The sequence below is a fragment of the Brassica napus genome, chromosome C7 (genome assembly GCF_020379485.1).
Source record: "Brassica napus cultivar Da-Ae chromosome C7, Da-Ae, whole genome shotgun sequence".
In the NCBI taxonomy this organism is placed as follows: domain Eukaryota; kingdom Viridiplantae; phylum Streptophyta; class Magnoliopsida; order Brassicales; family Brassicaceae; genus Brassica; species Brassica napus.
Genome location: NC_063450.1, coordinates 51335523 through 51441125, shown reverse-complemented (window position 1 = coordinate 51441125; position 105603 = coordinate 51335523). Strand labels below are relative to the sequence as shown.

The 105603-nt window shown below is 33.1% G+C and overlaps 15 protein-coding genes, 1 long non-coding RNA gene and 1 pseudogene across 18 annotated transcripts; 2 read left to right on the top strand and 15 right to left on the bottom strand.

Annotated features, from left to right (window-relative positions):
* Positions 1-6966: 6966 nt before the first annotated feature.
* Positions 6967-8063, bottom strand: LOC106364220 (profilin-4). Its single transcript, XM_013803842.3, has 3 exons — positions 7886-8063; positions 7526-7663; positions 6967-7410 (listed from the first exon to the last, which is right to left on the bottom strand). The coding sequence occupies exons 1-3, from the start codon at positions 8015-8017 to the stop codon at positions 7276-7278; spliced, it is 405 nt and encodes a 134-aa protein (XP_013659296.1). The 5' UTR covers positions 8018-8063; the 3' UTR covers positions 6967-7275.
* Positions 8064-8270: 207 nt separating this feature from the next.
* Positions 8271-10008, bottom strand: LOC125590677 (annotated as a pseudogene).
* A 344-nt stretch (positions 10009-10352) lies between these two features.
* Positions 10353-11665, bottom strand: LOC125590130 (defensin-like protein 163). Its single transcript, XM_048763208.1, has 2 exons — positions 10991-11665; positions 10353-10646 (listed from the first exon to the last, which is right to left on the bottom strand). The coding sequence occupies exons 1-2, from the start codon at positions 11040-11042 to the stop codon at positions 10462-10464; spliced, it is 237 nt and encodes a 78-aa protein (XP_048619165.1). The 5' UTR covers positions 11043-11665; the 3' UTR covers positions 10353-10461.
* A 7450-nt stretch (positions 11666-19115) lies between these two features.
* On the top strand, positions 19116-20682 carry LOC106366442 (acid phosphatase 1). The gene is made up of 3 exons (XM_013806043.3): positions 19116-19780; positions 20094-20303; positions 20388-20682. Exons 1-3 carry the CDS (start codon positions 19383-19385, stop codon positions 20563-20565), a joined length of 786 nt encoding a protein of 261 aa, XP_013661497.2. The 5' UTR covers positions 19116-19382; the 3' UTR covers positions 20566-20682.
* LOC106366441 (leucine-rich repeat extensin-like protein 4) lies at positions 20594-21963 on the bottom strand. Its single transcript, XM_013806042.3, has one exon. It carries the CDS (start codon positions 21961-21963, stop codon positions 20746-20748), a length of 1218 nt encoding a protein of 405 aa, XP_013661496.2. The 3' UTR covers positions 20594-20745.
* Positions 21964-27530: 5567 nt separating this feature from the next.
* On the bottom strand, positions 27531-33534 carry LOC106366440 (NAC domain-containing protein 75). 2 transcript variants are annotated; one of them, XM_013806040.3, is made up of 6 exons: positions 32820-33534; positions 32358-32538; positions 31348-31988; positions 30205-30516; positions 29331-29459; positions 27531-28172 (listed from the first exon to the last, which is right to left on the bottom strand). In XM_013806040.3, the coding sequence occupies exons 1-6, from the start codon at positions 32943-32945 to the stop codon at positions 28071-28073; spliced, it is 1491 nt and encodes a 496-aa protein (XP_013661494.2). In that variant the 5' UTR covers positions 32946-33534; the 3' UTR covers positions 27531-28070. The 2 variants fall into 2 exon arrangements, with proteins under 2 accessions (XP_013661494.2, XP_013661495.2); XM_013806041.3 differs by having other exon boundaries at positions 32358-32535.
* Positions 33535-38288: 4754 nt separating this feature from the next.
* On the bottom strand, positions 38289-41029 carry LOC106366438 (glutathione hydrolase 3-like). Its single transcript, XM_013806039.3, has 5 exons — positions 40742-41029; positions 40297-40622; positions 39030-40052; positions 38815-38952; positions 38289-38724 (listed from the first exon to the last, which is right to left on the bottom strand). Exons 1-5 carry the CDS (start codon positions 40869-40871, stop codon positions 38431-38433), a joined length of 1911 nt encoding a protein of 636 aa, XP_013661493.2. The 5' UTR covers positions 40872-41029; the 3' UTR covers positions 38289-38430.
* Positions 41030-41685: 656 nt separating this feature from the next.
* LOC106362803 (glutathione hydrolase 3-like) lies at positions 41686-43781 on the bottom strand. Its single transcript, XM_013802646.3, has 5 exons — positions 43214-43781; positions 42890-43128; positions 42573-42822; positions 42218-42355; positions 41686-42141 (listed from the first exon to the last, which is right to left on the bottom strand). The coding sequence occupies exons 1-5, from the start codon at positions 43733-43735 to the stop codon at positions 41887-41889; spliced, it is 1404 nt and encodes a 467-aa protein (XP_013658100.2). The 5' UTR covers positions 43736-43781; the 3' UTR covers positions 41686-41886.
* Positions 43782-49170: 5389 nt separating this feature from the next.
* Positions 49171-51182, bottom strand: LOC125575439 (glutathione hydrolase 3-like). Its single transcript, XM_048764358.1, has 5 exons — positions 51105-51182; positions 50773-51011; positions 50434-50698; positions 49473-49610; positions 49171-49371 (listed from the first exon to the last, which is right to left on the bottom strand). The coding sequence occupies exons 1-5, from the start codon at positions 51180-51182 to the stop codon at positions 49171-49173; spliced, it is 921 nt and encodes a 306-aa protein (XP_048620315.1).
* On the bottom strand, positions 50273-51813 carry LOC125590129 (glutathione hydrolase 3-like). Its single transcript, XM_048763207.1, has one exon. It carries the CDS (start codon positions 51621-51623, stop codon positions 51195-51197), a length of 429 nt encoding a protein of 142 aa, XP_048619164.1. The 5' UTR covers positions 51624-51813; the 3' UTR covers positions 50273-51194.
* A 453-nt stretch (positions 51814-52266) lies between these two features.
* On the bottom strand, positions 52267-53700 carry LOC106362802. The gene is made up of 2 exons (XR_007326342.1): positions 52981-53700; positions 52267-52746 (listed from the first exon to the last, which is right to left on the bottom strand). It is a non-coding gene; the product is annotated as an uncharacterized LOC106362802 (long non-coding RNA).
* A 7644-nt stretch (positions 53701-61344) lies between these two features.
* Positions 61345-62743, top strand: LOC106366437 (zinc finger CCCH domain-containing protein 49-like). Its single transcript, XM_013806038.3, has one exon. The coding sequence runs from the start codon at positions 61397-61399 to the stop codon at positions 62432-62434; it is 1038 nt and encodes a 345-aa protein (XP_013661492.1). The 5' UTR covers positions 61345-61396; the 3' UTR covers positions 62435-62743.
* Positions 62744-64427: 1684 nt separating this feature from the next.
* On the bottom strand, positions 64428-68811 carry LOC106366435 (probable LRR receptor-like serine/threonine-protein kinase At4g29180). Its single transcript, XM_022705637.2, has 11 exons — positions 68643-68811; positions 67374-68408; positions 67007-67142; positions 66854-66925; positions 66708-66779; positions 66546-66626; positions 66307-66449; positions 65974-66215; positions 65699-65888; positions 65377-65566; positions 64428-65133 (listed from the first exon to the last, which is right to left on the bottom strand). Exons 1-11 carry the CDS (start codon positions 68719-68721, stop codon positions 64659-64661), a joined length of 2715 nt encoding a protein of 904 aa, XP_022561358.2. The 5' UTR covers positions 68722-68811; the 3' UTR covers positions 64428-64658.
* A 71-nt stretch (positions 68812-68882) lies between these two features.
* On the bottom strand, positions 68883-71263 carry LOC106366436 (meiotic nuclear division protein 1 homolog). 2 transcript variants are annotated; one of them, XM_013806037.3, is made up of 10 exons: positions 71110-71263; positions 70541-70621; positions 70327-70443; positions 70179-70217; positions 69968-70075; positions 69827-69889; positions 69686-69737; positions 69531-69575; positions 69353-69432; positions 68883-69270 (listed from the first exon to the last, which is right to left on the bottom strand). In XM_013806037.3, exons 1-10 carry the CDS (start codon positions 71242-71244, stop codon positions 69160-69162), a joined length of 831 nt encoding a protein of 276 aa, XP_013661491.2. In that variant the 5' UTR covers positions 71245-71263; the 3' UTR covers positions 68883-69159. The 2 variants fall into 2 exon arrangements, with proteins under 2 accessions (XP_013661491.2, XP_048619163.1); XM_048763206.1 differs by lacking the exon at positions 71110-71263 and adding an exon at positions 70806-71071.
* Positions 71264-71889: 626 nt separating this feature from the next.
* LOC106366434 (vacuolar protein sorting-associated protein 32 homolog 2) lies at positions 71890-73950 on the bottom strand. Its single transcript, XM_013806035.3, has 8 exons — positions 73807-73950; positions 73515-73673; positions 73171-73270; positions 72985-73070; positions 72793-72884; positions 72597-72711; positions 72350-72527; positions 71890-72118 (listed from the first exon to the last, which is right to left on the bottom strand). Exons 2-7 carry the CDS (start codon positions 73584-73586, stop codon positions 72351-72353), a joined length of 642 nt encoding a protein of 213 aa, XP_013661489.1. The 5' UTR covers positions 73587-73673; positions 73807-73950; the 3' UTR covers positions 71890-72118; position 72350.
* Positions 73951-77743: 3793 nt separating this feature from the next.
* LOC106364219 (protein IQ-DOMAIN 25) lies at positions 77744-79797 on the bottom strand. Its single transcript, XM_013803841.3, has 3 exons — positions 79323-79797; positions 79004-79192; positions 77744-78567 (listed from the first exon to the last, which is right to left on the bottom strand). The coding sequence occupies exons 1-3, from the start codon at positions 79719-79721 to the stop codon at positions 77989-77991; spliced, it is 1167 nt and encodes a 388-aa protein (XP_013659295.2). The 5' UTR covers positions 79722-79797; the 3' UTR covers positions 77744-77988.
* Positions 79798-89437: 9640 nt separating this feature from the next.
* On the bottom strand, positions 89438-91476 carry LOC106364218 (protein DETOXIFICATION 51-like). The gene has a single exon (XM_013803840.3). The coding sequence runs from the start codon at positions 91259-91261 to the stop codon at positions 89645-89647; it is 1617 nt and encodes a 538-aa protein (XP_013659294.1). The 5' UTR covers positions 91262-91476; the 3' UTR covers positions 89438-89644.
* Between the last annotated feature and the right edge of the window lie 14127 nt (positions 91477-105603).

Here is a 105603-nt window from a genome sequence, read left to right as displayed (position 1 = left end):
TTCGGATATCCGAATAGATCATAATCATATTTTATATATTTTATATAATTAATATATTTATTATTTTCAGATCCATATCCAAAATATATAAAATCAGAATATATATATATATATATATATATATATATATATATATATATTGTTGGAATTCGAAAATATATTTAAATAAATTATGTGTGAACATGACTAATTTGATTGATAATATTAAATGTGATCATGGAAAAATCTTAATATGTAACATCAATCTCAATTATTAAGCGAAATAAAGAGCATAAGGATCAACTAAGGAAATTAAATAAAACTAGTACTTTTGAAAACGGTCGACTATTTTCCAATGAATCTTGGTTCGATAATTTGCTGTTGTAAAAAAATATTAATCTAAATCGAGTTGACATATATTTTCTATGTTCCTAAAAGATTAATGTTTTAGAATTTTTACACTTTTTAATAAAATATATCAAAACTTAGTTATAAATGCATAGTTTTTTGTAATTTTATATTTCCTATATTTTTAAACTAATAAAATTTTAAGAAATGCAATTAATGTTCTTGAACTTCACAGTTTCTCATTATTAATTGACAAAAATCATAGTGAAGACAGAGGATATTAATTGTATGCCCATCATAAGTTACAAGAAAAAAATATATATGCCCATCATCATTGTTTACAAGGTGAATGCGATATGCTCAATGCCATGCACAAATTAAAATTCTCTTGTATATTAGGAGGGTTTATTGGAATCAGAATTCAGAAGGAGTTAAGTGATTTTAAAAGTTGACAGATTCTTAGAAGTTAAGTAGAATAAAAAAATATTCTCCAAAATTCTATCAAATACTTTGTATTGACTTTTGTAGATTTTATTGATTTTTATGGATTTGCATAATATATTATTTTCAAAATATTTCTTCTTATAAGGCAATGAATAACAATCTCTTCGGAACATTTCCAAAAACAAAATCTGGATGTAAACCATATTCATAAACATCACGTAATTGACACAATGATACCCATATCTTCTTCTTTTCTCCTTCTCCTTCTCGTGTCCGGCTACATACATGTATCTACTTCTTCTGACCATTAGTTAGTTCTTGAATAAGATTACAATGGAGGATAAGGAAAAAGGTAAATATAATTCCTGGACTCAGGATGAAACGAAAGTATTGATTGAATTACTTGTGGAGGGAATTAAACGTGGATGGCGTGATTTTGAAACACCATTCTTGTTATCAATGTGAGTTTGGTTTCTTCATCATTATTGAATCAAACTGTTGTTTTATCAAATAAGAAACTATAAAAATATAATGAAATACAGATCATGTGAGTTTAGTTGATTCACCATTATTGAGTTTGGTTTGGTGTGTTCACGTGAGTTTAGTTGCAATAGGTGCATGTTTTTCTTATTACACAGATTTCAAAAATTTTATGTGAATAGATGATATTTTTAAAGTCTAGTTTTATGAGTAAAAACATAAGAAATTCACCTCCCAATAACAATAGAATTCAATAGAATGATAAAATCATAATAACTAAACTTTATGAATAACAAAGGATTTGAATGAAATTTAAAAGTCTTTAAACCAATAACAATGGATTTTGATAAGACTTTTTAAATATGTAAACCAATAACAATGAATTCTCAAAATTTTATAATTCCTTTAGAATTCTTAAACCAATAACCCCATTTAATTGAGAAATATTACAACATTGTTTTGTAGTCACGTGTCACCATGAGAATGAAATTCAGATTTTTTAGAGAAATAAATTGGTCCATCTTAACTTATACTATACATTTTATTAAACTAACTATTAAATTGATAAATAGTGTACAAAAGAATATTCTCGCACTTTCCTTAAATAAAAGCTACGGAATTGCCTAACGTATATATGACAATTAATGACTATGAATGATAATATTTGATAATAATTTTTGTATCTTAGCTATTTTTTGTTTAATTTTATATTATTAAAAGATACTAAACAACCACATTAACCATATAATAAAAAAATAATTTTTTATTATATGTTATATTTTGAATTTTTAAAATGACTATAAATTATTAAGAACGTTAAATGTCTCACAATAAAATTTTGTGAACAATGGTTTAATTTTTTTGGTAATAACAAGATACAAATAATCATAAATCGTATGAATATGAAGTCTCATTTACTAGACATTCATATTATATATTAATATAGTTTAAAATTAAACAATTTAACATAGAAAAATACTTAAATATGATAATTTCTAAATTTGTATTGAAAAAGTATTGAAACCTTAATATTTAATTTTAAAATTTGCATTAAAAAATCGCACATTAGAAATTGTGTGTTTATCATATGACTATGAATTCTCAATAATAAATATTTATATTAAAATATACTATATATCTATGTTCAAGTCATTGAAATTTAGTTATATACCATATAAAATAAATAAAATGATTATTTTGATTTATTTACCAAAACAAAATCGTAAATAAAAAAGATGTAATGTTTTGATTTATTTCTTTACTCTAATTTCATTATATACATAATACGTAAAAGAATACATATAGATAATAATAGATTAAAATTAGATTTATATATACATTCAAAAAAAAAAATATACATTCATCCCGCTCAATTGCGCGGATTAGGCATGGGCATTTCGGGTATCGGTTCGGTTCGGGTATTTTGGGTATCGGGTAGTTCGGATAATGGCTAGAGGATCCATTTAGTACTTGACCTATTTTCGGTTCGGTTCGGTTCGGATAGTAAATGTAGGAACCGGAAAATATCCAGAAAAAGTTTGGTTCTCATTTGGATCCGGTTCGGGTTCGGATAGTTCGGGTAGTTCGGATAATTTGGATAAAATATCGGTTATTTGGTGTAAAATATCAAATAATTAGGATGATTTAGATAAAAAATTTGGACATTTTGGATTACTTTGGATATTTTGGATAAAATTATCCGGATAGTTTCAGATACTTTCGGGTAGTTTGGATACTTTATAATAATTTAGTTATCCTCAACTATTTTCAGATACTTTTAATAGAATTTTAAATTAAAAATATATATTTAGTGATGTTATATATATATATAATTAATATTTTTATATATTCGGGTACCCGTTCGGTTCTCGGTTCGGTTCCGGTTCGGTTCGGTTATTTTGGATATAAAATATAGGAACCGTTCGACTGGATAATTGAAGATAATGGTCCGGTTCCAGTTTCGGGTATTTTGGTTCGATTCCGGTTCGGTTCTTCGGTTCCGGTTATTTTGCCCAGGCCTAGCACGAATCTTAAGCTAGTATTCCATTATTTATGTCCACCCTTTAATTGTAAAGTTCTCGTTTCCTTAAATTAACTAAATAACAACCCTGTGAGATTCTTCCTCCTATTCAATTTAAATGTTGTTCTAGAGTAAAAATTTTGTTTCAATACAAAATTTATTGAATTTATATTACAATCTATTTTTTATTGGTTAATGTTTTTATCCTGGAAATATGTAAAATTAAATGTTTTTTTAATCTGTGAGTCTAATTCTAAAACAATAATTAAAATAAAAAGGAGAGAGTATTTTATAACATATTACTAAAAACTATTTTATTAAAAATAAAATATTTATAAAATATAAAATATATTTTAGTGTTTTGATCAAGTTAAAATTATAAAATATTGAAAATTTATCAATTCAAGTATGATATATATTTTTAATTTTTTGAAATAAAATAATTGTGGATTATTATATTGATATATTTTATTTTAATAATATCAATATATATGTATATTTTTAATCTGAATATATCTGTTAAATAGAATTTTTTATTCATATGTGTTATAATAATTTATATTTTTATAACAAAAAATTTAAGTCATTGATCACAAAATCTTCAATATGATATTTTTAACAGTTTTAGTCATTTTAATCATTTTCAAAAATTCTAAATACACATATTGAAGATTTAGTATATGTCAATAATCTAATCTATTAAAACAGAGTATTATTTGAAAATTACTTTGGCACGGTTTTTTTTGGACCTATTGAAAATGTTGGGTTTTATCTGTTAAAATAACATATTAATTAATTTCGTAATTAGTAATATATTATTGTTTTAAATCAATTTTAACTAAATTTTTATTATAAAAAAAAGAAAAGAAATTATATACTTTTTTATAAATTCTATATTTATATTATGAATTATATAAAAATAGAAGTGTTATATGAATTAAATATGACCAAATTATATTAAGTAGGTAAATTCTATAATTCTTTAAATTGTTTCATTTAAATAAATTATCACTTATCATTAAAATGAGTTAAAATTTGTAAACTATATAATATTTTTATACAAAAATAAATTTATTAACGGTTAAACTTTTAAATCTATAACTATATATTATTTTTTATTTATTTCAACAAAATATAATAGTATATAATAACCTTTAGTTCAGATAATATTTTAAAAATATGGTATTAAAAAACTATGAAATTTTAAAATTTTTATTTAAAATATTAATGACAAATTCAATTTTAATGATAAATTATTATTTATTTTAATTATAAAAAATATGTTGAGAAACATTTAGAAAATATTACCAAAAATTCAAATATTTGTTCTATAAAATAATGTATTAATGTAATAACAAAACCAAATTCATAATTCATGTAATCTTCCAAACTGAGAAATAGTAGTGTATTTTTCAAAGTTTTCTTAAAAATAAATAAAATTTTAAAAATAAATTTTCAAACTCAAAATGATAATATTTCAAATTTTACTAAAGATAAAATCATATATAATAAAGAATAACTTTTTGAAATGAACCACGAAAATACAAACTATACATGTTGAAAAAATTAAAGTAATCTAATATTTTGAAATCTTAATGAAAAATGAAAATAAAAATTAATATTATAATATCCAAAATTATCATATGCCAATAAAAGTTTCTAAAATAATATGATAGGTGAGACTATATACAAAATTTACTAAAATAATAGGGCTATATTATTTAAACAAAACAATGTTTCTACTTATAAAATCTCGTAAAATACTAAAATAATATATGTTAAAGTATATTTTCTAAAACAGAACATGTAAATATAAATTATTTTAAACATATTTTTTTCTATAATATAAATAAATTTTAAAATGTATTATAGTAAAATGTATAAATTAAAGAAAACACATATTTTGTAGGAAGTTATTTATTTGAGTATTTCATATTGTTATTTTATGGTACCTAACTCGAAAATATATTAGTAAGTAATAAAAATTAATAATTAAGTAAAATGTACTAAATAAATCACTATATATTAATACTATCGAATAATAAATATAAATAATAATATTATAGAGTTACACAATATATAATACTAAAATAAAAATTAAATATTTTAAAATTTATAATAATATAAAATACTTTTATAAAATGAAAAATTATCCGCACAAACGTGCGGGTTAAAATCTAGTATATATTTATGTTGTTGTAAAAGAAATAAAATCAGATTCGACAGTTCCTATTATCAACACCAATTCAATAACAAACAAATTATTTAGTTTAAAATGCTTTTACAATAAAGTTAAAAAAAAATCTTTTGCAAAACAATATCTTAATTAAAGCCAATGAAAAATAAACTAAATTCATTGAATATCATATATATACCATAACTATTTATTATTATGAGCGTTGAACAACAAAAATAAAAACATGAAATAAAACTGCATTTAAAACATACATCATCTTTTAAAAAGCTCATATATATATTAGGTTAAGAATTCTTGAATACATGCATGCATCTTACAGTTTAATATTTTTAATATCCCTGTAAAACTTTTTTTTTTAAAAACTTATGGGCAGTAACGGCCCTGTGCAGAAGCATTAGAAGCATCTGCTTCCAGCCTTCCATAAGATATTAATTTTTCGGCCAATTTACTATGTTTTAGCAGTAGCTAGAAAAACCACTTCAAGATAGCAGGTTCAAACTTCAAGGTAGCAGGTTCAAACTACTAGGCATCGGCCGGACCTGTTTATGGGTAGAACCTAAAAACACACAATATATTGAAAGAAAGGACACTTTTTACCTTTTGGTTTCTCACTAGTACCTTTTTAGTTTGGTTACAAATACAAAGTATACTTTTTGTTTTACTTTACCATTTTAGATATTTTTCTATTCATTTTTAGTATTATTAAGCTTATAATTTTCTTTATTTGTGCTTGTAATTTGCTTCATTTTTGCTCCACCTTTGTCCATTTAGTCCCTACTATTTTTGTAGTAAATTATGTTACATTTTTATTTTGATTATTTCTCTTTTCATTTAATTCTATCGTCTATAAGCAATCAAAATTGAATAACTTTTAGTAAAATATTTATAACATGATAATAATTAAAAAAACAATGTGAAAATTATATTATTTGCATGATTTCAGTTATTTTTCTAGTAGGTTCTCAATAGTAATGCTGATAACACTATTGTCAAAAACGATTTTGGAACTCACAAAACGGCGATAGAGTACGTTGTTGCTGCTCCAGAAAATAGCAATACTTACTTTGTAATCTTTTTTAACAGATGAAACTACGATGAAGAAGTTAACATTGGGGAGATGAAAACCAATTTAACTATTCTAAGTGATAGTCGAAATGAAACAATTCTCACATGTAATTTGAATGCTAAAGATGGTATCGGGACATTCAATTCAGCAACTCTTGGTAAGATCTTTTGTCTTTCTCTTTTATAGAAGTGTTATTGCTTTCTTATTATAACCTAAATTATTTATTTAAAAAAAAAATCTTAATAATGCCTTTGTTTAATTGCAACCGTGTAGAGAATGATTTTCTCGACCCGACGGAGAAAAGTCTAGTACGCTACTTCTAAATCATATAACTGTGGTTTCTAAGCTGCAAATTCAGTTATAAACGTAAAAATAGTTATATTTTGTTCTTGTAAACAATTGATGTAATAGGGACTGATCTTGAGTTAAAGCTCATGAAACATGTCAAAATTTATACAATATCAAAACTGGCAGTGTAATAATTTTTTATGTTTTAGATCGATGTTCAACTACATATGACCACCGAGTTTGGATGCAATAGAAAGAAAAATGTAATTGGTTAAAAAGCAATAGAAAATTAATTAAATATGTTAAACAAGAAAAAAAAAAAACAAAATGAAATGTATGAAACCAAGAAAACCATTTTTTAAGAATCAGACATTGATTAAGGCTTCAGCTTCTTAGAGAGAATCCAGAAACCAAAAACCAAATCCTATATATTAGTTTGATGAGGTTGGTGGCTTAGAGATCTTGTTCGAGGAGGTAATCACCCAGCCTCTCGACGACCATGTTGCACTGTCCTGGTGTGACGGGCTCTTCATAGATCCCAAACACACATGATTGTCCTGTTTTCTTTATGGTTATGCCTCCTGCTCCCTATCGAATCAAACCAACAAAAAAAAAATACAATGTTCTTTGATAATGCACATAAACATATATATATGTAGGGATAACATGTGCAATCATGAAGCAAATCGAAGAGTTACATTACCTTCTTGCCACGGATTACAGCACCAGGCTCACCTTGGATCACCATGTACTTGGCCCCTGCTAGAAATAACCCTGTGGGGGCTAAGTGACCCGGTTCATCAAAATCCTTCATTATACCAGTGAACTCTTGTGCCTTGAACTATCATCAACAATATCATAAACAGAGTAAGGATTATTTCAATCGTGCCAATAAGATATATGTCATTATCTAATATATTACACAAGAAGTGAATGCGCTTATACACACAAGAACAAGATAGAGATTGATCGACTTTGAATGTAATTACAAGAATATGGATCTATGATGTACATTAAAAGGGAATCTCCATACCAATGGCATTATTAAAATCTTCATATATACCTGAGGGAAGTTGGCGCTCTGAGCCCAAACGCTACCGTCATGACCAACGATTGCTGCAGCGGTTAGGTGATGACCCTGACCATCTCCAACATCACACATCAAATGCTCATCAACGTAAGTTTGCCACGACATTTTTTCCTATCTTCTTCTTTTTCTTTTCTCTACGTTATATGTTATGAGCAGCGTTGGGACGTCGTCCTCTAGATAAATAGGGGAAGCGGAAAACAATGCGGCAAAGAATGATTCTCAACCGTTTGATAACATAGACTAATTCTCAGCCGTACATTTCAATGTTTTTACAAAAATATAATTTCAATTAGTCTTTTTGCTTACGTCTCGCCTTTGTTATAGCTTCATCATTAATAACGATCACCAACGAAATTTTCGCGGGAATAAATGATTACTCGTAATCAATTATGTTTTTATTTTTTAGGGGTGTCAGTGGAAATCGGATTTATAATGATTATTTGAATTTTCAAAGAAAAAACGAGTCTGTCCAAATAGTATTATTGGTTTATAGATTCATACATTCTCATTAAAATCTAGTGTTATTGGTTTAATGATTATATAATTTTATACAAAATCATTTGTTATTCTTAGAATCATTATATTACTTTATTTTTATATATTTTTACAATATAAAAAAATTCTTTAAAGCTCTTTCCAAATTTCTCAATTTTTAATATCAACAAACTCTATAGAAATCTAAGTGTCACCAAGACTCCCTTATATTTTTGGTCAGTTAATAACAAGTCATATCTTGTCCGACCAGACTCGTCTGTTGTGTCATGAAATTTCATCTGGTTCACTCGATATCCATTATTAATCACTGAAATTTAATTTAATTAGGTTAAAATATTGCTTGACGACCAAGTTTCTCGTAGAGATCATTTATAAGGGCACTCAGCATTTGAATACAACATTGAATCAAAAGCCTCTCAATGGATTGCTCATATTTAAAAGTGTACCGCTCATAACACACAAAGCTACCTCCTATTTGTTAGTGGAATTGTTTATTTCAAAGATTTGGGATGATTAAGCCGATTGAAAACCAAGAAACACGAGAGGGTTTATATTTCAGTCGGTGAGACGATATGATCGACCTCTGAATGCAGTGTTTGAGCTCTCTGGTGGGGCACGAGCACTTGAATAAGCTCCGTCTCCTCCTCCTACTGCAGCTCCTACACCACTTGCTTCTCGAGCTGCCACTGGAGCTCCTGTTCGCCACCTTGCTACCAGTTTATTACTATTGAGACAGTCAAGGGATCACAAAAAAAAAAAACAACCAAAACTCAAAGAAACAATTTGGAACAAGTCATAAATTTGAATCAAGGATACACCCATTTAGGGGTTTTCAGGTAGTTCTTTCCGGTGGCGAGAGGGCGAAGGACTGTTAAGAAGTAGTACAGATGTCCAGCTATGATTCCAAGAAGATCGAGTGCTAGCATTGCCCACGGGAGGTAGAAAGCCATGTGGAGTAACTCCCAAGTTTCAAAAAGTTATAACTTAACATTATAATACTAGAGAACAGGTTCTTGAATAATGCTCACGAAAAGAAACACTTTCAATACCTTAAGATTGACTAGACCGTATAGGCTGATGTTAGCATTTGGAAACTCTCTGCTCCAGAGCTACAAAAGCATGAACACAAGTGAGCTCCAAGGAACGGTGTCCAGAAGAACGGAAATGCTTGAATACAAGTTCAGGGATCAAAGCAATGTGGATAGGAGAAGCTAGGCCAAGCTGAGAGAGTGATGTAGCAAGGAGGCACAAAGTACCATAAGCTTTGGTTATTGGTGGCAGTGAGTTATTATAATATCTGCAACCAAATAACCGATGCTATAAGGACACGCCATCGAGACTCAGCTAAAACATATAAGCTTTTGTCACAACAGAAAGACACGATTTTTATGATCAGCTAAAGATCGAGATCAACTATTCGAACCCATCTAACGCATTAAACATGTCACTAAAGCAGAAATAGCTATGAAAGTCTTGTCCTTTCAATCGTGACATTACATAATCAAACATCTAAAGACCTCTTTCACAAGTAAGTTTCTAAGCACAAAATCACATACAGCAAACAAACACAGGAGTGTTAGCTACATCAAGAGACCTTCCATGTTCAAGAACTAACCAGTTTCCTTTTACTAATCAACTTGATGACTAGATACTAAAGTAGCTTAACAGATGTAAGAATAGGAGCCACAAATGAAAAAAAAATAAGGAAAGACAATTTGGAGGAGAATATAATTTCAAAGATGGTAAAATTGGAGAAAGATTAGCATTATCTACTTGAGTTTGGTCGGACTCAAAGATCCGTGATCCGAGATTATTTATTTTGTTTTGATTATGGCAAAAATACCGCTCGTGCCACGTTTTGTTAGCACTGATTATCACTGAGATTGGACATACTTTATTCAACCGTGATTTGCATATACGGATCTGGTTAGCAAAATGCATGTTTAGTATTTTACCGCAAGGTTTATATTACAAAAAAAAAGAGATAATTATTCATGTGATAATAAAGATTTTGTGTCTAGTTTAACATCATATTATATATATAATAATAAAGCTTAGCAATTATATTCACAATTGCATTTAGAGTTCTTAATGTTATCTCCGAGACAAACGCCAGTCCCCTTGTACTTCTGAATACAAAGTGGTTGGCATTCTTGAAAAGTGCATGGCTTGCTTAGGTTCAACACCACACTACACCTTCTTATCTCCGCTCCATCTGCACTTGGCAAAGCCAAAAATGCTAAAAACAAACAAACATGTTAAAAGAGCTTACAAATGTAATTTAAGTATACTTTTTAACAACTGATAAATAACTTAAGCATAGATTATAATATAAACGAACAAGCATATATTATTAAAATATGATTAGTTGAAAGGTATCTAAACCTACAATTATAAATATATGTCTGATATATGTTAAGTGATCTTTGTAAAATCTAATCAACTGACTAGTTTGTTTTATAGTAGTGTTTATTTGTAAAACAAACTTTGCTTAAACGATTTAGACGCATCAATTTCAAGAATTAATATATGATGCTTGTATAGTTCTTTGCTCAATGAAATACAAGCCGTACGAAATCTTACCAGAAAGAACAAGCATGGAGATTAACAGACACGAACAAACTAATTTTGCCATGATTTATGAAAAAAAAGAAGAAGAGGGTTATGTTAATACAATGATTATTTGATTGCAGAAATTTTTGATATTGAAAATGGGATAGAGAAAGAGCATTTTATACTGATTAGAGAAACTCTTTCTAGGAAACATATATATGAAAACTATAATATGAAGAAAATAAAAATAACTTATTTACATAACCAATACTGTAAAAATCATACATAGTTATAAAATCTAGTACTAAATTTTGAAGAATTTGTTTTCAAAAATCTTGATTGAATAACAAAATGGTTTTTGAAAAATAAAAAACTAAAAACAGAAAAGTATTTTATTAACGACAAACAACTAAAGCCTAAAATTTACCAGTCTTGTTATGCTTTAGCTATTTTACTTTATGTGAATTTCATAAAGAAAGAAATCCATTCACTTCCTTTCACTATTTCTTACTTTTTATTTGTGTACTTGCATTTTGCAAAAAAAAAAAAAAATCATTTCACTGAAATCATATTCTGTTTTAAATATCATTTCTAAAAGAAAATAATACCACAATATACTAATCATATTAAAACTAAATCGACCAGGGTTTTAAATCAAATTTTATATATTAGAAGATCTGAAGATGATAACTATAAACAGATTTAAGTTGCAAAAAAAAAAAAAAAAAAAAAAAACTATAAACAGATTTATATTGATGTAAACCAATATTGCTCAAACGTCTCTCACACGATCACCACCACTTCCACGAAACACAAACCTATCTCTTTTATCAGCTCAACTAGATTCTGAAAGGGCGGGTATATTTTTTGTTTTACATTTTAAAAAAAAAAATTAATTTTCATATTTATATTTTTCTTTATAATCATATTTATACTTTTCTTTGTAATTGTGTTTCTCTTTGTAATCCTATTTAACAAAATAAAATGGGTTTTATAAATTGTGATCCAATGTAAATAAAAACCACGTTACCTTTAAAGCGCAAAACTAATTCTAAAATATAGAATTAGTGGGTTCGTTTACAAAAAGAAATATGGGGTTAGTGGGTTACAGTTATATTATTTACTTAATAGATAATAACTCTTTAAATAAAAAAAATAGTTAGATCCTATTTTTATTGATTGGTCATACTGTTGTTTTAATAGAATATATAACATTTAATAAATATTTTTGATCTAATAACCTATTTCGGTCCCGTTAAACTAAATGAGTTTATATGAATGTTTATTTCTATTAAAACCGTTAAACCCTATTTTAACATCTTGTTCTTTGTTAATTGATAAACTTAATGTCTATGTAAAATATTTAAAATTTGAATAAATTAATGTCTAGTTGAATAAATCCTAATTTTTTAGGTGAGATGTAAGTTATAATTAGTTAAAATAATTAAATATACCAAATTTTATTATTACTAAATATTATATTTTAATAGTCGGTGAAAATAGTATATATCTTCTTTCATAATATTAAAGGTGAAAAAATGAAACTACAATAAGTGTTTTTATTTTGTATTTCTTAACAAATATAAAGTATCTGTGATATAAAAATTAAATTTTATACTTTTTAACCGAGATTATAAGAAATAATTAGCATACAATTATAGAAAGATATGTCAATAATGTAACTGTATACATAATTATATAAAATAATGTGTTCTATTAATAAAATAAAAGGTTAAAATTCTAAAAAGAAAAATGTTCAGATTATCCAATAACACACAAAAGAAAATTCTGATAGAATACTGTTGAAAGGAAGTAAGCAAACTTAGTTTTGATATAAACCCAAAAGAAAAGAATAATTATTATTATCATTTATATAACAGTTGACTAATATAAATATTAGAAAGAAGTGGTGTGGCCATCGATAATTATAGAAAGGAGGTTACAAAATACATGTTTTGACCAATAGATGGTAGTTATGGAAATACAGTTTTAATTTCAATTCAGTTTAAAAGTATTATGTTTTATTTCTTTTAGATTTGATAACATAGAAAAACAATTATTAGACTCAACATATATCAATTGGTCATATTTGTGTTTTAATAGAATAGATCACTTTCGTCGTTTGTATAAAATGTACATATGAACTATCCAATCATATCTGGGCACGTAATGGTTTAACTACAAAATTAATGATGTGGCATGATTTATGTGAGCTTACTCTCACTTTCGTCGTTTGTATAAAATGTACATATGAACTAATTTCATTTATATTCTATCAAAATTGTTTTGATGTAAAGGTTATTATAAGTTGACAACAGAAACTAAAACCTTTATAAATTTTTCTTTTTATCTCTATCAATTCTGCCTCTTCTACGTATTTTATCTGAGAGTTACAAAATTTTCATCCAATCTGCGTAATTTAAAGTTCTCTTTTCATCAAATGTTCTTCTGTCTCTATATATGATTTTTAGTTACTGAATTAGTGGTTGTGCCGATGAGGCTTTCCTTGAACCCACGTTTTGCTATCCCTGATTATTACTGAGATCGGACGTATATTTGCATTTTCGGATTAGTAAAATGCACGTTTAGTGTTTTACCGCTCGGTTTGTACATATATATATAAATGATTTTATTCCTGTGACAATAAAGATTTTCTGTCTAATTTAACATCAAATTACACATAATTAAGCTTAATTAGCAATTATATTTGCACTTGCAATTAGAGTTGTTATGTCCGAGACAAACGCCAGTCCCTTTGTATTTCTGAATACAAAGTGGTTGGCATTCTTGAAAAGTGCATGGCTTGCTCAGCTTCTCGACCACAATACACATTCTTGTATCCGCTCCATCTGCAATTGGCAAAGCCAAAAAGGTTAAAAACAAACAAACATGTTAAAAGAGCTTATAAATGTAATTTCAAGTATATTTTTTTAACAACAAATAAAGAACTTAAGTATTTTTTTTTTGAAACAAAGAACTTAAGTATATATTATTATATAAACGAACTAGCATATATTATTTGAGCAAATGATTTTTTTTTTTTGAAACTTTGAGCAAATGATTAGTTGAAAGTATCTAAACCTAGAATTCTAAATATATGTCTGGTAGATGTCAAGTGATATTTGTAAATCTAATCAGCTGTTTCGTTTTTAGCACCTGTTTCGTTTTTAGCAGGTTTTATTTTTATGACAAACTTTGCTTAAACGATTTGACGCATCGATTTCAAGAATATTTGATGTTTGTATGGTCCATTGTTCAGTGAAATACAAGCCATGCGAATTCTTACCAGACATAACAATCATGGAGATGAACAGATACGTACAAACTAGTTTTGCCTTGACTTGTGAAAAAAGAAGAAGATGACTGTTAATACAATGATTGTTTGATTGCAGAAATGTTTTGATCTTTAAATTGGGATAGAGAAATAACGTTTTATACTGATTAGAGAAACAGAGAGAGAAACTCTTCTAGGAAACATATATGAAAACTATCATGTGAAGAGAAACAAAATAATTTATGTACATAACTGATACAGTAAAAATCATACATAGTTATAAAATCTAGTACTAAATATGAAGAATTTTTTTTTGTCAAAAATCTTGATTAAATAATTAATATGATGGTTTTTGAAAAAAAAAAAACAGAAACAGAAAGTATTTTGCTAACCACAAACAACCAAAGCATATATTTTACCAGCCTTGTTATGCTTTAGATATTTTACTTTATGTGAATAATCATATATCATAAAGAAAGAAAAATCCATTCACTTCCTTCCACTATTTCTTACTTTTTACTTATGTACTTCCATAAGTTGTAAAATAAATAATATATTCACATCAATAGTAAGGTCATGTGCTCTTCTACACACATGTAACGTGTTGTATTATATAAAACAGTGGGTTGAAAGTTTAAGATCGAGTGAAATATGGAGTCAGATCTCCAAGTTTAACAACAACAACAACAACAAATTAAAGATGCTCTAGAGTTTAGACCATCCAACATAGATTATTTATGCATGCTTCTTCGCTTAAGTTTGATCCTTTGAAATTACATATAAGAAAACATGATTCACTCCATGAATTAATAACTCCAAATCTTTCAGCAAAACTATATTGGTTTAGCTTGCCAATGTTTTTTTTTTTCTTTTGGGCAGTAATTTGGTTTTAGATTTTTTTCCTGATAAACATTGGCTAATTTTTGGAAAGTAAGTTCATCGAAACTGGAATGGAAATAATATCTATATCAAGCCATTTTTTTTTAAAAAAATATATATATATATATCTTTAAAATTTTAACCTATACTCTATCAAACTATAATATATATCGACCAAATGTCGTCTAACTTATGAAACTAGGTGGAAAAAATCAAACTATATTAGGCTTCGTTTTATAAACGTCAGAATTAGCGGCATCGTCTCAGAATCACAATCATGGCCACGACAGATGTTGTATAAACAAAACAACACGGATCTGTTTCATTCAGTCTCTGCGTCAAGTTCAATCTGATAAATACGACGCTGAAAATTTCAGCAGAAGTGGAAACTCCGTTTTCATGTCTCCGATTGTCCGCTGCCGCTAGTGGTAGAGTTTATAAAATGAACAGTGCTATTTATATCAACAACTAGTCATTTAGCTAATGAAACTAGGTGCACAAAAAGAAGAGACAATTAGGTAGATATACCACTTTTTGATTAGAATTAGCAAACTACCTCTTTTGCTGATAAACCCAATAAGCTCTGTAGCTTAAATGTATGAACTTCCTGAATTGTCCTTGCCATTAGCCACGTTAGGAGTGAGGTTGACGGCGAAAACATTTAGAACTATCTTGGTAAATCTCCAAATACGATTTGGTGGCCAGCTAAGGCTTGCTTAGGTCTGCTGTAGGTTAGTTCTGAACCACATGTTTAAATTATTATTATTTAACATTACTAATACCAACCACTATAGATAGTTATATATTAATGTTATTATTTGTTAAGTTATATATTAGTTGCATTTCTTATTTGTTATCTCATGTACATATTTGATTCACTTACAAAACATTCTCACTAACACATATTTTAGCGATTAATATAACTCTCACTAAACACACAAAAGGTTAACCATAATATATAATTCGTTACTACATTAGGAATTGTATTATGTTGGTGTAACCGCTAACATGTATGTTAGATATACACAAATTTATCATTTTTGAATTGTGCAAATTAGCATTCGTTAAAACATAAATAATATCAAGTAACTAGATAAATATCGACTAACATAAAATTTTAAAATTTTAAATTTATAAACAGCAGTAAGTTATAGATAATATTAGTGTCTAAATTTACTAGTTAACTATAACACTAGTATGTAAGTGGTAATGTATTAAGTACACCTTTTCCTATCCCACTCCCCAACTTCTCGAGACTCATCTCCCCGTGCTCCTCCGCTTGCCTCTCCGGCGTCTCTCGACGCTGCGAGAGGGCCATTGCCGACCCCGCCATATCCAAGCTCCGCCTCTTTCCTCTGCTGATTCTCTCTTGTTCTCACCTCTTTGCGCGATGTCTCTGGATTTCCCCGTGGATCTACCGGAAACCATGGTCGTATGTGGTTTCCCCGGAGCTTCGGCGAGGTTCGACAAGGGTTGGATTCTCTTAGGCGTCATGGATCTGTCTTGTGAGAACCGGTTTGAGCTCAGATCTGGGTCAGATCTGAGACCGAGATCCGCCGGAACGTTCGACGCGTCGCCGTCTCTGTCCCGTCATCTTCGTCTCGTCCAGTCGGTTTCTCCTCGATTTGATTCAAGGTCAGTGTTGAGCTTCTCCTCTCAGATCTGAGAGAAAAGTGGTGACGAGGCTCACCATCGAGGACCTCCATTGTAGTTCAATCGACAACATCCATGGTTCTTCTCAACGGTTCTGTTTCCGAGGATTCGCTTCTCGCGTTGTGACATCATCTCCTAGGGTTTTGAGGACGACCCGCCGTGATGGTGTCCATTGCTAGATGTCGGAGCTCTCGCTTTTCTGTTGGGGCACATGATTTGAGGGGATCATCTCTCCTCCTGTACTTCAACCCGCTTCTTCATAGCTCCGGCGTTGCCATTGTTTTGGACTTGATATCTCTGTCGCAAGATTACTGTCGCGTGGCCGGATGGCTGATTATACCGCCTGCGTTTGACAAGATATGCTCTTCACCGTCAGCGACGACACATCGAGTTCACATTTTGGTATTCAAGCCGAGTTAGTTTTTTGGCTCTGTTGTTCGACGTCCTCCTCCTTTGGTGTTCCGGAGCCGTAGTTGCCGCCTCCGTCGAAACCGTTAGGAGCCACCTGCTGGTGAGTGCTCGTTCAGCTTGCCTTACAACTATCACTCTTGCTCATTTCGGTTTATCCTGATGTGCAAGAAGCGCTGTGATTAGGATGTTGTGTTGTCTTTTGTTCTGAATTTAATTAACACTAGGATTGGCGTATGTCGTCTATCTTGGTTTAATTCTTCATGTTTCTTAGGAGTTTTTTAATTTTTTGCGGCTTCTAAGAACAAACCAGCTTTCGAGTAGAATCTGGTTCAACTTTGTTGTAACCAAACTTTCATTCATGAATGATATTTACAATTTAGCAAAAAAAAAAGTTAGACGATAAAAAAAATGCTAAATGCAAAACTGTATGCTGATGTTGATGAAGGCTGCATAGGAGGCGGCACTGTGGGAGAGGAAGATTGGTAGTGGATCCGATGAATTGCAGGTGTTGAGAAGTCACAGTTTTACGACCGAGAGAAACATAGTCTTCTTGAAAGCATGCTCTTTACTGATAAGCCAAACTATATTGTCCCACACGTTTGCTACCTAATCATGCGACTAAAAATCAGTTTTAGCCGGGATGGGGTCTCCATCTTTTTCTACAAGCGACATTATCTCCACTTACAACATTAAACACAACACATAATAAACTAATATTTTAACTTCTACAATTGACATTAACATTTAACTAAATAGATATCGTCTATACTTATTAATACTTGACACAACAAAAAATATAAACATAATCCCAGTATATAGAAGTAGTATTGCAGAAAGTTAAAGAGTTTGGTTTCTATACATATTGTATAATAACAACTAGACAATGCTATATCGTCTAACTAGATTGTTATCGTCTACAACTATTATTACTGAATACACTATGGGTTACCATCTAACTATATATACTCCAAAACACTTTGTCGTCCTCAATAGATGATCTACTAAACTCTTCTAGTTAAAATCTAATGAAGAATAATAATGTTACAATATAAGTTGTCAGCTAATTAAAAAGATATCCTTATAGAATAGGTTTCCCTAGGCAAATAACAAAAGTAGAAAACTTGAATAAATCGCAAACATATAAACATATATTGGAGAGTAATGAAAAAGTTATCGACTAAGTTATCTATAATATATTCTATACATTATGGGTTACCATCTAAATAAATCACTATCACTATGGGCTACAAAATATTTTAAAGTATATAGATGAGTAAGCATTATGTTAAGTGGTAAACAATAAGTTAAAATCGATGAAAGATATTAGACCCTAACCTCCCAACAAAAGACACCAAATCTCTGTCTTCTTCTTCATTTAGACATGCTTCGAGATCTGAAGATATTGTATCTTCCCCATCTCCAAAAAATAAAAACCAGTAGTTTTACCGTTAGAACTTGGAAAGGACAAAAATATTAGAAAAAAAATGAGAAGAAATCACAAACAAATAAAGATTTAGTGATAGTGATTTTAGTTACAAATTAGGAGCATTTGTGGATCTTGGCTGCAAACAAGCATCTCTTCAGTTTTTTTGGATTAGATCTAATAATGGTTTCTTTTCGATTTCTCCTCTCTCAATTCTTTCTAGTTTTGAAAATGGAGGATTAATAATTATCAGAAAAAATTGAAAAACGTGTTAGTGTGTCTAAGTTCTGACACAAAATCTGAGCTAGGATAATGCAGGTGTATAGAGCCATAGGGTTATTCTGGTATTAAAAAGAAATATACAGTTCATGTAATAGTGATCGGATAGTTTGCAAATTATGGTCGAAATGGTGTATATACACCCTAATTTCTCAAAAAAGAAATACAATATCAAACTATATTATGTATCGAACAAATGTCATTTAGCAACTAGGCGAAAAAATAAAATAAAAAAGCAACAATATTATATATCGAATTATCGATCAAATCATTTAGCGAAACTAGGTGAGAAAAAAAAACACATAATTCTAAATCAAACTATATTATATATAGTCATTAAGCTAATGAAACGATGTCAAGAAAAGAGAGTATAGCTAATAAAATTAGTTGGAAAAAAAATCAAACTATACTATAGTTTATATAATCCAATAACCAATCGTTTTGGAGAATCTCTTTTTCTTTTTTGAACGAAGAGAATCTGTCTCTCTCTCTCAATCTCTCCAATGGCATCTCCTCGTGGCCTTTCGATCTCCTTCATCGTCCTCGCTCTATTCACCTTCTTACCGAATCACGCGATCTCTCTCCGCACCTCCTTCATCAAGCTCCCGGGAAGCGACGGATCTCGCTCCTCAGCCGCAGATACTTACTGCGAGAGCTGGAGACTGGCCGCGGAGACCAACAACGCCGGAACCTGGGACGTGATCCCCTCCGTGTGCGTAGATTCCGTCGCCGGTTATCTCAACGGAGACCAGTACGGATCGGATTACGGCGTCATCGCCGATTACGCCCTCGCCTTCGCTAAAACGGTTCAGGTTTCCGGCGACGGCAAGGACGTGTGGATCTTCGATATCGACGAGACGCTCCTCACGAATTTAGACTACTACAGAGCTCATGGTTACGGGTACGATCTCTTTATTATTAGCCGTTGGATCTAAATCTGTTTTAAATCAACGGTTCTGATGATTGTTGATCGTAATATCAAACCGGAATCTGTTAGCGTATATGATGGTCTCCGCATTTAGATTCGGTTTTCTGTTTAAGATTCCGGTTCGATTTGAGTTCTTTCCTGGTTGTTCATATCATCAAACCGAATCCGTTGGAGTGGTCTAGGCATTTGATCCGGTTTAACTAGATTTGTAGATCCGGCTATCCGGTTCTGTTGTAATTGTACCGGTTTTAGCGGTACTGATTGAATTGTTTTCGGATTGGTTTAGGTCTGAACCGTTCGAGGCTAATAGCTTCAACGAGTGGGTGGTAGAAGGAACAGCTCCAGCTTTTGAAGCAAGCTTGAGACTGTACAATGCTCTCAAGAAACTCGGTTTCACCATCGTTCTCCTAACTGGCCGGGACGAACACCAAAGAAGTGTCACCGAGACTAATCTTCGAGACGCCGGTTACTCCGGCTGGGAAAGGCTCCTCTTGAGGTAAAGCTAGTACACCAAAACGCTCTGTTCTTTTCTTCTTTGGCCTTTAACAGAATGTATTGCTTGTTGGTTTATAAAATGCAGAGGTCCTGAAGATCAAGGGAAGTCAGCTACGAACTACAAGTCGGAGCAGCGGTCGAAGTTGATCGGGGAAGGCTTCAAGATCCGTGGCAATACCGGCGATCAATGGAGCGATCTTCTCGGCTTCGCCGTGGCTGATCGTTCTTTCAAAGTCCCAAACCCAATGTACTACATTCCTTGATCATTAGTGTTCTCATTCATGTACTGAGTAACAACAACAACAACAACTAGTCATATGATTTATTTAAACTTGATGAATGCACTAATCACCAATTCTAGAGGTGATCAACAACTTCAACGTAGAATCAAAAAGCTTCTAACTTTAACTAACATACAACGGTTTCTAACTTTAAACTAACACTCATGGATGAGACGAAGTGTAGCGACTGAACTTCTCTTTGAGTCCGATGCTTATCGCAGCGCAAGCCAGAGGCTGCACCGGCGTCCTGAAGCAGCTTATCCCCCCGCCGGAGTAACCAGAGCAATCAGGCTCCGGCCGCTGCGAGTTTCTCCCGGGGATACAGTTCCCGGCGAAGTCAAACCCGAAGCTAACCCTGGAGCACTCGGAGCTAATCCCGGAGAAGAAATTGAACGAAACCGTGAGGTTTATCAGGCTCCTCAACGAGCAGACCAAGTCAGGAACCTCCCCGGAGAATCTGTTGTGAGCAAGATTCAAAATTTCAATCTCGGACAGGCAGGAGATCGTGTCGGGGACATGACCCATCAAGGAGTTGTGGCTCACGTCAAAGACTTCAATCTCCGAGAACATTCCTACAGATTCCGGTATGCATCCGGTTAACTGGTTATTCAAGAGCAGAACCTCTCTCACTCTCGAACCGGTGAGGCCGAAACTCGTCGGAATCTCGCCGGAGAATTTATTATTAGCGAGATTGATCACAGAAGCAGGAGAGTTTCCGAGGTTCCCTGGGATCTCTCCTTCGAACTGGTTGTTGTTGAGGAAGATGGCGTCTAGTCTCTTGTTGAAGAGAGCTTCAGGGAGGAACCCTGAGAAGCTATTAAACCGGAGGTCGAGGTAAACCAGGTTTGGTATGTAGATTGTGACTAAAGGGAAAGGACCTGAGAGTCTATTGTTGCTGAGATCAAGCTCCTGGAGAGAGTCCAAGTCTTTGATGGACTCTGGGACTTGGCCGTAGAATCTGTTACTGTTGAGATGAAGTATGTTGAGGTCGGAGAGGTAAGCGAGGTCTTTGACGAGGACGCCTCTGAGATTTGCATGGTTAAGATCTATGGCGGTTATAGACTGACCAGAGCAGAAAACCCCTTTGTAAGAACAGACATCTGAACCAACCCATGTCTTCAGAACACCGGAAGGATCCTCTGTAATGGCGGCTTTCCAAGCTTGAAGAGCATTGTAAACCGCGCTGCTTGGAGCTGTTGTTGGAACGGTGTTCCCGTTACCGCCGCCAATCCAAACTCCACCGCCGCCGACAACACCACCGCCTATTCCGACCCCAACGCCGCCTCCTACACCAAAGGAAGCATCTGTCTGAATCAAACTGGATAGAAACAAGAGCAAACAGAGGAGCTTAAAGTCGTCGCCTTTCTTCTTCTTAGCCATTTTTTTTAACCAAGAAGCTGAAAGAATGTTAGCTTTATGTGGTTGTTTTATGAGTAGACACTTAAAGAGAATGAATAGTGATTAGTAATGTTTTATGTCAGTGTGTGTGTGTGAGAGAGAGAGTGAGGTTATGCTACAGAGTGAATGTGGTTGAAGAAGCATTATTGATGATATGTGGAAAAAATGTGGACAAGATAATCAAACAGAGTTTTGATTTGTTCGTTGTGTCGTTTTGTCATATTTGCCTTAGAGTTTACTGTTTGTTTTCAACTTATGATTGCATTACTCATATCACGGGTTCATTTTCTTTTGCATTTTGTTCCACTATTTTTATTGATTCCAGTGAATTATATGCATTTTAGTGTTGAATATTAAGATCACATGGTTGAAAGAGACTTCTTACAACTGTCATTTGATTGGATTGCATTGATCAGTGTAATTTTGCACGAAACTAGTCTTTGTCTTTCTATTAGTTGAGACCCAAGAACGGGTTCGTAATGAATGCAATTTGGAAATTTACAGCCATACAAAATAAGTCTAATAACAATTTTGTCAATTTGAACTTATTTTTATTCTCTTCTTTGAAAAGTATTATTATTACTGGGATAAAACATGCGCGCAAAGATAAAACATGCGCTTTGCGCATGATGAGTTTATTTGTATATATTATCGATAGTTTCTTTTATATATTTGATCATTTTATTTATATATATAAAATATTTTTTGTTGTTATTATGTAATTTCTTTCCGATAGATCGGATCAATTTTTATTAAAAATAATGGAACAAAACTATAATTAATACATCATGAGTTAATCGGATTGGACATTAAACAAATTATGACATAAAAACCTTATTTTTTCCATCGAACACATTCTTGAAAAAAAATGAACATTATTGTTTTCACAGTTGAATTATTTTGACTTTTATATTCCATATGGTTTCGAAAGCTTTCAAATCAACCATCGAATTGATACACGTCATTTTAATGTTTTTAGTCGTATACTTAAGGAAAACTTACATTTTTGTAATTTAAAGTTGTTTTAAAAAATTCAAAATATAACATATAAGAAAAAATCTAACATATAAGAAAAATATAACATATAAGGTGTCCTAATTTTTGTATTTTAAAGTCGTTTAAAAAAAATATAAAACATATAAGGTTTCTTCATTTTTGTAATTTAAAGTCATTTTAAAAAATTCAAAATATAACATATAAAAAAAATCTATATTTTTATTATATGGTTAAAGTGATTGTTTATTTTTTTAATACTATAAAATTAAACAAAATGAAGAAGGATGCAAAAATTGTTATCAAATCTTTATTATTCATAATCATTAATTGCCTTATATATGTAAATCATATTATGTAATTTCGTAACTTTTATTTAAGGAAAGAATACACACTTCTTATATTTTAGGTTAATATAATGTTCTCTAGTGGACATTAAACAAATTATGACATAAAAACCTTATTTTTTTCCTCGAACACATTCTTGAAAAAGTGAACAGTATTGTTTTCACAGCTGAATTGTTTTGACTTTTATCTTACATATGGTTTTGAAAGCTTTCAAATCAACCATCGAACTGATACATGTCATTTTAATGTTTTTAGTCGTATACTTAAGGAAAACTTACATTTTTGTAATTTAAAGTCGTTTTAAAAAATTCAAAATATAACATATAAGAACAAATCTAACATATAAGAAAAATATAACATATAAGGTGTCCTCATTTTTGTATTTTAAATTCGTTTTTTAAAAAAAATATAACATATAAGATTTCCTCATTTTTGTAATTTAAAGTCATTTTAAAAAATTTAAAATATAATATATAAGAAAAAATCTATTTTTTTATTATATGGTTAATGTGATTGTTTATTTTTTTTTAATAATATAAATTCAAAAAAAAATGAAGAAAGATGCAAAAATTGTTATCAAATCTTTATTATTCATAATCATTAATTGTCATATATATGTAAATCATATTAGTTAATTCTGTAGCTTTTATTTAAGGAAAGAATACACACTTCTTATATTTTAGGTTACTATAATGTTCTCTAGTGGACATTAAACAAATTATAACATAAAAACCTTATTTTTTCCATCGAATACTTTCTTGAAAAAAATGAACAGTATTGTTTACACAGTTAAATTATTTTGACTTTTATCTTCCATATGGTTTTGAAAGCTTTCAAATCAACCATCGAATTGATACATATCATTTTAATGTTTTTAGTCGTATACTTAAGGAAAACTTACATTTTTGTAATTTAAAGTCGTTTTAAAAAAATTCAAAATATAACTTATAAGAAAAATATAACATATAAGGTGTCCTCATTAGTGTATTTTAAAGTCGTTTAAAAAAAAATATATAACATATAAGGTTTCCTCATTTTTGTAATTTAAAGTCATTTTAAAAAATTCAAAATATAACATATAAGAAAAAATCTAATTTTTTTATTATATGGCTAATGTGATTGTTTAATTTTTTTTAATAATATAAATTTAAACAAAAATGAAGAAGAATGGAAAAATTGTTATCAAATCTTTATTATTCATAATCATTAATTGTCATATATATGTAAATCATATTAGATAATTCCGTAGCTTTTATTTAAGGAAATAATACACTCTTCCTATATTTTAGGTTAATATAATGTTCTCTAGTGTTATATAATTATGGAATAATATGACACCATTAGATTAAACTATACTTTATATTAGATGTTTTAGAATTCTTTGAAATAGAATTTAGAAGACATTTAGAGTGCCACCTAGGATTTGAGATTTTTTTAATTAATACAAAATTAAGGTTTTAATTTTTCAAATGCTTCTCGGTTAGAGGATATGGATAGAGGATATGGTTTAAATTCCACATGTTCTAATTAATTGCGAATATTTTAAACAGAAGTAACCAAGAATGTTCTCATAAATGACAAAAAAAAATGAACAGGATCTTGATGAGGATATAAATAGAAAAGGCAATGCTTGTGACTGTGAATCTAGTGCTGCTGACTTGTGGGACAGATATTTTTTTTGCGACTATGATAAATTTTTAATGCATCACATGGCGTGGCACAAATGCTTAAATGTCTCCATTCAAACAATATTTTTTTAATGCGTGGCTGCATTTAATCCAAATAGTTTTCAATGCAATTATTGAGAGAAAAACTTATATTCGAAACAATAAATTACTTTGCTTGAGGAAGCTAAACAACAAAAATGTAGGTTTCCAAACATTCACAACAAAACAATGGTATTGATCATGACAACAAAATATATTGATATTACCCTCGTCTAATAGATATTCATTCTTTCTTTTTTCCAACGGTAGCTAACCTAATTTTAAGAAGACACCGATTCAGACTATTCCTCTACATTTTTACATGTTCGAAAGTATAATATAAGAGTTCTTCCATATACCATTTTGACGCACTTTCACTAGCAGAAAACACGCATGAGGGCCTACGTAGGCTATTGCCAAGCACATGCTAAACTCAAATTGGATTATCAGGCCTGTAGTAGGCCCATTACGTTTATTGTGAAGCTCAGCTCCCAGGAAGCCTAATGGTTGGTTAGCCATGGGGGAGAGATAATTAGGAATACATGTTTCGATCCGGGAGAAGAGGGGTGCGTGTGAAGTCTCACATGGTGATGTCATGTGTGGATTTGTTTACACCTCGATCCTTTAGTTATGGCACCGTATAATTATATTGTGTAGTGCCGGATGTGTCTCTTTTCAATATACAATTAATGACAAAACTTGTGTTGATTATATGGATTGTTGTCGGTTTAGTATGAACCGTTATGATCAAATTGTGTAGCAGAATGTCTTCTTTTAATACACGACAAGAGGTGCGTCCGATAGAGTTTGGCATTGAGTTCGTCTTAATTGGTTTCTTGATAATTAGGCTAATGGTTGTTTTCCGTTCTCTGTGGGATTCTGGAATCTCAGCCCTAACAATGGGTCTCCATGGAGGGCATCGGCGATAAGAGTCAAGTATTGGTACGGTAAACTGATATTATCCTTTCCAATGTATATATACTATGTATTATGTATTTAAATGTTTTGTGAGACACATGAGTTTGTGATCTATTATCAGTTGTTTTCATTATAATTTTAACGTCTTAACAACGTTTGCACTCATCTAAGAAAATATTATATGAAATAAATGAAATTACAAGTTAGATATTCATATTCATATCCATTTTTTTTATGGCTACGTTTATTCATTTACTAATAGCAAGTGAAAAAGTAGCAAATAGAAAAATGATCATTTAACCATGGAGTCCACATAGACAAACAACATAAAAAGGAGGGATGATAAACTGATTCTAATCTTGTAGTGCAGATACGGACACAGATGCAATTTGCTTCTTAAATATATAAAATTATGCATACAGAAGTATAAAATTATATAAAATTGAATACTGGTACGTAAAAAGTTTTTGTGGAATATAGGAGTTCAAAATATGAAATGAAAAAATGGATTCCACTTGTCGAAAGAGAAAATATATTATAATAAAGAAAAAACAATTGAAGAAATAAAGGTATACATATACTTGGTTAACAAAAAGAGTTAAAAAGAAGAAGAAATAAAGGTAAATATTGTCTGGTTATTCCTTTATTCCAATTTAAGAATCTTACCATGCCAAAAGAAGGACAAGTCTCATCCATCTCTCCCCATGTTGATTTTGCTTTTTGCTCTCCCATGAACAGAACATAAACTTTGGAGAAACTAACTAGTAAATCTTGCCACTGATAAAATTATATACGTTGGTTGATTTCTTTGTAAATCTAATACAGTAAATAATTCTGTCAAACTCTATTTGTATTTTTGTATCAATGGAGTAAGCAACCAAATAAAACATTTGAGCTTGAGATAACGATGAAAAATTACAATGTATATTATCCAAGGATGAGTTAGACCGTTATAGGGGTCATTTGATAATATGCTAGAACATGAGTGGAATATGGAATATATGTAAATAGAACAAAGCATCCAAGAAGGTTGCAATGTAAATCTACACATATATTTATATGGACAAAATTAAAGATAAAAGAGACCAAACATAAACATAGCCAAGTGCTTTTGTAAGATAACATTACTTCTTACTCTCTAGGTATAGATTCCATTATTCCACAATTCAAATCTTCAAAACGGGAGCCAATATTTTAGTTCACTTATTCCTCCACTGTTAGACTTTGCAATAACTTCTATTAACCTTTTTAGTTAGACCTTATTAAAAGTTTTCACGACGGCCTCCTCTACGCCAAACGCAATCCAACAAGTCATTGATCGTTCCATAAGAAATCAACTTGTGTGTTGTGTCTTACTCAGTAACGGGTCAGGGCTCTCATTTTCTCCTTGAATTTTACTTAGCTTGTATTTTTTCATCTTGTACTTTCTCATTTGTCTGATAATCTTTATCTTCCTTTTCGGTTTTAGATTCCTTTTGTTATTGGTAGAATAAGTTATATCTCTTTTGAATGCTGTAAAATCTTGATATTAAAACCAAGAAAAAAAGAAGAAAATAACTCATAAGAAGTATATAGGGAACCTAGTAACAAGTAATTAATTTTATTTACCAGCATATGTATATTAAACAAAAAATACAATAAACTATAAAGTTCATCCTAAATAATAATTAAAACAAAGAAAAAGACAATAGAAGAAATTCAAATAACAGAAGAAACGAATTTTAAAATAAACATATAATGGACATACTTGAATCTCTAATTTTATATGGCACTATTGATGATTTTCATGCAATTTTCTTTGCTTTTTCTTCTTCTCTTTGGAATATAACAGCTTTTCTCATGCTTTTTATTACTTTGGTTTTTTTTTCCCTCCCCTTTTTTAAATTCTTTTTATATCAAAATCCTCTTGAATATATAACAAACAAAAACACTTGATTTTTGGTGCTGTTTAAAACCCCTTCACCATGTAAAAATCATGCATTATATAACTTGGTTGTCCAAGATCGATAGATATGGAGATGCCATGAAGACTTAGATAATGACGACATGACCATCATGATAGATATTGATGGTAGCAACCTTTTGTGATGTGGGTCATGATCATCAGATTGGAAAAATGCACAATTACCCATGATGATCTTGATTGTCAGAAGAGCCAGGGGCTGGCCAAAACGTTGAGTACTTCAACCATTCTGCTTCTTGTTGGTTCCCCATTGATGATGATCCCTGCACCAATCAAAATTGTTTCTCAATATATACATACATACATATTATCAATAAATAAATATATAAGTAGGTGAGTGTCAGCATCCATATGTGAACTAAGTTCATCTCATTTGGTTTAGTTAGAAACAAATTGGATTAGTTTGACCGACTTAAACCAAACTGAACTAGTTCACTTTGATTTTCTTTCTAAACCAAATTGACCTGAACCGGAATCAGATCAATAAATATTAAACCAAGTCTACCAAGCTAGCATTTCACAACTAGCTAGGCATATAGTATGACTACTTGTTTTATAATGAATTACAGGCCTATATTTACGATTTGTAAATACTTGTATATGTAAATAAGGACATTCCATTATATAAGACGGATTTAAAAAAAGGGAATGCAGACATGCTGTCCCCCACAAGAACACAATGAAATCTACTAATGCATATTACCGAACTTGTTTCGCGAGGTACTACGCATGAAAAAAGACATTATAATATTTACATATATTCACATATGTATAAATATACCATCATTGCCTTCGTAATTAGTTTAAAATGTTCATTGCCTTCGTAATTAGTTTAAAATGTTTAAAAAGGAGAAGAAAAGAATCTGCAAATTTTCTATTGAGTAATTTACAGGTTACAAAAAAGGCAAACTATGACAAAAGCAAAAACGCCTCTCTTTCTTTTTCTTTTCTGGTTTTGTTTATTTTACTCTGTATTAACTCTTTCCAATTAAGTAAAGAATAAACTAAAAAAAAAAGAATATATGTAGTCTTAAGTATACTTCCTATGCAGTACTTAGAAAGAAATATAAATAAATGAAAAGTTTTTCTAAATTCTCCATTTTTATTCAAATATGATATAGATTCTTCGACCAATTACTGTTTGTTAAAGATATTTATTATTTTAAATATTTGTTTTTCATCTTTACGGAACCTACATTTCAACCGAGAATGCAAGACTACTCTCAATACGAAAACATTTATTTACTATCGATTTTAGTCATTTATACTAAAGTTACAAAATTATATATCTAATATACTAATTAATATATATACATACACATATATATATATGTATATACTTGTTTTGCTTTAAACTCATGATGGTAAAAAAAGAGGTGTTTCCTATGAAATTAAGAGTCAAAAAGGGATTAATTACTTACATCTTTTACATCATGATGAGTGGTAGAAGAAGTGCAGCCCATTATGAGTTCTTCCAGTCCAGAAGCTGACCTTGCTCCCATCTTCCCATCATTATGTTCTTCTTCTCCTTCTTGATGTTGTTGTTGGATCTTGTTCAGTCAAAAAGTAAAAGTCATTTCAGGAAAAATATTATTTGAAAAAATAAGAAAATTATCATAGAACATTAAAATTAATCATCTTGTCTCTTCATTACCAAATACCACATTTGTTTCCTACTTGTTTTTAGTTTGGCTGACACTAAAAAGTGACTTACCTTTTGTTGGCCTTTGGAAAATGGATAGTTAGTTAGACACGTCTTAAGAAGACTAAATCAAGCATACTTATATATTAAGTAGACATTGCATTTTAATTTTCTTTTCTTGATCATTATCTTATATACATACTTTTATTTGTCATAATCGATTCTGGTAGAACCCAACTTGCGTGCTTATGTAGTCCCATCATTGTTAAGTACATGCATGCAAGTATCTTCAAAACCTAACATGTGCAAGAACCGCTTTCTACTACTTAATAAAACATACACATAAATATGTGAGTGTGAAAGAACACAATAAAAACCTCCAAATAAGTAATTCTATTTATAATTAATTATCTTACTTTCACAATCCTTATAATAACTTGATAGGGGTATCACTCCTAAACCAGTAGTAATATAAAGTAATTTCATTTTGATTCTATAGTGATATTCCAGCTAACTTGGTAATTTTCATGAATCTGTAACTTTCACTTAAATCAATTAATTATTATGGAGGGTGTGAACACACATAAATAGTAAATATAAATGGAATTTTCTAAAATGTTAAAAAGAGAGATATAAAAGAATAGTTACCGTACCTGGTAATTTTCATTAGGGAGCAAGATTCTATGAACATGATAAGGATTATCGTCAAGGATATTAATGGAGGCATGGTGAAGCGACGTGGATGGAGAAATGATGGTTGATATTGGATGTGTAGGCTGGCTTATGTTGAATGCATGATGCCGTTGTTGTTGCTGATGATGATGTTGAGGATGGTGATGATCATGAGCCCCATGATTTGATGTTGCTGAGGATGATGCATGATGATGATGACGAAAACGATGTTGGTCTGCCATAACATCTTCACATGTAGCTTGCCCAGTCTGAGGAGTTTCCCTCCTCGCCATCTGAAAATTATTTAGAGTTAATTGCTAACAATAATAACTGGTACATCAGCTGGACCGGTCTTAGAATCATTCCATTGTTTATTCGGACCGTTGCAGACTTGCAGTTTAAACATTGTTTTCTGATTTTATCACGTCGGGTAAAACTTTAGGTCACATTGTTAGTTAAAATTTGATTTTCACTAACCAGTCATTATTATTACGGGTAAAATGATTTTCTTTTAAACATTTTTGTAAATACATAATATTAAGTCCTTTTGTAAATATTATAATAACTAATTTGAAGAGTACTGTTTCCTTGCAATGCAAGCAAATAGTAACCCTAACATATTCTTAAAACATTAACTTTTCCTTTCCTTAATCGCATTAATAGTGATTAAAATTGAATTCAAAATAAAATACTAAACACATGGAATAAAACGAAGATTCTCTATACGGAACTTTTAAAAAATTACATTATACTCCCTCCGTTTTTTTATTTAAGCCATTTTAGAAGAATTTTTATGTTTCAAATTATATGACGTTTTTGGTTTTCTACTAAAATTTATTAACATTTAATGTTATATGACCAATGATAATATATCTTCTATTTTATTATTGATTAATTTGTGATTAGGTAAATAATTAATGATGTTTTTGTTTAGAAAATATAAAAAATTAATGATTTCTTCTAAAACGACTTATATTAAAAAACGGAGGAAGTAATGTTTACCAATTTAGTTTTTAATATACTTCTTGTTGATATTAGATTCACTTTTTATTGTATGTATCATATTTAATATTATTTTATCAAACGAAAAATTCTAATGAAATAAAACAAAATTCGGTGCATACCTCATCGAAGCTCTTCATAAAAGGAACAAAGCTAAGTTGATCCATTGCATAACTCGGGAGACCAGGCGGAACTGCCGTAGCGGCAGCCGGCACAGCCATAACGCCACCTACTTCATCAGATTGGTTTGGATGATTGACATTCAGAATCTCTCTAGACGAAGAACAACTCCCACCACTAGTATTTCCACTATCTCTCCTCATATGATACTCTCCGCCGCCTCCACCGCTATTCACTTCACCGCCTCCACCGCCTATAGCGTTCAAGCTTGACGTAGACGACCAATTACATTGCCTAGGTTGAGTCTGATAAAAGATCTTAGACACAACAAGCTCTCCTTCTTTCTCTTCCTCATGTGTCCCCAGATGATATTGATGCATTACCCAATTGGTTTTCTCCGGTTTCCGATTCTTACCAAAATTGGTATACAAAACCAATATCTTCTTACAACCTTTTTGCTTACCGTTTACCATAACCGGTCTTGTCTTACCGGTCTTATGCCACCTCGTCTCACCGGAGCTACCGCTTCCTTGCGTATTATTGTCACATTCCGTTTGAATCTTCCTTCTCTTTCTTGTTCCTGTCGTATACGCCTTTGATGGTCTATGAAAGAAGTGTCTGCTTAAACCATCTCTAGTCACTCCTACCAAAAATTTAAAATTTAAAATATCTTTTGTTAGTTTATATGTTTCTTGTGTGACCCAAATTAAAAGGATTCAAACTTTGGTATGACCCAACTCTCTGTATAGTCGTATCAAACAATCATATATATTACAATAAAAGGAAATTAATATGGAATGCATGGGGAAAATATGAAGTATTTATAGATGTATGTGTGATCAAAATATAGAAGGTTAAAACATTGGTGAGTCCCAACAAAGAAACTAAAAAGTATTCAAAATTTGATGACCCAATGTTGTATTAAAGAACATATATTATTATAGCGTGCTTTACCAAAAAAAAAAATTAAAGAAGTTTATGTATGGAGTACTGCATGGAGGTGTTTATGTACCGGGAAGTTTCTCGGGGTGAGTGTAGCAAATGCCGTCTTCTCCTTCAATGGTGGGGATGAATTCGTCAATGAGAGGGTGAGATTTAATGTCTTTAACTAAGACTTTTGCCTCTAAATGTTCCATCAATTCCTGATCTGTTGGGTCAAATTTCACTCCTGCGGGTAAACCAACCCAATCCTGCTATCAAGAATAAAAGAGAAAACTTAATTTAGAATAAAGAAAAAGACCAAGAGAGTATTTATACTATATACATATAAAGACTCGTATATAGACGCTTTAAATTTGGATTTTGAATTTCTGTAAGCAAGAGAATACAACAGCGAGCATCATTCTTGATGCTCTTCATTTGATTCTTTTCCTTTTTCTCTTAAAAAATATTAACAAGTGAGAAAGGAAGGTAGAAACAATTTATTTTTTAAGTTAATTAAAATAAAATAAAAGAAAAAAGGAATATTACTTACTGGTTTCCCCTCGAGCTTGTGGCCGCAGCTGGGACACTTCTTGGATCCACAAAGTTGATGTTCTTCGATCTTTGCATCTATTATATCGGAACCCGTCACCGAACCAGCATGATTACTCTTGCTCATCCTAATCCCTAGTTCCTTTGACAAACTTTCTCTTATGCGTATGTGTGTAGGTGAAGAGATAATAACAAAGCTCTTCTGATCATTTCCGAGAGTTAAAAGAATATATAGAGAAAGAGAGAGACAGGATTTGAATAAAACCCTCTTTTATTATGGAGAATAAACCACTGATTTTGAGGAGACAAGACAAAAGAGGGTTTTTCTTGAAAACCTAAACCGACACAGGAACAAGACAAAGTAAGAATTTATGTGGAATTAACCCTCAAATTATGCTAAAAGGAACAAACTTGGTCGAGCAGAATAACATCTGCAAACCATGAAAGAGAGAGAGAAAGATAGCAAACAGTAGAGAGAGGGTTAAGAAACGAAGAAGGAGATGGGGAGAAGAAGAAGTATGAGAGCTGGGATGTGAAGGGTATAAATTAATAAAAACATACGAGCGATTTTTTAGGGAATTAATATATTAATATTTTGTATATATAAATGTGTGTTTTATCTCAAACTTTAACTGAAGAAGTAAGCGAGAAAAAGGAAAAGGTGGCTCTGAAACCCATTCACTGACCCACCTTTTATTTCGCCTTTGCTGGTTTAAGAAGCCGATATGAGTCCTTGAAGCGGTTCTTGTTATATCTACAAAAGCATACACTTCAAAACTATAATTACTTATGTTTATGTAAATAATGTGTACGTGTCTGTAAATGTGAGTGTACACACTGCATATTCCTATAAATCTAAATTTTGCGACTTTTATTGTATTGTGATATGGATTAATTATTATTTTCATTCAAAAAAAAAGATATGGATTTATTATAAAAGTTATCAAAATTATTATGTCATCTTTATGATTAATTGTGAGTTTTATGTTCGGAAAGAAATGTGAGATTCACCACTGTTAACTTAACCCTTATATTGTCTGTGTGTGTGTGGGGCAGTGTCTATGTTGTGTATGTGTGTGTATACTCTATATGTTAATAAATAAGTTAAGTAAATTAAGTACATGGATTATGTACTAGAAAATCTTATATTAATTTTATATGGTTTATACATATAAAATACCATTTGTTGGCAACTATAATCACTTCACTCTACGTTTTTTAGCATTACTGCACCCTACGTTCCGTCCCAATATCCACCTTCTAAATCTATATTAACTTCTAGTTAACGAAATAATGTTGTAGTTTTGAATTTGCGGAAGGTTAAGAACAAAAGAATTAATAAACAAAGAAGAAGAAGAAGAAGAAGAAGAAGAAGAAGAAGAGATGTTTATCAAATAAAAAGAAAAGAAGGACGACGAAAAAAAAGACGAGAAGAGGAAGATAGGTCACATGGGCATCGAGCTGGAGGAAGTGATCATTATTTTTTTGTTATTCAAATTTGGTTTTATTTTATTTTATTTCAATTTCTGCAGAGATAAAGGAATTAATAGATTGCTTGATAAGTAAGGCAATTTGAGCAGTGTACCCATCATATGGACCACAACATCCCTTAATTTTCTTATTATATTCGCGTTGTAGTTTAATTTGATTTGTTTTATATTATTATATGGTGTCCTTGTAGTTCCGTTTACGTTAGCATGAATTACGAAATCATGGCAATTATTCTTCTTACATATGTTTCAAATCAGACAATAATTTCCTTTTCCTAAAAAATCTTTAATGAAGTATAACCCTGAAAATATTACGCTTATTAGTTTAAACTTTAAAGCAGTGCCTGTTCCTTTTCTAGTTTTCTTGATGAAAGAAGTATTTGTTCTTGAAACATATTTATTGTACGCGTTCTCTAACATACCATTTCATAATACTCCAGATGAATTATGAATATATGTTATTTTTTTCTTCATTGATCTCGAGTACCTTGACTGTAATGATTATAAAGTTCTTCGCATAATCAATCTTCTATGGTTTTTCATCAATTTTTAATATATATATATATATACGGTCAAAGCTAACGAAGAAACCAAGCGAATAAATAGGATACAATACAAGGGTAAAAGAAACGTGTACCGTACCCTGAAACTTTGCGAAGAAGCTTCATGCTGAGATCATAAACGTAAGATAGAATACAAAAAAAAGTTTCTGTCCGTAACGAAAATATAATTATATAAACGAACAACGGAATTTTATGAATAAACGAAAATCATTCGTCGCAGAAAAGTTATTACCGTTCTTGAGTTCCTGTGACGCTGTATTTTACAACCGGCCGACTGTTGGTCTAGAAAGTGTCATGTCAATAACCTGAGACGGCTCTTTATGATGTATGAATTAAGATTAATGTAGGCTCCACAAACGATATATCTGAATTGGATTGTAGTTTTAGATCTTCAAACTCGTCGACATTTTGTCTTTTACAACTATGTTTCTAAAAATTTAAATTGCGAAACATTCTAGAGCCGTTGGACGTTACTATCCAAACGTAAATTTTGATATTCCCAACCTGGTGACTGGTGAGACGATATTATTATCAATGTATATTATATTTTGTTGGTTGATCCAATATAATGTGTAAGAAATTTAGGTTAGTATTTTTAATGTGACAGAAATATTCCCATCTATTTTTCTTTTTTAATTAGCGGGATCAAAATGAAGGGTTGAAATAAACATATAATGGTTATATATTAATTCGAATATATAAGCAGGACAGCAAAATCTAGCTTATTTATAATAAAACTAAATCTAGTATAGATTAAGCTAAAAGCATTTCGATTTCTCAAGGATTGTAACTTTATCGTTAAGAGATTTGAGTTAAGAATACACAAAAGGTCATCTCAATCCCAACGGCAAAACACCACCAAAGGAAAAAGAGGAAAAAATCCTATATGTGTATACAGAATACACATCATAGTTATGTTATATATATTGTTAACTAAAGATTTTTTTAGAAAATGTTGGGAGTCAAAGAATGAAATCATGGAGGGGCCAAAGATGTGTCCTGAATAAAACATATAGATGCTAATGATTGCCTTTTTGTCTGGATTATCATATATTTTGTCATAATTTGTATTTTATGTAATTGTCTATAACTTTTTAGACTAAATTTAAAACTTAAAACTTCGTTTTTATCCCATTTCGGATCATGAAGTTATAAATCATCAGTTCTAACTTTTTGGATGCTAAATGAAGATTTAAACATAAAAACAATTTAGGTTATGATTTTTTTTGCAAACACATCGAAAATCGTAGAACACTGATGTGATGTATTATTTTAAAAAAAATTATCAGCATTAATAAAAATAGAAAATGCAACCAAATAAATGAGTCAAAAAACTAGAAAATAAAAATGAAAAACAAGAGACAATATTTCTCGACGTAATCTTTTATTTATTTCAAGTTTCTTTTGTTTTAAAATGAGTATGATTAGAGGTATAACACGCATGAGAGAGGATAACTTACAGAAGATATATGGTATGAAAAAAAAAGAAAAAAGATATATGGTATGGCATTGGATGAAGATTGGTTCTTGGCTTATACATACAAATATTAGTGTCCACAGGACCAAATATCCAGAAGATATATGGATCTTACTCGAACCCGACCCGAATATCCGAAGTCGCAGCCCTAGTATTATTTAGCTGAAGTTTAAATTTAGAGGAATACTACACCTTAAAAATGAGAAGTTTTGCTCGATCTTCTGGATTCGTACGTTCTTTGAGAAGGGTTCCGGCTCAATTAGTTGTACTTTTTCAGGTTGAATTGGATAACAACAACCAAAAGATTATGGAGTAAGACTTGAGCGAAAAAGCTTAAAATATAGTTTATCGTTTTCTAGTATAATCTACCATAAATATTTCATGTGAAAGTACACTATTGAAAACTAAATCAGACGTAAACTCATTAAACAATTGTCACTAAAACGCAGTAGTAAAAAGGATAACCTATGAAATTTACATAAGTTAAACATATATCGGGGGAGGCAAATTCTGGTTAGGTTAGTTAAGAAAATGGATGGGTTTAAGAACTTAGTCGTCTATGGGCAATTTAGAACATATGCGAGGTTCTGTGGGCTGTGGGCCGAACAATTGCACTAAGAAGGCCCAAAAACTTCCTTTTGCTTTAAAATGCTCAATATTATAAAGTAGTCTCACTGAATCAGTGTCTTCGGGGTCTTGTTTATTGCATTTTATAATTCAAAAGCTGTCTGTCAGTATTGTTTAGATTGTCAGTTAAACACAGTGTTTTTAAAACCGAACCGATCCGATGGTTGGACCGGGTTCAACTATGAACCGAGTATATAACCGGATTGAATCTAATAATTGGTTTAACCATGAACCGATCACGTAGCCGGATTGGATCTTAAAGTTATTAAACTACTAAAAACTATCAAAAATCTATAAATCATCCATATGAACATAAAACTAGTTTTATATTTATAATGTTTTATGTTTAAAAGTTATTTATATTTTAATTATGTATCATATTTACTAATATTATTTTAAAATTTATATACTAAAAGTATATTAAACCAGATTAGTGAATTATATTTGATCCGGTCAAACCATATTGAACCGTGATCCAAAAAATTTCAGTTCAACTTCCAGTCCGGTTTTAAAAACACTGGTTAAACACATATGATTCGACCACAAATAAATAGTCCACACATAATAATACTAAACAGGATCAGTTGTTAATAGTTTGAGAATATTCTCCTCCTCTGATATTTTCATTGTATGGATTCGCATAGGTTCCGGTCATCCTCAAACCGGAGTACGGCCTCTGAAACCGATCATCATCAATTTGGGTCTTTAATCCCTAGACTCAGTATAAAATATCGATCGTTGAGCTTCGACACGGGTCTCCGCTTGATTGCTTCTCTCTCCGGTAGTCAGACATTTGGGTCTCCGACAAGGTTGGTGATGGCAACTTCTTCCCTGAACTCTGACCGGAAGATCGTTACCGGTCCGGACGGTTATGTTCTTGAAGACGTTCCTCATTTCTCTCATTACATCCCAAATCCTCTTGTACGATAATGTGAAGAATTCTGCAAATGTGTGCGAGAGGGAAAAAAAAGTCTGAAACTTTATGAGATGTTTGGTTTTAAGTTACTGTTTTTATTTATGTTTTCAGACATATCCAAATCCATTACAAGACAACGCTGCTTACTCTGTTGTTAAGTAAGTGACCGTTAACTTTCTTTCCAAGTTCGTTACTTTTCCCCTACGTAACTGAATCAATAGCTTATCTGGTTTAGAAATGTGTGATCGTTATCCAGTTAATAAGCTTCTTATGTGTGTTTTCAGACAAACGTTTGTATCTTTCTCATGTACAGATTATAGATAGATCGTTTGGGTTTGACACAGCTGTAGAAGAGGCTCAACGCTCAGAAAATTTGTCTGAAAACACAATGTGAGAATAATGTAATAACTTTAGGTTTGATTTTCCTTTTACCAAACTGTAATTTACAATTTAATAATAATAAAGTTTTATATACATCGTTTATTAAACTTTAAATGATAGAAAATGATACTTGAATATGAGGAAACTATTAGTATAAATCAAACTGCAGCTGGCTTACCATCTTTACGAGGGTCACTAACTGCAGTGAGCAATCCCTTGAAAGGTTTCAGTCTCTTGCTAGAGTCTTTACCAAGCTTCCTTCCAAGTTCAATAATCATCTCATCTTCTTCTTCCTTGTAACTCTGAACAATAAGTTGAACAATAGCTCCACCTGATATCTCCTCAAGCTCATGTCCCCTCTCTGCTAAAAACATCTCGCTATTTTTAGTAACTCCTATGTGATCACCGTTAATCGCCGTGAAGTTCTCATATTGAACAACGTTCGGTATTAACTGCAACAATAAGTCAATAACCAACATAAGAAACAATGATTATTAATTTCATCTGAATGTTAGTAAAATATGATATGTAGTTTTTGTCACCTTATGGTAAACTCTTGCACTCTCTACAGCTTCTAACGGTTTCATCTTCAACACAAAGAAGTTAAGGAAGACTTGAATCACCGCCGGGATTATCTTCATTCCTCCGCTTCCTCCAAGCGTCGCCACCAATTCACCGTCCTGCAAAACAGAACACAACCGTGAGTTTTCATGGAGTGTGAGTTTGTGAGTTAGATAATAAGAGTGAAACAGTTTGCCTTGGTGATAACAAGAGGTGTCATGGAAGACAATGGTCTCTTGTTTGGTTCAATGAAGTTTGTAGGAGCCGGAGGGAGATTGTCAGGAGTGTTCTCCGTCGGTACAGAGAAATCATCCATCTCGTTGTTAAGCACGATCCCCGTGGAAGGAGACAAGACCCCAGCACCAAAAACATAGTTCACAGTTGTCGTCATAGACACAGTGTTTCTCTCCGAATCCACAATGGAGAAATGACTCGTCCCTTGGTCTCTAAGCTGGCTCCAACGGTTCAAATAGTACTCAGGAGGGAACGTCGTGTTGTCCAAGATCCTCTCTCGTATACTTTCCGCACGAGGCTTGGATAGCATGTGGTTCATAGCGTTTGTTATGTTGACAAACTCAGGGTCTCCAAGATCCATCCGAGCTGCGAACATATGTTTCATTGCTTCTATCAAACGGTGGAGGCCAAGATCATTACCTGAACCAGTGTATAGCTCCGAGTAGCTGTCCAAGATGTTCATAACCATCGAGAAACCAACCGTTCCGCTCGACGGAGGTGGCATTCCGTAGATCTTGTAACCCATAACATCAGAAGCCATTGCATTGGTTACTCTGACTTTGTAACTTCTTAAGTCATCCATAGTTATGATCCCTCCCGCCTTTTTCACATCGTTGACGAGCTTTTGGCCTACTGTCCCGTTGTACAACGCAGCCGGACCTAGCCTGGAGATCATCTTCAGACTCCGAGCTAGTTCCGGGTTATAGCAAGTCTCACCGGGATTCAAAACCTGTCCGTTTCTTGAGAAGACATTACGCAAACCCGGGTCTTTAAGTATCATCGAAGAGTGTTTCGATATGGCTCGTCCGAGATACGGAGCCACCACGAAGCCGCCTCGGGCCAGCTCAATAGCTGGCTCGAAAAGCGGCTTCCATGGAAGACGGCCGTACCGTTTCCAGGCCTCGTAGAGTCCAGCTATCTCTCCTGGGACTCCCATAGACAACGCGCCTATGGACTTCGCGTCCTCATCGCTCTTATACATGTCCTGCACCGTCAGTTCAAAAGCTAAACACAATGTACTCAAAGCCGGTTCTGAGCATAGCGAAATGAAACATTCGCCTATGGCCATCAAAATATTAATGATTAATATGTATTATATCATTTGGCCTCAGATGATTAAAAAAAACTATATATATATATATATATATATATGTGTTTCAATCTTCTTGAATCTTAGGGCCGGCCCTATTGTACTAAATTGAAAAATAGATCAAGTAGAGACTTTATACCTTAGAAGCAGCTAATGGAGCGGTTTCTCTCATGTCAAAGGCCTCAGCTTTAGAATCTTCCATGGAGCTAACTATCAAGAAGGCTCCACCGCCAATTCCGCTAGACATGGGATTAACAACACCGACGCATAAGGAAGTAGCCACGGCGGCGTCAACCGCATGCCCACCTCTTCTGAGAACAGAGACACCAATATCCGAGCACCTGCCGTCGTCAGCAGCGACAACACCGTTCTCTGACTCAACCGCGTCACTTCTGGTTGCATGGCTGTGACGGTTGGTCGCTTCTCTCGACAACCAAACTGTTATGTTGTTACTAAAGCAATAACCTACAGACAGAGAACAAAAGACTTAACGTTCTTGCAAAAGTGAATGGCGTTGGTATAATCACTATTGTTGTATCAGGTCATGTAATGGTTCCTGTATTATTAAAGGAAAGGAAACAGACCTGAGATCGAGACTAGAGTCAGAAGAAGCAGAGTAAGAGCAAGCCTCAGATTGTTTCTGTGTTTCTTAGTCTCTGCGACCGTTTCTTGGTTGATTCCTAGAAGAGGATCAGCGAGGATTGTGTGAACCATATTCGATATCTATCTCTTTCCTCTCTGAATCTAAGAGAGAAGATAGTGAATGGGGTCCAAAAGAGAGTTTAGATTCCCAAGTTGTTATGTGTTTTTGGATTTATTCTTCTAAGTTTATGATTGGTTGTCTAAATATTCTTCTAAACAAAACTCTACACGCAATACTAGTCTGAAACCCAATCAGTTTACTTTTAAGATGGCTTAAAAGATAAATTAAAATATATATATATATATACATATATAATAGGCTCTACATAAAAGGAAAGGAAGTGATTGAGATTTTTTTTTGTTTTAAATATAGAAACCCATCTACATGCTCTCAATAAGATTTTAAATTGTATGACTGGTTATAAATAACACCTTGTCAATCCAATTGATGTCAAAAAAAAGGAAAAAGATTTTTAAAATGTCAAAAAATTATAAATGGAAAAAATTACAGTTTTTAATAATCTTATCTTAACATCTCTTGTCCACAAATTTGTTTTTGGGATAATTGTCAAAAAAATTTAATACTGAGAAAAGGTCAAATATCATCGACATTCAAAATAAAAGAAACTAAAAAAAAAAAGTTCAAATTTCATTAAGAAATTAAGAAGGACCCATCAAAAGTGGTGCTTCTTATTCTAAAGGCATACCCAAGTAATATAATAGAATATCTAAACCAATGATATTCTAAAGGCATAATAATATTTTTAAGTAGTTTAATTAAATAATTAAATTGAGGAATCAAAAAATTATATAAACCAATGATATTTAAGCAAGTGCTCAAAGAATCACTCAACTTTTTAAAAATTTCTCATATGAAAAATTCATGTCACACACTCTCAAGAGTTTTTTTATTACTTAAAGTTGTTTATTCTTGAAAGGCACATTGAGCAGCTCTCAATGAAGATGCTCTAACAGATTTTTATAGAAAGACATAATCAACTATTTAAAGAAGTTTTAACTATATTTAAATTAGATTATAAAAATATTTAAAAGGGAAATGAAGCAGAAATTATGGTGGCTGATAAATTCAAAACATAGGAGAAGGAGCAGGAGCAAGAGTTGGAGCAGCATCAGCAGCAGCTGGCTTCCCATCTTTCCGGAGATCACTAACTGCCGTCAGAACTTGTCTGTCTTGAACAACAAACTGAACAGTGGCTCCCATTGATGTAGACACTATTTCATGTTTTTTCGTCTTCAAGAAGTCTCGAGTCTCTTTGTTAAGCAAAATGTGATCTTGATTGTACACTGTCCAGTTTTCGTATAACACTTGGTTTGGTTCCAACTGTACAAAACCAAAAGATCAATTTGATGATTCAAAACTTGTTGAAAAATTGTTTGTTTGCCATTGATGCACGTACCTTGTGATACACTCTTGGACTCTTCACAGCCTCTAGAGGACTCATATTCAAGACAAAGTGATTGAGGAACACTTGGATTACCGCCGGAATTATATAGATTCCGCCGCTCGCTCCAATAACTCCGACTAGCTCATTGTCCTGCCAGGAAAAAAAAAAGCAATTAAGCAATTATATTCCTCTGTTATTACTCTGTATTGTTTGTTAAGACAAGTATAACTCATTCTTTTTGTTCACTGAGACTGTAACGAACCTAAACTCTTCTATTTGATTGAGACACTAGTTTTGACAGTTATGTTTTGCTTGACAAAAACGAAAAAAACGAACTTCTGTTCTTGATTTCGCATGTATAAATTACCTTTGTGATGATTAAAGGCATCATGGAAGACAAAGGCCTCTTGTTTGCCTCGATGTAATTCGCGGGCGGTGCAGATTCCTCGGATGTTACCGAGAAATCAGCCATCTGGTTGTTGAGTATAATACCGGTAGAAGTCGACATAAACCCTGACCCGAACGCGTGATTCACAGTTGTTGTCATCGACACAACGTTTCTATCTTTATCCACTACACAGAAGTGGCTCGTCCCTTCGTCCTTGAGCTGTTTGTATCTGTTTATAACACAAGTCAGTATATAAGCAGGCTCTGTCAATCCACATAGTTAAATCAGTCACTTACTTGCTGCGGTAATAATCTGGTGGGTAAGTCTTGTCATCGGATATCTTTTCCTGAATCTTTTGGGCCCAACTCTTAGAGGTCATATTTTTCACAACTTCAGATATCCCCTCAACAAACGCAGGATCTCCAAGATCCATTCGAGCTGCAAGCATAAACTTTATGGCTTCTATAACTCGATGCAGAAAAAGATTCTTATCAATACCATCTATATATTTGTATTGCTCCAATATATTCATAACCTGTTTGTTTCCAACATCAAAACATGAAATATGTTATTCACATTGAACACCATTTATATATCGAAAAATGAGTCATCATTCTCACCATTGCAAAACCGGGCGTTCCACTAGACGGAGGCCACAGTCCTTGTAGTTTAAACCCCATAACATCATTTACAACCATTGCATCCGTCACGTTAACTTTATAGTTCCTCAAATCTTCCAACGTCATGTTCCCTCCAGCCTTCATCAGATCATTTACAAGATTTTTCGCTACATCATCTTGGTAAAACGCTTTCATCCCGTTCTGCGCCACTTTTTTCAAGGTCTCAGCGAGTTCGATGTTCTTACATGTATCACCTTTCGTCAACAGTTTGTCTCCGATAACGAAAACACTCTTTAAACCAGTATCATTCCTGATCTTTTCCTCGTTGGTGGATAACGCGAAGGCGAGATGCGGACCAACCACGAAACCGTCTCGAGCAAGTTTAATAGACGGCTCGACCAGCTGTTTCCACTGGACACGGCGGCCGTTGTTCGTCCACGCTTGGTAAAGACCGGCAACCTCTCCTGGAACTGCTACAGACAATGGTCCTTTTTGTTGCTTGTCCACTTTGCCCTCGAACATTTCCTATTAAGGAGTTTTACAATTTATAAACAAAAATTACAAGTTTTCGCGTACTACAAAAATTCTGCTATCATAAACAAAAGAATTTTCAAATTAGTCGCATTGAAAGAATTTTATTCATTCATCGGAAATTTCAATCTAGTGGTTTAAAGTTGAAACCTAATAAGTATGTGAATTGTTGATAACAAAAGAAAAAAAAAATAACTATTAAAAATTAAGTTTATAACTACTTTTTAAACATAGTTATTTGCGATATATGGAACTTTTTAGCAACTGTTTATTAGTTTATTTTGTCAATAATAGCCTTATTTTTATTACTTATAATATTTTCTACTCCCTCTGTTCCTTAATATTACATATTTTAGGAAAAAAATTTGTTTTAAAAAGATTTATTTTTTACATTTTCAAGACATGTTTTATTAACTAATTGCAAATTTCAAAAAACTTAATTGCACTTATTGAATTGTTATTGGCTTAAAATTATGAAACAAAGATAAACACAAAAAAATATGTAAATTTAATGTGTTTTATTAAAATGTGTGAAAAATCTAGAATATGTAACATTAAAAAACAGAGGGAGTATAATTTTTGTAGGCAACAAATTTCTTTCAGGTTAGTGATGTAACTTGAAAGAACGTAAATATATACATACTTAAAAAGACGAACAAAAGATAGAAAAAATAGAACATGTAACTTTGTTAGTGATGAGAAGAACCTTGTATGCAGTGGAAGAAGCGGTTTCTCGCATGTCATAAGCTATCGCCGAACCGGATGCAGAGCCGACGACCATGAAGGCTCCACCACCGATTCCACTAGACGTAGGATTCACGACACCTAAGCAAAATGCTACGGCCACTGCGGCGTCTACGGCGGAGCCGTCGAGTCGTCTTAGCACGTCCGCGCCAATGTCTGAACATGTCTCGTGGTCGGCCGCCACGACGCCGGTTTTCGACGTCACAACGAAGTCTTTGTCATTGCTTTTGGTTTCTGTTTCTTCGCCAGTAAAATATCTGGTCCACGTAAAACCTGATAATTATACAAGAAATATATTTCATATTATTGCACTTCTTGTAATTCATTTGTATTATGGACTTCATTTATCTAAAAAAATATATTGTGACAAAAATGTAGGAACTGAATAAAACCTACAAGACTATAAACCAACTAACTAAAAATTTCGTTGTTATTGAAAATGGTATATGTTTAGAACTATAAATTGAATCCAAAAGGAAACAAAAACCTTATCTATATTTTCATAAATAGAAAATAGTCAAATACACAAACTAAACAAAAGTTCGATTTAGCTAAAAGCATAGTGTAAGACTGTGAGTTACAGAGAAAGCAAAAGAAGGCAATACCTGCGCCTCCGACAAGAAAGAGAGACAAACACAAGGCAATTGCAATCTGATTTCTTCTTGGCCTGTTTTTATTGACTTCAGAAATCGTCGTGTCCGACTTTTCGATGTCCAAAAATGGATCTCGCATTGTACCCCGACCCATTTTGTGTATACTTCTTTTACTAATGAGTCAAGTATCGATTCAAAAGTATTTGGAAATGTGGAGATATAATCGGAGAGATGAGATTTTTATAGCTGGATGGAGAGAGAGAGAGAGAGAGAGAGAGAGAGAGAGAGACTGAGATTAGATGATGTACTATAGCCCTAAAATGTGTTAATGTTGCATGAAACTGCACGTCGTTTACGTAACTATTATATTGTATAGTTAGTTAATATATATAACTAAGCTTTTCTGCATCAGTCATGTGTTTCTCATTACTTATATATACAATCATCGTAATGCAAGGGTGGGAACAGACTTTGAAAACGTTGACGCAATCGGCCGATGATGCATTCATTATTTAAAACACTGTTTGATACAATTTTTGAGGCATGAAGAAAAGAAAAATATTATTACAAACGTTATTTCATGTGAAAACATCATACAATTATTTATGATTTAAAAAAAACAAATATTTATAATTTAAGTTTGGTACGTACCAGCTGCTATCTCGAAATTGTGATGTTAATTAGTCTTAATTGATTCCCCCACTATTCGTCATTTTTATTTCTTTTGGACAGCAAAATATACTAGAGAGAGAGAGAGAGAGAGAGAGAGAGAGAGAGAGAGAGAGAGAGAGAGAGAGAGAGAGAGAGAGAGAGAGAGAGAGAGAGATTGTTGGTTACTGGTTGCATGTTATTGTTAGTTATGCAGTTCTTTTTTATAATATATAGCAATGACTTTGTTATATCGTGCATCACCTAGTCTTTTAATATCACCATGCGTATCTCCAGTGAATAAATGTGACTTAAACTAAGAATTGTTACATCTAGATGTGTCTTAAATCTCAGTGCACCTAGTAAAAATCCAGCATTCGATGGACCCACATAGTCTGAATGCGCGTTATAAACGTAAAGAAGATAAACTCGCTATCAAAATTGACATCTAAAAGGTGCAGAATCACGCCCCGGTACGGTATGATTTATTTTTTAGAAAATATGTATTCCTAAAAAATAAAAAAATCAGATTTTGATGCTGATATGAATATGAGTTTAAAGATATAGTTATTCATTCACATAATAATATACAAAGCCTGAAACATGTATTTATTTCAATATGTTTTGTTCTTTGCTTTTTTCAAGTTTGATTCGCGTTTATTCACAGCAACAGAATCAAATACTTTTGAGGACTTGAACATTAGAGGTAATTTGTCAGATCCGAGATACAATTTTACACATTTTCCTAGCTCACGGTGCTAGGATTTCGTTGAATCTGGGTCAGATTTAAATCGCGGTGGAACGTTGGAGTCGCTGTTCGTCGCTGCAGTAGCTACTCAAGCTTTCCTTTCCTCCTCCACTCTCCATCTTCCTCCTATTCGTTCATTCCGTTAGAACTTGCCCATCTAGATCTCAGATCTGTGATGAAAAGGCGCTCAGAGACAGTCGCTGGGGACTTCTATTTGGTCTTCTTCCTACAACATTGAGCATGGCGGCTGTCCCAGTTGCCTGTTGATCGGAGTTGATTTGCCATCAGCTCCTCTGTGCTTCTCTGTTCCAGAAGGAGTGTCACCGTAGATGTGCCCTGCCTCATCCTTGTTCAGATGCTGGAAATCTTTTGAGTTCTCAGCTCGGGGGAAGGGACCGGTGTCAAAATCCATAAAACCGCCGCTTCCTTCCGCTTGCGTTTGCTCTGTTCTTTAACTGCTGGCGTCTTCTCTTCGGTTGAGGGATTACAGGTTGCAGCAATGGTGATCTCTGGAGTTGCTTCGGCGTCTAGAGTGGACTCCTCCGGTGATGGCCGGACCTGGACTTTGTCAACCCCGCTTTGCATGTTGTCCTTTCGGGTCGCCTTCGGGATAATCTTCAGGTCCTAAGATTATTCTCCGGCTGATTTTCTCCAACGATTATCGCTCTTGCTTCAGGCTCCGGATGCAAGTTCTGCAATCGGTCTACTGGAACTGTACTGATGTTTAGGAAGTAGTTTAAGTTAGGCTTTGACTAATCCTTACAGGCTTAGTTGAACCTTCATTATCGGTGAATGTCATTTTTAGCTTTTTTGGGGGCTTTCACACATCCATGCTTTAATTAGCTGCTTAGATTCACATGGTTTTGATTATTTCGTAACCAATTGTATATCCATGATTCATTATTTTGGTAATGAGATTCACATACTTAACAAAAAAAAAACACGTTTCTGCCGACAAAAAAATATGTGGACAGCTTTTTTACGTAGCTCTGTCAACGCTAACAACTCGATCTTAGTCAATGATATTCACGAGTCTTAATTTTTATGTTCGTAATTTTCTCCTTTTAAAACTACTCCACTCGTTTCAAAAAGATAGATGTTTAAAAAAAAAAATTTGTTTCACAAATTTGGAGCTTGAGCAATTTGATGTGAAGACAGTGTATCTTCATGGAGAGCTAGAGGAGATATACATGACTCAGCCAGATGGTTGTCGAGTTCCTGAAAAGGATGACTATGTGTGTACGCTTCAGAAGTCACTTTGTGGATTTAAGCAATCTCTGAGAGGATGGTACAAAAGACTCGACAGCTATATAATCAAGTTGGGCTACATCAGAAGTCCTTATGATTGGTGTGTCTGCATGAGTAAATTGAAGGATGCGACGTTCATCTGTTTGGTACTCTACGTGGATGACATGTTGTTAGCTGAAGAGAAGTGTGACATCGAGAAGCTGGAGCTTCTGGGTTTTGAAGTTGAGATGAAGGATTTGGGTGCAGCAATGAAGATTTTAGGGATGGAGATCTTCAGAGATAGGGAGAAGGAGTTGTTCTTGTCACAGAAGGCCTACATTAATGAGGTGTTGACAAGGTTCGTGATGTCTTCATATGAACTTATCAGTATTATGTGCACTGCAAATGTTCATCTCACCATGTATATGGTTTAGCCCGTTGGGGCATCATGCCCGTCGGGGCATCTGGTCCGCAAGGACATCTGGCCCGTTGGGGCATCTGGTCCGCATGGACATCTGGTCCGCAAGGACATCTGGCCCGTTGGGGCATCTGGTCTGCAAGGACATCTGGTCCGCAAGGATATCTGGTCCGTTGGGACGTCTGGTCCGTTGGGACATCCGGCCTGTTGGGGCGTCCCGTTGGGACATCTGGCCCGTTGGGGCGTCTGGTCCGTTGGGACATCTGGTCCGTTGGGACATCTGGTCTGTTGGGATATCCGGCTGATGACGAGAGTCTGGCTCTAGTTGAGCATCTGGCCGTTAAAGGGCGTCTGGTTCGTCATAGCAACACATCTGGTCCGAAGGGACATCTGAGACAAAGAGAGCGATGGTACATTTGGCGTTGAAGAACGCTTCTGGTACATTTGGCGTTAATGGTGCATCTTGTACATCTGGCGCTGATGGCGCATCTGGTACATCTGGCACAGAGAAACGCATCTGGTACATCTGACACTTGAAGGTGCATCTGGTGCATCTGGCACTTGAAGGTGCATCTGGTACTTCTGTTATTGGGAGGATTCAAATCAAGGTGGAGATTTGTTGATATGCCTTGAATCTGGATGTTACATCTAGGCGATGGATGTTACATCACGTACATCATACCGACTCAGTTGCATCAAGAGCGTTGCATCAAGTTATTATGGATGTTACATCTGATCGTGGGCTTAGGGCCATGAGTCCGTATAGTCTATGGTTTTAGATGGGACATGCTACTATATATATCTTGTATTCGAAGTAACCCTAAACTTACACTTTATAAGCTCAATATCGCCTCCAATAATAAGATCTCTCTTTGCCCGTGGACGTATCCCTAGGGGTGAACCACGTTAAATATCTGTGTCGTAGTTACATCGCTTTTAGTCATCTGTTTCCGCATCTGTTCCTTCTCACGTCCGTTACAACAATCTTAACTGAAATTTTGCAAAAATATTAAATCATAGGAGTAGAAGTAAAAGATCCAGTGCAACATTAGCAGCAGGCTGGCTTCCCATCTTTCCGAAGATCACTAACAGCCGTCGAAACTGTCTTAAAATCATCTACTTTGTTTTGAACAATTAGTTGAACAATGCCTCCCACACTTGTAACCACTAGTTCATGTCCTCTCGCCTTCAAGAACTCTCGAGTCTCTTCTGTAAGCTTAATATGATCTCCATTGTACACTGTCATGTCCTCATATAACACCGTGTTTGGTTTCAACCGCAAAAATTTTTAAAAAAATTATTAGATAAAAAATCCTCCCCATTAAATGTGTGTTGTCTTTGATGCATTACCTTAGGGTAAACTCTTGGTCTCTGAACAGCCTCTAGAGGACTCATCTTGAAGATAAAGTGATTGAGGAACACTTGGATCACCGCAGGAAATATATAAGGCCCACCGCTCGCACCAATTACTCCGACCAGGTCATTGTCCTACCAGAAAAAACAATCAATATTGTTAGCTTACCAAGGATTAGGGGTGGGAACTTTACCCGATATCCGAAGCCGCACCTGAATCCGATCCAAAAAACCCGAACCGAAATCTGAACCGAAGTAGTAAAATATCCGAACGGGTATTGAATTAGGAGAGATTGGATATCCGAACCCGAACGGATAATATCCGAACCCGAATGGATATCCGAAGATAACCGAACATATGTATAATTAACCATATATTTCTAGTTTACATCTCTCATTTTATATAAAATATTTGTATTGATACTACACATACTTTAAGTTCATATGATATACATAGAATTGCGGAGAAAATGATTTGCTACTCAATTAAAATGGATGTCAAACATTTTATTTCAAAAATTAATAAAAAGTTACATCCAAAATTTAAAAACAATAACTAAATTAATGTCTTTTTTAGTTTCAAAATGTTATGTCTATATCTATTAACCATTCAATCTATTAAAAATAAAAAATTAGTTAAGTGGAAGTTATATTTTTAAATACAAGAAATTTGAGAAATGAAAAATGTAAATTTTTTTTTCAAAATCTAAATATCCGAACCCGATCCGAAATAACCGAACCCGAAGTAAAAATACCCGAACCTGACCTGAAATACAGAAATACCCGAACGGATTCTATACCTTTATACCGAAATACCCGACCCGAACCCGAACGGATACCCGAACGCCCACCCCTACCAAGAATCCTTTGATTTGGCTGTCCCTTGTCTTGGTTTTGTATTGATTGAGACAAAACAAAGGAATGGATTTTCTTGATTTTTTTTTGTTCATGAAGTTACCTTTGTAATTATCAATGGCATCATAGAAGACAAAGCCCTCTTCTTTGGGGAAATGTAGTTCGTGGGTGCTGGAGGGAGGCTATAAGAAGAGACCAGGGTTGGTACAGCAAAATCCTCCATCTGGCCGTTAAGTATAATACCTGTTGAAGGCGACATAAACCCTGACCCGAACGCATAGTTCACAGTTGTTGTCATCGACACCGCATTTCTATCTTTATCCACCACACAAAAGTGAGTCGTCCCTTGGTCCTCAAGCTGATTATATCTATCACAACAAACAATACATAAATCTATAAAAAGATTCTCATAAAGCCAACTTTGGTTACATCAACCACTTACGTATTGAGGTAATTTTCTGGTGGGAACGTCGTGTTGTCCGATATTTTGTTCTGTATTGTTTCGGCATAAGACTTTGAGAGCAAATTGTCCACAACATTAGCAATGCCATCAACAAACGCAGGATCTCCAAGATCCATTCTAGCTGCAAGCATATGTTTCATGACTTCTATAAGTCGATGCAAACCAAGATTCTCATCAGTAACCTTGACTTTCATGTACCTCTCTAGTACATTCATTATCTGCTTATTTCAACATCAAAACATGAAAGCTATTAACACTTTCACATAGTTATATATAACCAATATCGAAAAAGAAGTCATCATCCTCCTCACCATTGCAAAACCAGTAGTTCCACAAGCCGGAGGCCACATGCCACGTATTTTATACCACATAACATCATCAACAACCATCGCATCACTCACCTAAACTTCATAACTCTCCAAATCATCCATTGTTATGATCCCTCCAGCCTCCCTCACATCGTTCACAAGCTTCTCCGCCACATCCTCTTCGTAAAACGCCTTCATCCCTTTCTCAGCAAGTGATTCTAAGGTATCAGCTAGTTTTGTGTTGTAACATATATCCCCTTTCTTCAACAATTCTCCCTCTTTAGTAAAAACACTCTTCAGACCATTGTCATTCTTGATCATAGCCTCGTTCTTGGACAAGGCGAAGTCGAGATGCGAACCAACCTGGAAACCGTCTCGCGCCAGCTTGATAGATGGTTCGACAAGTAGTTTCCATGGGACACGACCGTGTGTCTCCCATGCTTTATAAAGTCCGGCTATTTCTCCAGGAACTGCTATTGACAATGGTCCTACTATTCTCTCGGCTTCTCTGTTCTCAAACATATCCTATTACAATTTAACAATTACAAAGTTTGGTGGTAAAGGAACCTCGGCTGAGGTGCCCGCCATCACGACTTCGAGCCCCGGCCACAGCGGATTTAACATCCCTTCCGTTGGGGCGCTGGACCCTCTACGGGGGATAGTTGGGAATATGGCTGCCCAGATACCAGAGTTATCAAAAAAAAAAAAAAAAAAAAAAGTTTGGTTATAGATTGTTAGAGCATCATTACTCATGGGTTTTTCAAAATGGGTTTATATCCATTAATATATTAGTATTTAGAAGTACTATAATTATAATAAAATTTTAATCTTAAAAATAGTTGTACCACTTAAAAATAAACATGTTGTACTCTTTTTTTTTGGACAAACATGTTGTACTCTAATCTCTCAAAATTTATTACAAAGTTTCATACAAGAATATATTCTTGTTTTTACACTCTTTTTCTTACTTGTTTACTATTGATGGTGAGATATCCACTGCTCATGTTATTGCATTACATAGTAGGAAGTTTGTTGTAATTTAATCCCTCTGTTTCATAAAAATGTTATTTTGACATTTTTTTCTTATCACATAATTAATATCATTTTAAAATTTCTATGCAAGGTATACTTTTTAAACTTAATATTAATAGTAACTGTAACTGAATTAATCTTATATGTAATTTTATTTATCTCTAACATTATTAGCTAAATATGTATAATTAATAAAACATAAATACATTCGTGTGAAAAATGTTAAAATGGCACTTTTGAAGAAAGTGAAAGAGTAGTAAATAAAATGTAATGAAAGATGTAAAATGTTTTTATTAAGAACTTGTGAAGCAGCCAATGGAGCGGTTTCTCTCATATCATAAGCCGTGGCTACCGAGCTGGCTGATGAACCCACAACCATTAAGGATCCACCGCCGATTCCACTCGACGATGGATTACACACCTAAGCTAAACGCGACAGCCACTGCGGCATCCACGGCGGTGCCGCCGAGTCTTCTTAGCACGTCAGCTCCGATCTCGGAACATGTCTCGTGATCAGCCGTCACGACCCCTTTTTCCGACGTCACAACAGCCATTTTTCCATTGCTTTTGGTTTCAGTTTCTTGGCCGGGGAAGTGTCTGCTAAGTACAATGCCTGATCATTTACACAAGAAGATTTACGGTTTAGTCTCAGATTCTTAGAAGATTGTAACCAAACAAGAAAATGTTTAAACGTGTACGATAGGTTATAAATGGAAGAATAAAAACGAAAAAAAATGGAAGAATAAAAACGAAAAGCAAACCAAACCTTGACAAGAAACAGAGACAAGTATAACGCCATTGGTAGTCTTTAATTTTATTTTGCAAATCTGATTTCTTATTGACTTACTTTAATTTTATTGATGTCAGATTCGCGCCATATCAAGTGTTCTTGTATCATTGTAATATTTTCTTCGACGTCCAAATGTGGATCTTGCAATTTAGCTGGACCCATTGGATAGTCTTGAATCAATATTTGGATGGAGATACAATCAAAGAGGTGAGATTTGAAGAGGGAGGGAGGGAGAGGCACTGGAGAGAGGTGTGTTAGTCTCTTTAGAAGGAATGTCTTTATATAGACAGAACGAAAGAAAACTATTAATCAATCTCCTAATCAGGCCTCGTGGCCCTTTGGTGATGCAAAGGATGCATGATCAGTAAGATCAATAATATCTATTTGTCTAGTGGCCGGATGTGTTGTGACAAAAAAAACGTGACAAATGTGTATATACACTGTCACGAGGGTGGAATCGTCATGCGTTAAGCTCTTAACTGATTTAATCATTGGATTATCAACCAAGTTCGAGCCTTGATTTATGTTTTTCTATTGGCCCAGCTCCTTTTGATTTATTTTGTTTTGTCTACTATAGGGCACCTCTGTTACATCAGCCTTCTAAAACTTTAAGCCCGATCCTGACTTGGTTAAACATTAATCACTAATCAGTTCCAGTCCTCTCAATCATAATCTCTAGGCTCTTGTTTTTTTCTTCTCCCTCTTCTGCGAATCTGCGATGCACGTTATATGCTCTATGTCTATTATTTCGTTCCTCTGATCCAATAATGCATATTTTATAATGATGCTATTGTTGTTTCGAATGATGGGCGAAACCACGTAGTCAAATCGACACAAACTCTTATAGGCCGAACCAGTGGCGGAGCCAGAATGTTTTCTTACAGGGGTAGGCCATAAACCTATATATATATACTGTATATATATATATATATAATTATTTATAAATGGCTAAAATAATATTATAAAAATTATTTTTCTATAGCTTAAAATATTTTTATTATGATTTAATTTTTTAAATATTTAAATATTTTTTAACCAAAAAAATGAGAGAATCATTTAAAAACTAGTCACCGATATAATTTTGTAATACTATTTTCAAAATTTTATTTCTACAAAATTTTCACAGTTATTTCATAAAATTTTAAATTAAAACTCTCCAAAATCTTTAAAAAGTAGATAATTTACAAAAGCTTGTGAATACATTAGTAGCTTTCATGTTTTATCAAATTCTAAATAAAATCCAAAGCAAAATATACAAAATTAAATTAATGTAAAAGAAAATAACTTGAACATACATGATGTTTTATATTTTCTACCTCACAAAAAGCAGAGATGAAACAGTAGGCTAAGGAAGTAGATAATTTACAAAAGCTTGTGAATACATTAGTAGCTTTCATGTTTTATCAAATTCTAAATAAAATCCAAAGCAAAATATACAAAATTAAATTAATGTAAAAGAAAATAACTTGAACATACATGATGTTTTATATTTTCTACCTCACAAAAAGCAGAGATGAAACAGTAGGCTAAGGAAGAGTTTTTGCCTATTTCAAAATCTGATTTTTATGTTTTGCTAAAAATAAATAATAATTATATAACATTTTAAAATTGTAATTATTAATTGCCTAATTAAATTAAGCTTTTTTCATTGTTTTCATTTTTGTGGGGTCAAACTATAAAATTTGGTGGGGTCATTATATTTTTTCTTGAAAAAAAAAACTTGTATTTTATAAATAAGGTGGGGTCAGCTGACCCCCCTCCAACCTCTATGGCTCCGCCCCTGGGCCGAACGTCCAATTTATGTCAAAAATTATGAGGACTCAAAATATTTCGTTTTGGACTGGTAGATAGAGAACGAAAAGATGAAAATACTAAAAGTAAAAACGAGATTAGAAAATGTTATCTTGCTTAATATCTTTCAATTCGTTAACTAGGTGCCGCAATTTTTTGGTGATTTAACAAGAAATTACGATATCATTCAATTCGGAAGCATCACTAAATAAATTTAGAAGCCAAATGCTAAGAATATTCATCTCTTCACTCATTAAGAAAGGAGGTAATTGTGAACTTTAATAGTTGTGTAGTATCTTTTTGTTGATAACTTTCGTTACCACTGAATGTAACTAAGGGCCAAATCTAGTTCAGGCTCAGTATCACTTGGCTCCATTTAATTGCTTGAATAGCTATGAACCATATAAGCCTAAAATCACCAAATAACGACAAGTGATCATAGAAATTGGAGTCAGGATGATGCTGCCACGTGACAAAATCTTAGCCAAAGTCGAAATTCCTTGTTGCGGTGTCCGGTTAAAGGAATGTAGCTTGTCAACTGCCAAAAATGATTCGGCCATGTGTACGTTCCGTACATAGCACTATGAAAAACTTCGCGTAAATATCCATCTTCTAGTCGGGACGGGACTTGGAAGTGAACAGTGTTTTACGATCAACGGACTGCGAGGAAGGACACGTGCTTCAAGGATAAGACACGTGGACCGCATTGTGGGCGGTGTCACGTGACTTTGAGGCAGATCACGTGATACTTCTGTTCAGCCTTCATCCCTCTCGCTAGGTATTAGAGAATCTGACGGATTGATAATTTTCCGGATAAAGTAACTTTGCTTATTGATGACTTAACTGTAGTAGAAAATATTCGAATTCGGTTGGCATTATAAGATGTTTAAAGACCGATTTTAGTTATATTTAGAACGTTTTATTTGCAATTTCCTGTTTGTGAAAACTTTGCCAGTGCTATGTATTGTAATGTTATTTGCAGTTGCTGGATACTGAAAATGTCTTTTATATATGAGTTAGTATTTTTGGTGTTATATATTTAACACGTTACGTGGTTGCGGTTGCACAGATAATAACAACACTTATGAAATTACTTGGTTTACTATCCATGTTCAAAAGCGTGGTATTGTTTGAAATAAATTTTTAATTAAAACAAGTTGGAATTAGTGGATAAGACCAAGAAATGGTGTTTATACTAAATAAAATTGAGTAATTACGGGGGAATAAAGGGGATCACGTAGTAGTCATGATCGTGGGACAGATACAAATCAAATATGATAAGTGTTTGGTGGAATCATATAAGAAAGTATTTAAAAAAAAAAAATAGAAACCATATAAGAAAGTATTATTTTTTTGCGTAATGAACGGTCGAGATGGATGCGACAGCATGCATGATCGCTCATGCTTCCTTAAGAGGTGGCATTCTTATCATGTGTGATATCGACGCGTGGACGTATTCATTCTTTACGTATATTACATGCATCAGCTCCTTTACATTACTAAAACATTTCTAGAAGACATATAATTAGCTTACTGTTTAGACGTTTTTGTAACCATTTAGGCTCAATCGCTTCAGTCGTAAGGTCCGAATTATCTGTTTTTTGGGGGGGTATAAATGTTAAAGTGTGTTAAGATTATATAATGTAAATTGAATTACCTAATTTAATTAGCAATAGAGATGAAGGTAAATATTACCTGACATGTTCGAATAGTATAACCAAGAGCTCTTAGTCTAGCGGTAATGGAACTTCAGGTGAAGTACCCGTCCTGGATTCGAGTCGCCTTGGTCATCTTCCCGCTTATAACCGTGCGAACCTGGATGAAAAGTTTCATGGGGATTAGTTTGGGTTTATCTCCCCCACTGATACGGGAAAAAAAAAAAAGTTCGAATAGTATAGCAACGAAACTGGTTGATCACTATGCATCTCGGTAAAAGGGACAATTGAAGTGCAACCATGTCCACGTGGTTAATGCATGTTAATAGTCTAATATTGATCAATCTTTTTCAGAAAATATTGATAAATATCATATTGTTGATATATTATTGTGTTGTATTGCGTGGCTGCTCGATGACAAAACTGATGCATAAATTTGTGATTTTTTTTTTCCATCTTTTATTTTATTAATGGGTCTAAGCCCATGATCCAACAAAACAAACATAAAACATAAAGCCCGACACAATGGGCCTACATAAACTAAACCCGGGCCTAAAGCACAAGCCCACAAACCAAACGGCTAAACACGCGTCCAACAAAGCTCGCATGCCCGTCCACGTGTTGAAGCCCACCCCTTTCGAGAACACGCGTCACCTGGTCACACCACCGCGACCGGCACCGAGAAAACATCGCCGGCGAAGACGAAACCACCTATAGTTTCGACGGAGCACGCCGGAAACTGAGACCATCTCACCCATCTGTTTCGCCTGGACTCTTCAACGGAGAGCTACATCGAGACTAACTCGAGAAGAACTACGCCGGAGTCAGAGAAACGACGCGACCAAACTCCACCATAGAGGCCAAACCGATAAAACTAAAGATCTCCAACCATCGATCTACACTCCAATAAGACATCAATCATCTACGATCGATCCAAAAAATCCACACGATTTTCAGATCGAGAGTCGATTGGACATAGCAAACCCAAAAGCGTAGATCATGAACTAGTTCCGGAACAAACCGGAGAAGACGCCGGCGAAAGGACACTGCTATCAGAGTCACCGCTTTCCCGGGGATGAAAGCCGACGAAACCGGTGCTGTAGAGCCACCGTTTCCCGGAAACAAAGCTGGCGATAGCGGTGTAGAAGAATCACCGCTTCCCAGAAACAAGCTTGCTAACCGGAGATGAATTTGGTAGAAGCTCCGGTTGAGATTTCATCTCAATCCTTCCTCTGTGTCTGATTTTTAGAGAGAGGACAGAGCAGAAGGAGAGAGAGAAACAAAAATGTACGCATAAATTTGTGATTTAACAGTGGAAGACAAATGATATGTTTGACAAACAAAAGGAAAAAAAGTTAAAGTAATAAATTGACATCTTAAAACTTGTGGCTCAGATTACACAATATGAATTTAGGCGTCACATGGTTTCTATTCAGTCTATACCTCGAATATTATATAGTATTTTATTACTTTTTTGTTACCACGAAAAAATATACTCCATATTACTCGTTCTTCAAACTTTAAATTACCTCTTAAATGATCGCAGCCAATAGTTCAAACAGTTTTACTCATTTATCGACTGGTACACTTGGTTGGGGCCGTTGCGATAAATACTTAAATGGATCATCTCGCATTATGTATGTTGTATTAAATGTTTTCATATACAGTTCCATACTGTTATTAAAAATATATTTGGAGACGTGAATTGGGTGCATTTAGTGTAACAACACAGAAATCAATGAAATAAATAATTGTCACCATACCGCTCCAGATGTGTCATGCTCATCGTGCAGACCATCTCCCATGATTTATCTTAATTTTCACTCAAAAATGGAATAACTTTATAATAAAATTATGATATATTTCAATTATATTCTATTTTATAGTAAAAATTAAAGTAATAAACAAAAAAAATAACTTACTTTATATATAGAATAAACTCATTTAATAAGATATTATTATAATATTTTTACTCTAAACTCTATTTTAAAATGAAAAATATAATAGAGTTAGAGATACGCTAAGGTGTACTTACATCCTCAGACCAGTTCAATATTGTTGCCCATCTCCTCGAGTCGAATAAATCATTATTGTCCACCTACTTTTGTTAGGTGTTTGAGTTTTAGATAACTAATCTTCGGTTCTTAGTTAAAATTTTGAATAGTTATTATTGAATATAGGGTGTGATTGGTAATTCTTGTAGCAATTTGTAAAATATAAAAGGTGAAACTGAGAGGAAACAAATAAATGAGAGAAAAAAACAGAGGACAAAAAATTACTCTGATAAAAGGTAGTGGTATAATAAGTGTGCGATTTCTTTTGTTTAAATAGTAATCAAAGTAAATGTAGAGTAAATGAATTTCACCTTATTAGCAATTGTTCAGTAAATAAGAGTAATAAATGTTTTAGCTATGTTAGTTGCGCCAGAAAACTTTTCAATCACACCCATAGTATTGCACCGGTTAATACTTAACTACAAATAACTGAAATTTAAAAGATAAATGTGTGCTAAATAATGAGCAAATTTCCCCATCAAACTAGCTAGTATTGGACAAAAGGTAAGGCTGCCAAATATGTGGATGTCGGGTAAATATCTAAGCCAGTAGAAATCCAAAGAGAAATAATCGATATAAGTTTTTTGTGTCTGCCTTTTGATTGGACTGCATTTGCAAGTTGATAGGAAGAAGAATTGACGTTTAAAGAAAACTTTTATACAATTTCAGCCAGTAAGAGCGGACCACAACACGAGATACCTTGGTCCGTACACACGGTTCGGATACTATGAAAACGAAGGCATGGTGTGTGGAGTGTACATCTTCCACTATCTTCCAATCAATAATAGTTGTTCATTGAATCTTATGACTTACGAGCTACACGTTTTGGATATTTGAGAACAGTCTTCTTCGTTAGATCTAGGAAAATATATCTGTCACAATCTGAGCCTCGTAACTATGTCATAACCAGAGAGAACATAAGACTAACTCATAACCAGGTTTATAGATATAAACATCACAAACTCTTTTATATTTCAACAAAACTGTTCAATAGTAATTGTTAAAAGCAAATAGAGAGGAACAAAAAAAGGATAAAATATAAAACGTTTATGACTTTATGTTAATGAAAAAAGAAAAGAAAAAACGGAAAAGAAAGAAGAAAGGATATATAAGAGGTCGATTTGTGTTTAGGGGGATAAGGAATTGCTTCCAGTTTTAGCAAAGAAACATAAAATGTTTGCTACTTTAATGTCTTTAAACGTTATTCCATATCTTCTCCAACATGTCTACTTCGTCCCGACACATTTCTTATACTCCATTCTCCTTTTTTTTTACATTTCTCTTTTTGTCAAACCCTTTCTCAAAATTGGTACTCAATAACATTATGAAAAGCTTCGAGAGTATGTATGACATTTTAAAATATAACATATTTTAGGTAAAACAAATAAAATAAAAACTATTTAATAATTAACTATAATAATCATAAAAGACTAGGTCTAAGTAATCACCATAGAGAAAGTCGTCTTTAGAGAGAGAGAGAAAAAAGTAAATCAATTTCTGATTTCGGCTTCCAGACAATGACAGTGGGCTCCTTAAGTCACGTCATCGGTCCGGATTTGTTTGTTTGTTTTTGTGGTTTTATTTTTGGTTTTATCCTCTTGTTTGATCTCGTTTCGGCATCGATGGTTTCGTTCTCGTTTGGAGCTGCATGTTCGGTGTTTGGTTCCAGTATCACACCTACCGTGGGGTGGATGACTGGCTTTTAACTCTGGGGCCGTGCCGTTCCTTCTTCGGCGGTGGTCGCCGGCTATCGTATTCTCGGAAGTGCTCGAGCGGTCTGATGTTTTCGTTTTCGTGTTTGGTGACCTGAGTTTGGATGAAATCTCGATTCTAATCGATGAAGCTCTTCAAAGCTTAGTTGTTTGCGTGGTGACTGCTGAATCTCCTAAACCTTCAATAACCGTTGGGGGTGGTTTTTCGGTGGATGTGGTCAAGTTTCCGGTTGTTTTCCGGTGGTCAAATGATTTGGTTTGTTCAGGTTTGTCGATGAAGACGGTGGAAGCTCGTGTTCCAGTATGATGTCGGTGGTGTGTCGTTTAGAGGTTCTGGCGGCGAGATCAAGCCGAAAGAGATGGTGACGTTTCAACCCTTAACCACATGTCTTTTTTTGTGTGTGTGTAACACGTGGTGTTATGAGTGGTTGAGAGTGGATTACTTTTGGACTTGGAAATATTTGAAGGCTTGGTTGGCCTTGTTGTTCCTGTATGTTTTACAGATCGGTCTTTTGGACCTTGTCTTTACGTAGTATCTATTTGGCCTTTGAGTCTTTATAAATTATGATGGGAAAAAAAAAGTTTAAAACAATACTTTATATCGAAGTTAATACACAACATCAAAAACTAAGAGCATGATTATTGAGGGGTTCTTAGAGTGGGATTCTTAGCGGAATATAAGAACCCATCTCTTAACTTTTAACTTAAAAAGCTAAGAATCGGTTCTTAAAACTCTTATTTAAGAACCGATTCTTAGTTTTTTTAGTTAAAAGTTAAGAGACGGGTTCTTATATTCCGTTAAAAACTCCACCCTAAGAACCTCCAATAATCATGCTCTAATACAATTAATTAATTTATTGTTCCCCCAAAACAAGGTTGAATTAACTAAGACATTCAGCGTATCAAAAACTCGACCGACCTCAGAAGGCAACTAGATTTCCGACTGAATCTAATAAATCCTAAATAACCATTACGCTCACATGTCGGTCACTTTAACTTCCCCAAGGTCATGCTAAGAAAAGTCCAACTAAGTCTATTCGTGGAGAAGTCACAAGCCTCTGTTACATAAGTCTAACTCACAGCCTTGTAACTGTAATCTAATCAATTAGCTTTTTAACTGCAGTTAGTCTTAGGCAGATAGTCTTAACTACAGTTAAAATATTTAACCAAACCATGGTTAACCATTTTACTACATAAAGCTCTGCAGGTGAATGACGACCAAACAGCAACAAAAACAAAACTCTTTCGCCTCCGACAAAACATGATCATTGGAGAAACTCGCCGCACGTACCCAACGGTGGAGATACCTACATGGCCCGTCTCCGAAGATTTCACAACGTCGGAGCTTTTCTCTCCGGCGATGAGCAGCCCGGACTGCAGCATGCTCGAAGCTTTAGCTGCGTTGCAACGTTATCTCCCGTCAAACGAACCGGATCCGGATCTATTCGGTCCGGACTCTCCCGTCGACGCTTACTCCTGCGACCATTTCCGCATGTACGACTTCAAAGTCAGGAGGTGCGCTCGTGGCCGGAGCCATGACTGGACGGAGTGTCCGTACGCTCATCCCGGAGAAAAGGCTCGCCGGAGAGATCCGACGAAGTACAACTACTCCGGGACGGCTTGTCCCGATTTTCGAAAAGGCGGTTGCAAGAAAGGGGACTCGTGCGAGTTTGCTCACGGAGTTTTCGAGTGCTGGCTTCATCCCGCTCGTTACCGGACTCAGCCGTGCAAAGACGGAGGTAACTGCCGCCGGAGAGTTTGTTTCTTTGCTCACTCGCCTGATCAGCTTAGGTGTCTCCATAACCGGAGCCCCGACCGGGTTGATTCCTTTGACGTATCGTCTCCGGTTCGTAGAGCGTTTCAGCTCTCGGTTTCTTCTGTTTCTAGCTCGCCGCCGATGAGCCCGAGGGCTGACTCGGAGACTCAGTCACTGAGTCACTCTGTCGTGTCGTCGTTTAGGAACTTGCAGTTTGAGAAGGTGAAGTCATTTCCTTCGTCTTATAATAATCCGTTAAGATGCTACCAATCCGGATTCGGGTCGCCAAGAGGATCCATATTGGGTCATGGGTTTCAGAGTCTTCCTACAACCCCGATCCGACCCGGAAGTATGGATATTTGGGATAATGGTTTAGAGGAAGAGCCTGCAATGGAGCGGGTCGTGGAGTCGGGTCGTGAGCTACGTGCAAAAATGTTTGAGAAGCTGAGCAAGGATAATTGCATGGATCGGGTTGAACCGGATCAGGATCAGAACTCGGGTGAAGCTCCTGATGTCGGGTGGGTATCTGAGCTGTTGATGTAAGAGAAAAAAAGCCCGACCCGTACCTGGATATCAAAAATCTCATTGATAAGGCAGGAGATCTAAAGTGTGTTCATATTATTATTTACTAATTTCGTTTTATCGGTAATAATAATTAAATATAGATTTTTGTGGAGGATTTTGAGAAGACTATGGAATCTCGTTGTATAGATGTGCCTAAGGTTTAAAAATTTTAATTATTGATTAGTAATATATCTATTATTATAAGTATGGTATCGTTTTTATCAAGAATGTAATGTAAACCTACTTGTTATTATTCAATGAATGAATGCTAACTTTTTTTTGTCAACATTTCATTTTTTTGGAAATGTAGTTAGTTACAGTAACTAACTAGTTGTAAGTTGTAACAGGTAATTTCATAATTTTGATTGTTAAACCTGGTCTTCTAGCAAATCAACATAATGAACAAGATTTATAGGACCATAGTAGACACAAAAGCTATTCCATTTAGCTAAGTTCAAGATGTCTTGGATTGTAGGTGTTGCTTCATTGATATCTACTTCCTGCTTTCGTCCTTCTCTTGATGAATGATCCAAGCTCCTGATTAGTTCCACACAAACACTTAGAAAGATTATCTTATACGCAAGTTTATTTATTTGTTGAATAGCTAACAATATGGCTATTGCTTCTGCTAAGGCGACTGAGTTGGTAGATTCGATTCCAAGCCTTTTTAGTGCCAAGGAATGTTTTCTTTGTTAGATTAAGACCACATTTACATTTAGAGTTTTCTTATAAATTATTTTGTTGTAATGAATAATGAAAATAGTTTTTTTGTGTGTAAAACACGAGCTGTTTGACGTTGTAACATATCGTTTCATGAGTTTTGACTGAGTTTAAAAGCTTGAATGTTAATTAGTAAGATTTGACTGGTTCAACAAATGTAAAGTAGTATTTGGGCAAATCATTCGATATGACATTATCCAATACAACCAATACCATTTAGGTATATAATAACATAGATAAGAAAATGACATTGACCAATACAATTCGTGCAACATCAAAGAAAAGTCTCACTAAATCAACACTACGATAATTAAAAAACTAATTAGACAAAAACCAAAAAAGGAAGAATGCAAGACTGAGTTTGATATAATTTGAGTCGGTGATTCTTTTGGTAATTAATGCCGTAAATTATAAAACTTGAATTGTTTTGTTGAATGGTAAAAGTTAGTAACGTGCAATGTTTAAGAAAACGAGTAATCACAATTAGTAACAAGTATTTGGTATTTTGACCTTTGAAATACTAAGGCAAATTACGGATTCAGAATGAAAAATTTGTGATATACTCTTTACTAATGTTGAAAACGACATATGAGTCCAATGTTAGGTATCACAATTAACATTTTAAGTAACATACATATAATTAAATGGAATATGAAATGTTTATATGGGGAACCGGCCAAATCTGTAATCAGCGAATTAATAGATTTGTGTAGGGCAATTAGCCCACAATCTCTACTCTAATGTCAAAAAGAAAACTAATTATAAAGCATTTATTTAATGGACATTTATCTCTATAACTATTTAAATTATTTTTTGACAAACCTATGTTCATTGCATATCTTCATTATTTTTGTTATGAGAAACTATGATATAAAAACGTAAACGTATGATTGGAGCAAACAAAATACTGAAACGGGGTCGACTTGGCTATTGGAAAACAACCGAACAAATTACAAGTTGATCTAAGTTTATCCAACTCCAGTTAAATATTATGCCTATATTGCTTTTACAATCGAAAACATTAGTCGTGGAATGAACAAGGCATACCTGCGGTATGGTTATGATCAAATGGTAGAAGAAATCTGTAAATGTTTAAAACACTTTTTCTAAAATTCAAATCTCTCTAGAAACAAAATTACAGTTATATAAAAAATTTTGATTCAAGTTTGACTCAGTCAGTTCACCTAGTAGTCTAGTAACTAATAAGTCCATTTCAAAAAGGCTTAAACTAAATCAACCGGTAAAACATATATTCAAACATAACTAAATCAACAATTCGCTTCATCACAAAAACATTTACAAACTGTTCTTACAATTAATGTTTTGCGATTACAAGTTTTCTTAAAAGAAAACAAAAACAAATGAATCTTTAAAATCAAATTTTAACTCAAACAAATTAAAGAACACATCAAAAATAAAACTGAAAATAATTTAAAGATAGAGACCATAAAATAAGATCAATCAAACCTTGATTTATTTCTCTCTACCTTGCCGTTGGGCCATGCGTGTTGTTATCTCCAAAAGTAAGTGAAACGGAACCCGACGAGCTAATATAGTCACTGATGCTATATTTCCGAACCGGAATAGTCTTCCTGTTCTTCTCTTCCTTCTCAAGGAGGCTCTGTGGCTCACGAGCCAGCTCGGCTGCTAAGCACTGCTTAAGATCAGACACGATCTGGTTCATCGTTGGTCTGTGTACTCCTCTGTCTTTAACGCAAGTCATTGCGATCTCTACGAACTTCCAAGCCGAGTTTGAGGAGAAGTCACCGTGAAGCCGTGCGTCCACAACGCCGTCTATGTCTCCAATTTCGAGGAAAGGCTCAACGTAGTGGACAACGTTCATCTTGTCACCGTCGTCGGTTTTCATGATTGATCTCCGGCCGGTTATGATCTCAAGAAGGACGATTCCGAAACTGTACACGTCACTCTTCTCGTTTAGCTTAAACGTGTTGTAGTACCTGTGGAAAAAGATGATATGGTAAACAAGTGATTAAACCGGATATAACCGCATGGCCGGGCCTTAGTCCTCTAAATTTTTTGAAAAAAATTACATTGGCCCCCAAAAAAAGAAGTTTTATGCTTCTAAATTTGTAAAAAAAAAAATTAGTTGAAATCTTTTATAAATAGTTTGTGGTCCCCTAAATCTCATGGCCGGAACAGGTCAATTAACTGAGCCGGTAATGTGTAAATAGGAAACGTACTCTGGATCAACGTAGCCGGGAGTGCCCATGACTGCAGTCACAACGTGGCTAAGATCGTCCTCAGGGAAGACTTTAGAAAGGCCAAAATCAGCAATCTTGGCTTCCAAGTTATCGTTTAGTAGAATGTTTGCTGTTTTAACATCTCTGTGTACTATTGGTGGTCTGCATCCATGGTGCAGATACTCCAATCCTGCCAAGGCGAAAAACAAAACCAAGTTTCAGAACTGAACCATGCTAAATAAGATTTGAACGATAAATAAGACTAATTTAACATTCTTTCAAAAAAAATAATAATAAGATTTGATATGGTATATGGTACAACCTTGCGCAGAGTCTATGGCTATATGTAGTCGCTTCTCCCAGCTAAGATCCTCAGCATTCTCGCTTGAAAGATAGTCTTGCAAGTTGCCATTGGCCATGTACTCGTATATGAGAGCCATACCGCGACCATCATCGCAATATCCAACAAACGAGGCTAAGTTCCTGTGATGTACTGTCAAAAGAAGCTCTGCCTGCAAAAACATTTTTACAAAAAACAATGTTTCTGATGTTCATTTTATTTTGGTTACTAATGTTTTGTGGCGTCTTTATAAGTACCTCTACTTGGAATTCTTTGGAAACTTGAGATGATGATGATGATGATGACCCTTTAGTTTTTCCAAACGAAGAATCATTTATCATCTTTACAGCAATCTCAGTCCCATCTTCGAGGGAGCCAAGGTAGACTATACCAAACCCTCCTTTACCGATCACTTTATCGAAGTTGTTTGTAATGCTAGAGACTTCGCTGTAAGTGAACCTTCTCTTCCCTGAAGGCAGGAGCGGTCCTGAATAGGCTCCTGAATCCACTAGGAAAATTAAACACTCGTTTTCTTTCAGCAACATTTATCGACTGTGAATTGAAGTTAAATGACCAGCCGTCTTAATTACCTATTTTTCTTTCCCTTCGAATAATGCATATGATAACCAAGGCAGCAATGAGAAGGATCAGTAACGTGGATACAACTATTGGCACAATGATGTTGTTCCTATCTCGACATGAACGTGAGTGGCAAATGTTTTGTTCATCCATACTAGAAACAGAGAGGAAATTGACAAGCTTCAGAAAATAGTAAGAGACTGCATAAGATAACTATGGTTCAGTGTTTTTGAGAAAAGAAAAATGTTACATGAGTGCAAGTCCACCAGCCTTTGATTCTTTCCTAAGAGATTTTGGGATAAACCCAACAAACTTATTTCCTTTCAAATTTCTGCAACACAAATCAGATAAAAGCATTATTGATTGTTTGTCAATATATTACTGAAACGAAGTCTCACTGTGATCTACTCACAGGTACTTCAACTGTTTTAGATCAGCCAAAAACTCTGGCACAAATCCTCTTAGGTTGTTGTTAGATAAATCCCTGGGAAAAAAATGCAACACCTCTCTTAGTCTTTATAGGCAATGGTGGAAAGTGTGTATGGATTGTATACTTACAATGACTCGAGATGTGATAAATTTCTAAATGACAAGGCTATTGGTCCTTGTAATCCGCTTGAGCTAAGATTCCTTCAGGTAGAAACATACTATCCTCAGCAAAACCTTTTTTAGCGAAAATGAAGTTTTGTTTGGCTGAAAGGAAGGACTTACAAGGACTTGATATGATGGTCAGAATCGTTGTAGATGCATCCAACACCTTCCCAAGGGAATAGTCTTGGGGAGCAAGGATCACCAGTCCACGCCTTTTGCACTTTATACGTTGATCTTATGCTTTCCATCGCGTAAACTGCATTAACAGGAGAAAATGGAAAACTGTGAGCCTCAGTTTATATCAAGTTTCAGTTATTTTACTAGTATAAACTGCCCTGAGATTTTAGGGGCTGTAGTTGATTTAATAAAAATTTCAATAAAATATTTTTTTACAAATTTGGGACTGTGCCTATGAATTTTTTTTCACGAAATTTAGGGACCATATACAAATGTTTCATTCGGCTTTGCCCATTATAAATGAACATACCTTCTTCAGCTATGGTGGGAAACTCATCAAGAGATTGTGCTGTAAAGATCTCGATAGCATTAAGTATTGGTGGAAGTGTTGAATCCGCTGCCTTCTGGACGGAGATCCAGTGGTCTTTACCGGTGAAAGCTCGCGAGTTAGACAATGTCATTGAGTACTCAGGAGAAGGGTTGAAAGCTCCTGAAACAGGCGAACCGTTCCACATAATCTTGATTTTTCTGCTCTCATCCCTCTTGAGACTCTCGAGTTCCGCAAAGTAGAGGTAAGCGTAGAACCTAGCGTCTGGATCATCTGATGTCCACGACAACTCCAATGGTTCGTCGTCGCTTTTAGGGTAAGCAGCTGTCTTAATAACTTCATCTGGTGGCTTATAACCAGACTGAAAGATATCGATATAGCCAGTCGTCATGGTTGTGTTCCAAGAGGGTTGAGAGTAAGGAGACCAGATACGATCATACACATCCCTTTGGTACCGTCCTGTTCCGTTTACAAACCCTGTGTCGTATCTTTGATAGAGCACCAACGAGACGTTCCTTCCAAACTCAGTGCCGTAGATTGAGCTGTTCATTGGCCTTAACTCCAAGGCTGATATGAAAGGAGTTCCTTTGCCTTTGTTCACAAGGCAGACGTAAACTGTATCCGACTCGGCGAATGTTAGTATCTCTTTGATGACGTTCTCAGAAGCGTTTCTGAACGTTACCGTGGACCAGAAGTTAACGTTTACGTAGAGGTCAAACTCAGGGAGAGCTTTTTTACCGTCGTAGTTTCCGTACATGAAGGAAGCTCTGATGAGGTAGAGGTTTCCTTTTCCATCGGAAGGTGTTAAGGTGTAGCAGTTTCTGTTTCCTTGAGGGAAAGATCTGACGTCTGCGAGCGGGAACGGCAGAACCGGGTTGGCCGGGTAACCATATTGTTCGGATACGTTTGCGTTGACTCCAGAGTTGATGTAAGGTGCGTCCCACGTGTAGCTGATACCAGTGTCAGTGTCTACGTAGTTTATGTTAGGGGGTGATCCACAATCTATGCTGATGAAGCCTGGATGATCAGGAGAAGAGCGACAAGGACCATTATTAATTCTAAATAGAGATTTCAGTAACAATTTTCTCAAGTTTAATCAATAATCAGAATGCGGTTTTAGCCAAAATGCAACCTGATAATCTAAAGAAACTCATCTTGTAATAATTACAAGTTGAAATACCATCTTGTCTGAAGATGGCTTCATTCTCGAATCAAGAGAGATAAAAAATGAGGAAGATAAGACGCACGAACCTGCTTGGCCTTGGCCATGAACAACAATGGCAATGGCAATGACGCCAAAAAGGATGAGAAAAACAGAGTGAGCTCCCATGTTCTTCTCCGTTTTGTACAAAGATCAGTTCATCATCGTTAGAAAAAAACAGAACTAAGATAACCCAGAAACACAAGAATACCCCAAAGTACAAAAGTCTACGCCCTGTTATCTTTTCTGTATAATATGAAGTGCTGCTCACGTCTCAAAAAGAAAACAAAAACAAAAGCGGCCGAGGCATAACATAACGTTGTAACACAGCTGTCAACAAATTACAAGGGAAGTCAACAACTAACCATGATATATTATATTAACTCCAATGATATGGTAGGACAAAGCCAACATTGGACATAGCCGACAAATAGACCACAAGCATTAGAGGCAGTAAGTATCTTATTGAACCACTAAACTTCGGTGAAATGAGTTTTTGATTTAGATGATTCAGTCACATACAAAGACGTAAGTGTTGTTAACTCGTTACGGTGGAGAGTATTAGAACTACGCTTGATCTTCTACTAGCAGCTGCTTTGGAGTTTCGGGATCATGGGAGGATGAGATCACTGGGAATGAAGATAGCTCTAGGTAGTCAAAGTCCTCGGTGATTCCCGCCTGAATATATTACCCATTTTAAGTATCTCTTGATGCTGGCAAATGTTAAAATCAGGAATTGATAATAAGATGTTGAAGATACCTCCGTGTATAGATGTTCCAGTTGTTCCTTGGCTTGGGGGAAGTTGTTTGAGCACCATTGTCGCAATGTGAAGATGTTATCTAAGTAGGTTTGAAAGTGTTACAAGTTAGGGCGATTTGTGAAAAATTGTGAACATTTAAAGCTGAAAAAGTATTTCCAAGTTTTAGAAATGAGAAACCTGTCCATCTGTTAGCCGATTGGTGAGCAACTTCAATTGCAGCCCCTGTCAAAATTAGAAGAGATTATACACATAGTTTATAGCACAAGATGTTTTGCTATTTTCTGATCAACGAAAGCCATAGGAGAGAACAGAAAAGAAAATGTGAAACTTACTCATTGCCTCTAAGGTAGCTGGATCGTTATCAGCAAACTGTACCATCTCGTTCTGCAGAGATGGAGAAACTGTTAGCGGCTCGCTAAACATGTGAATACCTCTATGCAAAGATATATAGCCTATATTGCAATCTGTCTGACCTTGAGCTCTTTGTGTTTCTTCTCAATATCTTGAAGTTGCGCCAAAGCCTCTGTTCGTTCCTCCTGCAGAGACAGAAGATCAATTCTGGTGAAAAGATGATTCAAGCATTTGTATAATTCTTCAACACATGAAAAACTTACGGATTCCTCCCTTCCCTTCTTTAAAGCATCACACTGATCAACAAGTTCTGCTAGCTTTTTATTACTACCCTGAAGATCAGATTCAAGTTTCTGGCGAACACTCCTAAGCTGTAGGTTCAGAATAGTTTGAAGCATAAGATAAGAATCTATACATTTTGTTAAACTCAAATTGAGATGAGTCTTAACGATAGGATTGAGAGGAGTGGATCACCTGATTGCCGGCACAGCTGGGAAGGCTCCAAAAGTAGACCTTCATTTGCATAAATAATAAACACTGTTAAGCGATGTAGAAGAGGCAACACACAAACAAAGATAAAAAGATGTTAAAGGATCCGAGATAAGAAGAGTAAGCTACTCACGGAGATGCCAATCTTGTCCTTTGCAACAAGATCATCATCAACTAGACTCTGGATAACATCTTTCACCGACTGACTAATCACACCCTTCTTAGGCCCCAACTTCTCAAGTTCCTTTAGCTGAAAAAAACATATTCAGAGGATCCATACGTTACGTTTACTACAACTCTATAGAGAGATGAAAAATCAAAGGCGTTTGAAATTAAGGAAAGCTCACAAGGAAGAAGTCTTGAGAGTCGTAAAAGATCTGAAGCATCTTCTCGCGCTTCTCCTCCAACGAAAGCCCCCTTTTCTTCGACTGATGATTAGTATCAACAACACCGATTCAGTTGAAACGAAGAGATCCAACATTGTTCTTCTAGGTCGACAGTTTGAAATCTAAATTACTCAGATTCACCAACTAACACTGAGTCTACACTAACGAGTACCAAGAGTGACTAGTAAGATGAATGCGGAAAAAACAGCGATCGTCAGGAGCAGACCAAGTGTTTGCGAAAATTCCTCAGAGAAAATATGGGATCAAATCGTGAAAATCGAGCCAGACCAGGACGAGATTCAAATCACAGTTCGCCAAGAGTTAAGAGAAATCAACATCAGGATTGCAAACAGTTATGGATCGAATCAAACATTAAGAACGACAACAAAAATTCTCGCGAATCCGAGAAAAAAAGAAGCACAAGCTAAGGCTCAGTGCAGAGTAAAATCACTTCATCTTCTCACGAATCACAGAGATTGTTCGCGAAAAATATAATAATGATAATCAGATGTGGAATCGAAGGATTTTACCATGATGAAATCCACGAAGGGATATATCTCAGACTCTTGCTTACACCTCTCTCTCCTCTCTCTGAAAATTGTTGAGGAAGCCTCCAAATACGTTGGGCGGGCTTTATTTCCCTCGCCTTCTATCAATAATAACATAAAGATTTAATTAGATTAATTCTTTTAGTTTTTTTGATAAAATTCACTGGTTTCTAATTTAACATTTGAGTGTTTTTCAAATTACAGTAGTTACTCAGCTGATGACAAACCATAATTAGTTAATTACTCTCTTGAAGTTTGAGTTTTTCTTTTCGCCATTTAAAGCATTCTTAAAGCAGGGTTCTTCTCCAAATTTTCATCTTTAAAAAAATGAATCCCTAATTTTTTAATTTAATCACTGGACACAGCCGCAGCGGCAAGAAAAAGTAACGATGATCAAAATAATAGAATCTGAAACTAAAGTAACTGCCAACAGATTTTCGGAGACACAAAAAACGATTTTCGGAGACAAAAATGAGACGCCAGTGCCGCTAATAATTTCAGCCAGCGGTGCATCGGTGTTTTGTGTTGCCGTGATAACATGTTTAATTTTCTGGTCCTACTGCTGCATCTAGGGGTTAAGAAACGAACACGGCTTTACTCAGCTAATGCCAAAACATAATTACTCTCTTGAAGTTTGATTTTTCTTTTCGCCTGATACTAACATGCATGATAGTAAGTCAATGCAACGCATAGTTGACCTACCATACATGCACGGCTACAGTCTTTATAACGCCAGAAAGTGAAGATAGGACGAGCGGCACGTACTAGTAACCGATTTGATTACCCAAAAGGAAAAAGAGTTTCAAAAGAAATACAAAAGATGATAAATATATGTGAAGGAAACAGTAGAATGTTTATAAAATAACATGCACGACGACAATTATTATTATAAGTTCCGCTCAGGGTTTTAAATTTTGACATTGAGATCCTTATATACATCGCCTGTTCTTGTTTATCAATGCGTACAGGCCTGCCCCGAATCGTGAATAACCTGCGGTTAACAAAAGGTTGTTAGCAAAAGTAATCAGTTATAAATCGACAACCTTGAGATCCTTCTTATCCATCTTAAGCATAACTCATTTGCCAATTGTAAACTTAGAGAACTTGAAAAAAACACTATGTTTTATACTTTGAAAAATGTGAACTTTTCATTCAACACAAACATTGTTAGAAAACAAAAAGATTGATTTGTTTGCGTAGTGGATAATAGAAGAGAGTTGACCTTAGAGGGCCATCTCAGCCTGTAATGCAGCAAGTTCTTCTTCCTCTGCGGTCCTCTTAGGTATAGGACGTGCTTGTTGACGCCCTGCAGGAACTGAAGGCAATACCGTGGTTGGCTGAAGAAGCTGCTCTTCAAGCTCTGCACCTTCTAGTTCTTCCAGCTCTGCTTCGAGCTCATCCTATCAAATAGACAAAGATCATTAGCTTTATAATATATATGATCATGTTTTGGGGTACAAGAACTTTACCTCATCGAAGTCAGCAGCCGCCCCGATTGGAGTCGACAACGCTTCTTGGATCTGTTTCATGTTCTCTGTCTGCTCATTGATCTCATCCATGGTCTTGTCCACATCATCGATATTGCTGTTAAAAAGAGTGTGTTTTCGAGTTTAGGCACTATAAACGTTACAAGCTTTTGTTAACAAACAAAAAAAAAACACTTACGTAGCTTTCTGCATGGCTTTCATTGCAGAAGCTCCACTCCTCAACGCATCAACAGTTTCAGTGGTTGCCTTTGCGCCTTCTAACATAATCATCTGTATGAAAAAAAAGAGATATACGATAAATCCATTTACTACTACTGATGAAATAAACAAACTTAGAAGGACCAGTCATAACAAGAAAATAAAAACTAACTTGATCATGTATACGGAGCTGGAAATTGCCAAGCTGTTCGACTTGTTGCTCATATAACCTCTTCCTTTTCAAACACTGTATAGCCGCTGCACAAGATCAATGAAGCACACCAAGGTTTAGATTGTATATTATAAGACACATGAGAGTCATAACAATCACAAAAAAAAAAACAATTTAGATTGGTACCGCGTTTGTTCTTTGAACGAGTGTATTCTTTAGCCTTCTCAACCTCTTGTCCAGCTTTCTTCAAGAGTACCTTCTCCTTCTTCTCTAGCATCTCAAGTGTCTGCCATCAACAAACGTTACAATAAGCAAGCAACAACCATGGGAAAGTAAATAAATCAAAGGAAAATAAACAAAACTTAGATCAATCGTATTCCAACAGAGATGGTTTCGAGTATCAACTATAAGTCTCTAACACATACACAAACGAAGAAACGGATTTAGAGTGATAACGAGACAAACAGTAGAGAGCTCATTTAAACCGACAGATGGTCTAATTCAGACCGAACATAGATGATGATTGATACCTCGTTAAGTTTGTCTAATGTCTGGAGAGCATTCGTCTCCGGCTTTGGTTTCCCGAACAGCCGATTCATCATGATTACTTGAGGATCTTGCTTAATTCACCGGCTACGGAGAAACCACACTTCGATCTCTTCTACCTCCACCCAATCGATTGAAGATCGCTATAAATTTGGCAAATTATAAAAATAAAATTAAACCGAAACTGTGAACGGATCGATAGATGTATCGCCAAGGTATTGACTAGACCACGAGGATTTGATTAGAGAAGATGGAATATGGAAGAGATTCAAATACCTGGGAAGATCTTAGGATGTTCTGCTCTTCTGCGTTTGTGTGTTCACAAAAGATTAAGATCGAAGGAACGAACTTTCCTTTCTATTTCACACGCGTTGATGCTAATTCGTGATTACACGTGTCCGGTTTTAATTAGTTGTCTTACATTTATATAATATATATATATAGATATTCATAAATTATGTATAATATAATATATTTAGTTTTGGAAAACAAATAGGACAAATAACTTATGTACAATTAGACATAACCAATAATTTTTTGAATTATGTAATTAAAATTTTACAAAAACTAAATAATAAGAAATTAACTAATATTTTTATTTTAGATATAAGTTATTAAGTCCTTTTGTAATTTATATTTAGTAAAAACAAAAGATAAGGTTATTTTAGAAAATGATATATTATTGAGGCAATTAAAGAATAGTCAATAAAAATTTATTTTTTTATCGACATTTTATTCTTCTGTATATGGTTTGTCATAAATATAAAATAGAAATTAAAATTAGAATATTACTATGAAAAATAAAATTAAACAAAAACTCTTATAATGGCATATATGTGCATTATTTTAAATTTATTAAGGTTATGTTTGTAATTAAGAAATTGTTCTATTTAAAATTTAATAATTGTATTTTAATGATTAAAATATGGCATATATGTTAATTGTTCTATTTTAAAAATTTATAGATTTTTCCAGTTTTCTTTTTGTTTATATGGTTTGTGATAAATAGAAAACGAAATAAAAATTGAAAATATTATTATGAAAAAAGGAAACTAAACAAAACTCTTAACAATATTATATATGTACATGTATTACTTTTAAATTATTAGGGTTATGTTTGTAATTAACCACTCTTACAATTGACGGATGCGTGACACGTAATTTACTGATTTTTTAATTAAATAATATTATAGAGATGTGGAATTTGTGAAATTTGTGCAGATTTACTATATTCTTATGCTAAGAATGCTATTTAAGATTCGAAGAAGAATTTTTCTTGGAAAATGTGTTGGATTCAAATACTACGATCAAGATTATGTCTCTATCTTAATTATTTAGAATTATCTTAAAGATTTTTAATAGTTGATTACTTATTTGGTTTTCATATAAATAGGCTTTTTATACCTAGAGTTGTATAAAGTATTGATTGATTAATAAAAGAAGTTTTCTTAAAGAGGTTTCTATAAACTACCGAGAAAATTATTCTCAAATCATAAAAAGCTTTTGATGAAACACTGAAAAAAATATTTATAAACCTAGTTTTCGGGTATTCTTAGAATCAAAGGTTCTTAGTGGAGAAGCCTCTCTGATCGGTGGTGGCGTGGTGGCTCAAGCTGGCGATGTTGAGCTTGGTGGAGAAGCCATCAGTGGTGGCGTGGTGGCTCAAGCTGGCGATGGTGTTTTCGTGCTTGAGCTTGGTGGAGAAGCCATCGGTGGTGGTGTGAAGGCTCAAGCTGGCAATGGAGCTGGCAGTTGTGGTGTTGCTGTTGTGGAGAAGCCATCGGTGGTGGCGTGGTGGCTCAAGCTTGCGATGGAGCTGGCGGTGGTGGTGTTGCCGTCGGTGGAGAAGCCATCGGTGGTGGCTATCATGTGCTTGAGTCTATACAGAAGTATCTCTGGCCACGTTTATGCAAATTCGACAAAAGAACATTGTAAAACCTACCTTAGATTTTGTTATTTTGCTCATTCTAGTTATTTATTATTATTGAACTGCATTACCAAATGATTACTTTGGAAAGGTATGTATCATATACACACACATTATACACGCACATTATATAATTGTGAAAAAAATTTGCCAAGCGGAATTTGGTATTTAGAGGAATAAATGAAAATAATTGTCAAGATAACAATGGTAATTTCTTAAGCTCTATTGAGATGATTGTAGAATTTGACTTGGTAATTCAAGATCATATTAAAGTCAAGAAATTCATCATCATTATCTTGGTTATAATATTTAGAATGAATGTATCTCTCTTTTAGCTCATAATGTTCAACTTTCCATCGTAGAAGTCATTAAAGGGCAAAATATTTTTCTGTCAGTCTTGATTGTACACCGGATGTGAGCCATCAAGAGCAAATAACTTTAATAGTACGATGTGTGAATCTGTCAAACAAAAAAGTAAGAGTAGAGGAGTATTTCTTAGAATTTGTTAAGGTAGATGACACATCCGGATTATGACTTTTTGAAAAATTGTTAGATTCTCTAAAGTCTCTTACTTTTGATGTTGGTAATGTGAGAGGTCAAGGTTATGATAATGGTTCTAATATGAAAAAAAAAACATCAAGGTGTTCAAAAACAATTTCTTGATATAAATCCAAAAGCATTGTATATGCATGTGCTTGTCATAGTCTTAATCTTGTGGTTAACAATTTGGCTCATTCATGTGTAAAGACTATTTCATTCTTTGGAAATTTGCAGCGCATATATGCCTTGTTTTCTGGTTCTACAAAGAGATGGAAGATTTTACTTGATCATGTTCTTTTTTTACTGTGAAATCCTGATACAATACTCGTTGGAAAAGTCGAATCAAGAGTGTCAAAGCAATCAGATTTCAAACTCCACAAGTAAGGTCAGCTTTATTGGAATTATATGAATCATGTGATAATGCTATGACAAAAAGTGATGTTGAAAGCTTAATCTTGGCATTTGATAATTTTGAATTCTTACTTGGCATGGTCATTTGGTATGAAATTTTGTTTGCTATTAATTCGGTGAATAAAAACTTACAAGCTAAATTTGTCTGCATTGATAATTCTTTGAAACAATTAGAAGGTGTAGTTTTCTTAGAGAAGTTTAGATACGAAGGGTTTGCCTCTAGTTTGAGTATAGCTCAAAATATTCCTCATGATATGGATGTTGATCATGTTTTACCAAATAAGCGTCATATCTTTAGGAAAAAACAATTTGATGAAACTCGGTTAGGTGAAGAAGTACTAACTGGTGAAGATTATTTTAGAGTTAATTATTTTCTAGTTGCGGTGGACATGACAGTAAATTCAGTCAATAACAAATTTGATTAAATGGTGAATTTTAGAAATGTTTTTGGATTCCTATTTGATTTGAAAAATATTAAAGGTATTAGGTGAAAGTGAACTACCAGAACATTGTACTAACTTTCACAAAACTTTTTCTCTTGGTAATTCTTCAAATGTTGATTTAAATGATTTTTATTCTGAATTGAGAATCTTGCAAACTATGTTACCTCATGTGCCAATGGAACCTAGTGAAGTTCTTGAGTTTGTTGAAAGTGTGGGTTGTTATCAAAATGTTTCAATTGCTTATCGCATTCTTTTGACCATACATGTGTCTCAAGAAAGATTGAATGGTTTAGCTATTTTATGCGTTGAAAAAAACATGTTAGAAGACATTGATTTTGAAACTATTATTCATGATTTTGCATCGAGTAAAGCTCGAAAGAACCGTTTCTTATGATTTTCTTTTTTTATGTTTTAGAAGACTACTGTTTTTTTTGCTTTTCAGATTCAAAAAACATGTGCAAATATGAAATCATTGGTACTGCGAGAAAGCTAGGAAGAAAAAGAAAAGCATAACAAAAAATCTAATTTTTATGGTCTTGATGACTACATTTATAAAACATAAGATGCAAAATCTTTATTTTATGTGAGATGTTTTTCCTAGATATTATGGTTTATTATTTTAGTTGTAGTAACAGTTTTATAAGTAGCATGTTTGCCGGGACAGAATAGCCTAGTGGTAACACTAGAGTGAACTGGATCCCAAGGCACCTGGGTTCGAGTCCTCTGGGATTCCGGAGACCGACCGTGACAAAAAAAAAAAAAAAAAAAAAATAGCATGTTTTAATACGGTGGAATGTCTATTTTAAAATTTGGCCTCAGGATCTATCAAGTGTCTAAACCGGCTTTAACTAAAGTAAGAGTATATAAAATTGTTGAAAAAAAAGAGTATATAAACCAAACTAATTAAAATTTGTTTTGATAGGCACAGAAAATTAAGAGTTTAAGATCTGCATACATGCTACATTCGCAAATATAAATAATCAACCTCGCAAGAAAAAGTTATAACCCCAAAACAAGAAACGACGATGGTTTCATTTGGTCGATATTACAAAATGACAATATTCTATAGTCTACTGAAAAAAACGATATTAAATAAATGAACGAAGACTAAAAAGACAGGAATCATTGGAACAAGAATCACCAATGAGCCTTACGTCTTTCGATATTCCCGACCACGGCCTCTCGGACACCAGAACATGACGGTCTCTGCCCCCGAACACCGCCATTTCCACCAACACTCCTCCTCCATCCGCTTCCGGCCGCATTAATCCCCGGCCTCTGTCTCGGCGCGCTATGCGACCTCATTCCCCCCCTAAAAGAAGTTGTATCTGCCGTAAAGTTCGAATGAAACTCTCCCGACAAGAAGCACAACTGGTGAGCATCCACCTCCGCCTCAGCTTCAGCTTCTACTCCTCCGCCATAGCAGCACATGTTTCTTGCCGGAGACCCTCCGGCGTAACGAGGTGTGCTTTGCGCCGTCGGGAATTTACTGCTGCAGTCCTCCCATTCCGGTTTAGGCATTAATAAACGCGGTGGGACACGGCCAGAGAGCGGTGAAGAGAGCGTGCGTCTAAACGGGTTGTCTAAAAAATCTGAACCTGATAAAACGGGTACTCGGATTCTATAGTGTCCGGGTCGGATCCCTGTGTCTACCTCTACTATCTTAGCTGTCTCTTCGCCGTTGTTTCGGTTGTCCAAAGATCCAGAGAATCTTTCCTGTAAAATGTTCCAAGATTTTTTACAAACTAGTTAAAAAGTTTTTTCATCCTTTTACAAATTGGTTCAAAAGTTTTCATCATTGCATAAAGTGTTAATCTATTACACTTAATCTATTACACTTTTAAAATTTAGATAAAGCTTACATAAAGGTTACTGAATTATTTCTGCGACAGCTAAAAAGTTATGTAAGCATGTAGTTAAGAAATTTACATGGTTCATGCAAAAAGTATTTGCCTCTTAATCAGTTAAAGAGACTTTGTTCTTTAAAAAAATGGTTTAGACTCTAAACCAGATACTATTTTAATTTTGATTAAAATCTACATTTACCTTGATGTATCAAATTATTCAACTCTAAACCAGATACTTAACCGACTTCAAAGCCGACTTTAATAGGCATAAAATATGGCACGGTCAAACCGGGAAAAGTATGTACCGTGGACTTTCTAGCCGGAGCAGTGTTTCCCATACGGCGAAGAGCTCTCTGAAACTTAACAGTGGCCTGAGCTCTAACAAGAGCCTCCATACTCCGGAGAGTGGCCGCCGCTTGCTTCCTTACCAAAAAACCTCTCACTAAAGCTTGTATCTTCACCACTCCTTTCAAAGCTCTCAACGCTTTTCTCGCCTTCAACATTAAACATCATGTAACGTCTCAATTTTATAACAATATATTATATTAAGAAACGTTTAGTAATTTTTGACCAAAAAAGAAGAAGAAACAGTTAGTAATTTAAAACTAAAAAAACTGTTAGTACCAAGTAGCCTCTAAAGGTACATTGGATCTGCATAGCGGCACGATTCTCACGGCTGTTTCCAACACCTAGCGGACCACTCTTCCCTTGACCCCTGAGCCTAACAACCGCAGCCGCAGCTTTAGCCGCTGCAACCGCTGCGTCAGCGGCAGCAGCTGTGGCAGCAGCAACCGCAACTGCATGCGCTCTACGCTCTATCTCCTCCTCCCCTGCCTTGTAGAACGACCTTAGCCACGCAGCTTCTCTCTCGGAAATGTTAGGAGGTATGGTCTCGTAGCTGTCACATAGAGACACTCCAGCGAGCGAAGAGCGGTCAATGCGGTTAGAAATGGTGCCGGAGCCGGAACATGAGGAAGGTTTGATTCCAAATAAACCCATGAACCATCTTGTGGCTCGACCCATTTTTTTGTCTCTCTTCACACACTGTGGTCAATTCTGTGAGATTCTTTTTCACAATGGTGCTACTTTGGTTTCACTTGGTAAATACAATTTAAAAAAAAACAATTAAATTTTTGTAAATGTATTAAAATTAAAGATACGACGAAGTATGCGTACGATTGGGACAAGCGATAGGGTCCAGTCCATTAGTGTTTTATATACTGTAAAAGTATTCGATGCTGCATAACTTATGTGTTGTCCATTGTTTTCTACATATTATGCTATATGTATATGCCTTGAAAACCCAACTTATTAACTTTGTATAAAGTTCTGATAAAAGAGAAAAGTGGCTGTAAAAACAGTGTAAAGGATAGCGTAACGCTCTTGGCCGCCTTATAAAATTATAAGCAAATAATGATAAAATAAATTCACAATAATATAACTCAAAATGTTTAGCGATATATACCCAAGTAAAATAATCTTATTGTAAGATAAATACATAGTGATTTAAGAAAAGTTGAAAACTATCGCTATAGATCAACTAGAATTTGTCTGCTACCAAAAAATAGTTAGCATAGTCCAAAACTCTAAATTATGTCATATTCCATCTACATGCTACGGTTATCTATTTATTTGTTTAGAGCACATATAGTCCAACTGTCAAAATCATTTGCATATAATTTCATCTGAAATTACGTTCCCCTTTTTTTGGGAGAGAAATCATCGAAGTAAAAGAAAGAAAGAAAACAAAGAAAGAAACTCCGTTTTAGATAAAACAGATGGCGCAGGAAGAGATTCCAACTTAATGGAGCCACTAAAATGTCAATTCAGTTCACAGGATTGGTCATTTTCTCTGCCCAAAACTCTGTAAAGTTGAAAACGAAACTTTTTGAGAGACTTGAGACTTGACACCAACCCATATAATATTTTTATTTACTTAACGAACAAAAGGAATAATTATCTTACCACTTTTTTCATTCCGATATACTTTGTTACAATATATGCATGGACATCAACTTAAATAGATAGATTTCTAAACATATATATCTTTTTTGTTTACTAATTTTTAACTATAATATAAGACTTTTATTCATTAACTTCTTTCACTTTGACGTGGATAAGTATAGAAGTAACAGCTATGCAGTGGTTGATATTGTTAGATTCATATTTATTATGAACTTTTATATTAAAATTAATTAACAATAAATGGTTTGATTAATCTTATATACATTATTCCTACCATTTTTATTAGATGTCGTTTTAAGATTATGGACAATCATTTTTTAGAATATTTACTTTTATATTTTAAAATTAAAATAACATTAATTATTTACCTATATACCATTTATTCAATAATAAAATCAACTGTAAAATATAAATGATCATTTAACATAAAATAAAATTTATATTAAAAACTAAAAATGCATGTAATTTGGAATAAAAACTAATTTAGAAACGTCATATAGTAAAAACGAAAGGAGTAGTTTATTAATTCTTGTGCTGACTTTCACATATTAACATAATTGTATGGTATATAATTTCATTAAGATTAACAACTCACTGATTTTATAAGCAACGTCTAGTAAATCAATGAAATTGGAGACATGTGTTCATTTCATGTGTTTTTTTATTTCATTGCTGCTCGCTGCCCAAATACGAATCTGAATGAATTTATTTCTCTATAACAGAAAGATTTAGCATACTCTACAAATATAAAATATAAAATATAAAATCTACGATCATGGAATTGTCTATGATCTATTATTTTTTTTATAAACTCTATCGGCTGATCTGGTTGGCTTCGGGAGAAACACACTTAATACTACAAAGTGGACTGACTACTACACTGTCTGACCCGAGTTTGTAATACTTTCCAACTAATGTCAGAAGATGAACCGATACGATTTACTATGTAAACTACTTGGACCTAAGATTAAGCTCAGACTAGCTAAGTAATGATAATTTAATTCTCAAGCAAAATCAAACTCATATGTGGGTATATGGGTATACACCGAGTTTCAATAAATTGCCACTGGGCACTCATATAATTTGAATCGTGTAGATGAAAATTTGCACTCATGTCAAAGTAGCTAAATATATTTCAACAACAATTCAAATGTTTACTTAGAGAAGATAAGAAAGCACACCAAGAAGAGAATCTAGATCTGAGGTCACGTATCTCTTATCTATTTACGGGACTAAAAAAGTCTTCGACATGTTTGAATTTGACAATCTCTCTTCCCTGCGGTCCTGCTTTCTAATTCGTCGTACACTTGTTCGTCATTTTTTCTTGTATATATAACGCAACGCACCTCTCTTTAAAGATGTATATACTCAATTATTTGGTACTTTGATTTTGCACGTGAACTTTTGTATATGCTCACGGATCCTCCTTTTTGCTAGTTCTTGGGTCACAAAAGATAACAAAATGTAAGATATGGGCTGGACCCAGAGATTCCCCCCCCCCCCCCCCCAAATTGTCTTGGAAGTGGTTAGTTCCTCCATGATTTAGCATTTTATGGGGTTTATTATTTGATTACTATGCGTTCATTTAAGTTCACATTTTGACACCGAACATTGTCCATTTTCACCATACAGGACGAGTCAAGTTAAAATTGTTTGGGCTAGACGAGTCCTTGAAATGGGCTGATTTCTTGTCCAATAAACTCAGGGCCCATTACTTTACATATATTAATTTGTCTCAATATTAGGCTATGATGAACTCATTTCAGAATCAAAGAACAAGACGCTTATTTGGAATCGGTTTAGACTTCAGAGTCTAAACCTGTAGACATCAGTAAAGGCACACTCACTCCAACTAGAAAATGGAGTATTCGGTATGCTCGTTTAGATGTTGTCACCAGAGGTTCCACGTCCGTTTTGCTATCATTAGCAACAAATCATTACGAATTGGTTTGGTTTCTGGTTCAAGTCTAACGAAAACAAGAAACGAAACGTTTCTGATAATAAAAAGTTATATAAGAGCGACCGGTTTCCCTTCGAAATAATGAAAGGTTTTGGTTTTATCTCGGCCTGGATGTTGTGTAAAACTAACGAGTTGGCGACTTGGCGACTTGGCGTATAAGTCCCTTCAAATAGAACCATATACGTGATATGTGGAAGAGAGAAACAAAATTAAAGCTAGAGATACTATCAAAATCTAAACAAGACAGTACAAATACATTAAAACGAACAACATTAGCATATACACATTCCTATATATGTATCATAATAATCGGCCATTTTCCCCCTTTAAGGTCAAATCACGTTTGGTAATATAATGAGAGACAAATTAGTGGGTCTACATATTTCAAAATCAAGACATGTGAATCGAGGAAAGAAAGAACAAGAAGTCTGAGAAAAAGAGCCCTAAAAGAGCAAGAAAAGGGTAACATGTGGAGTAAAGAGTGTCCCACAGGCAAGTCATGTGTTCATAAATCTTAGTTATGACCTCCACTTGAAATGGATTGATATTTTTATCATATATACATGCAACTAGCTATATATAAGTATTATCTATATAAAATATATCTTTTCAGTAAGTTATCAAAAAATTATTTTAATATATCTTTTCAGTAAGTTATCAAAAAAAATTTTTTTTGTGCGGTAGACAGAACCGGCCTTATTTGGGGGCCTATGACTGTGTCTATGCAAAAATTTTTTTTTTTTAAATTTGGGGATCTAAATTTTTTTTTGAAAACCTATTTGTATGTAATTTTTTTTCAAAAATTTTGGTAGCCTTTGACAAATGTTTCAGTTAGCGTGGCCAGGGCCGGCCCCAGTGGTAGATGCAAGTTCTAAATGGATTATCCCGCTAACTAATGTAGAGTACTGAATTCGAACTTGTGATATGATAAGAGTTTAACTAGTTTGTTTTAAGTTTTATATATCATTTCTTAGATAATAGACTTTTAATTTCATATAATGGAACACGTAGTTACACATGCATGAAATTTAATACAAGTTAATCTCTATCACACTTGCTAGTGTTACATAGATTAGTAGATTATCACACTTGTGTTGCATAGATTTTTACATTTCCCCTTTTATAAAACCAAAATGTATGAAAATGCTTGAATCTTGATGGAACTACTCTCAAGATTTTGTCTAGTAGGATCATGTATGCATAAAGTACGATCACCACTAGCTAGTAACTTAGGTCTCTTTAAAATTTGTGGAGTAGTTCTTAAAATGGGTTTATGTCACCTCTTGATCATTTATTTTGGGGGTTATAAGACAATGATGGGTATGAGATTGTGAAAGTGTTGGTTATAAGGTAGACAAATAAATTAGGGCATTGACCAAAACATCTTGTGTAGGCTCCCATGTATGTGCATGTGTTTTGGTCTCTCATGGCATGGTGGTTTGGTTAATGTTCTTTATATTTTTTATAAACCATTATTTTGATATTATGTTTTATGTTTGGGTCTTGTTATCACATGTTTGTCCACTATTGGATATAAATTGGGATGGATTGTTACCATAAATGGAACCCATGTGACATGAAAAAATAGTTTGTGCTTATGGTCATGCATATTTAGATACACTCATATATACGTACATCATATATATATAGTTCGAACTAAATATTTATATACAAATTAAATCTATTGAGAGGTTGAGCTGATCCACTAAGAAGGATAAGCTATAAAATAACTTTGACTTATAGATGCATTAATATACATATCCTAGTTGCAATATTTCTATACACACAGTATAGGTCCAAAACAGCATCCACCAAGCTTCTAAGATGGACTTGTCTCCAATCAATTATTCTAAAGTTTTCATAGTATTAATTTACATTATCATTAATTAGTGCATTGAGGTTTTTGCATGATTCTTTTAGAATGTGGACTACTACCAGTCTACCACAGCATTATAAGCATTCAAAATGTCAATTACTAAACATGATTAAAAACAAGCAAACACAAATCAGTGGTATGATAAACTAAGGTTTCGCCCAGATATATTCGAATTTTTCAAAGATAACATTCACAAGCATTTTTATTATTTTTCGCCCGCGGAAGTATAGATCTACCATTTTATAGAAAATATATACTAATCTATAGTCCTTCGATAGTTAAGCTAATGATGTCGTTTCTATAGCTTTTCTTTTTGATGCTATCAAGTTATAGTTAAGCATCATGTACGTAGAAAAAACGTTTTTCTTCATTTCTTGTATTGCTAAAAGCCTAAAACTAGATATCATATATACGGAAAATTATTTAAACTGATATAGAATCGCTTAACATTAATAAATACATACCCTACATAATATTTTCATAATCTACTATAATAACTAAACGTTTACAATAACTTGAGAGCTTGTAATTTGACTTACAAACAAAGAAACAAATATTTTGCTTTTTTTTTTCTTATCTACAATATATCACGTCATACTATTATAGATGGTTGATATTTAGCACACATGTCTATACAAATCATATGTTGCTATTATCCGAATTTATTCCGTAACTATTCAAAGTAGTTGACTGGTTATCGTGCTGAAAAATATTACAACACTAGATTAAGACCTGCACCTTGCGCGGGATAAAAATTATATATAAAAATTATTTTATGTATTATATGTTCTTACATATTATGAAATAATAAATATATATTGAATAATTAAAAGTCAGTAACTATTACATATATAATTAAATTGGTGCGAACGTATAAATCAATTTTATTAATCCAAACAATTTTTTTAAAAAATTTGATAGGATATGTAATTAAATTTAAATAATATTAACATATATAGTATATTTTTAATATTAATGTCTATATATTTTTTTTTAAATGATGCTTTCTACTCATATATTTTTTTGATCATTTGTATCTTTAATAGCAAAAACATTAAATTACTGATAACAAAATTTTCATTGTGGGATTAATAATTTTAGTAATTGATAATTTTAAAAAAATTTATCAATGTTAGTTCAAAACTTTTATCAAAAAAAATTATTCAAAGTAAATTTTGAAACTAAAATATTTATTTATTCAATATGGTTTATAGTTTAATTTAGAATGATATATATACATATATATTTTAAATCTTAATGATTAATTAAATTAGACTTTTACTTATATGATTTTGTAATTATTTGTATTTTGTCATAACAAAAATTTTAAACCATGGATCGCAAAATTTGAATGTGAGACTTTTAACAGTTTTAGTAATTTATAGTCATTTTTTAAAATTCAAAATATAAAATATACAGAAAAATCTAAATTTTTATAATATGGTTATTGTGTTTTTTAAAAGTTATTTTAATAGTTTTAAATTAAACAAATTTGATAGAAGATACATTTTTTTTATCAGATCTTTATTATTCAAAATCATTAATTGTCATATATACTTTATCCACATTAGGCAATTCCGTAATCTTTATTTAAGGAAATAATAAATGACATTAATAATGAATTTATGGTTAGTTTAATAAAAAGTTTATTATATAATTAGATGGACCAACCTATTTCTCTAGTAATTCTAAGAATCATCCTAGTGATAACATGTGGCTACAAAAAGAAGTTGTAATGTTTCGCAAATAATATATAGGGGATATGTATGTAATATCAAAATTTAAAAGGTTCCGAATAGATAATTGTAATTTGACATAAATTTGGTAATAATCAATTAAATTCAGTTGATAGGAAAGCAAGTCATTGGTACATTCTCAATCGAGGACATCCGTCAAATTTCAAAATTCGTCATCAAAATCAACTTTAGATTGATATAGCATGACAATAAAACCTATAAAACGAGCTACTTCGGATAGTCCATTCAACATCAAGGTTTAAATAATAGTGTGAGGTTTTAAGCAAAAAAAAAAGCAGTGCGAGGAAGATAGAAGAAGAGCGATAGATGTAACTATATAAGTAAATAAATGGAGGCTCCCTCGTGTGGAATGCGAGCAGTACACTCCAATTATATAACTTGTGATCTGTCTTAATTCGTGGGGACATCTGCCACTATTCTGCTTCTTCTTCACTTTCTCTCACTCCTCTTTCAACCACTTTTGTCCTCTCGCCTCTCCCCCACACACATATGTTAGCTATTTTGGGGCAGTGAAATTAATTTCTTCTTTTTTTGGCTCTGACCTTTTCCTTCTTACTTGATCTATATTTTTCACCATTTATTACCCTTTCTCATGTATCAGATTCTTTTTTCACCAAAATAGTATCTTATTCATTCCAGGTGATTCAAAATAGATTCAGGAAGACCTAGGGAAATAGGTCTATACTTTCTATTTATAACACCTAGCTAGCTATATTAAGGTTTGAATAAAAATTCAACGCTTGTTAATGTTAGTCTTAATTCATATCCCAAGTTTCTAAGAGCATCCACAACCATTAGAACCTTATTAAGTATCTAAAAAAACAAATCGTTAATATTTTTATTGCAATCAATTTAAGTAATTAATTTTTATTTATCTTTTTTAATTTGAACTAGTATAAAAGTGACACATGGTTTGTGGTTTTTTTAAGGTTCTTAAAACATAAGAGTTTAGAACTATTTCTGGCATCCTTCTTACTTTTTTGTATTTTTGAATTATTTTTAGTTTTGAAAATTTGTGTTAGAACTCTTTAACAACCCTCTGTTGGAGGTGCTCTAAGATGCTCATGTCACAAAGTTACTGTTTTATCCTACTGGATTGATAGTCAAATGTGTTAATTTTAAGAATAATCGATACTCATTTCCTAACAAAAAATGATGTTTTAGTTTTCAGAACATAAACTAATATCTTAATTTTAATTAATATGTGCAAATTCTAAAACATCTTTATCAAATACAGAGGGAATACCTCATTTTGCAAAATGTGATAAATTAGGATGAGATATTTTCGTTATAAATTTTAGGAATAAAGATTGATTCTCAGTTGGTTGGTTTAAACTCTTGTAAATTTATCTGTACCTTGTTGAAATTTAAAGGAAAATGACTTAAAAGATGTTTTCACTGTTTTCAAAATTTATCCTATTTTCCCAATATTTTTAAAAATATTGTTTCAGATGATAAATTCAGTACTTCAATAATTGCTACCCAATTTGTCACATAAAATTTTAGTAGTACGTAGCTACTCTGCAAGGAGGAAGTACCATCAGTTTTTATCTAATATCAATGAATATCGAATTATTTATTATACAGAAATTTTATGAAATATTATAATTTCATTTGTGCATCACCAATATAAAGTTATATAAACTATGATATTTCAGAAAGATCTGTATCTATGAACACAATGATGTACACTAGGCATTATGGATCGCAGCTGTGCATTCTATTTTTATCTGACTTATAAACGTGGTGTAATTAATTAATTATATAGCACAGACCCAAATAATCAACTATAGACCCAAATAATCAACTGTAGCACTAAACTACTCCATCTATTCCATAATACAAGATGTTTGCTTGAATGCACAAAAATTAAACAAACTTACCGTACTTTCTAGAAGACAATATTATTATTAAATAATATAAATTAAATATAAATTAATCAATCACAAATAATGTAGTAAACCGTTACTGGTTAACCAATTTTCAATAAAACTAAAATACTTTAAAAATATCAAAACATCTTATATTTTGAAACATCAAAACTTATCTAAAACATTTTATATTATCGAGCGGATGGAGTATTTAATTTAAATCATACTTAAATCTTTCCTAGCACCATATGATGGTTCATTTAAAAAAAGAGATAGGGCAATATATATATAAAGATGACATAAAATATCACATCAGTTTCATAATATATACTTTATTCATTTTATTTTCCTCAAATAAATATTATTCCCATAATAATTAATAAGTTTCACTTTGCCTTATTGGAAGAAAAAAAAATTGTATCTCTGACAATTCAGTGATTAAAGAATAAAAGTAGGTGACTCTTAATTACTTGAAAATTGATGCTTGGTTAATAAAGCGAGTAACAAATTCATTTTTTTGTTAATACAAGTTATTTTTCAAGGTACAGTTTAATTCACCGTGCTTTCTCAAAATTTAATCCATGACACAGTGAATAATAGTTAAGTAAAAAATATTTTGTAGTGTTATAGGTAGGGAAAAAGTCTTGCTTAAGTTAAATATAACAGTTATAATACAATTTTAATATTAAAAGAAAAAGGAACCATAAGCATCGAAATGCAGAATTATATGGATAAATATTTTTAAATTATGAATAATAATAAACTATAGGACGAAAAAAATATATGATGATGAGATGATGAATGGTCCTTGGGAATTGCTATCTCTCATCTCTGAGCAAAAACAGCACTCTAGTATATAGGGAATCCAAAACCGTTCATTCAGATCTGTCTGAATCTTCGAGACACAAGTCTTTGTTTCCCATAGGGTTGCCACTTCTCCAAATTACCATATTACTCCCTTTCCTTTATGCCACTTCTCCAAATTACCATATTACTCCCTTTCCTTTTAAATCACCCATAACACGTATTTTTTCCTATTTATTAAGACTTTTTTTTTGCTAAAAAAGACTTTTTATTTTATTTTCAACTATTTTAGTTATTTCCCTCTATACTATCTTAATTTACAAATATTTAAAAATAAAAATATTTTCTGAATTCTCTGTCGCTCCAGCTATATGGTCCCAATATCTTTTTTTTTTGTCAAAGGCCCCAACATCGTTTGCCTCAAATTAACGTTTTTAAAATTTTCATGTGATTATTTTTGCATTTATTTAGATAACACACATTAAAACATTGGCATATGTAGAAACTAAACGCAAAAATCAAAATTCACTAGAAACGGCCAATCATAAGGGCATAAAAAATAAAGGAGAGAAACAAAAAAAAGAAGAAGTTAAAGTACAAAAAAGGAAGAAATGTTAATATATTCAAGAAAGACAAAACTCTCTCTTTCTATTAAAAGAGAGGAGAAAATAATTATAGTTATAATCAAATTAATTATATCATAAATATTTTTATTAATGAAGTACTGTGATTCGAATCAACGGCTGTCTCTCATCGCTCTCACCGTCGTCACACATGGTACTGACCACCGTCTTTATAAGGTCGTTCTCCACAGAGTCTGCGCATGTTAGCGACTGCGCCTTCTTAGCCTCCGCTTCCCAATCAGTGGTCCCCACCACGTACATCATTAGACCGGCGCAACTAATCTGCGCAGCAAGAAGTCCTAACCAAAGCCCATTAAACCCAACTCTGGCCCAAAACCCAAGACCCACAGCCACCGGCATGCCCACAAGATAGAACGCGCCAAGGTTCACGTTCGCCGCTGTAGACGGCCGTGCCGTCCCCCTCACGACGCCGCAACCTACCGTCTGAGGACAGTTTCCGATCTCGCACAACCCCAATATCGGAAGCGCCGCCGCTGTTAGCCGGAGAATCTCGTCGTCTTTAGTGAAAACCATCCCCCAAGCATTTCTGACTGAGTAAGCAAACGCCGCCGCCGTGATCCCTGTCACCGCCGCGAAGACGACAGACACCATCGCCGAAATCTTCGCCGTCTTGGGACGGTTCGCTCCCAGCTCGTTCCCGACGCGAGTGGAGACGGCGAAGCTCAGAGAAGACGGAAAGACGTAGAGAAACGACGTCGTCTGTATCAAAACGCCCATGGCCGCCACCGTCGATCTTGGGTTCACGAGCAACCCGCAAAGAACGATCATGATCTCGTACCACCACCACTCCAAACACACGGAGACGCAGCTCGGTCCCGCGAGGCGGAGCAGAGGAGCCCATCCTCGGAAGCACTCCCCGGTCGGGTCGGTCCAAGTGGGCACGTGGAGACCACTTGCCCGGACGTAGCATATCAAGAACGCGACGACGAAGAGGTTGGTGACGGAGGAGGCGACCGCGACGCCTGTTAAACCTAGTCGGAGGTAAGAGACGAGGAAAATATTAGCCGGTAAGTGAAAAACGGCGCCGGAGAGAGAGGCTAGGGTGACGGGGTGGATGATGCCTTGAGCACGAAGGTAGATTCTGATAGGGTGAAGGAGAGTGTTGGTGATGAGATCAGGGAGGGAGAAGATGAGATATGTCTGAGCTAACTCTCCGATGTCGGGGTCTTGGTGTAGGTAAACCGAGATTTTACCGACGTTGAGCCAGAGAACCGAGATCGGTACGCAGCAAACCAAGAGAAAAACCACGGTTCGATGGAGGGTGAGTGAGAGGAGTTTGTAGCGGTGAGCACCAAAGGCTTGAGAACAGAGTGGTTCCATACCGAGTGCTAAACCGGATAAAACAGAGTAACCGGTTATGTTAGCAAACGCAATGGCAAGTGAACCGGCGGCTAATTCGAGGTCACCTAGACGACCTAGGAAAAACATGGAGACGGCGGAGCGAAGGTAGAGGACTAGAGCCGCTACGGCGATCGGGAAAGCGAGCGTGAAGAGTGACTTCGCCTCCGTTACCGCTTCGGACATGACAGGAGATCTTATGTTCTCGCAATGCCGGAGACTTTGCTTTGTGGGATGTTCGAAGGTTTTGGTCGAGAGTAAGACTCCTCCTGTTCGAGATTGTTGGTTCTCGGACACGGCCGTGCTAGTGCCGGCGGTGGTAGGTGGTGTTGTTGATGTGTTACACATGACGGTGATGGTGATAATGACGATGGAAGATATTATGGGAAAGAGAAAGAGTTCTCTCGTGAAGAGCCCTCTGGAGTTTTTTTTTGAGGTTTTAAGTGAAGAAAATGAAACTTTGATGCTTCTTCTCTCCTCTACATCTTCTCTATTAATAAAGGAATTGCCAGACTTTTTTTCATATTCATTTTTTTCATAGAAAAGAATCTAAACTACCTTTTTAAAAAGAGAAAAAGACAAAAATAGCACTAAATCAAGTTTTTGTTTCCAAACTAGCACTCAAGGTCAAAAGTCACAAAAATAGCACTTAATGTTTTATCAAAAGTCACAAACTTATGGTTTACAGTTAAAGGGTGGGGTTTGGGATTTAGGGTTTAGGGTTTAGAGTTTAGGGTTTAGGGTTTAGAGTTTAGGGTTTAGGGTTTAGAGTTTAAGGTTTAGAGTTTAGGGTTTAGGGTTTAAAGTTTAGAGTTGAGAAATGAGGTTTTGGGGATAAAATTTCAAATTTTGAAAAATAAAAAAATTAAAATTTTCAAAGGATAAACTTAGAAATGTGCTATTTTGGTCATTTTAGTTTTTGAGTGCTATTTTTGTGATATAAACTTAGAAATGTACTATTTTGGAGATTTGCCCTTTAAAAAATATATTTTTAAAACACTTTCGGAATTCTGTGCGGGTCAGTTTTTTTATATACTATACATTGGTATTACTAAATTGACAATGTAGATACATGAACGATTTATGACCATTACAAGCAAAATAAAAAGAAAGATTTAATGAATAACCAAAGTAATTACAGCTGCACCATAAATTAAAGATGATGTATACGATACGTATTAGCGATATATAGAACATACGTATCATTATCAAATACATAATTTTAGAAAATTACTAGTAAGGGAATAGTATGCAATTAATCAATTTTGCGTAAGAGATGAAATTAATTGAACCGTTATTCCATGTGTGAACTGATGATAAAGTCGTCTGGACTTTTTAGAGTCGTCTGGAAGTCGTCTGAAATTCCTAAAAGTCGTCTGAACTTCCTGGAACTCGTCTGAACTTCCTGGAAGTCGTCTGGTCTTGTCTACTCAAGTGGAATCCAAGCTTGTCTTTGTAGAGGAATGATCTATAATAGTTTTGTTTGTGGTCTATTTTGTGAATTGCATGTCTACTCTTTTAGTTGTGAATTTTTTGTAAAATCAGTAATAATGTTTTCCAAGATGTATTAAATGTGCTAACAATGTGTTTACACATTTACAAATCAATGAAATAATAGACGTCAATAGCCTTTTTCTTATCTTTGGATCTCTCATATGCAATAATAAACTCCAATGGCCTTTTTCTCATCTTAATAAACAAGAATGTTGGTAGCTTTATATTGATACAACATTTTAAGAAGCATTTTAACCCTTCTTCCAACTCATAACAATAGTCATCATTATTGTCTATAACAATAATACTTAAGAGATGGAAACAAACAATAGTAACTAGTCAAAGCATATCATATTTTATTATAAGTTTACGTTGAAAAACTTAGTCAAATTTAGTAAACCTAAGTGAGAGAACATATTTTGTAAATATGAGTTTACATATCTTTAAGTTACTTATCACTCTTAAAAATACAAGTTATTCAAAAACTAACGTAGAAGACTTAAAAACTAGCGGAGAAGACGCAGACGACTTCAATCTAAGTTGTCCAGACGACTAAACTATACGTCGTCTGGTCAACGCAGAGGTTATTTTTGCAATTGACTTTGAAATCTGTTATTTCGGACGACTGAAAAATAAGTCGTCTACTATTGTTTGGCTAAAAAAAAAACTCCAAAAAAGCTAGACGACTTACATTTCAGTCGTCATAGGTTAGTTTTGCATTTGACTGGATTATTTCAGAAGTTTGACTTTTCTGGACGACTTATATTTCAGTCGTCTAGTGAAAATTAAAATAATAATATTTTTTTAAAAGTAGACGACTTACAGTTAAGTCGTCATAGGTTAGTTTTGCAATTGAAAAAAAAACTTCAAGATTTAATTATATACAGACGACTTATAATTCAGTCGTCCACGAGACGACTGAAATGTAAGTCGTCCAGGATTTACGAGGTTTGACCAGAATCTCGGAAAAAAATCATGGACGACTTACAAGTAAGTCGTCTCGTGGACGACTTACAAGTAAGTCGTCTCGTGGACGACTGAATTATAAGTCGTCTGTGTATAATTAAATTTTGAAGTTTTTTTTTTCAATTGCAAAACTAACCTATGACGACTTAACTGTAAGTCGTCTACTTTAAAAAAAATATTATTATTTTAATTTTCGCCAGACGACTGAAATGTAAGTAGTCTGGGGAAGTCAAACTTCTGAAATTATCCAGTCAAATGCAAAACTAACCTAGGACGACTGAAATGTAAGTCGTCTAGGTTCTTTGGAAATTTTTTTGAAACCAAACAAAAGCGGACGACTTAACTTTCAGTCGTCTCAGGTTACAGATTTCAAAGTCAATTGCAAAAATAACCTCTGCGTTGACCAGACGACTTCCAGGTAAGTTGTCTACAGCCAGACGACTTCCCAAGTAAGTCGTCTGACGAACAGATCTGGAAAAAAACTCGATGTCATACCTTAAATTGGTGAGATAAGTTCCTTAGCATACATAAGGCTTCTCCAAGCACACAGAATCACAAACGAAAGTAACCCACCCAGAATCGTTAGCTTCTATGACTCTATGAACCATAAAAAATTTAGAATCAAAATCTTGGGTTTTTTTAGCTCATTGTGGAGAGAAAGTGAGAGATATGTTGTGTTTAGTTCACAAGAATGGAAAAAGAAGAAGGGTAAATCAATTTTGGGAGCATTAAGAGCTTCAAGTTGGTTGTTCATGGTGGTTGTGGTATTGATGACAATGGCAATCTTGTAATTACTTGAAAATGATGAGGGTGAGAGAGTAAAAATGTCATTTTCGAAAAAAAAAAAAAAAAAAATTGATGGCATTTTCGTAAATTATATGAACTTGTGGGGTGAATAGGGCAAAACCAATTTTCAAAAAAAAAGGAGGTTAGTTTTGTGTTTGACTTTAAGTTATAGGTCAATTCTGCAAAAAACCCTATAATATTAATAAGATGTAAATTTCACTACTCTTTCTGTTTCAAGATATTGTCATTTTAAAGTTTTTTTTGTTTACAAAGATTGCTAATTTCTATTTTCAATGCAATTTTTTTTTGTTTTATATTTTTTATACGAAGATCTAAATTTAAATGTATTTTTATCTCTATTGTTTTAATGTATTTATTAGAGAACATGTATTTAGTGTATAAATACATAATAAAATATATTTTTTTAATAATTTTTAGTATGTGTGAATATTTTTTAAATAACAATTTTTTTGAAACAAATAAATAGAATATCTATGGTTGGATTGTGTACTAAAAACATCTCCCATGTAAAACTTTATTGTTTCTTCTAAAATAGATTAACAATGAAGTTGAGTTGAATATGCTCTAAAACTCCAAAAGATTTACATATATTGATCCAAGTTATTCATACCGGCTAGGGATGGGTATATCGGTTTAGTTTCGGGTTCGGTTTGGTTTGGTTAATTTGGGTTTTATAAAACTCAACCCAATTAAAACCAAAGTAGCTTCGGTTTGGGTTTGGTTTGGGTTTAGTTTGGTTCGGTTTAGTTAGGTTTGGTTTAGATTTAGTTTAGTTTTCTTTAAAAATCTATGAAACAAAAAACAAGCTCGATGACAAAACCCTTAACCACGTCAAAGGAAAAAATACATAATAAGCAAAGAGCAGACTATTTGTAATCTAATTAGCGTAACAAAAACTTGTAAGCATTCCAAAACCTATTAACTAAAAGACTATTTGCATCAACTTTTTTGTTTTTATTGATCCTATAATAACTGTTACATAATTTAGAGAATGAAAATTGGAGAAGATGAACGAAACGAGATGGCTACGATTTAAATGCTTATAGTTTTTAGGTTTTGTTTTCAGCACAATCTTTAGGTATTAGGATTATTTGAATCATATTTGGATTTTTTTAAAAATATATGGAAGTTAAGAAAAAATGGAAAACAAAACTTTAACTAAAATTTACAATATGTTTACTTATATATATATATATATATATATATATATATTTATTTGTAGATAAAAATATATTGGATTATTGGTTGGTTCGGTTTGAACCCAAACCAAACCAAACCATTTGGGTTGAGTAAAACATGAACCAATTGGATTATGTAAAGAGCACGGTTTGGTTTGGATCGGATCGGTTTGGGTTTTTCGCCCACCCCTAGATTTACATATATTGATCCAAGTTATTCATACCGGCACATAATTAGGTCTTCAATCTTCGAAAATTGTTGAAACTTTAACATGATTAAATTCATTTGGTATAAGTATAACTAAGATAAAATTACCGTAGACAACGCCTATTTTTTATTACTCCCTCTGTACTAATACAAGTGGTTTTTAAAGTTTTTGCACATGAATTAAAAAAATACAAGCTTTAATACAATTACATTAATTACATAAAATATCATTAAATAAAAGTAGTTTAACCAACAAGAAAAAAAACATTATTTTATAATTGGTCACAAAATTTAAATACTATTAAATTTTATCTTAAATATTGAAAACATCAATTATTTTGAAACATTTTTTTAAACACCACTTAAAATGACATGGAGTAAGTAATTAGTATTATACATCTTCTCTGTTAAGAGACAGTTCATTGTAACGTCTAAATAACTTATTAAGATCAAGATATATCGTGCAGTTTATTACACGTAAAATCATCGAATTTTGTTCAAGTGACCATGTGGCACTGAAAAATCGTCTGCATTTATATTTACCAGTACTAATTTTATTATTATTATTATTTACATGTGTTGTTCTTCCATTTATCCAAAAATATATTGTTCTTTTTGGTTCATAAAAAAATGTCGTTTAAGACTTATTTCAATTTTAAAATCTAGTACTATTCTTCTAAAATTCTCGAATATATATATATATATATATATATATATATATTCAGTAGTATTTGAGAATATATATTTTAGGTTAACCGTAAACACCTCAGACTAAACATACAGAAGAACTTATAAATTCTAGTTTTCTGGCTAATAAAATCATTTTGGATAATCAGTCATTGAAACTACAATAAGAAAACTCAAAATATAGTTTATATCACATGGCAAATCCTAACAACTATTGAACCACCATCAAATAATTTAATATATATAAATAGACTATATTGAACATTTTTTATTTTTGTAAAAGATATCAAAACAAACCAAAATGTATCACATGAACAAAACCAAAACTGGACAGAAAATAGAAGTAAATAATATTGTAGGGATTTACTAAGGGCATTACTTTTAGTGAAACCTTCGGTGTCTGTCTGGTGTGATTGATGAAATTGGAGTAACTAAAATTAGAGTCAATGAAGAAAAAAAAATAGAGGTAATGGGAGTAAAAAAATTTACTCTTATAAAAACATTCTACAAGTTCACTAAAAGGCAATCATTTCTTTCCCACAACTAAAATAATTTGACTCTAATTGGTTTATTTTAGAATAATTCAGTGAAAATTGTTTTTTTTTCCTAATATTTTATTCTAAAATGACTATACAGTCACAGCTGGAGAGAATTTTTTTGTCTTTGCTAAAAACACAGCCAGAGATAGTTAAAGACCTAATGCTAACATTAATGTTTAGTTTGACTATTTTTAACCAAAACATGCAAATAATGTTTACAATTAATTTAACGTTGTTTCATGTGTTGCCTCCATCCGAAGAACAAATTAAGTTTAAACAACAATTAAAATCCTGGATTTATAGTACTACTTCGTAATACTTTATTCATTTCGCACACGCATATTAAAAAATGATTGAAATGTATTTAAGTTCTTATTAATTATTCATATTCAATCAATAATATTTGAGATAAATAAAATTATTTATAAAATCAATGTATTTGTAATTAACATTAAATTGAAAGTTGCATTGAAATTTTAAAATGAAATTTTTGTGTAACAATTTCTTTAAAAATGACACTCTTTAGGGAGTAGTTTGTAAATTATGAAAACTGCATCTACAGTGGAGCTTAAATCTCCAGCAATTAATGGCTTTTGTTTGACTAAATAACCTTCCAACCTGTATTGATAAATGTATCTTCATATTTTGTAGTAATGCTGACACTTGCAAAATGTTATTCTTACAGATGCAGTTGGAGACTGCTATTATTCATAAATTAATATGATAGCTTATGTGGAGTAAATGGTAACTATAACATGCAACCATGTTGTGCAAATATGTTATGTAATGTGAAATTGTATGCACATCGAAATCGTGTGGTCTGAGTTAGCCTTTCAATTGAAAAGAAATGTAAAGCTCTTCTGTCAAATCTAGATACTTTCTATTGTTTTATCACAAACTGTCTATATGGTATATACGTATTGGTTTGGATGTAATTTATACAATCATTTGTCGGTCCTTTATGTTTTCTGTCGATAAGATTTGAAGCAAAGAGATAAATCAGTGTAAGGCTCTTGTGGCTTTGTGAGCGTTCACAATAAGAGGGGGGGAGGGGGCCTCGACCTACTAACTAAGCCTCTGGATTTTTGTAGAAATATTCTCCACTCTCAAATTCTTTCGAAACGTTCCAATAATTGTTTCAACGATAATTCATTATATATATAGTGTCTAAATATATAGATATCCTTCACTAAATATTACATTTAATATTGCATGCGTTAATCATATAAAACTATATAAGTAAAAGGCGAAAGAATAGTTTGCTTTGTGTTCACCACATGGCTGCGTGAACAAAAAAAAACATATAAGTAATCAAATTTTGATCATGTTTATACCAATTTTTTTTTTATGTTGCAGCCTTAGAATGGCTGTAAATTCGAATGTTCAAATACAGTATCACACTGAAGACTGCAGTTAAATTTGTCAACATAATAGTATAGAACGGCTGTAACTTATACGACTAAATCCGGTTGCAAACCCGAATATTTATTTAAGCAAAAAAAAAACCTGAATATTTATGAAACTCAACATTTATACAACATTTTGGATGAAGTCAGCTTAGACGATGATACTATATATAAGATATGTCATGCATCTTCCAAGGCCAGAAAAACATTCGCATATACCCTCAATTTTTTAAAAATATTAATATATGTTTATGAGTTTTAATTTATCAAAAGAAAATTGTTGTTAAAATTTATCTTAAAATATTTATGGCTCTTAATCTCAGAGTCGGTTTTGACATTATGTATATACATTTTGGTAGGGGGCGATTTATTTGAAAGAATATAACATTCCACCAATAGCTTGATAAATAATTAATGTTGAAAGTGTGACTTATGGGATAAATTAAACCATATGTATTGTTCCCAATTTTATATTCATTATGATGTAGATTTTTTTTAACACCATTCATTATGATGTAGACAATCGTCAAAATCAGTTACTGCATAAGCAGCGACACCAACAATGATAATAAGGAAAATCCAAATTTAAACAATATTTGAAAATAAACGCCGGTTAACAACCAAATATATACTTCAATTCATCACCCGCCTCTATTAAGTTTCAGGAAAATAAATTAAATGAAGACCGAGATGCTATGTAGTAGTTACAACGTTCCTTTTCCATCAATTTGGATTGATTTCAGTGTACGTAATTACTTGTTTAGTTTTTTACCAACAAAATTCTCTTAATTATTTAATATTCTCTTCGTTTTAACCAAATGATGTTTTAAAAAAAATGTTTTAAATTTCATGACGTTTATTTACTTTTTATACTATTTGACTCTTCATATTCTACATCTACTTTTATTGGTTGAATTTTCATTAGATAAATATTGTTTTATCAGTTAAATTGTAATTAGATAAACAATTAATGATGTTTTCATTTAAAAAAATACTCTCTCTGTAGATTTTATAGTATTTTCACACATATTAAGAAAACATATTAAACTACTATAATAAATGTATCATTTTCTGTAATTTTCAATTTTAATAATTTTAAACCAATAATAATTCAATAAAGTCAATTTTTTTTTTAATTTTACAATTTTTTCATAGAAACCACAAAAAATACATCTTTGTGAAACAATATTTTTTCTAAAAAGTCTATCACTAAAGAACAGAGGGAGTAGTATATAACGTTAAATATTTTTTTTTAATTTATGTGTACAAATCTAAAATATAATATATTAAAAACAAAAAGAGTACATGTTTTCAAGTCCTAATGAGTAGCATCTACGAAAAAAAATTGTCCTAGTGACTGTTACAACATATAAGTGTGTTTCATGATAAAATCTACATTTTTTTCCTAGAGAGCATTCATGTAAACTGGCTTATAAATATTTATTCTCTATATGTAAATATATATGTATTAATAATATATTTTTTCTTTTGAGAAAAAGGCTTTATTAGAAATATATATTCTAAACTATTTTTCCGTGGTTAAATGTTAAATTACTATACCAAAAATTTCAAGTTTTTCATAACAACATGGAAACAAAATAGCAGAATTCATTAATTAAATCTAAACAGAGCACTTAGCCAACAGCAAACCGAAACAAAAGAAGATCTAGTCCTGAAATTGAACCGGACACCAACGGAAAAGTGAATGTCATTTAAACGAAAAATTAGTAGAATGGCCTATACAGTTACCGTGAGCTATCAGAAATAAATGCACCATCAAACCTTGAAACACACGGCTTCTACAGCTTATGTGCCGACCCTTACCACAACGCCTGCGCAAAGAAAATATTTTTGAATGGTTCAACAATAATCACTTAACATTACTTGTATGCACCAAAATAGTTACATATATGTGGCAACTAATTAAACTAATTTATACATAGTTTAAAACAAATAAACTAATTCATGATGGTGGTGTTCTTCCACTAAATAATATGTATGATTAATATACGTCAGTCCATTTACATATCTATGTCAAGTAAAAAACAACCAGTAAGCTTCTAATAGTTCACTATGTGAACAAAGTAATTTCGTAAATATATACAAAAGTACAAAAGTTTTGTTCGTAGAACGTGATAAATACAAAAAAAAATATTTGTACAATCAACCCTTGCTACAGAAACATTTTTTCCTCGTAGACTTGCTAAAAGTGAATATGTTTGTATATTATTCATTTAAACATAAAACGGGTTTACATATATGTGTAATATTTAGGTAGAAGATAGATGTAATCAATGAGAAGTGGGGATAGGGATAAATTATCTGCAAACTATTTTGCATGGACGTCAAAACGGTGACATCGCGAGAAGATGGTCGCATAACAAACGCCAAAATGGACTTTTGATCGAGAAAGGGATAAATTCACAGCTGGAATCTGGAAATTCTTCGTTTTTATCTTTCTTTAAAATAAAATATACTCCATATGCCAACAAACTAATTGAGAACGAAATACAGGAATTGACACATAAAATATACAAATTTACGAAGGGAGGTCCCAAATAAGAGCAGTGGCTGAGAAAATACCGAAGTGAAACTATTTTGGCTTCCCTTTCAAGAACAGAAGGCTAAAAGGGGACATGTGCCCTCTACTTCATTTATTTTACACTTATCCTTTTATTTTATCTTTCTTCTAGATTTTCTTTCCTAATGATTTGCATATCCATGTTCGTTTTATATATGTCATGAGATAAGATAGGCTGGCTCCTTAGACTATAGTGCTTAAATACATGAACCGACTCATAATTCAAACATTCATATCTTCACCAGCAGTGTTTTCGGATATCCGTTTACTGTGCATTTTATTTTTTATTTGTCGTATTTATATGTGATATATTAATTCACACATTCATTATTACTATTGTTTTTTTTCTTACTTTGGAAGAAATTCTGACAAGTCCAGGTCTATAATATAATTTGTTTTGACCGAGATCAACAAAAAAAATTATACATCCCCCACCCCCAAATAAGATTCGAACTAGAATGCACATAACAAAACTTTTAATATCCTTAACATTTTAGTCTAACCTGCTGAATACATTAAAACTACTAAACTACATACACTTCGTCACACGTTTATTGTTCATATTTGCTATTTGGTTATTTTTGTAAAAACAAAAGTAAATAAAATGACATTTTAAAAGTCTTAAAGACTTTTTTTGGTTTGTATAAGTGTTTCTACCATAACATAACCTGAATTCAAATCAGGTAGTATATGTTAATGAACAGTAAACAGAACAATTAATATATAGACACAACAGAATTACTGTAAAATCAAATTTTCTTACTATATTCAACGTTTAGACTAAATTGTGAATTATTAGTTTATTCTGCGAGACCCTAATAAATATTAAAACTCATTAAGTATTAATATAGAAATTAAAAGAAGTTTTAATAATAAAACATTTTATATATATATATATATATATGAATGTATTACTACTATCACTAATTATCACAACTAATCATAGCACAACTGGTCGAAATAATTCATTGATGAAAATTGTCCATTTATTTCTCTTATTCGAAACTCCTGGACCAATACAGAGAAATATCTGGAAATATAATTTTTCCCTTTGCAATGATTTTCACATTTGTCATTACAGACGAAAAATAAGAGGATCAAAAAGTAAATTTTGTGTTAGAATTTTTCCGGTGGTATATTTAATCTGCAGATTCAAGAAATCAGGCAGTAACTTGTAATATTTTTTTAACTTGTAAAATTTTACCTTATACGTAAAAAAATTTCGCTATCAATGAGGTGAAAAGCAAAAATTTAAGAAGTGGTGGTTTAGCGATAAACGGAGCTTTTGCTAAGATTAGGTCAATTCTGATAACTGACGACTGTGAACTGACAAGTGACTTATTGTGTCAGTTCGGGACCATACAAACTCAGAGAGACTGTGTGTTTCTATAACTGAGGAAGTCCTCTCTCCGTTTCAGTCCCTTTGTACGGCGCCGTTTCGATCCTCTCTGAGTCCCACTTTGGACACCTCACATGTTCTTCCCTCTCCTCATGGCCGTACGATCTTGCATTTTTTGTACGAGATCCTACGGTTATGATCCCTTTTATACGTACCAACGTATCTCTCTTTGCTTTTCTTGCGGGTCCTCCACAGAGCATTGTTCATAAATGTCGATGAATTTGGGTTTAAGTATCTTTCAATTGATGTATTTACATCATTACTGTTTCCTTTTTCTTATTCTTTTCTTCATATGATGTCATTCATACATTAAATGTTTGTATTATCAACTTATCATTAACACCTGGTTTGGTGCTGCTTGGATATTTCCATCTGACTTTCAAGACTCAATTCGTTTCTCCACCATGTTAGTTAATTAATATTCCCTTCGTTTTTTAATATAAGTCGTTTTAGAGAAATTTTTATGTTCTAAATTATATGATATTTTCGGTTTTCTATATAAAATTTATTAACACTTAATGTTATATGACCAATGATAATATACCTTCTATTTTATTATTGGTTGATTTGTTGTTAGGTAAATAATTAATGATGTTTTTGTTTAGAAAATATAAAAAATTAATTATGTCTTAATCTATGTAGACAATTCTAAAACGACTTATATTAAAAAAACAGGAGTAAGTTAAAAAGGCACGGGGAACTTCTTCTAGATTTTATTTTAGATAGCTAAATTTCTTGCTAAATTAATAAAAGATATGCAGTAGTAAAAACGTGTATATTCGTTTTGCGTATAACTCAAGCTTACTTAGTGAGATTTTGTCATTTGTTGGTGTTTTTTTTTTTTAATAAGAAGATATAATTTGGCTATCTAATATGATATTGTGACAAGTGAAAATTATATTATTCAATTATTTTAGATTTGATTCCTTCGAAAAGAGGGAGCTAATTAAAGACGTATATCGGTATGTATAGCATTTTATTTGATAAATTTCTACGGTGCTATTCCATATATTTGAAATAGACAGATTTCTCGATTGGTTTGAACAATGGGAGGAGTTCTATTAGTCTAATCTACATAAAAATAGAATTTTTAACGTTAAAACCCCCAACTAAGTTTGTTTTGGATAAAAAACTTCAAACTAAGTATTCAACGAAAAATCTTTAAACTAAATTTATTTAATGAATTACACTCTAACAGATCATAATTACCAATACTACATGTAAATCTTTAGTTTATGAATTTCTACACTAAGTAAACATAATTGAGGGATTTTACCATTAAAAATCTAAAAAAATAAAAATTTTACAATATTATCTAAAATTTAGTAACTTAAATTTTCAAAATTAGCATTTCTAATTTTGTTTTGTAAATATATGAATTTGATATGGTTTTAACATCAACATTATATATGTATAAATTAAAAATGTAAAAATCCAGAAAATATAATAAAAATTATCTAAAGATTTACCTGTAATAAAATTACTTAAAGATTAAAAATGTTAAAAAAAGAAAATATAAGAAAAATTATATCTTATCTAATAAAAATGTAATAATAAATTTTTATATAATTATTATTATATTTTCTGGGTTTTTACATTTTTAGTTTATAAATATATAATGTTGATGTTAAAAACACATCAAACTCATATATTTAAAAAAAAAATAAAAAAGCTAATTTTGAAAATTAAATTACTAAGTTTTAGATAATATTATAAAATTTTGATTTTATTTTATTTTTTATATTTTAATGGTAAAACCCCTCAGCAATGTCTACTTAATGTAGAAATTCTTAAACTAAAGATTTACCAGCAGTAATGGTAATTATAACCTGTTAGGGTTTAATTCATTAAATAAAATTAGTGAGAGTTTTTTTGTTAAATACTTAGTTTGAGGGTTTTTATCCAAAACAAATTTAGTTGATGAGTTTTAACGTTAAAAATCCATAAAAATACAGGTAAACATTATACTCCTGTTGAGAGAAATTAAAAAGATGGAATCACGTGATCGTCGTAATCAGTGATACAATAATATTATCATAAAACATTACAGTATTAGCTTTTGTTTTTGTTTGACAACATAGATAACAGTAAAAAAAATAGTGTTGTTTGGAAACATGGATAGCAGTAAGTTAGGAAAAGAAGGTAATGAGCTTATGCTATTAAAAAATTGGAAGTCCATTACATTATATTAAAAAGTAATGGGTTTATGTTACTTGATATACATATTCAAATCAAAATAATAATTTAAATTGATTTATATCAAAAATTCATTCAAAAATATACATATATTTAAAATTTGATTTTTACTAACATATTTTTCAATAACCATTATAAATTTTTTTTCAATATATAAAAAAAAAATACAATACAAAGCTCAATTTCAAACACCAACTTAAATAATGGTTTTTATATTTCACATTTAAATTTAAAATATAATATATGTGATTATTTATATGCTTGTACGTATAAAATATTATTAATTGTAAGAAAACTTATTTGATGGTAAATATAAAATACGATTGATTATATGATAACACATATTTTTGTAATCTGTGATAACCTATAATTATATAGGATATATAATAGTGATTAGGGGTGGGCGTTCGGGTTCGTTTTTGGGTCTGTTTGGGATTTCGTGTTCGGTTTAGATCTTTAAGGATTCGGTTCGGATTTCGATAACCAATGTAAATTATTTTAAAAAAAAAAATTATATATGCTTTAATTTTTTAAAAATCTATAAACAATAAAATATATTACATATAAATTTGAATAACATATGTCAGAGTACCTAACTTAACATATAAATTGGTTTGCTTTAAATATTTGAATAGAGAATTGATAATTATTTAAGTATTTTTGGAGTTTTGAGTATATTTTAACTATTTTATATATTTATGTTTGATTATTTGTACATATTTTCAAGTATTTAAACAAACTTAAAAGTATCTTATATATTCTGGATGTTTTTATATATATTAAATCTATTTTGGATACCCAAAATACTTCGGTTCAGATCGGATTAGGTTTCAGTTCTTCAAATACCAAAATTTTGAATAATTCGGATATTTAACCAATTTGGGTTCGGATTTGGTACTACTTATTTGGATTGGGGTCGGTTCGATTCTTCGAATTCAAGTTTTTTGCCCAACCCTAGATAGTGACATAAAAAAACAAATAGTATCATATTTTTTAAAAAGTACATCCAGCAATTGTGAGTACCTTTTGAAACGCGCGGATCAAAATCTAGTTTATTTATTATTAAAACTGAATTACATTTTGAAAATAACTATTCTTTTAAGTTAAAGACAACATATTAAGTTTATATAAATACTTTTCGGCAATTGTGAGTTATGAAAATAGTGATAGACATGCAACAGATTAAAGGAAAAACAGTGTATTCAGTGGTTGGCTTTTTTCATTGATAG

Bases quoted from the DNA above. Each gene is read 5' to 3' on its own strand.
- LOC106364220 (XM_013803842.3), bottom strand. From the start codon at position 8,017: ATGTCGTGGCAAACTTACGTTGATGAGCATTTGATGTGTGATGTTGGA. The intron at 7,664-7,885 runs GTATATATGAAG...TGTTGATGATAG, and splicing joins AGAGCGCCAACTTCCCTCAG to TTCAAGGCACAAGAGTTCAC. The intron at 7,411-7,525 runs GTAATGTAACTC...TTGATTCGATAG, and splicing joins CTGTAATCCGTGGCAAGAAG to GGAGCAGGAGGCATAACCAT.
- LOC125590130 (XM_048763208.1), bottom strand. From the start codon at position 11,042: ATGGCAAAATTAGTTTGTTCGTGTCTGTTAATCTCCATGCTTGTTCTT. The intron at 10,647-10,990 runs GTAAGATTTCGT...GTTTGTTTTTAG, and splicing joins CTCCATGCTTGTTCTTTCTG to CATTTTTGGCTTTGCCAAGT.
- LOC106366442 (XM_013806043.3), top strand. From the start codon at position 19,383: ATGGCATCTCCTCGTGGCCTTTCGATCTCCTTCATCGTCCTCGCTCTA. The intron at 19,781-20,093 runs GTACGATCTCTT...GGATTGGTTTAG, and splicing joins TACAGAGCTCATGGTTACGG to GTCTGAACCGTTCGAGGCTA. The intron at 20,304-20,387 runs GTAAAGCTAGTA...TATAAAATGCAG, and splicing joins TGGGAAAGGCTCCTCTTGAG to AGGTCCTGAAGATCAAGGGA.
- LOC106366441 (XM_013806042.3), bottom strand. From the start codon at position 21,963: ATGGCTAAGAAGAAGAAAGGCGACGACTTTAAGCTCCTCTGTTTGCTC.
- LOC106366440 (XM_013806040.3), bottom strand. From the start codon at position 32,945: ATGAGCAAGAGTAATCATGCTGGTTCGGTGACGGGTTCCGATATAATA. The intron at 32,539-32,819 runs GTAAGTAATATT...TATTCTTGATAG, and splicing joins ACAAGCTCGAGGGGAAACCA to CAGGATTGGGTTGGTTTACC. The intron at 30,517-31,347 runs GTATGCACCGAA...AATAATTTTCAG, and splicing joins TTATGAAGAGCTTCGATGAG to ATGGCGAGGAGGGAAACTCC.
- LOC106366438 (XM_013806039.3), bottom strand. From the start codon at position 40,871: ATGGTTCACACAATCCTCGCTGATCCTCTTCTAGGAATCAACCAAGAA. The intron at 40,053-40,296 runs GTATAAAGTCTC...CTGACGGTGCAG, and splicing joins CTCCATTAGCTGCTTCTAAG to GACATGTATAAGAGCGATGA. The intron at 38,725-38,814 runs GTGACAAAAACT...TTATTGTTGCAG, and splicing joins GTGCAAGAGTTTACCATAAG to TTAATACCGAACGTTGTTCA.
- LOC106362803 (XM_013802646.3), bottom strand. From the start codon at position 43,735: ATGTTCGAGGGCAAAGTGGACAAGCAACAAAAAGGACCATTGTCTGTA. The intron at 43,129-43,213 runs GTGAGAATGATG...GGAAACAAACAG, and splicing joins GAACGCCCGGTTTTGCAATG to GTTATGAATATATTGGAGCA. The intron at 42,823-42,889 runs GTAAGTGACTGA...TGTTATAAACAG, and splicing joins CCAGATTATTACCGCAGCAA to ATACAAACAGCTCAAGGACG.
- LOC125575439 (XM_048764358.1), bottom strand. From the start codon at position 51,182: ATGGTTGTTGATGATGTTATGTGGTATAAAATACGTGGCATGTGGCCT. The intron at 51,012-51,104 runs GTGAGGAGGATG...TGAAATAAGCAG, and splicing joins GAACTACTGGTTTTGCAATG to ATAATGAATGTACTAGAGAG. The intron at 49,611-50,433 runs GTAACTTCATGA...TTTTTCTGGTAG, and splicing joins TGCCATTGATAATTACAAAG to GACAATGACCTGGTCGGAGT.
- LOC125590129 (XM_048763207.1), bottom strand. From the start codon at position 51,623: ATGTTTGAGAACAGAGAAGCCGAGAGAATAGTAGGACCATTGTCAATA.
- LOC106366437 (XM_013806038.3), top strand. From the start codon at position 61,397: ATGATCATTGGAGAAACTCGCCGCACGTACCCAACGGTGGAGATACCT.
- LOC106366435 (XM_022705637.2), bottom strand. From the start codon at position 68,721: ATGGGAGCTCACTCTGTTTTTCTCATCCTTTTTGGCGTCATTGCCATT. The intron at 66,216-66,306 runs GTAATTAAGACG...TAGTGGATTCAG, and splicing joins TCGAAGGGAAAGAAAAATAG to GAGCCTATTCAGGACCGCTC. The intron at 65,567-65,698 runs GTTGTACCATAT...TCGCCTTGGCAG, and splicing joins AGCCATAGACTCTGCGCAAG to GATTGGAGTATCTGCACCAT.
- LOC106366436 (XM_013806037.3), bottom strand. From the start codon at position 71,244: ATGTTATTATTGATAGAAGGCGAGGGAAATAAAGCCCGCCCAACGTAT. The intron at 70,444-70,540 runs GTGAGCTTTCCT...TGTTTTTTTCAG, and splicing joins ACTCTCAAGACTTCTTCCTT to CTAAAGGAACTTGAGAAGTT. The intron at 69,890-69,967 runs GTAAGTTTTTCA...CTGTCTCTGCAG, and splicing joins AGAAGGGAAGGGAGGAATCC to GAGGAACGAACAGAGGCTTT.
- LOC106366434 (XM_013806035.3), bottom strand. From the start codon at position 73,586: ATGATGAATCGGCTGTTCGGGAAACCAAAGCCGGAGACGAATGCTCTC. The intron at 72,885-72,984 runs GTTAGTTTTTAT...TTTTTCATACAG, and splicing joins AGCTCCGTATACATGATCAA to ATGATTATGTTAGAAGGCGC. The intron at 72,528-72,596 runs GTAAAGTTCTTG...TCTATTTGATAG, and splicing joins CGGCTGCTGACTTCGATGAG to GATGAGCTCGAAGCAGAGCT.
- LOC106364219 (XM_013803841.3), bottom strand. From the start codon at position 79,721: ATGGGTCGAGCCACAAGATGGTTCATGGGTTTATTTGGAATCAAACCT. The intron at 79,193-79,322 runs GTACTAACAGTT...TTAATGTTGAAG, and splicing joins GTACCTTTAGAGGCTACTTG to GCGAGAAAAGCGTTGAGAGC. The intron at 78,568-79,003 runs GTACATACTTTT...AACATTTTACAG, and splicing joins CTCCGGCTAGAAAGTCCACG to GAAAGATTCTCTGGATCTTT.
- LOC106364218 (XM_013803840.3), bottom strand. From the start codon at position 91,261: ATGTGTAACACATCAACAACACCACCTACCACCGCCGGCACTAGCACG.